We start from the raw sequence: 144,179 nt of genomic DNA on the forward strand, positions 1-144,179 counted from the left end.
GAAAAAAAAAAAAAATATATATATATATATATATATATATATATATATATATATATATATATATATATATATCGGATATACTCGCATATAAGCCGACCCGCATATAAGCCTACCCCCCCAACTTTTACCTGAAAAAAACAGGAAAAAATGATTGTCCCCCATATAAGCCGGGGGTAGGAAATGCTGGATTGGTGCAGACGGAAATTATCAGATCATTATATTTGTAATGTATTTTAATACAATGACATTTTATGCCCCAGTATAGCTAGTATAGTGCCCAGTATAGCTAGTATAGTGCCCAGTATAGCTAGTAAAGTGCCCAGTATGGGTAGGTCATGCCCCAGTATAGCTAGTAAAGTGCCCAGTATAGCTAGTATAGTGCCCAGTATGGGTAAGTAGCGCCCCAATATAGCTAGTATAGTGCCCAGTATAGTGCTCCAGTATAGCTAGTATAGTGCCCAGTATAGCTAGTAAAGTGCCCAGTATGGGTAGGTAGTGCACCAGTATAGCTAGTATAGTGCCCAGTATAGCTAGTAAAGTGCCCAGTATGGGTAGGTAGTGCCTCAGTATAGCTAGTAAAGTGCCCAGTATAGCTAGTATAGTGCCCAGTATGGGTAGGTAGTGCCCCAGTATAGCTAGTATAGTGCCCAGTATAGCTAGTATAGTGCCCAGTATAGCTAGTAAAGTGCCCAGTATGGATAGGTAGTGCCCCAGTATAGCTAGTATAGTGCCCAGTATAGGTAGTTAGTGCACAGTATAGCGCCCCAGTATGGGTAGGTAGTTCCGGCCCCCGCCCACCCGCGGCCGCCGCTGCTATTACCTTAGCCGGCGCCACTTCCTCTATTCCCCTCTCCTGCTCGTAACTAATTCACAGCAGCTCGCCCCGCGGCTGCTGTGATGATGAGGCAGGAAGCAGGAGAGAGCGCGGCTTCCTGTAGCAGCGATGTGTATCGCCGTTACTATGGGGGCGCTTTACATGACTCGCATACAAGCCGACCCCCCAACTTTTGGCCCACTTTTTGGGGATCAAAAATTCGGCTTGTATGCGAGTATATAAAACACTACAGACTGATCCAATTTTGATGTAATGTCCTTAAAAACAAGACAAAATCAGGCTCAGTGGTGTGTGTGTGGTCTCTACATGCCTGTATGACCTCCCTACAATGCCTGGGCATGCTCCTGATGAGGTGGCAGATGGTCTCCTGAGGGATCTCCTCCCACACCTGGACTAAAGCATCTCCACCAACTCCTGGACAGTCTGAGATGCAATGTGGTGTTGGTGGAAGGAGCGAGACATGATGTCCTAGATGTGCTCAATTGGATTCAGGTCTGGAAATGGGCGAGCCAGTCCATAGCATCAATGCTTTCGTATTGCAGGAACTGCTGACACACTCCATCCACCTGAGGTCTAGCATTGTCTTGCATTAGGAGGAACCTAGTGCCAACCTCACCAGCATATGGTCTCACAACGGGTCTGGGGATCTCATCTCGGCACCATACAATTTAATGCGATTTTATGCAAGGTATGCACTCAGCCATGGAGTTCCCACTTCTACACAGAAAATATATATACAAGGAGCAGCAGCTTACAAAAAAGAAAAAAATGACTGGAGCTCTTGGTCCCCCAATTTAAATGCGCTCAAGCTAACCAACTGCGCCAAAGTGCCCCCCATTTGGTGAGTCCTATTCTAACCATGCAAAAAATTGCTACTCTCTTCACATTCTTTTCTCCAAAGCCCAAGAGTCAAATAAATGGGAATAAAAATGAAATTAAAAGCACCCCACTTGTCAATCAGCTACCAACTGAACTCTCTGAAAAGATGCAATCTGCTTGAGTATATGCCATGACTGTGCTGGAAGAGGGTGGTTATATGCCATGACTGTGTTGGAAGGGGGTGGGGTTATGCAAGCTCACAGGGAATAATAATTATAACATCAAGGGGTGAACAGGAAAAAAAACATAAAAATGAATGCAATTTTATGCACACACCCATGAAGTTCCCACCTCCACATAGAAAATATATAATTACAAAGCTTTGCAGCATACAAAAAAAAAAGAAAAAAATAACAAGGGCTTCATTTTTATTCCCATTTATTCCACTCTTGGACAGGAGATATTATCACCACAGAAAAGACTCCGCTAATGAGGGACACTTTGGTGCAGTCGGTGAGCTTGAGTGCATGTAAATTGCAGGTCCAAGAGCCCCTGTCATTTCTTTCCTTTTTTTCTTTTTTGTATGCTGCAGCTCTATATACAGTATATATATATATATATAGCTTGGAAGCTTTTTGTTAAAGTTCTGTTTGCTCCCCCAGGAAGATCTGACCATTTCTGGAAAGCTGGAAGCTTCGGCTTTCTGTTGCACCGGGTCCTGAGTCAGTATGATGCTCAGTTCCCAAGTTATGGGGTTTTGAAGAAGGGGTGTCCCCTGAACTTGGCTGCAGAAAGTGCAATTACAGAAGTATGGGACGAACCTGACATGATGATAAGTAGTGTTGGGCGAACATCTAGATGTTCGGGTTCGGGCCGAACAGGCCGAACATGGCCGCGATGTTCGGGTGTTCGACCCGAACTCCGAACATAATGGAAGTCAATGGGGACCCGAACTTTTGTGGTTTGTAAAGCCTCCTTACATGCTACATACCCCAAATTTACAGGGTATGTGTAGTGTTGGGCGAACAGTGTTCGCCACTGTTCGGGTTCTGCAGAACATCACCCTGTTCGGGTGATGTTCGAGTTCGGCCGAACACCTGACGGTGCTCGGCCAAACCGTTCGGCCATATGGCCGAACTAAGAGCGCATGGCCGAACGTTCCCCGAACGTTCGGCTAGCGCTGTGATTGGCCGAACGGGTCACGTGGTTCGGACCCGAACGCGCTCTGATTGGCCGAACTGTCACGTGGTTCGGGTAAATAAATACCCGAACCACGTCATATCTCCGCCATTTGTCTGTGGGTTTAGCTTTGGGTAGGCAGGCAGGGTAGTTCGCGCTCCAGCCACGCTAGCCAGGGTCCCCCCCAGTCATTGTGTGTCGCTGCTGGGAACAGTAGTACACCGCTCGTTCAGCCACACTATATAGCATTCTGTGTACTGTTCTGTGTCTGCTGGGAACAGTAGTACACCGCTCGTTCAGCCACACTATATAGCATTCTGTGTACTGTTCTGTGTCTGCTGGGAACAGTAGTACACCGCTCGTTCAGCCACACTATATAGCATTCTGTGTACTGTTCTGTGTCTGCTGGGAACAGTGGTACACCGCTCGTTCAGCCACACTATATAGCATTCTGTGTACTGTTCTGTGTCTGCTGGGAACAGTAGTACACCGCTCGTTCAGCCACACTATATAGCATTCTGTGTACTGTTCTGTGTCTGCTGGGAACAGTGGTACACCGCTCGTTCAGCCACACTATATAGCATTCTGTGTACTGTTCTGTGTCTGCTGGGAACAGTGGTACACCGCTCGTTCAGCCACACTATATAGCATTCTGTGTACTGTTCTGTGTCTGCTGGGAACAGTAGTACACCGCTCGTTCAGCCACACTATATAGCATTCTGTGTACTGTTCTGTGTCTGCTGGGAACAGTGGTACACCGCTCGTTCAGCCACACTATATAGCATTCTGTGTACTGTTCTGTGTCTGCTGGGAACAGTGGTACACCGCTCGTTCAGCCACACTATATAGCATTCTGTGTACTGTTCTGTGTCTGCTGGGAACAGTAGTACACCGCTCGTTCAGCCAGACTATATACCATTGTTTACTGACACTATATAGCAGACTATATAGCATTGTGTGTACACCGCTCAGCCAGACTATATACCATTGTTTACTGACACTCTGTGTACACCGCTCAGCCAGACTATATACCATTGTTTACTGCCACTCTGATTCTGCTGGGAACAGTAGTACACCGCTCGCTCAGCCAGACTATATACCATTGTTTACTGACACTATATAGCAGACTATATAGCATTGTGTGTACACCGCTCAGCCAGACTATATACCATTGTTTACTGACACTCTGTGTACACCGCTCAGCCAGACTATATACCATTGTTTACTGCCACTCTGATTCTGCTGGGAACAGTAGTACACCGCTCACCCGCCACTGTATAGCATTGTGCTCTGTGTCACTGCTGACAATAGTGGTACACCGCTCACCCACCACTGTATAGCATTTCTGTACTGCCACTGTACTGCTGCCAGTCAGCGTGTACTTTAAGTGAAATGAGGAAGAAATCCGGTGAAAGAGGGAGGGGCAAGGGAAGAGGTGTTTCCCCTGACGGTTCACGTACAGGCCACAGGGGAGCACCCAAGAAAACCCACTCAATACTGCCCATGTTGTCCAGGACAACAACCCTCACAGATCCAAAAGAACAGGACCAGATAATTACTTGGATGACCTCTCAAGCGTCCAGCAGTGGGTTAAGCAGCACCAGCACATCACGCACGAGGTCCGAGTCCTCAGCCAGTTAAAGTCTGGGCTTTCTTTGAAGACTGCACTGAGGATGTTACCATGGCGATTTGCAAGGTGTGCAAGACCCGCCTGAGCAGGGGGAAAAGTATTAACAACCTCTCCACCACCAGCATGAGCCGCCACATTCTATCCAAACATCCCACTCTGTGGGCAAACGCGGCAGGACAGGGTACCACCGTACCACCAGCAACACTGCCTCCCTTGGGTTCACCAGACTCACCACCAGACCCGCCTCAGCAGCAGCAGTAGCCCAGCCATTGCGTGGTTCACAACATTCACAAACATCAGACGATGCTGACACTGTCACTTTCCGGACTAGTGCTCTTGAGGTCTCCCAGTGTTCATCAAACACAACAACCAACAGCCCTTCGGTGTGCAGTGCTACGGTTGAGTTGTCTGTCTCTGAGATGTTTGAGCACAAGAGGAAATTGCCAGCAAATGACCCGCGGGCCGTGGCAGTAACAGCCAGCCAGCATAGCCAAGCTTCTGGCCTGCGAAATGCTGCCATATCGAGTGGTGGAGACAAACAGCTTCAAGGGCATGATGTCAGTGGCCATCCCACGTTACGTGGTTCCCAGCCGCTACCACTTTGCGCGCTCTGCAGTGCCTGAGTTGCATGAGCACGTGGTCAGCTAAATAACCCGAAGCTTGAAGAATGCCGTTGCCTGCAAGGTTCACCTCACCACTGACACCTGGACAAGTGCGTTCGGCCAGGGTCGATACATCTCCCTTACCGCGCACTGGGTGAACCTTGTGGAGCCTGGCAGTGATTCCTCACCTGCTACGGCGCGGGTGTTGCCCACGCCGCAAACAGCTGCACCGCCGTCCCTCCCACTGGATAACAACAGCAGCACCTACCTCTCTGACTCCTTCTCCTCCAACGCATCTCAAAGCTGTACCTCATCCGGAAACGCTAACCCAGCACCAGCAGCAGTAGGATCGTGGAAGCAGTGCAGCACAGCTGTTGGCATGCGTCAGCAAGCGTTGCTGAAGCTGATCTGCCTTGGGGATAAGCAGCACACAGGGGAGGAAATTTGGAGGGGAATAAAGGAACAGACGGATTTGTGGCTGGCACCGCTGGACCTGAAACCGGGCATGAAGCTAGACACCTGGCACGAACTGGCAATGTACGCAATAGAGGTGCTGGCTTGCCCGGCAGCCAGCGTTATGTCGGAACGCTGTTTCAGTGCTGCCGGAGGCATCATCACAGATCGGCGTATCCGCCTCTCCACAGAAAATGCAGACCGTCTGACTCAAATTAAAATGAATCAATCCTGGATTGGAAACGACTACGCAACACTCCTGGACCCCAACCAAGTAACATGACCGATGAACATCTGGGATGGTTTAGCGTTTCCGGTCCCTGTTTATTGAACCTCTCATCTGTATTACATTTATGACTGCATGGCGGCAAAAAGCATTGCTGCTATATCCGCACGCTTTTTGTCCTCATGCAAGGCCTGGGTTGTTGTGTCTCACAAAGCGTGGCCTTCTCCTCCTGCGCCTCCTCCTGTTCCATCACGTGTGCTGCTGCTGCTGCTGCTGCTGCTGGGTTACCGTTGCCGGTCCCTGTTTATGGAACCTCTTATCTTTATTACATTTATGACTACATGGCGGTACAAAGCATGCTATCCGCACGCTTTTTGTCCTCATGCAAGGCCTGGGTTGTTGTGTCTCACAAAGCGTGGCCTTCTCCTCCTGCGCCTCCTCCTGTTCCATCACGTGTGCTGCTGCTGCTGCTGCTGCTGGGTTAGCGTTGCCGCGTGGTCCCTGTTTATTGAACCTCTTATCTTTATTACATTTATGACTACATGGCGGTACAAAGCATGCTCTCCGCACGCTTTTTGTCCTCATGCAAGGCCTGGGTTGTTGTGTCTCACAAAGCGTGGCCTTCTCCTCCTGCGCCTCCTCCTGTTCCATCACGTGTGCTGCTGCTGGGTTAGCGTTGCCGCGTGGTCCCTGTTTATTGAACCACTTATCTTTATTACATTTATGACTGCATGGTGGTACAAAGCATGCTATCCGCACGCTTCTTGTCCTCATGCAAGGCCTGGGTTGTTGTGTCTCAAAGCGTGGCCTTCTCCTCCTGCGCCACCCTCCTCCTGTTCCATCACGTGTGCTGCTGCTGGGTTAGCATTACCGGTCCCTTTTCCTGGAACCTCTTATATGTATTACATTTATGACTGCATGCCGACAAAAAGCATGTTACCTGTGCAAAGAAAACAGACATTTCCCGCATTTAAAAGACAGTTTTCCCTTTGAAACTTTAAAATCGATTTTCTCAAAAACTATAAGCTCTTTTTGCTAAATTTTTTTTTCCTCTTGTACCCACTCCCAAGGTGCACATACCCTGTAAATTTGGGGTATGTAGCATGTAAGGAGGCTTTACAAACCACAAAAGTTCGGGTCCCCATTGACTTCCATTATGTTCGGAGTTCGGGTCGAACACCCGAACATCGCGGACATGTTCGGCCTGTTCGGCCCGAACCCGAACATCTAGATGTTCGCCCAACACTAGGTATGTGCACCTTGGGAGTGGGTACAAGAGGAAAAAAAATTTAGCAAAAAGAGCTTATAGTTTTTGAGAAAATCGATTTTAAAGTTTCAAAGGGAAAACTGTCTTTTAAATGCGGGAAATGTCTGTTTTCTTTGCACAGGTAACATGCTTTTTGTCGGCATGCAGTCATAAATGTAATACATATAAGAGGTTCCAGGAAAAGGGACCGGTAATGCTAACCCAGCAGCAGCACACGTGATGGAACAGGAGGAGGGTGGCGCAGGAGGAGAAGGCCACGCTTTGTGAGACACAACAACCCAGGCCTTGCATGAGGACAAAAAGCGTGCGGATAGCATGCTTTGTACCGCCATGTAGTCATAAATGTAATAAAGATAAGAGGTTCCATAAACAGGGACCGGCAACGGTAACCCAGCAGCAGCAGCAGCAGCAGCAGCACACGTGATGGAACAGGAGGAGGCGCAGGAGGAGAAGGCCACGCTTTGTGAGACACAACAACCCAGGCCTTGCATGAGGACAAAAAGCGTGCGGATAGCATGCTTTGTACCGCCATGTAGTCATAAATGTAATAAAGATAAGAGGTTCCATAAACAGGGACCGGCAACGGTAACCCAGCAGCAGCAGCAGCAGCAGCAGCACACGTGATGGAACAGGAGGAGGCGCAGGAGGAGAAGGCCACGCTTTGTGAGACACAACAACCCAGGCCTTGCATGAGGACAAAAAGCGTGCGGATATAGCAGCAATGCTTTTTGCCGCCATGCAGTCATAAATGTAATACAGATGAGAGGTTCAATAAACAGGGACCGGAAACGCTAAACCATCCCAGATGTTCATCGGTCATGTTACTTGGTTGGGGTCCAGGAGTGTTGCGTAGTCGTTTCCAATCCAGGATTGATTCATTTTAATTTGAGTCAGACGGTCTGCATTTTCTGTGGAGAGGCGGATACGCCGATCTGTGATGATGCCTCCGGCAGCACTGAAACAGCGTTCCGACATAACGCTGGCTGCCGGGCAAGCCAGCACCTCTATTGCGTACATTGCCAGTTCGTGCCAGGTGTCTAGCTTCATGCCCGGTTTCAGGTCCAGCGGTGCCAGCCACAAATCCGTCTGTTCCTTTATTCCCCTCCAAATTTCCTCCCCTGTGTGCTGCTTATCCCCAAGGCAGATCAGCTTCAGCAACGCTTGCTGACGCATGCCAACAGCTGTGCTGCACTGCTTCCACGATCCTACTGCTGCTGGTGCTGGGTTAGCATTTCCGGATGAGGTACAGCTTTGAGATGCGTTGGAGGAGAAGGAGTCAGAGAGGTAGGTGCTGCTGTTGTTATCCAGCTGTTTGCGGCGTGGGCAACACCCGCGCCGTAGCAGGTGAGGAATCGCTGCCAGGCTCCACAAGGTTCACCCAGTGCGCGGTAAGGGAGATGTATCGACCCTGGCCGAACGCACTCGTCCAGGTGTCAGTGGTGAGGTGAACCTTGCAGGCAACGGCATTCTTCAAGCTTCGGGTTATTTAGCTGACCACGTGCTCATGCAACTCAGGCACTGCAGAGCGCGCAAAGTGGTAGCGGCTGGGAACCACGTAACGTGGGATGGCCACTGACATCATGCCCTTGAAGCTGTTTGTCTCCACCACTCGATATGGCAGCATTTCGCAGGCCAGAAGCTTGGCTATGCTGGCTGGCTGTTACTGCCACGGCCCGGGGGTCATTTGCTGGCAATTTCCTCTTGTGCTCAAACATCTCAGAGACAGACAACTCAACCGTAGCGCTGCACACCGAAGGGCTGTTGGTTGTTGTGTTTGATGAACACTGGGAGACCTCAAGAGCACTAGTCCGGAAAGTGACAGTGTCAGCATCGTCTGATGTTTGTGAATGTTGTGAACCACGCAATGGCTGGGCTACTGCTGCTGCTGAGGCGGGTCTGGTGGTGAGTCTGGTGAACCCAAGGGAGGCAGTGTTGCTGGTGGTACCCTGTCCTGCCGCGTTTGCCCACAGAGTGGGATGTTTGGATAGAATGTGGCGGCTCATGCTGGTGGTGGAGAGGTTGTTAATACTTTTCCCCCTGCTCAGGCGGGTCTTGCACACCTTGCAAATCGCCATGGTAACATCCTCAGTGCAGTCTTCAAAGAAAGCCCAGACTTTAACTGGCTGAGGACTCGGACCTCGTGCGTGATGTGCTGGTGCTGCTTAACCCACTGCTGGACGCTTGAGAGGTCATCCAAGTAATTATCTGGTCCTGTTCTTTTGGATCTGTGAGGGTTGTTGTCCTGGACAACATGGGCAGTATTGAGTGGGTTTTCTTGGGTGCTCCCCTGTGGCCTGTACGTGAACCGTCAGGGGAAACACCTCTTCCCTTGCCCCTCCCTCTTTCACCGGATTTCTTCCTCATTTCACTTATCCTTAAAGTACACGCTGACTGGCAGCAGTACAGTGGCAGTACAGAAATGCTATACAGTGGTGGGTGAGCGGTGTACCACTATTGTCAGCAGTGACACAGAGCACAATGCTATACAGTGGCGGGTGAGCGGTGTACTACTGTTCCCAGCAGACACAGAGTGGAAGTAAACACAATGCTATATAGTGTGGCTGAGCCGTGTACACAGAGTGGCATTAAACACAATGCTATATAGTCTGCTATATAGTCACCCCGAACAGGGTGATGTTCTGCAGAACCCAAACAGTGGCAAACACTGTTCGCCCAACACTACTGGGAGGGAACGCAGATTTTAGTACCTAAACACACGATACAACATGTTTTCCGGGGTCGGACTCTGAGGCACATACAGATGGTCCCGATCATCATCCTCATCATACAACTCTTCTCCTGAGTCTGACCCACCCACCACCTCTGCCACCCCAACATCCCCAGACACAGACCCCTCATCGTCCTCAACATTAACTTGGGATGCTGGCCTGAGCCAGACCTCCTCCTCCACATCAGGCCCCATCATCTCCTCAATGGCAGCCCTCATTAATCGCTCTGGCGACGGACTGATGGACACAACGTTCTCCTCCGGGGAGGGCTGCTGCTGACCACTGGCTGCTGGGGTGGATGTTATAGCTTGCGTGGGGCGTTGGCTGTTGCTGTTGTTGGGAGTGCTGCTCACAGCGGAGGTCTCTGGGGAACTCATGTTGAGCTCATATAGTGGTTGACGGTGAGTGGAGTATTACTGATCCCAGCAATATACACACTGACTGGCAGAGTACGCAATGCTATATAGTGTGGCTGAGCGGTGTACACAGAGTGGCAGTAAACACAATGCTATATAGTCTGGCTGAGCGAGCGGTGTACTACTGTTCCCAGCAGAATCAGAGTGGCAGTAAACAATGGTATATAGTCTGGCTGAGCGGTGTACACAGAGTGTCAGTAAACAATGGTATATAGTCTGGCTGAGCGAGCGGTGTACTACTGTTCCCAGCAGAATCAGAGTGGCAGTAAACAATGGTATATAGTCTGGCTGAGCGAGCGGTGTACTACTGTTCCCAGCAGAATCAGAGTGGCAGTAAACAATGGTATATAGTCTGGCTGAGCGGTGTACACAGAGTGTCAGTAAACAATGGTATATAGTCTGGCTGAGCGAGCGGTGTACTACTGTTCCCAGCAGAATCAGAGTGGCAGTAAACAATGGTATATAGTCTGGCTGAGCGGTGTACACAGAGTGTCAGTAAACAATGGTATATAGTCTGGCTGAGCGGTGTACACACAATGCTATATAGTCTGCTATATAGTGTCAGTAAACAATGGTATATAGTCTGGCTGAGCGAGCGGTGTACTACTGTTCCCAGCAGAATCAGAGTGGCAGTAAACAATGGTATATAGTCTGGCTGAGCGGTGTACACAGAGTGTCAGTAAACAATGGTATATAGTCTGGCTGAGCGGTGTACACAGAGTGTCAGTAAACAATGGTATATAGTCTGGCTGAGCGGTGTACACAGAGTGGCAGTAAACACAATGCTATATACTCTGGCTGAGCGAGCGGTGTACTACTGTTCCCAGCAGACACAGAACAGTAAACAGAATGCTATATAGTGTGGCTGAGCGAGCGGTGTACCACTATTCCCAGCAGACACAGAACAGTAAACAGAATGCTATATAGTGTGGCTGAGCGAGCGGTGTACCACTATTCCCAGCAGACACAGAACAGTAAACAGAATGCTATATAGTGTGGCTGAGCGAGCGGTGTACCACTATTCCAAACAGACACAGAACAGTGAACAGAATGCTATATAGTGTGGCTGAGCGAGCGGTGTACCACTATTCCCAGCAGACACAGAGTGGCAGTAAACAGAATGCTATATAGTGTGGCTGAGCGAGGTACACAGAGTGGCAGTAAACAGAATGCTATATAGTGTGGCTGAGCAAGCGGTGTACTACTATTCCCAGCAGACACAGAGTGGCAGTAAACAGAATGCTATATAGTGTGGCTGAGCGAGGTACACAGAGTGGCAGTAAACAGAATGCTATATAGTGTGGCTGAGCAAGCGGTGTACTACTGTTCCCAGCAGTGACACAATGACAGGGGGGACCCTGGCTAGCGTGGCTGGAGCGCGAACTACCCTGCCTGCCTACCCAAAGCTAAACCCACAGACAAATGGCGGAGATATGACGTGGTTCGGGTATTTATTTACCCGAACCACGTGACCGTTCGGCCAATCAGAGCGCGTTCGGGTCCGAACCACGTGACCCGTTCGGCCAATCACAGCGCTAGCCGAACGTTCGGGGAACGTTCGGTCATGCGCTCTTAGTTCGGCCATGTGGCCGAACGGTTTGGCCGAGCACCGTCAGGTGTTCGGCCGAACTCGAACATCACCCGAACAGGGTGATGTTCTGCAGAACCCGAACAGTGGCGAACACTGTTCGCCCAACACTAATGATAAGGAGCACACCCAGTAGGTCTTCTTCTTCCTTCACAGCATAAATCTGTGTCTTCAAAACTTATGTCAAGTGCCCTGGGTCTCATTACAGATGAAGGAGCAGCGCAGCTATGCACTCTTGTCTCCTCTTTGTCGTACTGGCATGGGCAGGAGACTCAATTCCACTGTGCCCTCTGCAGCAAAGTGCAGGGGACACCCATCCCCCAAACTTCCCCCTAACTTGGCAATGGGGCATCGCATTGTCTCGGGACCCAGTGAAAAGGAAAGCCGGGAATTTCAGCTTTCCAAAAATGGTTAGATCAGGCTAGGGGCTCAAACAGAACTGTAACAAAAAGCTGCCAAACTTTCCAGACAGGATAATATGTAAGTAAGTAATATATATATATATATACATATATACATATATACATATATATATATATATATATATATATATATATATATATATATATATATATATATATATTCAGAATATATGAACCAGCCTAGTTTTGAAGCCACAAACGTGAGATTCATTACATATGGCCGAGAAGCACAGAAGCACTACAAGCTGTAAATATCAATTAGCTATCTATACTTTATAAGGCATTTCAATAATTTCACCAGCTGCACTTGACAAGAATTTACATAAAATCTTTCAAATTTAAATTAATTTAAGATAACTTGGTGAAATGTAATGCTGTACAATTTGATTTTTTTTAATGTCCATATGCCCTGGAGTGTAAAAAATGCTCTCACAGTTTTGATTGATTTCTGTAATTGCTCATGCTATCGGATAAGTAGCATGAAGAGTTATTGACTTGACAATGTGTAATATTCATCAAAATAATTTTCATTTGTTTTTTTGCAAGAATGTACTGTTTTTATTATTTCTCATAAATATTTATGGCAAACCTAATTACAGATCACCAAACATCACTCTAACTATCTGTGACAATAGTACTGATTGTTATTGGATGCCGTTGGCAGTTTTGACAATTTAAATTCTCCTGAATATTTCATATATTCACAGGTTTAACTTTGATGTAGCAGAAGTGACGCTGTTAAAGGGATACTGTAGGGGGTCGGGGGAAAATGAGTTGAAGTTACCCGGGGCTTCTAATGGTCCCCCACAGACATCCTGTGCCTGCGCAGCCACTCACCGATGCTCCGGCCCTGCCTCCGGTTCACTTCTGGAATTTCAGACTTTAAAGTCTGAAAACCACTGTGCCTGCGTTGCCGTGTCCTCGCTCCCGCTGATGTCACCAGGAGCATACTGCGCAGGCCCAGTATGGTCTGTCCCTGCACCATACGCTCCTGGTGACATCAGCAGGAGTGAGGACACGGCAACGCAGGTGCAGTGGTTTTCAGATTTTAAAGTCTGAAATTCCAGAAGTGAACCGGAGGCGGGGCCGGAGCATCGGTGAGTGGCTGCGCAGGCACAGGATGTCTGCAAGGGACCATTAGAAGCCCCGGGTAAGTTCAACTCATTTTCCCTCGACCCCCCTACAGTATCCCTTTAAGTTAAAGGACACCTGAAGGGAGGCTGCCATATTTATTTCCTTTTAAAGGACAACTGTAGTGAGAGGGATATGGAGGCTGACATATTTATTTCCTTTTAAACAATACCAGTTGCCTGGCAGCCCTGCTGATATATTTGGCTGCAGTAGTATTTGAATAAAACCAGAAACAAACATGTGGCTAAACTTGTCAGATTTGACATTGTCAGAAACACCTGATCTGCTGCATGCTTGTTCAGGGTTTATGGCTAAAAGTATTAGAGGCAGAGGATCAGCAGGACAGCCAGGTAACTGGTATTGCTTAAAAGGAAATAAATATGGCAGCCTTCATATCCCTCTCGCTTCCTTTAAGTAATACCAGTTGCTAGGCTACCCTGCTGATTCTCTGCCCCTAATACTTTTAGCCATAGACCCTAAACAAACATGTTGCAAATTAGGTGTTTCTGACATTGTTGTCAAATCTGTCAAGATTAGATAATTTTTCATCTTATGTAAAATAGCTTTTCAGCAATTAGCTAATGAAAAAGTCTCAAAAATGAAAAAACAAATTATTTTAAACCTATTTTGAGTATTTTCTTGCTATAATTATTATTATTATTATTATTATCATTTATTGTATATATATATATATATATAAAGCACCAACATAATACGTAGCGCTGGACAATAAATACATACAATGGTACAAAGGATGAAAGATGTCACAAGGTTGTACAACATAGAACAAAGTTATTCAAGGCAAACAGTACAAGATACATGCTCATGCGATTATGGGCTGGTTAGGTAGGCCCAGTAATACAAGTACAGGCTGTCATAGGAAAGGAGCACACGGTCATATAGATTACACTAGGGAAGGGAGGACCCTGCCAGAGGCTTACAATCTAAGGTGGGAAGGGCTATGTTATTGATAAGGTTTGAAAACATCTATTTGGAGAAAAGCTAATATGATATGGGCCATAATGAGTTCACTTCAGTAAAAACTGCATGTGAAAATAACCAGAGGTTTCTGCCATGCAGGTAAAAATGGAAGTGAAAGTATTGGAGTGGAGGCTCTGATCTTCCCTTTTAGTTGGTAAAACCACCCATTGTATTAAAAAGACGAGTTACGGCTTTCCTTCCGCACAAAATGGGAAATAGATATGGGGATCACGTTTGACAGTGAGAACTGACAAAACTCCCTTGAAACACTGTCCAAAGGTAGCATGCAATCTACAACCATGGAGCTTTCAATAAGGTTACTTCACAGAACATATTTAGTCCCCATGAAACTCGCTTAGATTTATCCCACTCATCCCCCTAAGTGTTTTAGAGGTTGTCCTCTACCAGGTTCTATGTACCATATTTGGTGGGAATGTCCTAAGGTCTCCTGGGTCTGGACTAGAGTAGTAATACTGATAACCAATGTACCAATGCATAGTCCATTTACTAAAGATACTAAGATGCTCAAATATTCCTCTTAGGCCATAAACCTGACTTGAAGCATGCTACTCATAAATTAATTCAACACATAGTATTGTCTTCTAAGTTACATATCGCTTCACAATGGAAACAACCAGATTTACACTTTATGCTTTACTCGTATCAACAATAAAAAAATGGTCTTTGAACGTATCAATGCCAAAGTTCAGGATACTATGCACCACTTTCAAAACGTCTGGTCTGGAGGCCATGGACAGACTACAGAGGAGATACTCCAATGTGTGACATACTAAATGGCGCCCCTTACCTTTTGTCAAATACCCACCTATAAAATTGTGTCACATACTTTGTCTGCCTATCCATGCTTATCTCGTATTACCAGCAGCTATGTTACCTACACTGCCAAATTATCATATTGCACTGTATTCCTCTGTACCTGATACTGAAGTTTGTCATGATTTACTTTGATTTTTGCACTGCCTCAGTTTTGAGATGTATATCTATACTTTGCTTATACTGTTTACTGTTTTGATTACTTTTTGTGCATCTATTGAACAGTAAAAAGACAAGTTATGAATCTTGGGAGCTGTAAAGAGCATAACTTAGATCAACCTTGCAGGAAAAGTTAACAACAGATCATGTCCTCTTTGGAGTTTTGGAAGTACTGATTATTTTTGCCCAATGTTTGCAGTGAAAATAACCTTTGATAATTTTTTTCATCATATGTTCAGCTTCTATGACAAAAATTTGTGACGGGTTTTATATACATTTATTTCCAGTTGTTACTCCCGTAATACAAAAAAAGTCAATAGTTTATTCATCATTTAAGGACATTTTATTGAACCATGCAGATGTTTTCTGTTAGGCCTGGTGCACACCAGAGGAGTTTTTCTGAGCGTTTTGAGTTTTTAAATGTGCTGCTAATGTTATCCTATGTGTCTGTGCACACTGGAGCAATGAGGTTTTGTAAAAAACGTCATAGCATTACATTGGGAAGAGCTTTTGAAACCTCTAAAAGCTCTTCCCAATGTAATGCTATGGGGTTTTTTGGGGGGGTTAGCAGCAGATTCAAAAACTCAAAACGCTCAGAAAAACTTCTCTGGTGTGCACCAGGCCTTAGAGCCCACTGTGGATCCAGAGAAACCGGTATTTAAGCTGAGCTTTAACCAGCTCCCGACCGCCGCTGGGAGCGTGGCTCTCTGGGGACCGCCTAACGCCGATTGACGTCAAAGTGCGGTGGGCGGGATTAGCAGGCGCGGGCGTTCCCTGTAGATAAACACAGCGGGGATCCGTCATCAGCCTTCTAGCCTGCCAGAGAAGTCAAAAGCAATTAAAATTTGTACAGTACTGCGATATAGCGCAGTGCTGTACAGGGGACAGCTTAGTCACTTAATTGTCCCTCCCAATGGCTCCCAATCTAATCCCATACATAGGCTTATGCCTATGTAGGTGTAGTGTAGTGTATGGATCGCAGTCTAGAGCCAATTTAGAGGGAGAGGGTTAATTAAAAGAAATAGGGATTTTTACTGCAAAAAATAATCAATTTTAATTAATAAAAAAAAATCGCAGCAGCACTCAGAGACCACAAAAAGAAAGCTCTATTAGTGGCAAAAAAAGGAGGTAAAAATTATTTAATTATATATACTTACACAAACTACGTAATGTGCTTTGTGTTAGCCCAAAGAGTCTGAAAAATGGGACACAGTAGAAAAAGTTTTGTTCTTATTTCTCATTAAAAACAAATAGCGTAGGATCCCTATTCCCAGGCCTTATTAACTTCTTCATCAATCACGGAGGTTGGGTTGCCAGGAAAACAAAGCCAGTCAGCCCTGGTCTCTCCCCTCTTGGAAATACCATCCCACGTGGGGTTTAACAAAGGAGGATACCAAGCAAGGGGATGCAGCAAAACATCCCTCCCTTTGCACACCACTTCTGTCTAAATGTTATGGCCATGAGGTTTCACACCACCTATGTTCATAGAAGGGTAATACAATGAATGGTCCTCATGATACTTAAAAATGGGACAACCAAAAAGCCGCCCCTGTGCAGAATATCCATAATCATCATCATCTTGGCACCTGATCCGTGCTGCGCTGCACCTGACTTGAGCTCCGCCATAGACTGTAATGTTAAACTGTCTATAGCGGCACAGGGGGATTTCGCAAGAAATCCTTGTAATTGGGGTACTGTCAATAGCTGGACCCTAAATTACATTTCCCCCGAGTTGCTACAACTCGGAGGGGGAATAATATTTAATGTATCCCTGAAGTTTCAGTGGGAGCAGGGGGAGTCATCCCCACGTGGGGATTGAAATGTCCTGCCATGGCCAGTTTTATTTAGTAAATCTGCAGTCATCATATTTTCCTGATTAATGTTAAACGCTACATACCCTGGTCTTAATAAATCAGGCCATTTGTGTTTATTCATTGCCATACTAATTATAAACCTTATTTCATTTGGTGATAACTGTATATTTGAGATCTAGTTCCCTGCATTCCCCCACATATACAGTAGCAGTAAAAAGTATGTGAACCTTTCGAAATTACTCCTAACCATTGTGCACATCTGATCTGCAACTACAGGAAATGTTTGGTTGAAGTTATTGCTGCCAAAGGAGGTCCAACCAGTTATTAAATACAAGGATTCACATACCTTTTTCACCTGCACTGCGAACATTTACATGGTGTGTTCAATAAAAACATGGACATATTTAGTTATTTGTGTGGTATTAGTTTAACCTCTTAAATGGACACAGTAGGAGGTCAGGGGAAAATGAGTTGAAGTTACCCGGGGCTTCGAATGGTCCCCCACAGACATCCTGTGCCCGTGCAGCCACTCACTGATGCTCCGGCCCCGCCTCCGGTTCCCTTCTGGAATTTCAGACTTTAAAGTCTGAAAACCACTGCGCCTGCGTTGCCGTGTCCTTGCTTCCCCTAAATGTCACCAGGAGCACACGGTGCAGGCACAGACCATACTGGGCATGCGCAGTATGCTCCTGGTGACATCAGCGGGAGCAAGGACACAGCAACGCAGGCACAGTGGTTTTCAGACTTTAAAGTCTGAAATTCCAGAAGTGAACCAGAGGCGGGTCCGGAGCATCAGTGAGTGGCTGCGCGGGGACAGGATGTCTGTGGGGGACCATTAGAAGCCCCGGGTAACTTCAACTTATTTTCCCCTGACCCCCCCTACAGTGTCCCTTTACGGACCATGGGCTTAAACCCCCCTAAAGACGAGGCCATTTTTTATACATTAGGCCACTGCAGCTTTAAGAGCTCTCTGTTGGTGGGCTATGATCGCTAGGATGTTTTTTTTCTTTTAATAAATATTTATTTATTTTTCTAATAAATGTTACCATTTTCTGTTTGTTTATTTTTTCAGCACCGCCCTCCCTCCCAACTCCAATTACTGTGATCAGCTGTCATAGGCATCAGCTGATCACTCTTATGTCTCCCGTCTAACAGTCTCCTAGCGGCGATCGCTAGTGGAGCTCCGTCATCCAAGCAGAGATGCGTGTGCGATCTCCTGCAAAACACGCCCCCAGGACTTTACTCCGATCGGTGTTAGGCAGTCCTGGGGCTGGCGCTGTGATCACGCCCATCGGCGTGACGCGGTCCTGTATAGGTTAAGCACACTATGATTGTCTATTGTTGTGACTTAGATGAAGATCAGATCACATTTTATGACCAATCTGTGCAGAAATCCATATAATTCCAAAGGGTTCACATACTTTTTACTGCTACTGTATATTTCTCAGTTATTTCTCTTCTTCAGGCAGCCAAAAAAAATAAAATAAATAAATCCGCAGGTGCATTTGTCTGTATTTTCACATACCAGTACTTTTATTAAAGTATTGTACTTCTGCTTCAAAAACCATGAAACATTTAACTCAATAATATCGAGTAACTTCACACCTGCTCCCAGTGGTATCATAGAAGCAGTGGCTGATAATATAGATGAAATTGCCTGGGGGTCTTAGTTGAGTTTCAAAGGCACATTTCTCCATGTGACAAACCGGTAGTTTTTGTAAATAATATGAAAGAAATTGGCTCCAGTCCCATGTCAAATATCTTTTATTTATGGCCGTTCTCCGCTATTTCCTCTGTAAAATTAATTCATGGAAATATGCAAAAATTGCTTTTATATCTTTCCTGCCATCATGTTGATGAGAGTTTTAGCATAATAACTGTAAATAAAAGAGGAAAAAATCTGATCCAATATTCAGGTAATAATCTTCAATTTTCTTTTTATGTCTGTACTCAGGAGGTAATAAAAAGAAGAGCTATTTTATTTGTTTATTTTTTTCCCTGCCAGGAATTCCTCCAAGACTTTTTCACATTATATCCTGACCTGCTACAGTAATATCTTTGCTGCAAAATTGTAAACTGACAACGCAAATAAAATATGACAGTAAAGTAGATTATTAAAGTTGTAGAAATTGTTGTTTATAAATATAATAAAGACATTTATCTGGTATGTCAGATTTGTAATAATGCTGCAAACCTTTGCTTCTTCAAGCACAAGATCAGTTTAAGGGGAAAAATTAGATTTTTTACTATTACCACAAATCATGTTCTCATTTTTGAAATTCACTATTACCTACATATATTGGTTTTTTTTTTAAGTATATAAAAAAGGGTGTTATACAATACCTCTCCTGGCCTCCCTCCAGCACTATGCAGTGCCAGATCTAGGCCCCACACATCTCATAGCCATACATGCATAGATCCGGCGTTAGAGGTTATGGTGCAGTGAAATCATGGCTGTACTTGCATCGCTAAAGGACTTGGACGTAACATTGGTAGAATTTGGTGCCACTAGGGATGATCGGAAATACCTATTTCCGATTCTGTGGAATTTCTGATTTTCTGTTTTTCCGATTTTTCATTTTTCTGATTTCCAAGGAGTATTTTATTAGTCATTTTTACATCAGAGCAGGCAAAAAAAAAAAGTGAAAAATGGAAAACTAGTTGTGTGATTGGTCGAAAATTAAAATTTTGCTGAAAAATTCTTCATTCGCTGATCGGTCCATTGCTTCTGAGTTCTGCAATTGGGCTAAAATCACCCAGTTGCAGTTAGTCGGATTGTTGTGGAATACCGATTGCCAAATTCCAGTTGGAGAATAATATGGATTTCCAATCGGAAATGTGGAAATTTCAATTCTGCAAAATCTGAATAAGCATCCCTAGGCGCCACTGTACAGCAGCATGGCGGGTGCAGCAAGTGGAAATGTTTCCTTTTGGGGGGGGGGGGCAGCTGGTGTATATACTTTTTCTAATCAAAGGGAGCAAGGTCACTTTTAAAAGAAATGGCCAGAGGGTGGGAAAATGAAAGGAAGGGCAGAGCAGTGGGAATTGAGAGATAGGTAGGTAGGCAAAGTAGGTTGGTGATGGTTGGAGAGAGTGGTGTAGGGTTTCTGGGACATGCTAAGAGGCATCAAATGTGGGTTGGTAAAACTGACCATACTTTATGGGGTTTTTTTGCGTACATTTCCTATTGGAATGTCATAACATTTATTGGTGCAAAGTGTAAATACAAATATGTTTTCAAACGTTTGCTTCAAAGCTCAGTGAAAAGGATTTTTAGTCATGGTATAGCTTAGAGGTAAGGGTTAGACATAGGGAAGGAAGTGGTGGAGTTGCAAATCAGTCATCATTTAAGGTCCTGCTGGTCCCATAAAAGCATTTGTTTAAAAAAGTTGTAATTTATTGATTTTTTCAAAGTAACATAAACAGTACAACATAGAAAAAGAAAAACATCCGGCCGAGGAACTGTCCAGGATGTTGTTTATGCCCACATATTCGCTCCACCACTGCCAGATCTTAACAAATTTAGCAGGACATTTACGATTAAGGTAGGTAAACTTATTCCACGGCATTGCTCCATTTAGTCTCTTTGACCCCGAAGAAGCAGAGGGAGGGGTATCAATGCCCCACTTGTGAAATATCTCTCGCCTCCCAAAGAGACACATGATTTGAACCAGAATGATTCGGTTGGAGGAGAGGGTAGAGTCCGTATAGAGGCCAAGTAGGGGTGCTCTTGGGTTCACCACTATTCTCTCACCCATCACACCCGTCATATTATGGCCAATTTAGTCCAATAGTCAACAAGAACCGGGCAGATCCACAGCATGTAAAAAAAGTTACCGGTGGCCACCTTATATTTAGGGCAAGTACTCGGTTTATCAGGGAAATATGCATGTAGCTGTTGGGACATAAAAGCATTTTGAAACAATTTTTGGATAGCTTACAATAACAAAACTCACGAGGAAAATCCATATGTTTGTATTGGTACATTAATGCTTGTGTAAATTACATGATCCATATGTTTGTATTGTTACATTAATGCTTGTGTGAATTACATGAGTTTATGCTTTGATATGGAACTCTTTGATCTCTCTTCTACCCTTTGCATGGACTGTGTTTTCTCTATCACCTCCATCTGGCATCTTCTTTGTCCAAGTGAGAAAAATCTATTTTTTAATTTTGACTTTGCTCATTTAAAAAATGGTGTTGCATTCCCCTTCAACTTCAACCTAGATCTTTAGCCAGATATGCAGCATGGGTGGCCAGGAAAGGGACGGGAGCTAGTATGCAGCCTTCACTTCCTGTACCATACAAGGTTGTATGCTTTTTAGTATTAGGCTGAGCACCTTGCCAGAGAAGGAAATGGGGTGGCAGCAAAGCTTTCAATTTGTCCCTCAATGCTGAATATAAGCATCTTTTTTACCTCTGTCAGCCCCTGGATCCTGATAACAGGATAATTTGGCCTGGGACCCACTTGCAGCGCCACATGACGGATTTAGCTCTGCAGCCATTGATGCAATTGCCCTCAACATGCTTTGCAATTGCAACGCTGAGAGTGGAACCATCCTTATAGGGTTCCACTTGTGCAATGCTTTGCTGTTCACTGACGATTGGCAAGCACTGCACAATCACTCCCTGTGGGTCCACGGCCTAAAGGTAAAAATGGGTATCCTAAATAATTTTTTTATGTTCCACCAGAGCAGAATCATCCACCAGGCAACCTAGGCAGGTGCTTGGGGCCTAGTGGGTGTCAAGGGGGCCACCTGCCATCTTCTTTGACCTCTCTCCACTTCAGCTTACCAAAAGGAGCGCAAGGGTGTCCAAAATCTACTAACTTGCCTAGAGCCCCATTACATCTTAACCCATCCATGTGTTCCACTACAGTTCTACGTTTCCTCTTTAAGCGGCACCAACAGTTCTCTTTTGAAAATGGGTATATTATTTTATTTTATTTTTAGACTGTAAGGCTAAATGTCATCAGACAAGGAATTTCCATTGCATTGATTATTACTCTAAAAAGAAATGTCTGGACTGCAAAGTCACTGGACTACAAAGTCATTGAGATGGAGTATCTGCTGTTAGCAGATATGATTGTTTTCTGGGGAATGGCAGAGATCTGTAATAGCGGACGGTATAGCAGAGAAAGTCACAAAGCTCAGAAATAGCTGGGCTGTTTCTATCTGTTTCTAGCCTGTAACCAGATCACTGTATAAAAAAAAACATGTAATTAAAGGACACAAAGACCTGCAATCAATTGCTCATAGGTTATCTTTGATTGTTGTAGCATGGGACAAATTACACACAAGTCTTTCAGAGTCACAATGACAAAGAAGGTCCATTATCTCTTTTTCTGAAATCGCATCTCAGTGAAAACAAGCTTGTCCCTTTTCTTCTCCCCTCACATTAATTAAACGGATGCAAACACAGGAGAATGGGCCGCGGTATCGAATGTTATTTTAGTAAAGGTGGCGGAGGGAGAGAGGACATTAACAAAATCAAAGAACCATTTTCCACCCAACTTTGTTATTAGAGCACGAAAAAAAGAAAATCTGCTACAGGATTATAAGCACTGCTTTGGGTATCTCTTTTCTTAAGTAACATTCAGTTATTCATCTGATACATGTTGCCCTATGACACTTCCTAACAAATGCATCTTTGTTTGGGCTAGGAGGCTTCTAGACAGAAACCTTAAACCTGGACCTTAATATCCTGTAGAAACAAGTCGTGTATGGGGTAAGACAGGAAGCCCTACAATGTGTAATGAAGCGGAAGGAGAGCACAAGCTGTTGTCTAAATTCCTGACTTCTGCACAAAAGTTACAAGAACAGGTGTGTAAAAGTCAAACAAAGAAATAAGGTCCTCTGTATGGAATCATGTGCAGAACAAGCCTTTAGAAAAACATATAGGGAATAGTAGGTTTGGGGAGCAGCTGAACAGCATGTAGGTGAAGATTCATTACAATGCGTTTAGCTGTGCCCTTGTGCAGTCACATGTGGGTGGGGGCAGGACATTCTGACCTGTTAAAGAGGTGAGGTCATCAAGAAAGAAAAAAAAACAAACACACAGACAATAAAAGACCAAAACAGTGCATGTCATGTATCACATTTATTTTTTACAATGTTAGGGCTTGTTCACTCTACAAATAGCAAGAGCATTCGCAAGTGCTAAGTGCTTTTGTAAGCAATTTTGTCAGGCGATTGCCGGTTTTTTTCATGCATTTGCATTTTTGATTTTTATGAAGTGATTTTTATGTGTTTTTGTCTTGAGATTTTTCTGTGTGCAAACAGGTAGTGCACTCTTTGACCCAGAACTGAATGGCCTTGATTCACTAAAGGGTGCTAAGTGTTAGCACGCCAATGAAAAGGCACTTAGGACGTGAAAACGGCCGCTTCATGCGCTAATATGCGTGCAAGCGTTTGCGCGCACAAAGGTTAGCGCTGTGCGGTGCGTGCGAAACGTCGAACTGTTCACGCTCAAAATAGCCTGAAAAGCTATTTTACTTGCGAATGGTGCGACGTTACGCGCGCACCAGTGCAACGTTTCGTGCGCACCAACTTAATGCGCGATCAGTAACAGCTTTGGACGTGCAAACTACTTAGCACCCTAGTTTGCACGTCCAAAGCTTTTAGGTTTGCTAACTGTGTTAGCACCCTTTTGGGAATCAGGCCCAAAGTCTTTTCAAGACTGAAACATATTTGCCTGAAAAATGCTCACAAAATCACTGTTCAAAGCACTTTTAAAGCGATTTGTGATTTTTTCCTATACCTTGCACTGAAGCGCAATCTCCCAGAAAATGGTGCAGGACCCAAGTTTGTGATTGGAAAAAAGCTCCTTGCTCATGTGAGAACACTCACATACGATTTCATTAACAAGTGATTTTGCAGCGCTTTTAAAAACGCTACCAATTAAAAAAATGCTCATAGGGCTTGATTCACAAAGCCGTGCTAACCTACTTAGCTCCTTTGGGCGTGATAAGCAGGGTGCTAAGTAGGTTAGCACCATTTTGTCAATCACATCTATGTGACGTTAAAGTCACTCCCCATGTGACCTTATAGACGCATCAGGTGCACTGTTTTAGTCGCACCGTGATGCGACGTTTCGCGCACACCGCAATGTGCGTGGAAAAAGTTTTGTGCGTGGGACTTTGTGCACGATGTTAATTTTTACACGCCTAAACTCAGTTTAGGCGTGAAGAGGGGCTTTTCACAAGCAAGCTAACAGTTAGCACGGCTTTGTGAATCAAGCCCATAGTGTGAACCAGCCCTTACATGCTTGCTGTGAAATATTTTATTGATCATTTTTTGTATACAGATGTTTCCACTTGTGGACTTGCACATTTGGTGTGCACATGTCCAAACTGTTCCCGATCGATAATGGGAACAATTTTCTGATGATGACTGGGGGATCGGTTTGTCCTGCCGCAGGGGGCGGGTAGAAGCCCCAGGCAAGTTAAACTTTTTTGTCAATTAAGGTTCCCTTTAAAAAGAAAAATAATGAAGGAGCAATCAGCTTAAAGAGAACGTGTGACCAAGGATTGCACTTCATCCCAATCAGTAGCTGATATCCCCTTTTACATGAGAAATCTTTTCCTTCTCTCAAACAGATCATCAGGGGGCTCTGTATGGCTGATATTGTGTTGAAACCCCTCCCACAGTGTGATGTCAGGACCATGGTCCTGACATCACACTGTGGGAGCCTTGTTGCAGCAGTTTCCAGCTGCCAAAAAAGCAAGCAGCAGCTACGTCTACTGACATCACCTGCCAGCAGTAAAAATGATGTGGTAAATGTCAGAATGTAAATCAGGGAGAGGAAACATTTTACAATAGGCAAACACTGAATAAATCATTTATACATAATTATTGTAAAAATTAAACACTTTTGTTCATTATGTTATTTTCACTGGAGTTCCTCTTTAACTTCCAAAATACATTTTTTTCCCGTTTACAATTAGAACTTTAAAGCAAACCTGAGCTGAATCTTATGGGAATATGTTTGAATTAAAGGAATCGTCAGGCAAAAAATAAAAAAAATCAGTGTTACTCACCTGGGGCTTTGTCCAGCCCCTTGCAGCCGACTTTCCCACGCTGACCACTCCGCTCTCCGCCGTCCTCCTGGGCTCCCTGCACGGTACAGAGGACAACGTGGCCATGATTGACAGCAGAGCAAAACGCTAGCGCAACCGTGATATCAGTTATCACGGTTTAGTGAATCAAGCCCCAAGGGTGTTTTTGCCCTTTTTTCAAGCGCAGGCGATTTTCTAAATCATCTTAAAAATGTTTGTGCAATGATTCTCTACAAGAGAGTTCACACCTGAGCGGTTCATTTGAGATCCGCTTAGCAAAGCGGTGCCTGAACCCTTTTTGAGGCGATTTTGCCTCAATGGAAGGTATAGGAAAAGCGCAAAACGCTCACAAAATCGCTTTGTGCAGCGATTGTGTGAGCGTTGTTAAGAATAAATACATTGTATTTATTATTTTCCGGGTCAAAGAGTTCACTTCCTGACTTGTCAGAGAGTGAATTACAAAAACCGCTCTGGAAAAGCGATTAGAAAAGCGCTTTTACCAGAAACACAGTGTGCAGTGGAGCGCTGGTAGGGGAAAAAAGCGCACAAAAACACAAAATACTTGCGTTTGCCTTTTCATTTTTTGGTGTGAAGGAGGCCTAATTGTTGCCTGTTTTCCACACCAGTGCAAACTGAGTGACTTACAGGAAACTTTGTCATTCCTAACCTTGCCAGAGTCTGTTCTGATTAGTGTTGGGCGAACAGTGTTCGCCACTGTTCGGGTTCTGCAGAACATCACCCTGTTCGGGTGATGTTCGAGTTCGGCCGAACACCTGACGGTGCTCGGCCAAACCGTTCGGCCATATGGCCGAACTAAGAGCGCATGGCCGAACGTTCCCCGAACGTTCGGCTAGCGCTGTGATTGGCCGAACGGGTCACGTGGTTCGGACCCGAACGCGCTCTGATTGGCCGAACTGTCACGTGGTTCGGGTAAATAAATACCCGAACCACGTCATATCTCTGCCATTTGTCTGTGGGTTTAGCTTTGGGTAGGCAGGCAGGGTAGTTCGCGCTCCAGCCACGCTAGCCAGGGTCCCCCCCAGTCATTGTGTGTCGCTGCTGGGAATAGTAGTACACCGCTCGCTCAGCATTCTGTTTACTGCCACTCTGTGTACCTCGCTCAGCCACACTATATAGCATTCTGTTTACTGCCACTCTGTGTCTGCTGGGAATAGTAGTACACCGCTTGCACAGCCACACTATATAGCATTCTGTTTACTGCCACTCTGTGTACCTCGCTCAGCCACACTATATAGCATTCTGTTTACTGCCACTCTGTGTCTGCTGGGAATAGTGGTACACCGCTCGCTCAGCCACACTATATAGCATTCTGTTCACTGTTCTGTGTCTGCTTGGAATAGTGGTACACCGCTCGTTCAGCCACACTATATAGCATTCTGTGTACTGTTCTGTGTCTGCTGGGAACAGTAGTACACCGCTCGTTCAGCCACACTATATAGCATTCTGTGTACTGTTCTGTGTCTGCTGGGAACAGTAGTACACCGCTCGCTCAGCCACACTATATAGCATTCTGTTCACTGTTCTGTGTCTGCTGGGAATAGTGGTACACCGCTCGCTCAGCCACACTATATAGCATTCTGTTCACTGTTCTGTGTCTGCTGGGAATAGTGGTACACCGCTCGCTCAGCCACACTATATAGCATTCTGTTTACTGTTCTGTGTCTGCTGGGAATAGTGGTACACCGCTCGCTCATCCACACTATATAGCATTCTGTTCACTGTTCTGTGTCTGCTGGGAATAGTGGTACACCGCTCGCTCAGCCACACTATATAGCATTCTGTTCACTGTTCTGTGTCTGCTGGGAATAGTGGTACACCGCTCGCTCAGCCACACTATATAGCATTCTGTTTACTGCCACTCTGTGTACCTCGCTCAGCCACACTATATAGCATTCTGTTTACTGCCACTCTGTGTCTGCTGGGAATAGTGGTACACCGCTCGCTCAGCCACACTATATAGCATTCTGTTCACTGTTCTGTGTCTGCTTGGAATAGTGGTACACCGCTCGCTCAGCCACACTATATAGCATTCTGTTTACTGTTCTGTGTCTGCTGGGAATAGTGGTACACCGCTCGCTCAGCCACACTATATAGCATTCTGTTCACTGTTCTGTGTCTGCTGGGAATAGTGGTACACCGCTCGCTCAGCCACACTATATAGCATTCTGTTTACTGTTCTGTGTCTGCTGGGAACAGTAGTACACCGCTCGCTCAGCCAGAGTATATAGCATTGTGTTTACTGCCACTCTGTGTACACCGCTCAGCCAGACTATATACCATTGTTTACTGACACTCTGTGTACACCACTCAGCCACACTATATACCATTGTTTACTGACACTCTGTGTACACCGCTCAGCCAGACTATATACCATTGTTTACTGCCACTCTGATTCTGCTGGGAACAGTAGTACACCGCTCGCTCAGCCAGACTATATACCATTGTTTACTGACACTCTGTGTACACCGCTCAGCCAGACTATATACCATTGTTTACTGACACTCTGTGTACACCACTCAGCCACACTATATACCATTGTTTACTGACACTCTGTGTACACCGCTCAGCCAGACTATATACCATTGTTTACTGCCACTCTGATTCTGCTGGGAACAGTAGTACACCGCTCGCTCAGCCAGACTATATACCATTGTTTACTGACACTATATAGCAGACTATATAGCATTGTGTGTACACCGCTCAGCCAGACTATATACCATTGTTTACTGACACTCTGTGTACACCGCTCAGCCAGACTATATACCATTGTTTACTGCCACTCTGATTCTGCTGGGAACAGTAGTACACCGCTCGCTCAGCCAGACTATATACCATTGTTTACTGACACTCTGTGTACACCGCTCAGCCAGACTATATACCATTGTTTACTGACACTATATAGCAGACTATATAGCATTGTGTGTACACCGCTCAGCCAGACTATATACCATTGTTTACTGACACTCTGTGTACACCGCTCAGCCAGACTATATACCATTGTTTACTGCCACTCTGATTCTGCTGGGAACAGTAGTACACCGCTCGCTCAGCCAGACTATATACCATTGTTTACTGACACTCTATGTACACCGCTCAGCCAGACTATATACCATTGTTTACTGCCACTCTGATTCTGCTGGGAACAGTAGTACACCGCTCGCTCAGCCAGACTATATACCATTGTTTACTGACACTCTATGTACACCGCTCAGCCAGACTATATACCATTGTTTACTGCCACTCTGATTCTGCTGGGAACAGTAGTACACCGCTCGCTCAGCCAGACTATATAGCATTGTGTTTACTGCCACTCTGTGTACACCGCTCAGCCACACTATATAGCATTGCGTACTCTGCCAGTCAGTGTGTATATTGCTGGGATCAGTAATACTCCACTCACCGTCAACCACTATATGAGCTCAACATGAGTTCCCCAGAGACCTCCGCTGTGAGCAGCACTCCCAACAACAGCAACAGCCAACGCCCCACGCAAGCTATAACATCCACCCCAGCAGCCAGTGGTCAGCAGCAGCCCTCCCCGGAGGAGAACGTTGTGTCCATCAGTCCGTCGCCAGAGCGATTAATGAGGGCTGCCATTGAGGAGATGATGGGGCCTGATGTGGAGGAGGAGGTCTGGCTCAGGCCAGCATCCCAAGTTAATGTTGAGGACGATGAGGGGTCTGTGTCTGGGGATGTTGGGGTGGCAGAGGTGGTGGGTGGGTCAGACTCAGGAGAAGAGTTGTATGATGAGGATGATGATCGGGACCATCTGTATGTGCCTCAGAGTCCGACCCCGGAAAACATGTTGTATCGTGTGTTTAGGTACTAAAATCTGCGTTCCCTCCCAGTAGTGTTGGGCGAACAGTGTTTGCCACTGTTCGGGTTCTGCAGAACATCACCCTGTTCGGGGTGACTATATAGCAGACTATATAGCATTGTGTTTAATGCCACTCTGTGTACACGGCTCAGCCACACTATATAGCATTGTGTTTACTTCCACTCTGTGTCTGCTGGGAACAGTAGTACACCGCTCACCCGCCACTGTATAGCATTGTGCTCTGTGTCACTGCTGACAATAGTGGTACACCGCTCACCCACCACTGTATAGCATTTCTGTACTGCCACTGTACTGCTGCCAGTCAGCGTGTACTTTAAGGATAAGTGAAATGAGGAAGAAATCCGGTGAAAGAGGGAGGGGCAAGGGAAGAGGTGTTTCCCCTGACGGTTCACGTACAGGCCACAGGGGAGCACCCAAGAAAACCCACTCAATACTGCCCATGTTGTCCAGGACAACAACCCTCACAGATCCAAAAGAACAGGACCAGATAATTACTTGGATGACCTCTCAAGCGTCCAGCAGTGGGTTAAGCAGCACCAGCACATCACGCACGAGGTCCGAGTCCTCAGCCAGTTAAAGTCTGGGCTTTCTTTGAAGACTGCACTGAGGATGTTACCATGGCGATTTGCAAGGTGTGCAAGACCCGCCTGAGCAGGGGGAAAAGTATTAACAACCTCTCCACCACCAGCATGAGCCGCCACATTCTATCCAAACATCCCACTCTGTGGGCAAACGCGGCAGGACAGGGTACCACCAGCAACACTGCCTCCCTTGGGTTCACCAGACTCACCACCAGACCCGCCTCAGCAGCAGCAGTAGCCCAGCCATTGCGTGGTTCACAACATTCACAAACATCAGACGATGCTGACACTGTCACTTTCCGGACTAGTGCTCTTGAGGTCTCCCAGTGTTCATCAAACACAACAACCAACAGCCCTTCGGTGTGCAGCGCTACGGTTGAGTTGTCTGTTTCTGAGATGTTTGAGCACAAGAGGAAATTGCCAGCAAATGACCCCCGGGCCGTGGCAGTAACAGCCAGCCAGCATAGCCAAGCTTCTGGCCTGCGAAATGCTGCCATATCGAGTGGTGGAGACAAACAGCTTCAAGGGCATGATGTCAGTGGCCATCCCACGTTACGTGGTTCCCAGCCGCTACCACTTTGCGCGCTCTGCAGTGCCTGAGTTGCATGAGCACGTGGTCAGCTAAATAACCCGAAGCTTGAAGAATGCCGTTGCCTGCAAGGTTCACCTCACCACTGACACCTGGACGAGTGCGTTCGGCCAGGGTCGATACATCTCCCTTACCGCGCACTGGGTGAACCTTGTGGAGCCTGGCAGCGATTCCTCACCTGCTACGGCGCGGGTGTTGCCCACGCCGCAAACAGCTGGATAACAACAGCAGCACCTACCTCTCTGACTCCTTCTCCTCCAACGCATCTCAAAGCTGTACCTCATCCGGAAATGCTAACCCAGCACCAGCAGCAGTAGGATCGTGGAAGCAGTGCAGCACAGCTGTTGGCATGCGTCAGCAAGCGTTGCTGAAGCTGATCTGCCTTGGGGATAAGCAGCACACAGGGGAGGAAATTTGGAGGGGAATAAAGGAACAGACGGATTTGTGGCTGGCACCGCTGGACCTGAAACCGGGCATGAAGCTAGACACCTGGCACGAACTGGCAATGTACGCAATAGAGGTGCTGGCTTGCCCGGCAGCCAGCGTTATGTCGGAACGCTGTTTCAGTGCTGCCGGAGGCATCATCACAGATCGGCGTATCCGCCTCTCCACAGAAAATGCAGACCGTCTGACTCAAATTAAAATGAATCAATCCTGGATTGGAAACGACTACGCAACACTCCTGGACCCCAACCAAGTAACATGACCGATGAACATCTGGGATGGTTTAGCGTTTCCGGTCCCTGTTTATTGAACCTCTCATCTGTATTACATTTATGACTGCATGGCGGCAAAAAGCATTGCTGCTATATCCGCACGCTTTTTGTCCTCATGCAAGGCCTGGGTTGTTGTGTCTCACAAAGCGTGGCCTTCTCCTCCTGCGCCTCCTCCTGTTCCATCACGTGTGCTGCTGCTGCTGCTGGGTTACCGTTGCCGCGTGGTCCCTGTTTATTGAACCTCTTATCTTTATTACATTTATGACTACATGGCGGTACAAAGCATGCTATCCGCACGCTTTTTGTCCTCATGCAAGGCCTGGGTTGTTGTGTCTCACAAAGCGTGGCCTTCTCCTCCTGCGCCTCCTCCTGTTCCATCACGTGTGCTGCTGCTGCTGCTGCTGCTGGGTTAGCGTTGCCGCGTGGTCCCTGTTTATTGAACCTCTTATCTTTATTACATTTATGACTACATGGCGGTACAAAGCATGCTATCCGCACGCTTTTTGTCCTCATGCAAGGCCTGGGTTGTTGTGTCTCACAAAGCGTGGCCTTCTCCTCCTGCGCCTCCTCCTGTTCCATCACGTGTGCTGCTGCTGGGTTAGCGTTGCCGCGTGGTCCCTGTTTATTGAACCACTTATCTTTATTACATTTATGACTGCATGGTGGTACAAAGCATGCTATCCGCACGCTTCTTGTCCTCATGCAAGGCCTGGGTTGTTGTGTCTCAAAGCGTGGCCTTCTCCTCCTGCGCCACCCTCCTCCTGTTCCATCACGTGTGCTGCTGCTGGGTTAGCATTACCGGTCCCTTTTCCTGGAACCTCTTATATGTATTACATTTATGACTGCATGCCGACAAAAAGCATGTTACCTGTGCAAAGAAAACAGACATTTCCCGCATTTAAAAGACAGTTTTCCCTTTGAAACTTTAAAATCGATTTTCTCAAAAACTATAAGCTCTTTTTGCTAAATTTTTTTTTCCTCTTGTACCCACTCCCAAGGTGCACATACCCTGTAAATTTGGGGTATGTAGCATATAAGGAGGCTTTACAAAGCACAAAAGTTCGGGTCCCCATTGACTTCCATTATGTTCGGAGTTCGGGTCGAACACCCGAACATCGCGGCCATGTTCGGCCTGTTCGGCCCGAACCCGAACATCTAGATGTTCGCCCAACACTAGTTCTGATCTGTGAAACAGCTGAGTGTTTGAATTCAAATATACAGGGTAAGAAATAATGAATAATCTATCACATTAATCAACAACGTAGCAGTAATTTGTTGAGCTTAACTGAAGGGATTCGTTTTTACTCAACAAGAATGGAATTTCACTTTAAATAATCACTTCTACCTTGACAAAAAGCATCTGTAACATTTTGTTTACAAAAATTGATTGTTTCGATGCTAACAATAGATTTTCCGGTAACAGGCAAAAAGTCAAACTGACTTTTTTTTTTTTTTAAAGCTCTTTGTTTTCATCTTTTCCACTGATTCATACCAGGTCAGGTCAAAGAAAGAAATATATGAAAAGTTTATCTGCCCTTTTTATGCATTGTGATGTTTTTTTGCCTTGCAAATGCCAAAGGAATAAAGGTGTCATGCACATCAAGAACAATGTACATTCCTGTTATTAAGAAATGTTCCCTTGAGCTGTGTTTATATGGATGATGCTGTGTGTCAAGCAGCATTTTGGTACATGTGCAGTTCTTCTGGTTTTCTTTTGGCAGGTGTATGAACGCATCAGGCATCCAGGAAGTGAAATGTCATAGACAGGGATATTCTTTTGCATAGAAGATGCATAAACACAAAATACATGGCAGGTATTTCTACATACACTCAGTATTAGTTCATATTACTGTGTAATACATGTTTGCTGTGTAAACTATTTTCTGGCACACAGAAGGCTTCCTTCTCAGGTTATTTCTAGACATCAACCTCCTTGGCGTTCAATTTCCCCAGGATTTCTGTGCAAAAAGTGATCCAATTAATTTTTGTAACCATTTTTTTTCCTGTAACTTGCCAAAATGTGTCAAGCAAGGGTCTAGTATACAGTGCAGGAGAGTATTAACGTGTATGCACCTCAATACTGTTCACAGCATGTTTTGTATTGACGTGTATATACGGCAATACCGCTAGGAAGGTAAAGGACATCCCAGGTGAAAATAAACTGATGAGAAAGTATTTTATGGCTGTAATTACTTATCAGTGAGAGTTATGCTATAGTCTGATCCAGTCCGGACAGAAACTGTCGCTTGCATACCTGATGTGTAACGCTTTCAGGCAGAGAAAGAAAAAAAGGAACACAGCCTAGTGATTTGTGTGCTTTGCACTGTACATACACATGTCTAGCTCATTATGTCACATGTCACCTCGGTTGTGCTTTAAGTTGACAGTACAATTTGTGAATAGAGACAACACACATGAGCCCATATGCTATTCATTTTTTCTCCTGATTTTTTTCCTAGGAGATAATTTTTCACCTTCTATTTTCAATAACTTTTCAGCACTTTGCAATTGAAAAAGTAAAGAAAAGAGCACTTTCAATATTATTTTGAGTATTTTCTTGCTTGCTGTTGGTTTAACCACTTGAGGACCGCAGTGTTAAACCCCCCTAATGACCAGGCCAATTTTCTCTAGATTGGCCACTGCAGCTTTAAGGCCAACACAGTCAGCAACACAGCACACCAGTGATCCCCCCCCCCTTTTCCCCCCACCAACAGAGCTCTCTGTTGGTTGGGTCTGATTGCCCCTTCATTGTTTATTTTTTGTTTAATAAATATTTATGTCGTTGTTTTTTAAATAAAATGTACTATTTTTTAATCTCCCTTCCTTTCCTGAAACCCCTCCCTCCAGCCAGCCAATGACACGATTGGCTGTCAAAGGCTTCAGCCTATGAGAGCCGATCGCTCTCCTATGTGCCAGGGGGACAGCCGTGTCACATGGCTGTCCCTAGTACAGCGCTGCTGCTGATTGCAGCGCTGTACTAACTGAAAAGATGGCGATTTCGCCACCTAACAGTCTCCCGAGCGGCGATCACCGCTCGGAGACTGAAGGCGGGGCGGAGCTCCACCCCCGAGCAGGAGATGCGTGCGCAGGCTGTGCGCGATCTCCTGCATTAGCTGGCCCCAGGACTTGACACCAATTGGCGTTAACCGGTCCTGGGGCTGCCGCCGTGTTCACGCCCATTGGCTAATTAGTTAAAAGGCATTTTATTGGCAAGTTTAAAAATATCACCTAGGAGAAAACTCAGGAGAAAAAGTGAATTGCATATGGCCCATGGAGTGTAAGGCCCGTTTCCACTTGTGCTTGCGTGCACCTCAGAGAAACACTTGTTCTGATCAGACAGATCCATACCCATACAATATGAGTAAAAATGCTGCCGAGTGTTCATTTTTCCCCCAACACCTAAATTCAGAATTAGCTTATTAATTTCAGTAGGCTATGATTCCCCCTCCAAATTCGCGAGCGGGGAATTACTGAAGGCCTGAGCCAACTAATGCAATTGTGTCCGTTTCTCAGTTACACATCAATGTTACAGATGCTGAAAAGCAGACAGAAGCGGGTACATCTGCATTAGTGGGCTCAGGTCCTCAGAATCAACCCTAGTAAAAATGAGCCCTTAAAGCGGACCTGAACTCTTGCACAGGACAGAAGGAAAACAGAGAGAAAGTCACCCTGTATCTATTTAGACAGTTCAGCCTGTCTAATTTCCCCTCATCTGTGACTAATCACTAGTGTAATTTGATCTGTCAGCTGTTTCATCAGGCTGCCTTGGCAGAACAGCTAATTTGTAAACTCATGATGTTAACCCTATGTTTGCTTCCATGAAAGCAGGGAGTAGACACACTGTTTTATCTGTAAAGTATATTACGCCGTTGATTATCTTTTAGAGCAGAGAGGAAGTTCTGATTTAAACAGGTTTTAATACTACGGCTTGTTGATTCTGCTCTTGTATTAATAATTTCAGAGATATAATAGGAGTTTTAGTATTTTTGCAAATTGTTCATTTGTTAGATTTGTCTATCACAATGTATTTCATGCACTGATAAACTGAAACATGTTAGATGTGCCAGTCTGGGTGTTTACGGGCCATGCTGCTCCTTTAGCAAAAGGTAAAAAATATATAGCTGCTGCCACTGCCACCGCTGACACTTAGATATATGCAGGAGGGGAGCGCAGAGGGGAGAGCCTGAGGTGAGGGAGGGGGGGGACTGTCCCCGCTCCCCGCTGATGTGCAAAGCTCTCCCCTCATGCTGCGACCCCTCCTGCTCCCCCCACAACGGCCATGAGCGGGCCCCAGGGTGGGGGTGGGAGGGCCTGCTCAAATTCTTGCAGGGGGGCCCAGGGACTTCTAGTTATGCCCCTGCCCCCTTGCGAAACTTTGGATGCCTCCCCACTCACTTTTTGCACAGGTAAACTGAGAACCAATGTTATTTAACTGGCTAGTGCACACTTGAATGTGTTTTCCCCATGCAGATAAAAACAGACAGCAGTAAAGCACTGCAGGTATTTTCTCTATCAATTACATTAGCTTCTGTGATAAAATGTGCATGTTTTCACACATACAGACACACATGGGGCTCTATTCACAAAGCTGTGATAACTGCTATCACGGCAGTGATCACACGAGCTGCCGCTCGCCGAGGTTTTCATGCAAACAGCGTGACTTCACGTGATAAGCAGAGATTTGCACGCGATTACTCACGCTTTTCACGTGAAAAGCACGCATGATCGCACGCAAACCTCTGCTTATCACATGAAGTCACGCTGTTCGCGTGAAAACCTCTGCAAGCGTCAGTTCGCGTTTTAAATGCTGTGATAGCAGTTATCACAGTTTTGTGAATCGAGCCCATGGTGTGCAGAAAATGCATACAGAAAACCGACAGATGAGTGTGCTCTCAGCGTCAGCTTATTACATTCACTCTGTCCATCTCTGATGGAGCAGAACTGGCTCTGAAGACTTCTCCAGCATCACTACAGTACACAAAACTTGATGAGGGGGTGGAGAGGCTAGGGGAAGGGCACTGTACACAAGAACCTGCTGCACACTGAATAGGAACTGTCTACAAATCTCTGTCTACAAAACTTTGTAAGATTCGTTATCAGTGGCTGAGCAGATGCAGTCATTAGAACAATTGTGCAGAGAGCAGACATATTTTTCTCTCCGTGCCCTTAGCTGCCAATCTCTCAGGACAGGGAAAAGAAACTTCTCCCCCCAATGGGCCCCCTGCAGGCTTCTGGGCACCCCTGTGGCTGCATCCCTTGCCGGGTCTATTGTTATACAATACAATACAATACAATAACATTTCTATAGCGCTTTTCTCCCATAGGACTCAAAGCGCTTAGGCTCTCTCAGATTCAGTAATTAGTAGGATGAAGTATTCACACAACAAAAGTTATATTTCTGCAAATGCCAAACTGAACAGGTGGGTTTTCAGTCTGGATTTAAACACGTCCAGGGATGGAGCTGTCCTGATCTGTTGAGGTAAGGAGTTCCAAAACGTAGGGGCAGCATGACAGAAGGCTCTGGGACCAAAAGTTTCCAAGTGGACTCTGGGTATGACTAGATTATTAGAACCTGTTGATCTGAGAATGTGGGGATTGCTACGCAGCTGCAACATATCTTTCATGTATCCAGGGCCTAAATTATTCAGGGATTTAAATGTCAGTAGGCCGATCTTGAATAGGACCCTCCATTCTATAGGTAGCCAGTGAAGGGAGTGCAGGACTGGCATTATGTGGCAGTGACGGGGTTGGTTGGTTAGCAGTTTGGCAGCAGTATTCTGTATCAGCTGTAGTCGGTACAAGACCTTTTTTGGAAGGTCAGTGTAGAGAGCATTGCAGTAGTCCAGTCGGGATGTGATGAAGGCGTGGACTAAGGTTGGCAGATCTTCTGGGGGTATGAGGTGCTTGATTTTTGCAATGTTCTTCAGGTGAAAATAGGATGATTTCACCACAGCAGAGATTTGAGTTCTGAAGTTTAAATCCCAATCAATTAGAACTCCCAGGCTACGCACATGATCAGAGCTGCGCAGATCCGTGCCTCCTATTCCCAGTGGTGAAGACTGCAAGTTAAGTTGTTTTGTTATCATGCTCTGCCCTCCTATCAGAAGGACTTCAGTTTTGTCTGCATTTAGTTTCAGCCAGTTGTCATTCATCCATTGCTGTAGTTCACGTAAGCAGGCGTTTATAGTTAGAGTTGGGTCTGTCACACCAGGCTTGAAGGAAAGATATAGTTGAGTGTCGTCTGCATAGCAGTGGTATGTCAGGCCATGTTTTTGGATTAGTTTTCCCAGCGGTAACATGTAAATCGTGAAAAGCAGGGGAGAGAGGATTGAGCCCTGGGGCACCCCATACCTAAGTGATACAGGGGTGGACAGGAAGGGCCCCATAGACACTTTGTGGGTTCTGGGACTCAAGAAGGATTGGAACCACTGAAGAACTATGCCATCAATGCCGCAGTATTCCTGTAGCCTGTTTATCAAGATGTCATGGTCAACTGTATCAAAGGCTGCAGAAAGGTCTAGCAGTATGAGGATGGAGCACTCTCCTCTGTCTCTTGCCATGAGCAGGTGGTTGCATATTTGGATGAGGGCCGTTTCAGTGCTGTGGTGTTTCCTGAAGCCAGACTGGAATGGGTCATAACTGTTGTTTTGTAGGATTTTGGCTTCTAGCTGGAGGTAAACAGCTTTTTCAATTAGCTTGCCCAGAAAGGGAAGGTTAGAGACAGGTCTGTAGCTGGTCATTGCATCTGGGTCCAGGGAGGGTTTTTTGAGGAGAGGCCTGATGATTGCTTCCTTCAGTAAAGCAGGAAATATCCCTGATTTTAAGGAACAGTTAACAATTTTTAGGAATACCGGTACGAACAGGTCGGGGCAGTTCAACATGAACTGTGTTGGGCCAGGATCTAGGTCACAGGTAGTTAGGCGGACGTGAAGGAGGATGCTTGATGTGACTTCTTCATCAATTTCTTTGAAGTTTGACCAAGGTGTTACATTGTCTCTGCTAATGGTCTTCGGCGCTATATTAGGCTCAGATGCTGTAAGTTGGATGGCGGACCTTATAGCGGAGACTTTGTCTGTGAAGAAATGGGCAAATTGGTCACAGAGGTCCTTTGAAGACTCGATGTTAAGTTTTTGACATGCCGGGTTGCAGAGTTTTTCCACTGTGCGGAACAGTTGGGCTGGTTTGTTAACTGCATTTGCAATCTCTTGTGATAGAAAGGATGATTTTTTTCCCGTGATTACCTTTTGGTAGCTCTTCAAGTGGAGGATTAAGGCATGTTTGTCTTCTGGGGACTGAGATTTGTGCCACAGTCTCTCAAGTTTTCGGCCTTGTCTTTTCAGCTCTTTTATAGCGTTATCAAACCACTGTGCATGATGGTGTGGAGTAAGATATTTGGTGCGCAGAGGAGCAATGGTCTCAAAGGTGGAGGACACACATTTGTTGTATTTAAACACCAGAGTATCAGGGTCCAAGCTGGAGTCAGTCAATTCATCAAAGCTAAGGTTATCTCGGATATGTTGAGGTGTTAGCCCTTTTAAGCGGCGATATTTTATTTGATTCTTGACCTGGTGTTTGACAGCTGGTATTGAGAGGGAGAAGTGGATAGTGTGATGGTCTGACCAGGCAACAGGATTAATTTCCACATTGGCTATTGACAGCCCAGTATGGAATATAAGGTCCAGAGTGTGGCCTTTCCTGTGAGTAGCAGAGCTGATTGATTGGAGGAAGCCCAGTTCATGTAAGGCACGAGGTAGCTCTATTCCAAGTTTTGAAGCGGAGTCATCCACCCATGTATTGAAATCTCCAAGAACAATCCATCTGGGGTGTTCCAGTGTTAGGTTGCATAGGAGGTCTACAAGTTCCTTAAGGAAGTCTGAGTGTTTTTCTGGTGGGCGGTAGATCAGCAATATGTTAATGTTTTTCTCAGCTGAAAGTTGCACCCCCAAGCATTCAAACGAGTTGGTAGGACCTACAGTAAGTGGTCTGATTTTCAAAGCTGATCTAAAGCAAAGTGCAACCCCTCCTCCCCTGCGTTCTTTCCTGTTGCAGTATATCACGGAATAGTTTGTTGGCACGGAAGCCTCCAGGGTGGGGCCAACTGGTTCAGAAAGCCAGATTTCAGTCAGGCAGGCCAGATCAGAAGACTCTATTAGATCATGTATGATTGCTGTTTTGTTGTTTATCGATCTGACATTACAGAGGACAGCCTTGATGGGGCTACCCTGGGAGCTAGGGTCTGAGATTGATGACTCTAAGACAGAACAGTCTCCAGATGTGTGGCTGTCATCTGTGCTGGATTGTGCTGGAGCTATTAGGGTTGTTGGCTGGGTGTACTCTGCAGATTTTGTCACAGAGTTATTTTGGTTCTGCGGTGAAGAATATCTTTTCCCACGTCCTCTCGAGCCTCTCTTTGTCTTTCTGAAGATTCCAACAGACTTCAGTAGAATTATTGTGGATTTGTCAATTGGATAGATATTTCTTGGTTGGTATACAGCTAGAAGTCTCTCTGCTGAATATTGATGTTTACACATTAGGATGGACAAGAGACAGCTCAGGGCTCCTGCTGAGATAGGTCCTATTTAGAGTCAAGGTGTGAAGTTTGTCAGCTGTGGCTGGTATCCTGCAGAGATCAAAGGGCCTGTATAGACTGAATTGTCCTTACACAGAGATGTATGGATGGACAGCATGAATTTGAAAACACAGTTCTTTGTTTAGGAATTTGAAGATATAATGTATAATATATGTAGAAAAATATAGTCTATTGAGCATAGATGCTGTAAATAATCGATGAAAGTTACTCACAGGATGGGAGAGGGCAGGCACAAAGAGGCAGAAAGTCTTTAAGGTCTCAGGTCAATTCCAAGGAAGGTGTGCAGTGTTCAGCCGTGTGTGATACCAAGGAAGATCCAATCCAGCTTAAATCTTTGCCATCCCAAGTAATCCAGGTGTTCTGAAAGGTTATAGGTGTTGCTGGAGAAGTGCTACATTAGAATCCACTGAAATTTCGGTCCAGTCTTTTCATTAAGAGGTTTAAAGTAGCAGAAATGAGATGTAATGTCTGGAGCAGACTTAGAGAGCAGCAGCACCAGTCTGGGCGCGCTCAGTATTGTTACGCCCTTGGATGGATACACCATCTTACCAGTTGATTGGGGAGGTGTATGGTCTGGTTTAGTTACTCCATTACACTTAACTTCTATAAAAAGCACCCTTCTGTGTTTAGTGACTATGGATAGCTAGGCAGAAAATATCACTGATTCAACCATTTCCCTTTCTTTAGAATATTATGATTAATAAAAGAACACGGGATAAATATGTAACATTTTTGTACTGCAACTTTAAGGCTCTAAATTACATTTCCACCAACAGCACTATAGGATTTTGTATGTTACCTTTTTTTTGTATAGGATTTTGTATGTTCCCTCGTATTTTTGTTTGGTTGCCCTGGTTTCCTTTCACAATCCAAAAACCTACTGGTGATTTAATTGATTTCCTCTTTAGAACTAATTTAGGCATTACTATTTTTACATGACAATGTGGCTTAATAAAGAAACATTTGTGCCATGCAGCTATTTTGTTCTACGTTTATTCAGACAACAGAAAATGTATCTGTCATTAAATGGCAGGAATATAAAAGGGCTAAGTCCCCCCTCCCCCCACCACCATCTTCAGTAATACAAACAGGCCATAGAAAGCTCTAGAAATTAGAAAATTGCATTATATGAAGGGCAAGGATTACCTCATTATTTAACTAGGGTATTACTACTGCTAAATGTTCTTACGCCCTGTTCAGATGATAATATCCTTAGTAATCAGTAATGCTGATGCACTCAAAGCACTGGAGCTCGAGTTACAGCCACTAATGGACGGTGTGCTCAGTAGGCCATCTTGCAGTGTTAGGTAGTCTTGCCCAATGACTCTTTACTTATTACATCTCTCCACCTTTATGAGGAATATGCTAGTTTTTGAGAATTGTTTGTTTAACATTTTTAAAGTACAACCTATTCTGATCCTGTATAAATAAAGTATGATAGCAATAACAATAATAATAACAATGTAGTGTGGTATAACCATTGTTACCACAGAAAAAAATATTTTCCATATCAGAATTTGAAACCAGATCTAATTTTTTGGGCACGAATAATGCTGTCCATGTCACCCAGTCAAGTCATGCCACCCAGTCATGCCACCCAGTCATGTCACCCAGTCATGCCACCCAGTCATGTCACCCAGTCATGTCACCCAGTCATGTCACCCAGTCATGTCATACATCTTTCTGCTGAGTAAGGCCTCTTTCGCAGTAGGACGTTGCGTTTCAGTGTGAAGTTAAGGTCACACAATGTGGCCCTACCACAACACATATAGGGCCTGATTCACAAAGCGGTGCAAAGTGTTTGCACGCCTGTGAAAAGCCCTTTATCACGCCTAAACTCAGTTTAGGCGTGATAAAATGAAACTCGCGCGAAATTCCCGCGCGCAATCGCGCGGCGCACGGTGCAGTGCGTGCGATGCACCCATTAAACCCTATGGGCGCTGCGCGCGGAGTTGCGCGATTGCATGCGCAAAACTTTGCGCGCAGGACTTTGCGCGCGATAAAGAGCACAAAACGGTGCTAACTCAGCAGTGCAAAGGTTATCACGCCTAAAGTCTTTAAAGTTATCACCGCTTTGTGAATCAGGCCCATAGACTTTAACTTGGACGTTTTCTTTATGCGTCTCTTGGTGCGCCGTTTTCATCGCACAGTGATGGAACGAAAACGGTGCATGCGTTACAATTAAAAAATCAAACAAAAAACAAACATTACTGAGCATGTGCAACACAAATAACACAGCAGATTCATTGCTAAACGCACAGCATGCAGCACTTTCTAATAACACTACACGTTACACACAAACGCAACGTGTGCACTGTGAATGTCGCACAGACTTAGTATTGCTGTGCGTTAGTCTGCGTTGAAACATTTTCTAACATGCGACTTAAACGTCGCACTATGTAAGAGGCCTAAATGTTATATTCTCCCTCAGAACCTCAGGCTACCTGTCCTGTAGCGGTACCGGTGTAATGCTAATAATTACTAATGCTAGTAGTAATGTTAATCTGGTGAACCAAATTAAAACAAAGGAGAAATCCACTGAAACTGATTGTTTTCGGATAGGAAGTTGATAGGGGATATAGAGATTTCCATTAGATAATGGCAACCAATAATCAGGAATATCTGAGAGGGGTGTTAGCGGACAGGCTTTCTGAACTAGAAGCAAGGCATACATTTTATCAAATGATGTAAGTAACCTGTAAGCTAAAATCATAGTGAAATGAAACCCATTATTAAATGAAAAATACAGAGAAGACCATGGAAGAAATATGGGAAAATTTACCTTTGCAACTTTGCAGAAAGTTATTGGCAGTTCCATTGCAAAAACAGAAATAATTGAATAGAAAATGTAGGGGTGCAGACAGCCTATTGAAATGTATTGCTACATAAATGTGGGGTATTTGTGAGTCATTATAGTAAACTTTAAATGTAGAGGAATAGGAAACATCAGTAAAAAACAAAGTTAAAAGTTTCTGGAAACTTACAGAGTAACCAAGCAGCTCAGGGTGACCCAAACCACTAGGAATGTATAGAGGATAAAAGAGCCTGAAAAACCCTCCTTTTAGAAAGCAATGCTTGGTGTAATTTGCCTTCTTATCCCATACAGCCACACCAATCCCTGCCATGTACTGATGAGGACCAAAAGTCCGAAACAGGCTGTCCACATGTGGGGTTGGTGTGGCTGTGTAAAATTTAAAGCTATAGGCTTGCTATACACCAGTGGTTCTGGATGCGAGCCTGGCTTAACAAGGGCGAAAACAGATACTTTGTATATTCGGTAGTGGTGTGTTGTGGGTAACCACAAATGTTCACTTATAGCTGAATTATTGCAAGTTTCCTTCTGTTTTAAAGCGGTTTAAAACCCTGACATAATATTCAATAAAAACATGTTTGGCTATTTTTTATATGACATACGGTTATCATATTGCATTTGTGCATAAGTATTATTATTCATTTAGAAGTTATAGGTTTCCAAAAGTACAGTTTTTTGCTTTGTGAGCTGACGTTGCATTTTATTAATAACTGGTTTTATTTGTTGCTGTTTTGCAGGCAGACATGCTTTCAGTGTCTCTCTGTCTCCAGCAGCTCCTGCACAGTCAGGGAATGTGTCACATTCCTCACTTGATACATTTAAGTAAACACAAGATAACATTATCTAAAGTTCGGATGCGTCTGCAATTCACTGCACTCAACTTTCAAGCTCTGTGTGTAACCCTTCGAATGCTGGTCTAGTAAAAAAAATGCTGGTTGCATATAATATGCTGTAAATAATGTTTTAGAGCAAAGATTAAATGCAGGGTTATATTCCACTTTAAGAAGGCAAATTGCACTAAGCATTGGAATCTTACATAAATCTATGTAAAGCTTAAATACAGTAGAAGGGATGGTGGCATACCAGAAGCAGAAATTATCAGCTGTAGGTAAAATTTCAGGATGTGATGATTATGAACCTAGAGAGCTGGCTCCCCATCTTGGCAATATTGCCAGTTACATTGTTTAAACAGGTGGCATTTGTACTGAAACTAATAAAGAGTTAATAACATTGACAATGAAGGAGGATACAGACATGGATAACTGTTTAACCTCCTTGGCGGTAATCTCGAGCTGAGCTCGGGCTATGCCGCCGTGGAGGATTGCTCATGCCCTGGTGGGCCGATTTGCATAATTTTTTTTCGAACACTCAGCTAGCACTTTGCTAGCTGCGTGTTTGTTCTGATCGCCGCCGCTCGCCACTGATCCACCGCTACCCGCCGCTACAGAGAGCCCCCCCCCCCCCCACAGACCCCTTGTGCAGCCTGGCCAATCACCGCCAGGCTGCGCTATGGGGTGGATCGGGACTCCCCCGACGTCACGACATCAATGACATTGATGACGTCATGTCGCTCGTCGCCATGGCGACGGGGGAAGCCCATACAGGGAATCCCGTTCAGAATGAGATTTCCTGTTGGGATTATGCGCCGGCAGCGATCGGAGGGGCTGAGCGGACGATGCAGGGAGGGGGGAAGCATGTAGCTAGCGATAGGCTAGCTACATGTTAAAAAAAAAATTAGCCAAAAAAAAACCCTCCCGCGGCCATGTGCTGCATAAAATCATAACGTCGGGAGGTTAAACTATAAATCAATTGCAATTATTATTACAAACATTGCCATTATGGCAACAAGGCTAGAAACACATGTAGGGAAACATGGAGCAGAAATGGTAGGCAGAATCACAAGAACACCTTTCAATCATCAATATTAGACATTGACATTTTATTAAAAATAAGAGTTAAAGCAAGATGCTAAAATCTACCCAGTGGGGAGATGGTGATATACAAAACTGTATTTCTATTGTATGGGCATTACTGTTTTTAGTATGTTTTATTAACCTCCGCCGCAGGGCACCGCTGAGGCCCTGGTGGGCCGATTTTCGTAATTTATTTTTAAAACACGCAGCTAGCACTTTGCTAGCTGCGTGTTGGGGATGATCGCTGCCGCTCTCCGCCAATGCGCGTAACAGGGCCCCCCCCCCCCCGAGACCCCGTGCGCAGCCTGGCCAATCAGTGCCAGGCATCGCTGAGGGGTGGATCAGGACTCCCTGTGACATCACAACGTCGATGACGTCATTCCGTTCGCCATCATGGCGACGGGGGAAGCCCTAAAGGAAATTCCGTTCAGAACGGGATTTCCGGATGGGCTTGATTGCCGGTGGCGATCAGAGGGGTGGGAGGGATGCCGCAGGGAGGGGGGAATCATGTAGCTAGCGCTAGGCTAGCTACATGATTAAAAAAAAATTTCAAAAATACTGCTGCGCAGCCACCCTGGCGCAATCAATAGATCGCCAGGGTGGTTAAAGAGGTTTTGCACTTGTTAGTCCTCTCTGAGTTTGCCTTCAGATTCATATTTTGAGAAGTCCTGGTGGCGGACATTGATTGATCCTAAGTAATCGTTAAGGATAAACTGGAGGAGGAGTACACTCCAAAAAACACAAGTGTCTACATTGAATTATAAACATATAAATTTTATTATTAACTGCCACAATTTAAAAGGAAATAAATTCCACTAAAACGTACAATGCCTGCAATAAGGTCGGCCGACCCTCAAACCCACCACACATGCCACACATCCAAACATACACACCAGGGGTAGATGAGTTGGAGTGATCACGCAGTTGGAAAAACGGAATTCCTGTAAAAAAGCTCACTGCACCTTTAGTTCCTCCCGACAGAGACCAAAATAATGTTTCACTATAAATGAATGCAGCCCCAGCAGTGTTGTATCAACCAGTGGCAATCCAAGCAATAAGCAGCAAAGAAAGAGGAAGCAGGCTCCGCTCACAAGCAAGTTCAGAGTGTCAGCATAAGCGGTATATTGCAAGCATGGGAATTGTAAGCATACTCTACCGGCTCCACGGTGTCGGCATCATGTAAATGTTGCAACTTGACATACACGTGTGAGTTCCAGATACTCCAAATAAAGCCGCTGTAGAACCGCCAGAAAATGCCTCCTGTCTGCTGATGCAAAGTTCGGGATTCACCGTACTGAAGCTGGGAAGCTGTATAAGTCCAACAAGTACCAAGCGTGCACGGTGGGAGATCCACGCCGTGCGGACAGTAGCATGAAGACTCCGCACTGCGGGGGGCAAGAAGGTGCGGTGATGGTGTCAGGCAGCTGTGGCGGCAGAGGGTGGCTAACACACGCAGGCCGTACCAGAACGCCAAGGACCCGACATGTTTCGCCGGTAGACTTCCGGCTTTCTCAAGGGGGCGTGTCAAACATACACAACCATGGGTGCACACTTCCTATTCATGCAAGTGTTCGGCCAATCAGCATCCATCGGTCACGCCGCCCACACGCCCGCAAACAGCGAAATGCCGTGCGAGCAGAAATGGGCAGGCGGCCGACAGCGCTGAGCGGCACATCATATAAAGAAACATAGTATCAATAATGAAAAGGTGGAAATGACCTCGGAAATTGAATCATTGATCCTAGAAAGCATTAATCTTGTGAGCAGGGCAAAAGTGGGGGGTGCGCCTGAGCCTGCAGGTGGTGGACCACCCCAAAATCTCCCTGTCCCCTCACTTAGCAGTACTCTGCAATGCCAGGTCCATAAACAACAAAACAGCAGTTATTCATGATCTAATAGAGGCTTCAGATCTAGCTTTAATTACAGAGACATGGTTGGATCAGAACTCAGGACCCACTCTCGCAGCTGTGGTACCAGACAATTACTCAGTTTTACACTGTGAAAGGCAAAACCGCAAGGGCGGAGGATTAGCTCTGTGCTTCAAATCCAGTTTGAATATTAAACCCCTTGCTGTAGCCCCCACCCACTCTTTTGAATGTCTAGCAGCCCAGCTCTCAGCTGAAAAAAAAATAAACATACTGCTTGTCTACCGACCCCCTGACGCTGGCTCAGCTTTTCTCAAGGAAATAGCAGAACTTGTATCTTGCATAACACTGAAACACCCTAGGTGGATAATTCTTGGAGACTTTAACGCACGGGTCGATACACACTCTTCCCAATTTGGAACTAAGCTACTTCTCTCCATGAATGAACTGGGCTTCTCCCAAGCCGTCAACCTCCCTACCCACAAAAAAGGACACACTTTGGACCTCATTTTCCATTCAGAACTCCTAATATCCAATGTGGAAATTGATCCAGTAGTTTGGTCAGACCACCACACTGTCCACTTCTCCTTTACAGCACCGGCTACAAAACACCAAGTGAAAGAACTAATAAAATATCGTTCCTTGAAAGGTTTGACACCCCAACACCTTCAGAACAGCCTCAATCTAGGTGGACTGACAGATCACAACTTAGGCCTTGAATCCATGGTCCTTAAATATAACCACAATGTCTCAGCCGCTTTTGACGCCATAGCTCCCTTAAAGATTAAACGTTCCGCACCATTACATCACGCTCACTGGTTTGACAACTCTATAAAGGAACTAAAGAAACAGGGACGCAGACTGGAACGAAGGTGGCGCAAACATCAGTCTCCTGATGACAAACTTTCCCTAATTGCTCACCTGGAAAAATATCAAACGATGATTAACAAAAAGAAGTCCTTATTCCTGTCTCACGAAATTGCAAATGCAGCCAACAGACCTGCCCAACTCTTCCGCACGGTTGACAGTCTCTGCAATCCATCTTGCAGGAAATCCAGCATCAGACCTTCACAGGAACTGTGCGAGAAATTTGCCCACTTCTTCTCAGACAAAGTCTCCTCCATACGATCTGCCATTCGATTCACAGCCCCAGAAACCCATGCAGAGCCATATAACAGGTGCAAAAATAGCCTACCACCATGGTCTGATTTTAAGGTAATCACTGAAAAAGACATCTTGGATATCCTCTCAAACCTTCGCCAGACTACCTGCGATCTGGACCCTGGCCCCACTAAGTTCATGTTGAAATGCCCTGAACTATTTACACCGGCATTCCACAAAATAGTCAACGGCTCCTTACAAGAAGGGTGGTTTCCCTCTACTCTGAAAGAAGCAATCGTCAGGCCTCTACTCAAGAAACCATCCTTAGACCCAGATGCTCTAAACAGCTACAGACCTGTCTTAAACCTCCCCTTTCTGGGAAAAGTTATTGAAAAGGCTGTCTACCTCCAACTTGAAGCCAGGCTCTCCAGAAACAACATCCTTGACCCTCTTCAATCTGGTTTCAGGAAATATCACAGCTGTGAAACAGCCCTCACCCAGATTTGCAATGATCTGCTCATTGCAAGAGACAAGGGTCAATGTTCCATCCTGATTTTGCTCGACCTCTCAGCGGCTTTTGACACAGTCGATCATGAAATCTTACTCAACAGGCTACAAGAGTACTGTGGCATAGATGGCATTGTTCTCCGGTGGTTCAACTCCTTCCTGGCTGGCAGAACACAAAGGGTAGCCTTAGGGCCCTTCCTCTCCAACCCTGTACCACTAAAATACGGTGTACCTCAGGGCGCAATATTATCCCCTTTACTGTTCACCATATACATGCTGCCACTTGGAGAAATCATACAAAAACATGGCCTGACATATCATTGCTATGCTGATGACACCCAGCTATATTTGTCATTCAAACCTGATGTCACAGACCCTACTCCACAAATAAACGCATGCTTAGCTGAGCTTAAGGAGTGGATGAATAATAATTGGCTAAAACTTAATGCTGACAAAACTGAGGTTCTTGTTATCGAGGGCCAGGGCTCAACAGCAAAGCAGCTCCAGTCTCAACCAACACCGCTAAGGATAGGGAGCTCAGACCTGAACAACTCAGACTGTGTGCGCAGCCTGGGAGTACTGATTGATGGGAAATTAAGCTTCAGGAATCAAATCTCAGCTGTTGTGAAACATTCCTTCTTTCACCTAAGGAATATTGCAAGGATTAAACACCTAATTCCTTCAGAGGATCTTCCAACCCTAGTTCATGCCTTCGTCACATCAAGGTTAGACTACTGCAACGTCCTCTACACAGGCCTGCATAAGAAAGACTTACGCCGCCTGCAATTAGTACAGAATACCGCCGCAAGGCTGTTAACGAGCCAACCCCGCCATTGCCACATAACACCAACCCTGAGCTCACTCCACTGGCTACCGATAAAATGGAGAATTCTGTTTAAGATTGGCTTACTGACATTCAAATCCTTGCACAATCTGGGCCCTGGATACCTGAAGGACTTGTTGCAACTACATCACACCCCCCGCAATCTTAGATCAAAAGGACGTAACACCTTGGTCACCCCCAGAGTCCACCTCAAAACCTTTGGAGACAGAGCCTTTTGTCATGCTGCCCCTACACTTTGGAACTCCCTGCCACACCCAATCAGGACAGCCCCATCCCTGGAAGCATTTAAGTCTAAACTGAAAACCTACCTTTTCAGTCTGGCATTCATGAACATCTGACTATCTCCTCTGTAACACAACCCAGCCTGAAACCCTGTATTAATCTGAGACACAGCTATGCGCTTTGAGTCCTATGGGAGAAAAGCGCTTTACAAATGTTATTGTATTATTGTACTTAAACCGTGTGCCACAAAAGGGTGATATTTAGGATGATTAAAATAGGCTGCCTGGTTGTGTCTCTTTTGTGTTTACTGAAAGAGACCCTGTAACAAAAAAAGTGCCCTTGTGGGGTACATACCTCAGGAGGAGGAAGCCTCTGGATGCTATCGAGGCCTCCCCGTCCTCCGGTGGTCTCACTGGGCCCCTCTGAAACCACAGCTGACAATTTGTCAAGCTGTGGTGCAGACGCAGTAGCGCCTGCAATATTTACCTTCCCCGGCTCCAATGCAGGCGCAGTAGCAGCTCGGGATAAGGTGGAAATAGCCGATCCCGGTCGGGTCTGCTCTACTGCACAGGCGACTTGCGCCTGCACAGTAGAGCAGACCTGACTGGGATTGGCTATTTCGCCTTATCCCGAGCTTAGAGGCAATACTGGGTCTGCGCTGGAGCCGGGAAAGTAAATATTTACATGCTCACTGTTCAAAGGGGCACAGCGAGACCACCGTGGGACAGAGGAGGATGATAGGATCCAGAGGCTTCCCCCTTCCGAAGTAAGTACCCCCCCGGGACACTTTTTTTTGGTTACAAGTCTTCTTTAAAGGTGTATTAGTTAGGATCTGACTGAGAAGATCACAAGAGAGGATTGAATTGAGTGCTACTGTATTTAAAGTAACTTTTGAAGAAACAGATTTGGGCAATCTAAGGACAGTGCGCTGCACTGGTGGTAAGAAATTGCAGCAGAAGCGTGTCAATAGATCTTAGGGTGTAATCAAGTGCAGCTATTCCCTGTAAGTGTTTTGTTTGATGTGAAGTGAAAGGAAACAACACCCGGTCTCCCGGAGCGCACTTGGCTTTGTGACATCGTATCCTAAGCTAAACACCACTGGGAGGACATGGAAAGTACCATTGCAATATAATTGCATTGCATTATCAATGTGATTATCAATGTCTGACGTAACATACTGCAACATTATTGTGAACATAGCCTAGGTGATTACTAGTTTCTCCTTGCAGCACCAGTGCCTGTCTGGTCATGTATGCTCTCCCTGTGTTTCCATGAGTTTCCACTGGGCACTGTGGTTTTATACCACAACACAAAAAACAAAAATGGTGACCTTCTTTAAGAGACAGTTAATGGTATGGCTAGCATTAAAACATATTCAGATGTAAAAATTTCATATTCACTTATATATATGATATATTGATTGATATGAAGAGTTATCTTCCTGTTTTTATATTTAAAGAGTATTTATATGCTCTATACTTTTTATTTCAAATGAGAAAATATAGCTGTCAGGCTTGTCTGACTACTTGCTATAGGTCAGACTGTATGCTCATATGACTGACCTATAACCGAGCCCTAACACCTGCATACACTCCTTCCTAACAACAAACTACACAACCCTGCAGGTAGATGTAGCATACAACCTGGCATATAGCATTCACCAAACACAGCAAGGTAATGCATACACTGTATATTTGAATAGTCACCTGTGGCCTATGGGCTGAGGCAATCCAGATGAAAGTATAATCACAATACAGATGTGTGGTTAAACAGGCTGGGATCAGGGCAGGAAGCATTCATGCAAGGTCCTTTAACAATTCGAGGTTTGGCAACAGGGAATTTAGAAGATGCAAAGTCAGGTACAAGCCGGTTCGATAACAGAAGATCAGAAGAAGCATAGTCAGGTACAATCCGGGTCGGCAACAAGGTATCAGATCTGCAAGAAGTTTGGTCAAATCTGCAGCAAGACAAGGCACTTGGTGTGAGCGCAATCTCAGCTACAAGCCCAGCATAGGCTATCACGGGCGAAAACTGAGGGCTTCTTGTGAAAGGAAGGGACGGATTCTGGAAATGTTTTTGAGATGGAAGTACCAGGAGGTAGTTAAAGTGTTAATATGTGGTTTAAAGTAGAGCTTAGAGTCCAGAGTTACCCCTAGGCAACAAGCTTTGGGGGTTGATGCTATTGGGGTGTTATCTACATTGATTGTGACAATGGGAGGTGGAACAGAGAGCGAAGGTGGAAATATTACAATCTCCGTTTTGCTCATATTGAGTTTAAGGAAGCGGGATGACATAAATGTAGATACAGCGGATAGACATTCGGGGACTTTTGATAGTAGTGTGGAGAGGTCTGGGGCAGAACAATAAATTTGGGTGTCATCAGCATAGAGGTGATATTGAAACCCAAAAGAGCTTATTATCTGTCCCAGGCCAATATCAAATACAGATTCCTAGTAGGCAATCATAAATACATAAATAATGTATACAGAAAAATATACCTGCTGTAGTAGAGCTCTAAATAATTTTGTCCTTGGTTATAACTCTGTGAAATTTACATAGGCAGCAAGAATGTTTCATTGAGTTTTTTCAAGGAACCTACTCTGGGTGTGTGTCTGACTTGTCAACACCATCATTTTAGCTTGAATATTTATCATGTGGTTGAACAAATAAATGGTTCTTGAAAGTCAGTTGTCAGCACAGTGTCAAGAATATAGTTTCATGGGAACAGAGGAAACATCTTTCTAGAGGTCATTATATATGACCATTGCTAGTTGAACATCCGCATGTTTTACATTACATTACATGTTTTATTAAAATAATGAAAAGCCTCATAAAATATTGAAGTGTTTATATGAATGTTTACATTTTGTAATAAATCAAGATTTACATCTTGTGCTAAGTTCACTCTTTCTCCTTTATTTAAAGGAAAATAAATACAGATCGACTGTAACAAAAACAAAACAAAACAGATCAACAGAAAATAAATTAATTCAGAATTATTCTGTTTCTTTGGATACATAATCTAGAATCATCCACCAGGGGGTAATAAAAAAAATAGCAAAATCACCCCAAAAAATTGTCGCCAAGATATACTCATATAGAGCTACACAGTGTTTGATCTTCTCACAAATATTATTTACAGTCAACTGTACCCTTTTAAATCTTGTATCTAGCTTTCCTATATTTTATCCAGTGGTGAGATCTACCCCTTTTTCAGGCAAATTAAGTAATTCCTAAAGCCTTAGTTGACTCTATTTTTATTATTGCATTTAAATCGAATGAAATCACTGTTATAAAAATGTGCATGAAAATAGAAAAACAAAATGTTTTTGCAAATAAAATTCCAAATTACTTGCTGCATTGGATCAAAGGTGACCAACTCCTTACTACATACAGTTTGCAACCTTCTCAAACTATCCTTCCTCCCTACCCCTGCTCTCCAAGGTAGTGAGAAGCCCTCATCAGGCCTTAAATAAGCACTGTGACATATGATGAGAAAATCAAAAGTGAACTAGGGTTAATCAGGGTAAAAATATTATTTTTCCTTAGTAGGCATGCACATTTATTATACACTAGCTGATGGCCCGGTATTGCCTGAGTATGTATTTGGTTGGTGTTGGCTCCAGCCACTTTTTCTATCCCTAACATACAATTACTCAATGACCTAGTTTTTGAGCTTTGCGGTCATTGGCATCAATAATTTGCATTGAAATGAAACAATCTCATTGGCTGTGGCTCCACACCCTTTTCTGAATTTGAACCCCAGTCACCAAATGACCAATTGTACCAGGTTGTTGGGGCTTGTGCCATTAACAGTGTAAGAATGGCAGCAATTAAATATTCCCCTTGAAAATCAATATGTGAATTTTAATTGGCTTTTGTATGCTCCACCTACTTTTCTGAATATTAATCCCAGTCACCCAATGACCAACTGCAAAGTTTGAGAACCCTACCATTAACAGCGTACGAATGGCTGTAGTTTACATTTTCCCAGTGAAATTTGTATTTGTCTCCACCCACTTTTTGCCAAAAGTTTTTGGTTATAAAAAGTATCCTATATGTTATTCCAGTGAGGCTATTAAGTCAAATAATTGTGACACTTTTGATAGATATAGTTACTTTTCCTAAAATTGCAGTGTTTGGCCATTTTTAATTAATGTTGGCCTTTAGAATGTAATAAACATCAGTGTTGTCATTATTTCAAATATGTCTATGAATTAGAATTTCTTTTTACAGCAAAGAAGGATTTACTAAATAATATATATTGTATGTTCTAGTAAAACACTGCAATCCCTTTGTGGTTAGATTGTGAAAATAAAACACATATTTCAGCATGTTTGAATTATAAATATGTGAGAAAATCTCTTCTGACTTTATGCACATGTCCAAGGGTGAAAGGATTTTGTGACAAGAAACATCCCCTAAGCTTAAAAATGTTTAAATTGTTGCACAACATAGTATGAAACGTTCATATGTAAGCCTGAGAGCTTTAAGATTGATGAAATACAGTAGAGGCAAAAAAAATCATGTGACCAAACATACTATACAAACACATGCACTTTCTTTCATCAGACATCTAGACAATTATATCATAATTACTGAACATATAAAACATTTCATTAGTTATTAGTGACTGGATGTGTAATGGTTAAGGGCTCTGCCTCTGACACGGGAGACCTGGGTTTGAATCTTGGCTCTGCCTGTTCAGTAAGCCAGCACCTATTCAGTAGGAGACCTTAGGCAAATCTCCCTAACACTGCTACTGCCTATAGGGCGCGTCCTTGTTGCCTCAGCTGTGGCGCTTTGAGTCCGCCAGGAGAAAAGCGCGTTATAAATGTTATTTGTCTTGTCTATTTGTCTTATTACTTTACGTTTTTATGTTATATATAATATTTTGCTCAATCATAATTTAAAATTATATAATTTAAAAAATATGTTTAAAAGTGTACCGTATATACTCGCATATAAGCCGACCCGCATATAAGCCGACCCCCCAACTTTTCCCTGAAAAACCAGGGAAAAATGATTGACCCCCATATAAGCCGGGGGTAGGAAATGCTGGATTGGTGCAGCCCCCCAGTGTGTCCCAGTATAGCTAGTATAGTGCCCAGTATAGGTAGGTAGTGTCCAGTATAGCTAGTATAGTGCCCAGTATAGCCAGTATAGTGCCCAGTATAGCCAGTATAGTGCCCAGTATAGCCAGTATAGTGCCCAGTATAGCGCCCAGTATGGGTAGGTAGTGCCTCAGTTTAGCTAGTATAGTGCCCAGTTTAGCTAGTATAGTGCCCAGTTTAGCTAGTATAGTGCCCCAGTATGGCTAGTATAGTGCCCCAGTATGGCTAGTATAGTGCCCCAGTATGGCTAGTAAAGTGCCCAGTTTAGCCAGTATAGTGCCTAGTATAGGTAGGTAGTGCCTCAGTATAGCTAGTATAGTGCCCAGTTTAGCTAGTATAGTGCCCAGTTTAGCTAGTATAGTGCCCCAGTATGGCTAATAAAGTGCCATGTTTAGCCAGTATAGTGCCCAGTTTAGCTAGTATAGTGCCCAGTTTAGCTAGTATAGTGCCCAGTTTAGCTAGTATAGTGCCCAGTTTACCTAGTATAGTGCCCCAGTATGGCTAGTAAAGTGCCCAGTTTAGCCAGTATAGTGACCAGTTTAGCCAGTATAGTGCCCAGCATAGGTAGATAGTGCTCCCCCCTTCCCCCCGCGGCCGCCGCTGCTATTACCTGCTTAGGCAGCGGCCGCTTCCTAATCCACGTTCCCCTTCTGTTTCAGCGTGTATCACAGCAGCGCGCCCGGCGCTGCTGCTGTGACGATGCAGGGGGCAGGAATGAGTGCGGCTCCCTATAGCGGCGATCTGTATTGCCGTTACCAGGGGAACCACTCTTTCCTGCCCCCTGCTGCATCGTCACAGCAGCAGCGCCGGGCGCGCTGCTGTGATGCACGCTGAAACAGAAGGGGAACGCGGATTAGGAAGCGGCCGCTGCGTAAGCAGGTAATAGCAGCGGCGGCCGCGGGGGGAGCGGGGAGCGGAGAGGGGGGGGAGCGGGGCGCGGACCACCCACCACCCACCACTAGACCACCAGGGAAGACTCGCATACAAGCCGACCCCCCAACTTTTGACCCCCTTTTTTGGGGTCAAAAATTTGGCTTGTATGCGAGTATATAATATAATCTATGGATTCCTGAACTACTTCTTATTTGTATTCTTTTCTCCTTTTTTATGTTTTTATAATACAAAATATTTTCTTGAAAGGCACTATTTTATTATTATTACCATTGAACAATTAAGTATTCATTTGTAATACTCTATGGATTTGTTATTGTTATTATGGAGTAATATTTTACTGTGGACTAGCACAGGACTGTAAGCAAAAATCCTAGCAGGCAATATCTGCATGACCAAAATATTTGTTGCACATATCCTACTGCAAGTTAACAGGAGACTTCTTTGATTGCAATAGCCCAATGTTCTCCCAACAAGGCACTTCTATTGCTAAACACCAACTGCAACAGTGAATCTTTATTCATTAAGATAGCAGGAAAAACCTACCTTTCTCTGTCTATCCAATGAGGAAGAGGAGGGTGTTGGGGGGGGGGGGGGGGGGGCAGGCAAGAGTATTGGCAGTAGTTTATCGGGCTTGAGATATAGTTCACGTATAGGAACAACCAGGAGCTGACATCAGCCCACACATGTTTTTAGACATAAACACAATTTCTTCTGAAAATTAAAAGCTTGAAGGGAACATAAAGTGAGACGTATATGGACACTGCCATATTTATGTCCTTTTAAACAATACCAGTGCCAACGCCACTGATCTATTTGGCAGCAGTAGTGTATAAATCACACCAGAAACAAGCATGCTGCTAATCTTGTCAGATTTCACAAACATTTCAGAAACTCCTGTGTCTGCTGCATGCTTGTTCAGGGTCTATGGCTAAAAGTAATAGAGGCAGATAATCAGCAGGATAGCCAGGTAACTGGTATCAGGGATGCTCAAATTCGGCTTCGGGAGATATCCGGATTTTTGCTATCCGGATATCTCCCAGTAATGCTGTGCGGGCTGGGCGGGGGGGGGGGGGGGGGTCAAGCTTACCTCTCTGACGTCTTCTTTGCTCGTCCCTCGGCGCCTCCCACGATGCGCTCCATGCGCGTCACGTGATTACAAACACTTCCTCCTTCAACCCGGAAGGAGGAAGTGTTTGTAATCAGGTGACCGCGGCTTGCAGCGCATCGTGGGAGGCGCCAAGGGACGGACCAAAGAAGACGTCAGACAGGTAAGCTTGACCCCCCCGCCCAGCCCGCACAGCATTACTGGGAGATATCCGGATAGCAAAAATCCGGATATCTCCCGAAGCCGAATTTGAGCATCCCTGACTGGTATTGCTTAAAAGGAAATACTGTATATTCTGGCATATAAGACTACTTTTTAAACCTTGAAAATCTTCTGAAAAGACACGGGTCGTCTTATATGCTATAGGATACAAGGGTGGGCCAGACAGATGAAAGAGGCGTGTTTTATGGGCATAGAGCAATCTATTCTTCCATACCACTCTGATAAACAGGGAGACAGGGAGAGCTGACCAATCCACTTAGGGAGAGTTGACCAATCCAACCAGTCAATCGTCTATATACTGTTATATACTTGATACCACATTCAGTACAGCACCAGTATCTGTTCATACATAGCACCAGTATATGATTTTTTTTTATTCTTATTTGGTGTGCGTTGGAATAGGGGTAGTCTTATACAGCGAGTATATCCCGAACTCTATATTTTAACTGGAAAAGTTGGGGGTCGTCTTATACGCCCAGTCATCTTATACGCCGGAATATACGGTATATATGGTAGCCACCCTATACTTCTCATTTCACATTCCTTTTAAAGTCTATCAGGGTGTAAGGTCAGAATATAAAAGCTGGAAGAGCATTTAGTATATCTGGAAATTAGTACACAGCAATTTTAACGTTACTAAAGCAGGGGGAGCGCAGCCAAGAGTTTAATTTTAATTAATTGGAGATGCCCGGATCCTCTGTCGCTCTTTGATTGGGTAAAAAAGGTGCTTACAATAAAAGATGCAGAAGAACAAACTGCCCTGCAATTGGATAGGTGGGAGAGTTTTTGTACAAAATGGATGGGAGGGATTGAATTTATGAACTCAGAAGAATATAAAGAGATTAAGGCTGCTGGTGGGGGAAGTTCTCATTGAGAGTATTTGTGGTATTTTTGGTAGGTCTTTTTTTTTTTGTCTGGGTTGGTATTTGTACTTTATTTGATTGTATTGTGATATTTTTGTGTCAATACAATTAATTATATGACAAAAATAAATCAGGGGCCCAGGGAGAACCAGCTTTTAATCCTTTGCTCCGCGTACCTTAACCTTCCTGGCGGTAAGCCCGAGCTAAGCTCGGGCTATGCCGCCGGGAGGCACCGCTCAGGCCCCGCTGGGCCGATTTGCATAATTTTTTTTGCTACACGCAGCTAGCACTTTGCTAGCTGCGTGTAGAATCCGATCGCCGCCGCTACCCGCCGATACACTGCTATCCGTCGCACCGCAGCCGCCCCCCCCCCAAACCCTGTGCGCTGCCTGGCCAATCAGTGCCAGGCAGCGCCGTGGGGTGGATCGTAGTCCCCTTTGACGTCACGACGTCGATGACGTCGGTGATGTCATCCCGCCTGTCGCCATGGCGATGGGGGAAGCCCTCTAGGAGATCCCATTCTTTGAACGGGATCTCCTGATCTCCGATCGCCGGCGGCGATCGGAGGGGCTGGGGGGATGCTGCTGAGCAGCGGCTATCATGTAGCGACACTTTGTCTCGCTACATGAAAAAAAAATAAATTTAAAAAACACTACTTTGCTGCCCCCTGGCGGATTTTTTTAAACCGCCAGGAGGGTTAAGTCATATTCTCTACATTGAAAGTGTAAGACCAGACACCTACTGGCTAACCTATTCACTCTAAACTATGCAGATCCTTGTTAATAAGAAAATAACATTGGAATGTTTGAACAGTTTGCTTGTTTTTCAAGTAAATTATTGTGTCATGTTTTATATGGCACTTCATATCACACAGTATCGTACAATAAATAAAAGGATCTTGACTTGTCAACCCTGCACATTCTGGGCCCAATCCAATTCACATTTTCGTCTAAGTTTTCTCCCAGGAGATAATTTTCTTCTGTTTAAAATAACTTTTCAGCACTATGCAATTGACAAAGTAGAAGAAAAATTACTGCCAAAATACTGTGGCCCTTATTCAATTCCCTTTTCTCCTAAGTTTTCTTCTATGAGTTATTTTCACACCTTGATAAAATGCCTTTTAAACAACCAATAAGCAACAAATATATTAAAAATAATTTTAATATGCATTTTTCACCTTCTGTTTGGTAGGTTTTCAATTGCATTGTAAAATGTTACTTTAAAGAAAAATGATCTCCTAGGAGAAAATTTGGTAGAAAAAAGTAACTTAAATAAGGGCCTGTGGCTAATTTCTTACTTGTTGTGGCTTAAAATGCATTTTATTGATATGATGTGAATAGGATGTAAAAATATCACCTATGAGAAAACTTAAGAGAAAAAGTGAATTGGATTGGGCCCTCTATGTCGCTTCTTTTCACCTATACCAAATTTTTTTATTTGAACTCCAGAGGATTCAATAGAGACATGTTTACTGAAGTAGTTTATCGAAAGACTAGCCCATTTATACCAAAAAAACATATTCTAATTATCAATTTTTTTTGTATGCTTAATTAAAAGAAAGGAAAAAAACAGCAACAAAACTTTGCTAAGAATACTCAAGAAGTTATACAGAATTCATAAAAATCTAAAACTATTTATGGAAGTAAATATTACAATGTTTTTCAGTTTACTTTTAGAAATTTTAGTTTAGTTTTGTTTTTTTTGCCTTTGTTATTTTATAATGACTTTCACATTACATTACAATCTGGAGTATTACTTCACATTCTTCACCCGCAGGTATTCTTCTTTGAACAAAGAAAGTGTCAAAGGTGTAACTCTGAAACATAACTCTCTACAAAGGTAATTTATCTAAAGCTTCTGTATCAAAGCAACAATCAAATATATATGAAAAATTAAATTCATCTTCTATTGTTGTCCATGCTGTCTCTGCACAGATGTCCACTGCATGTTCCTTTATTGTAAATGTTGCTTAAAAAAGCATTCATTAAGTAAATGTTTTGGAGATAATTACGGATTTCAAAAACAATTCGAGTTCTCATATCTGCCTCTATTGTTCAGATCATAATTGACATGTCATAATAATAGATGTTAATAATGTGAAACTATATTAAAATGATTTAATAAGTCAGTTTTATTCTGAATAAAGTAATCTGAAACCAGCTTTAAAAATAGATGATTGCATCAATAAATTCCAACCTTTGGTTCATTTAAAGCCTAACTCCAGGCATAAATATTGCTTATAAAATATTTTACTAACTGGTCCTTTAGTGTTCAGCAGAACGTTCATTGGTCACCATTTGCAGCATAGACTTGTTTAAGGTTGTGGACCTCTCAGAAAGCTCAGTATGTGACCCTTATTCAATTATTCACTTTTTCTTCTAAGTTTTCTCCTTGGTGATATTTTTACATATTTTCAATAAAATGCCTTTGAAGCCACCAGCAAGCAAGAGAATACTCAAAATAATTTGGACAGTACTTTTTCACCTAAATTTTGGTACTTTTTCAATTGCAGAGTGCTGAAAAGTTATTTTAACCTGTCCCGACAAACTGGATGTATATATAAGTCCAGTTTGCGTCGTGATCCAGTCAAACAGAGCATATGTATTATTGTAACATTTCCAGTGAGCTGGGCGCATGGTGAGTTGAATAATGGCTCCCCCTGCTGCTGCTCAAATCCCCGGCAGCGTTAAATACTATTCCCTATCTAAGTTGTAGCAACTCAGAGGGAGATGTAATTCGGGGTCTGGCAATCACTCGATCCCCCAAATACTCTTTCACAGGGTGCACACTACAGCATTAGTGCTATACAGCTTTGGTGCTCACCGCTGAGCACCGAGCGACAAAATGACCTGCTTCATCAAACAGGACGTACGTGCATGTCCTATCAATAAGCAGTATGGTACTTAACCAGACTTTACTGCATCAGGTCTTAAGTGTCCCAAATGTCACTGCTATTTGATACTATTTGAGCCTGAACTTAAAAGCTGATAATCTGGATGAATTTAACTTCAAACCTTAACCACTTCAGCCTACAGGGTTGAAATTTTTTTGCATCTGAGCAACTTTCACCTCCCATTCATTTGCTAATAACTTTATCACTACTCGGCACAATGAATGGATCTATATCTTGTTTTTTCCGCCACCAATTAGGCTTTCTGTGGGTGATACATTTTGCTGAGAATTAATTTATTGTAAATCCATTTTAACAGGAATATTAAGAAAGAAATGGAAAAAAATCATTATTCCTCAGCTTTTGGCCATTATAGTTTGAAATTAATACATGCTACCATAATTAAAACCTATGTACTTTATTTACCAATTTGTTCCGCTTATTACACCATTTAAAGAGAACCCGAGGTGGGATTATATTATGCTAGTGGGGCACAGAGGCTGGTTGTGCACACTAACACCAGCCTTTGTTGCCCCATGGTGTGCCTCAAAGACCCCCCCTGCGCGCCGCTATACCCCCGCAGTGCTGGCGACAATGTTTACCTAAGTGCTGTCTGTCAGCGCTGCTCCCCCGCCTCCTCCTTATCGGCGCTACCCGCCTGTGTCCCTTCCCTCCCGCTGATTGGAGGGAAGTGACGCGGCGGGTAGTGCCGATACGGAGGAGGCGGGGGAGTGGCGCTGACAGACAGCGCTTAGATAAACATTGTGCTGGCGACACGCTGCGTGTCGCCAGCACTGCGGGGGTATAGCGGCGCGCAGGGGGGTCTTTGAGGCACACCATGGGGCAACAGAGGCTGGTGTTAGTGTGCACAACCAGCCTCTGTGCCCCACTAGCATAATATAATCCCACCTCGGGTTCTCTTTAAATTATGTCCCTATCACAATGTATGGCGCCGATATTCAATTTGGAAATAAAGGTGCATTTTTTCAATTTGCGTCCATCACTATTTAGAAGCCCATAATTTAATAAACCATATTGATATACTCCTTTGCCATGAATATTTAAAAAGTTCAGACCCTTAGGTAACTATTTATGTTTTTTTTTTTTTATTAATGTAATTTTTTTTTTTAATTAAAACTTGTATGTGGGTATTTTTTGGTGTGGGAGGTAAACAGGGGATTTTTAATGTTTAAAAATGTATTTATTTAATTCAAAGTGTGTTTTTGGTGCAGTTTGCTATTTGGCCACAAGATGGCCACAGTCAAAAAGTCCTGGGAGCGATCGATCTTGCTCCCAGGAAGAAGAAAGAAGACCAGAGCTCAGAAAAGCCACAGCGTCTGAAGAGACGCTGTCGGCTTTTCTCCGGGGGGGTCCGATCAGTGAAAGGGATTTATAATCCCTTTCATTGATCGATGGGCTAACGGCCAGCAGCGGGGGCGCGCACGGGGGGCCCGTGGGAGCGCGCGCGACCCGCAGGAGTACGCGCAGCCTAACTGGATGAAAATTTTCGTCTAGTTAGGCTGAAGTGGTTAATTTGCTTCTTCTTGAGGCACTCATTTGTTGCCTCAAGAAGAAGCACATGAATGTCTTGGAGTGGTCTTCCATGGAGACCCAGACCGAGGGAGATTGACAGCTATTATGTGTTTCTTCAAATTGCAGATCATCCCACCAACTGTTACCTTCGTCTCACCAAGCTGATTGGCGATCGTCTTGTAGTCAAGCCTAGCCTTGTGTAGGTCTATAATCTTGTTCCTGGTAACGCTGATAAAAATCTGTCACTTTGCGGCAAGAAGCTTCAATATCCCAGTTATTGTTATTGTCTGGATAATTGAAATGACCCATAACTATGACCCTATGTTTGCTTGCAGCCTGTTCAATCTACTGCAGTAATTGTATTTCCCCATGTTGTTTATATGTGGAGGTTTATAACATACACCAATAAGCAACTAATAATTCTTCCTTCCAGCATGACTACTTACCCATACAGATTCCACACCATCACAGGCCTTAACCATGTCTTCCTTCATAACCAGAGGCAAGGAAGATTTAAAGTAGACTTGAACTAATGCACAGCACACAATGAAAAGTTTTAATTCTACATATAAATACTGTAGAAATACACTGCTCTCGGCTGTGTGTGTGGTTCAGAGTGCAGTTAGCCTTATCAGTAGCTGTCGATGAGAGCCATCGCTCTGTCTTTACAGGAAAACACTGAAGTTAAACCCTTTCTTTCTGTAAATAATTATGAAGATTTTTTTTCCCCTAAAGGTTATCATGCTGTGCCAAATCTTTGACACCAGAAAGGACGTTCTGAGTTTATATCCACTTTAACAAACATACAGACCTCTCATCCTTTATTTAATATGGTTTGTCTTTTGTAAAGACACTGTAACCATCCAAATTTACCATTCAATCATGGCTAGCATCTATCTACGGTACATCTCTGTTATTCCTACAATATCATAGTCTTTATCTCTAACCAGCAACTCAAGTTCATCCATGTTTTCAAATGCTTCTGGCATTGGTTAGCATAGATGTAATATTATAATACCACCGCGCTTTACTGTTTGTAGCACTTGCTGGAGCAGTTGAAGGTTCAAACTCCTGCTTATGTTTAGTTACCTCTTTACTCTTTGAGCTCCCCATACCCCCTCTCCAGCCCCTATAATCATGGTTTTACATTGTATAAACACTTCCTCCTCCCCAAGGTCCTACTTTAAAATCTTCTCTAACATCTTCTCTCCCACTACAGCTTTTCCCTCCCCACATTTAGGTGCAGACCATCTCTACTGTACAGTCTGTAGTTGATTGATAAGTCTGCCAAGTCTCCCAAGAACCCAAACCCTTCCTTGCTGTACCAACTTCTCAGCCACTTACTTAAAGAGAAACCGTAACCAAGAATTGAACTTAACCCCAATCAGTAGCTGATACCCCCTTTCCCATGAGAAATCTATTTCTTTTCTCAAACGGCATCAGGGGGCTCTGTATGGCTGATTTTGTCTATATGACTTCTCGGCAGTCTGTATGACTTCTCGGCATCAGGGGGCTCTGTATGGCTGATTTTGTGGTGAAACCCCTCCCACAGTGTGATGTCAGTGCCTCACAGCACTGAGGTACTGACATCACTCTGTGGGAGCCTTGTTGCATTGTGGGAAAGAACAGCTGTTTCCCACTGCCAAAAAAGCAAGCAGCATCTCCTTCCAGTGACATCACCTGTCAGCAGTAAAAATGTTGCCATGTGATAAATGTCAGAATGTAAATCAGGGAGAGGAAAGATTTTATAATGAGCAAACACTGACTAAATAATTTATACATAATTATTGTAAAAATTAAGCACTTTTTTTATTCCATTGTTTTCACTGGAGTTCCTCTTTAAGTACCTGAGCTCCAGCTGCCTTTCAGTAGCACTATGTAGCACTATTTTCTTCCAACATTATTTATTTTCTTTTTATTACTGAGATTTTAGTCTGCAAACCTTTCAGAAAAAAATTATTTGCATATGAAATAAACTATAATATCAGTCTAACATTTATTAAACAATGCTGTTAGAAAAAAAGAATGCTTGATTTACAGTGAACACGTCTGAGGAGCGACCCTCAGTGGAAAGGTTGCTTTTCAGCTGGTTATGTTGTTAAGGTTTAAGTAACAGCTCATCTATCTCTATTCTTGACACTCGGCAGATGGAAAAATGCTTCTCCATTTTACACGAAATGAAATGCTTGCAGATGACTTCCATATTTTCTTGCATCTGCCATTTAGCTTATTGTGCTGTTTATAGCAAAAATATGCTTTTCTTGCGCTCGTAGTTTAGTAGAAACACCATCATGTGGTGCTTTCATAACTGATTCCACACGCATAGTAAAATATTGGGATAGCCGGGTGTAAATATTGTTCTTCTTGTTGAGCTATCCATGTATCCACTAAACAGCATAACTTTAGCACAGGGCACATTTTGTTTGGGCTTATAATATGGACACTGGTTTTGATGCTGCTATTTACCTGCCTTTGATTTGCTCCATTATGTATAAATAATCGTACATTGATCATCAGCACACCGGATAGAGGGTAAAATCCAATATTTTTATACTGGACCCCCCTGTGAAACTTTGGTTGGGGCCCCCCTCAACACCAACACCCCCCACACCCCTTCCCCTTAAAACAGAAATCAGGCAGCAGGCGGGCTGGCATAACCCCCCCTCCAAATAGAAATCAGACAGCTCTCCCTGCTCATCCCCCCAAAAAAACAAGCAGGCAGGTGCTCACTTCTACTCGCAACAACAACCGAGGCAGCCAGCAGAGTCTTCTTCTTCTTCCTGGCTGAAAGAGGTGCAGGAGGTCCTTGGCGTCCTCCGTGCTTGAGGGGGGGGAGTGGGCCAGGACTGCCGTGCTGGTCCTAGTGGTTTTGTTTTAGGTATCAGCCTGCTCGTTAATGCATACGAGCGGGCGGCGGAGGGCCCCAGAGTTGCTGGGACCGGGCCCCTCAAGGCTTTCAGGTCTCCCTGCGGCTGCTACCCCTGCAGGGGTGATTGCAACGCCCCTGTATCCAAGAAGACAAATAATAGCTGGTAGCTTAGTCATAGCTTGACGTATATACAAAAATCCCCTCATCTGCCAAAAAGGTGGCACAATGTGATGGCCATACCAAAATCTGGTTCAGAGTCAATTATAAACAGGATTTGAAATCAACTGAGCAAGTTAATGAGGCACTGTAGTGACATATAGTAAAATGCTGTAAATGATTCAGGATACCCACTTTTACAGTAATTATCCTGCTTTCAGCATCAGAAACACTTCCTATGTCCGTATATTGCTTTATATTGGTACATAACCCCGCCCTCCCAGTCATACTTAGCCTAGGCTGTTTAGCTATGTTGATATTCTATATCCCCGCCCCTTCCCCCGGGCATTCTGGGAAACTAGGTATTATCTCTTCTGGGTTTGGGTAACAGAAGAGATAATACCTGTGTAGCTGCCAGCCGTAATGTGTACCTGCCAGCCGTAAAGATGTCGCCACCTGTGATATATTTTAGAATTTACTCTGCACTTTTACTCATTACATTATTTTCAGTACAGGTTCTCTGTAAGACCACCTTGCATTTAAACCATCCATGACCCTAGTTAGCAGATGGAAGATCCATAGTTCCTTCCACACAAGCAATTTTTGATTAATCCTTACCACCCCTAACTCTTTGGATGACTCTTTCTAAGCCCTTAAACGAGAAGGTGGGCATATTACCTCTATGTACCTGCACAAAATGCTTAGCAGCAATAGACATAAGGGGCAACTGTAGTGATTAAGTATACTAAGACAAAGTGGTCTAATTGTGTTGCCCATATATTGTACCTGACATGCAGTGCAAGAAATCACATAAACCACATGTCAGGTATTACAATTAATGAATTAAAAACTAGGAATCTGGACATTGTTCTCCTCCTTACTCCTCCCACCATCATGTACCGTTCATTGTTCCCCCTTCATAGAATGGGTGTGTTGCTCTGCTATACAGTAGAAGAATGAGGCACTTGCACAGTGCTAGTCCCCGCCTCCCCAAACCTTTACCCGATGGATCTACTCCTAAGCCCTTTGAGTGACAACAATTGAGAGTGTGTGTACGCAGCCTTAGTCTGACATTTTTAGCAGATCCTCTTTATTAGTACATAAGGCTTCATATGAGTCCCTTGCTACCTCCTTTACACTACATCCACCATTGCATGAATCTATTCTTCAGTATTTTTACTTGTTTTATGAACTCCTCAATCTCTGAATAATTCTTTATCAACCTGAAAAATGTATATAAATATATATATATATATATATATATATATATATATATATATATATATATATATATATATATATATAGTATAGACTTTGACCTGAACTGCCACAGTATACCTGGAAAGAGGCTCGGTAGCAGAATGAGCATATGATGAGCATATGATCTATTTTTTGAAAAAGTATTCAAGTTGAAGGATTGAAGGACTTAGGGGACCACCATAAGATCCCAAAGAGTGGTTTGTTATTTTTATTGTTTTATTGTGATTTTCTTTTTTTTATTGTGGAGCTATCTGACTATGTAAAACAGAAAGAACAGAAATGCCAAGAGAATAAAATCACAATATTATAATGTTTAAAAAGTACTTGGGGGGCAGTGGTGGGCTCACCCCCTATAAGCAGACACTGGAAAATGTCTATTTGAAAGATAGATTTTTTTCACAGAGGTGCCAAGTGTATCCTGAACCTGATACTGTTGTGTACTCCTATTTATATTGCCTGAGGAAGTGGGTCTACGCCTGCGAAACGCGTTGCAGCCCCCTTGGAGTGTACCAATAAAAATCTATCTTTGAAATAGACATTTTCCAGTGTCTGCTTATAGGGGGTGAGCCCATCACTGCCCCCCAAGCACTTTTTAAACATTTTAATGTTGTGATTTTATTCTTTTGGCGCCCTGTTCTTTCTGTTTTGCATTATCATCCACCCTGATGGAGGGGGATTACCCCTTTTTCCTATCTACAGAGAGCGACTTTTTAATCCTGAGTAAGGACAGGAAAATCTCCTCACCTGCCTACACAGTGGTTGCCTGGCGGTAACCTTGTTTTGTGAGTATATCTATTGTACTCTTCTATTTTTACTACGATTACAACAATTACTACACTATATTGGGCTCTCGGCCTCCTTTTCTTCCATATATCTGACTATGTAGATGCCTATTTCCAATAAAAGTCCATAAGACCTTTGGATATATTTCTTAGGTTATGTATCAAATTAAAGTAAGTAGTATTTACTAATGTTCTGCGTCCTTTGAGTAAAAGTTTTGCACACTTTTACTGTTTAATTTTAGAGTGGCTGATTTATGTAGCAATGAAGACAACAGACACGCTGGTAAAGATACATTATTATGTATTTATATAGCGCCGACATCTTCCGCAGTGCTGTACAAAGCATATTGTCTTGTCACCTAACTGTCCCTCGGAGGGGTTCACAATTGGAACTGAGGATGACTATGGCTGATCTGGATGCACGAGGAATAATAAAATAAACAGAGTAGAACAGAGTGGTGAGCCAGAGGTAACAACACTAAAGGACATATTTTAGAGGTAGGGGTCATGTCATTTATCCAGCCATCTGTTCAGTTTGATTTTTGATCAGTTGTACTCTTTACTATGCACTGAACAAAAATGGATGTTTTTATAGACATCTACCTGTTCTAAAATAGGAATAGCAAGTTACCGAAGAGAACATTGGAGTTTTCAAACTAATGATTCCAATAAATAGCAAATCTGTAGAAGTGATAGCAAGTCTGCAAAATCACTGTTCTAAAGGACAATTCTCTCTTATATTGTGTTGTTCTCAAACAGTGCAGAAGTGCTTATGTTTTGTGATGTGTACCAGGTTTATGGAAGTGTATGCAGAGGGAGGCTTAGTAACACAACAATGAAGTTCAGTTTATGAAATTGATATCTACAATATTGTTTACCATGAAATCTACCTGTACTCGGCACATTACATTTCTCACTCTATTGTTCTATCATTCCTCCTCTAGTAGCCTTCTATCATCAAGGCAGTTTTTGTATTAACTCAAGCTTTCCATAAATTAGAGAGTCTCCAAGGGTTAACAGACATCTGGGTGCCTCGGTATAAAGAATTCTGTATACAGTGGAAAGGGTTTGTACATCAGACTCTATTACCTGATTCAGTCAACTGGAGCATAGGTTAATATGAGCAAAGCGACTACATTTGACCTTGCTAGCAAAGATTACAAATTGGTTTACAAAATAAACTGTCCTTTGAAAATTGCAGAAATATAGGAGCTGTAACGTCCTGTTTTCTTGAACCATTCTGAACATCTAATGAAAATGTTATGGCTGATAGACTTTTGATTTAGAACAGGCACATACGTCAGTAGTTTTATTTACAAAAGCGTAAGCTAGTTTATTTCTGTGTCTAACTCTATGGCAGCTTTTGGTAATGCTTGTGTTTCTGTTAACAGTTCTTGAAATACTTGAAGACTATTGCTTAGCTGGCCAGTTTGTTTATTATACAAACACTTGAACATTGTTATGATAGCAGTCTGCTATACTGTACAGAGGAGCAGAGATGGTCCAGTTCACTTCATTCTTTTCTGTTTTTCTGAGAATACACTTTCATTTTCAACTGAAAACAAAATGCATTTAACTCAGACGGTGGCATTGGCAGAAGTAAAATCAGCTTCTACCCAAGAAGTGGTGGTAAGGAAAGAGTGGTGGTCTCTCTTCTTGCTCTTCATCAGCTGCTTCTCTCTGCTAAGCTCTTCCATGACTGCCAATTAACTAGAGGATTCACTTTAAACTATCAACGCTAAAGTTCACCACAGTCCTTCCCATATAATTACTCAGTAGTCAAAACACCATCCCAACCTCAACCTTCTGCTTTCCTCTCCAAGAATCACCTTCTCACACTCACATATACAGGACTTTTCATGTGCCTCTTCTCTCCTCTGGAATTCCTTTTTGCAACAACCAGCTATGCATCAGACTTCAGGAAACACTCAATCCTGTTCAGGAGAGTGGGTGGCGGTGCTCCCCGACAGACAGTACACCACTCCTGTCACCACATGGGGATCACTTCAAGATAGAAAGAGGCACTCTATAGGCGTTTAACTACTGTTCAATATTTATTCATGCTTAGCACACTACATGTTACGGGCAGAGCCTTTTATCAGGTGACTTTTTACACCACCACCGGCTTTTTATCTACTCCTCAATAGGCAGTCCAGATCCAGACTTCCCTGAGCATCTTTGGATCTGGACTGCCTACTGAGGAGTAGATAAAAAGCTGGTGGTGGTGTAGGAAGTCACACCCGATGAAGGGCTCTGCCTGTATAACATGTATTGTGCTAGAGATGGATAACATTGGACAGGTTCAACACCTATAGAGTGCCTCCTTATCTTGAAGTGAATTCCTTTTTGCCCCTGTTCTGTTTAAAATAACTTTTGCATTCTGCAATTGAAAAAGTGCCAAAAAGTAGGATAAAATGTACTGCCAAAATTATTCTGAGCCTTTTCCTACTTGTTGTGGCTTAAAAAAAATTATTTATGATGTAAAAATATTAACTAGGAGAAAACTTAGGAGAAAAAATGAATTAGATCAGACCCAGTGACTCTTACATGTATATTGATCCCCTGCCTTGTAATATGTGACCTGACGTTTGCTTACAGCAGGCCTGAACTCAGAACTTCCTCTTTGCGCTAAAAGATAAGCAACAGCATAATAACCTTTAAAGAAAAAAACATTTCTTTGTTATAGCTGATACAAATCCTGCAATAATTCTGCACTGTTTCTACTTCCTGCTTTCATGGAAGCAGACATAGTGTTAACATCCTGTGTCACATGAGCTTATCTGCTGTGGAGGTCAGCTGACACAGGGGAGAGATCAAATCACAACTTGTGATTAGACACAAATGAGGGGGAATTTGACAGGCTAAACTCTCTAAGTACATACAGGGTGCATTTCTCTATGTTTTCCTTCTGTCCTGTGCAAGAGTTCAGGTCCACTTTATGTTATCGCTTTATAAATAAAGATGATAATATTGAACCATTACTATGATGAATCTGCACTCTTTCCATTGTTTTTCTCGAAGTACTACAGCCAGGAATATGCAAAGTTCCGTCACCTGTCTGTTTGAAGTCTTCAAGTGCTCTGGTAAGTTTATTGTTTATTTGCCCTTGATCCTTCCTCTCCATTGGCCAGACAACCTATCACACAAATCCGTTAGCATTTCCTGAGGGCGTGTGAAGGGTTTATGACTGCATAACATCACTGTAATACTGAATCTAATACTTTAAAGAAACTGTCCCAGTTTTCCCTCAGCTCTAACCAGTCCTTGTCTCGCTATTCGCTTCCAAGTTTCAGTTAAAACCTGTTTCCACTGAAGCATAGCTGACATATCCTTGGCATCCGAGAAGCCTCTGGGAGCAGCTGTGCATTTGAACTGCTAGTAAGCATCTTCCCAATTACTTTTCTGTCCACCTGTACATGCGATCCCTGAAGACTGCAAGTGTTCACAAACAAGAAGCTGAGCCCTATACCTTCTGATTTCTTAGCTGTCATCTGATATGCATGTAATCCCTCAGTACCAACCTAATGAATAAACCAGTGTTGTATAATTATGAGTTCTTAAGAATAAATGTATTATGTTGGCTAGTATACACTGACAAATATCAGTATATGATGTTCTCTCTAGCTACTACAGCAATACTATGTGTCAGTAATTCTTGCAGTAGTAGTCTACTCGGGGAATAACGGGTTAAAAAAGTTTTATTTAATTTTTTTTTTGGGGGGGGGGGAGGGGTGGCATTGATTTTTTTTTTTATAATATAATATAAAGATATAGTTTCTTGGAAAAAATAACAAAGTTTAAAAAAAGATAATAAACAAATATAAGAGTTACTGAAGTGGTAAGCAGGGAGTGATGCATGACAATGAGGAAAGAACAGCAAAAACAATCTAAATCACCCATCAAGGAGCTTAAAACCAGCATACTCAAACTGATATGTATAATGCACACGGTAAATAAGAATTTGCATTGGGTATTGCTAGTGTTAAAGTGAATGGGAACCCATATTTAGAAAAAAAAAAAGTCAGATACTCACCTAAGGAGAGGGAGGCTCTGGGTCCCATAGAGCATTCCCTCTCCTCTCCCACTCCCTGTTGTTGCACTGGCTCTCCGTATCGGTATTCGACCGTTTTGGTCAAATACCACTGTTCAAGCGGTTAACTGTGCAAGCGCGAGCGCCCACTATGACGCACTTGCGCGTGCGCAGTATGGAGCCGCCTGTCTTCGGGAGGACTCGGCTCCCGAAGACTTCCGAAGTCCCCTCGGCAGGGGAAGTGAACGGGGGAGCCAGCGCAGCACCGGGGGCACCGGTAGAGGAGAGGGATGTCTCATTAGGACCCAAGCCTTCCCTCTCCTTAGGTGAGTATCTGACTTTTTTTAATCTAAATATCGATTCCCATTAGCTTTAAATTGGTTACTGGCTTGGTTCGTAAAATGTTTGTGATTTAAGATCATAGTGTACTTGCATTGGGCAGGTTCTATAGAATCAGAGTGAGGGCTGGAACCCACTATGCGCCCTTTGGCAGTGCTTAGTAGCTATCCCGCAGCTATGGCATCATTGGCTACAGTAGCCAAACCGCGATCGCTCTGGAAAATAGTGTCACTTCTGAAATTATGTCAAGCACATGGGCTTTGCACTTTTTCAAAGTGCCCATAGTGGATCCCAGCCCTTAGATTTTATTTGGCTAAGTAAACATAGAATTGTGAGGAATTTGACAGTTATTTAATGGATAACTAAAGTGAGATGGATATGGAGGCTGCCATTTTTAAGTTGCCTTATGCCCTGCTGCTATTGTGGCTTGTTTAGTTTCTCGTTCCTCATTAGGATACAATTTAAATTTCTTACTCTCGCCTACAAAACTCTCCACAACATAGCTCCTTCCTATCTTAATCAACTTATTTCCAGACACCATCCAACAGGCAATCTCTGCTCTGCTAATGATATCCTTCTATCTTCTTCCCTGATCACCTCTTCCCACTCCTGCTTACAAGACTTCTCTCGATCCTCTCCCCTCCTCTGGAACACTCTCCCTCAAAACATCTGCCACTCACTCACACTTACTTTTTTTAGGCACTATCCTACCTAGGACACTGCCCACTAAGCACCAATTATACCACTCCACACACAGCTTCCCTTTACCTACTGTCCTATACCTTCAACATTTAGACTGTAAGGCCTTTGGCCAGGGCTCGCTCCCCCTTTTGTCTCACAATGCTGTGTAATGGGTGTACATACCCCCCACCTTTTGTAAATACATGTAGTTAGTTTGTTCACTGTATTAGCTGTTATACCCTCTTGTCTTGTATCAAGTGTTGCATTGTATACTCTGTATTGTTATACCTTGTATGCTATTGTACAGCGCCACAGAAGATGCTGGCGCTATATAAATCAACAATAACAATAATAATTCCTGTGTCAGCAGAAACTAAATCACCAGTGAAGCCAAAGTGAAGTCAGAAAACCTAATATGAGTATTATATTCAGTCTAACACGCGCTAAAAAGTATAAACAGTTTTTATTCAATATTGATTCATTCAATAAAACTCAACTCACACCTCATCCTATTCATTCCATACCATGCAACCTAATAGAAGGGCCCTTCTATATATACTTCTCTCTAAATGTGCACATAAAAATTAAAAAGGTAAAAAGGTCAAAATCGAAATAATATTGTTATATATAAGGTTCACAGATGGGTGAAGATGCTATTGATTAAACTTATATTGTGCAGGAAAAATATAGCGTCTGTAAATGTCCATAGGGTACAATCCTTACACATTCAAAGTTCCAACTTACGGTACCGCAGAGCCTCTGTTTTCAGTGTGATCTCTCATTAAACACTGTTGTTAGTCTCCCCAGAGCTTCTTGGCAGTCTGATTTATTGCCCCAAGATCCGGCGTGTTTCCACGATAATGGCAGCCCTCAGTTGTTGCGTCCTGCCAGGCGGGATCACCGCCAAAGAGTCCGGCCTCCTTGTAACAATTACTCCGTGCGTTGCTAGCATCCGGGTGCGGCCTGCGTCACTTCCCGTTGTTAAACACCGAGGTCCGCTCGCCACATTTCCGCTTAGTCAGCTGTAGTCCATGCAGTTCTTATGGGTGACGTCACCACTCAGGTCTCGTGGATCTCTGTGTACAGACGGCCGTTGCGCGCTCCACGGCTCGTCTTTTGTCCAAGGCCAGTAAACTTGTTACAAATCTAATAAATAGATCAAAACCTCTACGCGTTTCTGCCAATCAGCGTTGGCCTTCTTCAGGAGGGTTTTCTTGACAATCTGAGGCTGCCATCTCTCACATCGCTTTTATATATCCAACATGGTTGCCACCTCTCAAATTAATGGGGTCAGAGGTCAAAGTTTTAATAGCATTATTATACTAAACAGCAGGTGTTTATCCATGTGTTCATATTTATTCCATATTCCACTATATGAACATTACTCTCTTAGATCCTCCTTACCTAGTACCTAAATAGATTACTAAAATCTCAATCTCCACCCACACGTGTACAATCAAACCTCTATTCCTCCACTTATCCTGTTATGGCAGACACCTCGTACATTCCCAAGATCTAATTTATCCTGCATTACCTTTTAAACATATAGTCACACTTCATACACATTACTTAAAAAATGCAAATAGTTCCATTTCACTATTGAGTCCCTTAGGGATCAGTGTGTCCAACTGGAAGATCCATTTTGATTCGTGTCTTGACATTTTATCTATATAATTCCCTCCCCTCTCACTGCGTTCCACTACTTCGAGACCAAAGAAGATAGTCCCCCCTACACAGCCCCCATGTTGTTCTTTATAGTGCTTGGACAACGGATGTCCTTCATATTTGTTCTTAATATTGTTGAAATGTTCTCCCACCCTCCTCTGAAGGGACCTCTTGGTTCTCCCAACATATCTTTTCTGACAGGGACATTATACACAATAAATGACACCACATGAGGTGCATGTCTTGAATCCCTAATACTATATTTTACAGAGTCCAGTGCCTCAATCTCTACTATCCTGCCTGGATTTCTAGTCCTCTTACAATTAAGACATATCCCACATCTGGTAAAACCCCCTTTACCTCTCCTAGCACCATCCCTCCCCACCTCTTTCCTTTTATTAGCTGCTGTAGCTATAGAGAGTCCCAAGTTGGGTGCCCTCCTAAATACCATCTTTGGAATATCAGGCAGTTTTTCACCTAAAAACTTGTCTTCCTTTAACACATCCCAATGTTTACGGATAATATTCGATATTTTATTTGATTGGGATGTGTGTTGTAAGACAATACTAAAATCATTATCTTCCCAGCTTGGTTCTCGCTTGGGGCCTAATAGGCTGTCTCGGTCTCTCTGTCGAACAGCAACCTTGGATTCCACCACATGTTGTTCCGGGTAACCCTTCTCCAAGAGGCAGGTCACAAGTTGCTCCGCCTCCCGATCATATTCCTCAACTTTTGTACAGTTGCGGCGGAGTCTCGTGAACTGCCCCTTGGGAATATTGTTTAGCCAACGTGGCAGGTGACAGCTAGTATATAAAATATAGCTGTTCACTGCCACTGGCTTATGAAACGTCCTCGTGTTTAAGCAGTTGTTCTCCACATATAATTCCAAATCTAAAAAGTTCACAGTATCCTTACTAGTATCAGCTGTGAATTTGATGTTCCAATCATTTATATTGATTTCTTCAATGAACTTGTGCAATAGTGGGATGTCACCCTTCCATATCAACAATATGTCATCAATGAAGCGGCGCCAGAGGACCAGGCTCGCACCCGGGCCGCTATCCCCATAAATTTGGCTCTCTTCCCAATAGGACATTATTAAATTTGCATAAGCAGGTGCGAACCTAGTCCCCATCGCCGTCCCACTCACCTGTAGATACCAGATGTTATCATACTGGAAATAATTGTGCTCCAGGACGAATTGTATCGATCTTAATATAAAATCCCTCTGTATTGGGTTAATGGTATCATCCCCATCCAAATAAAATTTTACAGCTTCCAAACCTCTTTTATGGTCTATTATGGTATACAGCGAGGTTAAATCTAGGGTGCACAATACCCAGTTCTTTTCCCACCGCAAACCTCCCAATGCCCCCAGTATATGCTTAATATCCTCAATATATGCCTGGGTACCTTTCACATATTTTTGTAGGAAGGAATCTACATATCTTGATAAATTTGCGGTAAGGGAGTCTACCCCGGACACAATGGGTCTACCCGGCGGGTTATCCAAGTCCTTATGCACCTTTGGCAGATGGTAAAACAACGGTCTACGTGGGAATCCTACATTCAAAAAATCATACTACACCTCGGTGTTTAACAACGGGAAGTGACGCAGGCCGCACCCGGATGCCAGCAACGCACGGAGTAATTGTTACAAGGAGGCCGGACTCTTTGGCGGTAATCCCACCTGGCAGGACGCAACAACTGAGGGCTGCCATTATCGTGGAAACACGCCGGATCTTGGGGCAATAAATCAGACTGCCAAGAAGCTCTGGGGAGACTAACAACAGTGTTTAATGAGAGATCACACTGAGAACAGAGGCTCTGCGGTAACGTAAGTTGGAACTTTGAATGTGTAAGGATTGTACCCTATGGACATTTACAGACGCTATATTTTTCCTGCACAATATAAGTTTAATCAATAGCATCTTCACCCATCTGTGAACCTTATATATAACAATATTATTTCGATTTTGACCTTTTTACCTTTTTAATTTTTATGTGCACATTTAGAGAGAAGTATATATAGAAGGGCCCTTCTATTAGGTTGCATGGTATGGAATGAATAGGATGAGGTGTGAGTTGAGTTTTATTGAATGAATCAATATTGAATAAAAACTGTTTATACTTTTTAGCGCGTGTTAGACTGAATATAATACTGCAATACACTTTTGGGTTTTAAGGGATCCCTTGTCTTACAACGCTGCTTATCTAGATAGGAGCCCATCAGCGCCTGGTGATATAAGAAAACCTAATATGCACACTTGTAATGGATCAGTGATCAGAACAGCAGTATCATTAAAAGGGTTGGTCAATGAGATGCAAATAATTCCAAGTTGATATAGGACTATGCAAATATATGCAGCTTGAAAATGGACCAGTCGAATCCTGGATTTGGGATTATTTTTATCTCATTGACCATCTCTTATCATTTATTAAAAGACAATCAATAATGGTATGCACTGTATTCCTTTCATTACATATCATTACTAAAGCAAGACTTGTGAAAGGTGAAGACTTGAGAGGAAGCAATGTTAGTCAGGTGGGTTATTAAAAAGGGTGTCTGGACATTGCTTTAAAGGGATACTGTAGGGGGGTCGGGGGAAAATGAGCTGAACTTACCCGGGGCTTCTTGCAAAGAGATAAAAACAGGGAACACCAAGAGCCCCAATAGTGTAATTCGTACTGGACAAGGTGGCAATAAGTTTGTATTGCTAAATACTCACAAGTCAGGGTCACCAGCAGGCAACCACTGTAAAGGCAGGTGGGGAGATTGTCCTGACCCCACTCAGGATTAAGAAGTCGCTCTCTGTAGACCGGAAGAAAGGGTAGCAACCCTCCACCAAGGGTGGACTCAAAATTGTATACAATGAACAGAGGCGCCAAAAGTATAAGATTAGATTAAATGAGCTTAAAAACCAACTTAAATGGCAAAATTGAAGGAGGAAGTGGTGGTCTCACCTCCCTCAAGCAGACACGACAACGACTGCGATTCAGACAGTCAAACACATTTATTAGGAACTCCAAAAAGAAATGCAACGCGTTTCGCAGGTTCAACCCCGCTTCATCAGGCAATATAGGGAGGAGTATCAAACTGAAAATGCCAGAGACCAAAGTATGAATACACTCGTACAATCACAAATGTGTTATTATATAATATTCAAAAATAGTGATTTCAATATAATAAACTGAGTTCAAATGCAAAACTATGGATTAAATATATAAGGTAAGCCCATGATTTAATTAATTTCAGAATAAATGTATCTTGGAAAAACACATATACATAGCCCAACATGGTAATGCATATGGTTCCCTCAATTAACTCAATAAATTGAGTTCAAATGCAAAACTATGGATTTTGTATATTCAGTATGTCACTAATAACACAATTCTCAGAATAAATGTATCTCGGAACAACCCATAGCCAAACATGGCAATGCAGAGAAATTGCAGCAAATGAGTGATTGCTTTAACTGACCTAATACAACATCCATGTGCTGCATATGGATTGAAGTAGTGGGTGTTTAATAGTAAATAATAGTGTATTCAGTATCAGGTATTTGTCCTGGATAAGGAGTGACTAAACTAAAGGTAATAAAGGCTTTGCTGGTATCACTCTAAGGATGTGTAAAGCATAATTATACAAACTAGGAGTCAAGATTCCAAAAGATGTAGCAAAGTGACTTACCAATCTGCACAAGGATTCAAATTAAGCGCCTCTGTAATGAAAGAGCAAGCCATAGCAGCTTAAATAGGTGTTGGGTGAGTATGGGCCAATCAGGGACTGCCATGTGGACAGTGTGGACAGGCCAGTGATGTAACTAGTGATGTAATGCTGGGCGGGGAAGGGGAAGGGAGAGAAAAAAAAAAAAAAAAAAAAAAAAAAAAAAAAAAAAAGGGAATTGTGTTTGAAAAATTCTTAACTGAGGAATGGTAACCTCAGTGGTAAGCATGACTAGATCTGGTAATATAATACTAAGGTCGGGGCTTCATTGCCTAATGTAGAAATGGACACAACAACAACAACATTTGCATAGATCATCCAATAAATATCCAATAAAAATTATATATAAGATAAAAAATATAAAAAGATATAAAATTAATTGATACATATATAAAAATGAATAGTTACTTAAATTAGGAAAGAATACCTAAAAAGAAGATAAAAATGGGAGGGGGGTGGGAAAAAGGAAGGGGATATTAGGGGGGAAGGGGGGGGAACAAGAAGGGGGAGGAGAGGGGGGGTTTGGGAAATAAGGGAGTTGTTGACTGTCAACAGCTGTTTGGACTGACGATTTAGTATAAAGCCAATTATATGAACAAATTATATACAGTGCATATCATAAAACATATAAAAATTATAAAAATGTAATATAAAATATAGAAAGAATTAAGAGAGAGGACTAGTTAAAAAGTCTTAACGGAATGTGGATAGTAATAATTAATAGATTTTTTCTAAAACTTCGTTGAGACCCTCAGGAACTAGCGTCCTGAGGGTTTGGATCCAGTACATCTCCAATTTTTTCAGTTTGTCATAGGCCGCTGGTTCTGTTGCATTAATTTCATCTATTAGGGTGATGGTGAAGGTGCTGGGGTCCCCGTGGTGAATCTGGTGGAAGTGACGTGAAACACTGTGCAGGGGGAATTTGTTAAGAATATTTCTTTTGTGTTGGCCTATTCTGCTACGTGCCTCCTGTGTGGTTCTGCCTACGTACTGGAGACGGCAGGCACAAGAGATCAGATAAATGATGAATTTGGATTGGCAAGATATGCGTCTTTTTATACTATATTGGATACCAGTGGTGTTGGACATGAAAGTGGAGGTGTTCAGTACAAATGTACATGCTGCGCAACGGGTTTGGCTGCAGGACCATGATCCTGGCATCGGTGGATTGGAAACAGGTGTATGGTTAGTTTTATTGCAACGTAGTTTGCTGGGAGCTAAAAGGTTACGAAGGTTTGGGGCTCGTCTATATGTGATGAGGGGACGTGTGGGTAATATTGGTTTAAGGTATGGATCCTGGAGGAGAATTTCCCAGCGTTTTTGTAATATAGATTTTATGCCTTGATGTTCTTTGCAATATCTGGTTATAAATCTAGGTGGGGGGTTATTGGGGACATCGGTGCTGGGTATGTTCTGGGTGGTGGGGGGCGGTATTTTGGCTTTGTGTCTGGCATCGCGAATAAGTTTTTTAGGATATTTTCTATCTGAAAATTTCTTAGTTAGGATGTCGGATTGTATATTGTAATCGTGTGGGTCGGTGCAATTCCTGAAGATACGTTGAAACTGATTGTAGGGAGTATTCTGGGTCCAGGGGCGATGGTGAAAGCTGTTAAAATGTATGAAATTATTGGCATCTACGGTTTTAAAAAAGGTTTTTGTTTTGATTTTGTCATGTTCTATAAAGATGGTTAAGTCAAGAAAATCGATGGAGGTGGGGTGATGTTGGGAAGTGAAATGGAGGCCGGCTTTATTGCTGTTGAGGAATGTGATGAAGGAGGGGATAAGTGTGGTGTCGCCCTTCCAAATGAAAAACAGGTCATCAATATATCGTTTATAGAGTATAATGTTATCTTTAAACGGATGGTCATTCTGGAATAGTTGTAATTCTATGTAACCCATTGTAAGATTTGCATACGAGGGGGCAAATGAACTGCCCATTGCCGTGCCGCTGATCTGGTGGTAATATTTATCATTAAATGAGAAAATATTATTGTTCAAGATAAATTCTGTACATTGTAAGAGGAACTGTTGTTGGTCGTATGGCATAGAGGGAACTGTAGAAAGGTAGAATTGTATGGCTGTTAGGCCAAACTGGTGGGGAATGTTAGTATATAGTGATGTAATATCGCAGGTGAGCCAGTGATAATCCAGGGACCAAGAGGTGTGGGTTAGCAGCTGTATGAGGTGATATGAATCTTTGAGATATGAGGGTAGATTGGTGACTATAGGCTGTAGGTGTCGGTCAATGAAGCGGGAAAGGTTGCTGGTCATGGAGTCGATGCCGGAGATAATGGGTCTACCGGGTGGTTTCTGGAGATTTTTATGAATCTTGGGGAGATAATAGAAGAACGGGGTTTTGGGGTGGTGATTAAGAATAAAATTGCGTTCATTTTTTGTAATGATGTCTTGTAGTAAGGCCTGGTTGATGAAATCTTTCAAAACTTTGTTTATTGTCTCGGTGGGGTCAGAAGAAAGGGAATTATAGTGTTTAGGATCATTAAGAAGTCTATCTGATTCTTCCAAGTAATCTGAACGGTTGAGGAGGACAATGCCTCCCCCTTTGTCTGCTGGTTTGATAACCAATTGACGGTCTTTGAGGAGTGATTTGAGGGCGGAGTTCTCTTTGGGAGTAAGGTTGGGTTTAATGGTGGGGGGGTATTGTTGTAGGGATTGCAGATCATCTAGGACTAGGGAATAGAAAGTGGAAATAAAGTTGCCCTTGGAAGCTGTGGGGTAAAACCGGGATTTACCCCTCAACTGAGTGTTGATGTATTTCTCTACTTGGATTTCGTTCTCATCTGTTGTGATGATGGGTAAAAGGTCATTGTTGGTGATAATCATGGAGGCGGATGGAGGGAGGGTGGAATTCTTTTTGATGGCGAAATGCCTTTTCAGGGTCAACTTTCTAATGTATGTATTAAGGTCTGTAAATAGTTCAAACATATTTGTAGAGTTCAGGGGGCAAAACGAAAGGCCTTTATTTAGTAGGGTTATTTCATGTTGAGTTAGTGTATGATCCGACAGATTAAAGATGCATTTGGTGGGTTGATCAGGAGGTATTAGTGGTGGGTTCTTATTCTTTTTGTTTGTTCCTCTCCCCCTGGTGCCCCTCTTTCTATGACCAGGACGAGTGGAGCTGGTTGGGTTTAACCGGGGTGGTGGGTCCTGTTTTGGGAGATGTCTGTATGGGGTTGGTTGGGGTTGTAATTGGTATCCTGGAGGTTTGTTAGATGAGTGGGTGAGGTGATGGTCCCCTTCTGGGAAAGGGATGTGGGAAGGTCTAAAAAAGAAGAATTATTAGAAAGGCTGGGTTCTTGCTGTAGGGATGGGGCTTGGTGTGAGTGAATTTGGATGGGTTTGAGAAATGATCTCATAGAAGTTTGAATGGTTTTGGAAGTAAGAGGAGGGTATCGCTGTGTGGGGAGGGCTTTACGGGGTCTCTGAGGGAGTGAACTGGGGGAGGGTGGGGATTTTGGCGGTGGGGATACACTGTCATATAGACTAATTTGGGAGATTCTGAAATCTGCTGGGGATGTGAGTTCAGGTGCTGTACTGATGGTGTGTTGGTGTATGATATTGTGGGCAAGAGCTGTGGGATTGGTGATGGACGGGTCCATGTGTGGTAATTTGGCTGCTTTAGTGTTGTGGGTGGGTGAGGTATTGTTAGGAGCCTGGCCTGTCGTCTCCAGTAGATCGGCAGATTTGTCGGGGCTACTGATTTCAATGAAAGGTCTCTTCTTGGGATTGGGCTGATTGGAGTTGAGTGCTGAGAGTGGCCTGGGAGTGGAGTGGGTGATGTTGGGTGGTGCTGTGGGTTGTATACCGTTGGGGGTAGGGGTGATGTTGGTGTTAGGTGCATTTGGTAGTGCAGGTAGTGTGGAAGGTGTGAGAGTGGTGGGTACTAAATTGATGGGAGGTGGGTGGAATAAGGGGGGTGGAGGGAAAGGTGGATATTTGAAATTGTGTGGTGGAGGGATGGATAAACTCATGAGTGGGCGTGGTGTGGATGTCGGGAGTGATTTAGGTGGTTGGTGGTGAGGGGGGTGCGGAGGACCATTTGGGGGTGGGCGTGGTTTGCGTTCCCTTTCACGGTGCTCAGCGTATGCTAGGCGATCTCTATTAAGTTTTTTTATCTTGTTATCTATAGTGTCGCGTTCAAACTTTTTAACTTTCATAGTAAGATTGGACATGAGGGGTAAATATTGGGGGTTGTCAGTATGGAGGGACAGAAAGTCTTTGCAATTGTTAATCACAGGCTGTAGATCATTGACCAGGGAGGTACGTTTTTTGATGATCCTGGTCATCATGCCTTCTCCGCAACTTTCTAGATACTCGTACCAATCTGTACAGTATATGGGATCATTAGGAAAGGCTGAGAGAGTTTTCACTCTAATACCATCCGGGGAGATTTTCTCATTAATATAAGTTTGCTGCATCGCAATGTCAGCTAAATGAAAAAACTCATCTTTGAGGGCATTTTCCAGTTGTATGAATGTTGGTTTGAGGTCGACGGGGGCAGATGTTGTCTTATCGTCACTGACGTGATTGGTAGGGACAGCCGGGGCCTCCGGGTCACGCTTGAACTCTGCGAACAGGTCGATCCTGTGTGTGGAGCGGTCTGTGATGAACTCCATATTGAGGGTCTACGATTGGTGTTGATGCCCGGATCCGTAGATGGGCCAAGTAAACTTGCAAAGAGATAAAAACAGGGAACACCAAGAGCCCCAATAGTGTAATTCGTACTGGACAAGGTGGCAATAAGTTTGTATTGCTAAATACTCACAAGTCAGGGTCACCAGCAGGCAACCACTGTAAAGGCAGGTGGGGAGATTGTCCTGACCCCACTCAGGATTAAGAAGTCGCTCTCTGTAGACCGGAAGAAAGGGTAGCAACCCTCCACCAAGGGTGGACTCAAAATTGTATACAATGAACAGAGGCGCCAAAAGTATAAGATTAGATTAAATGAGCTTAAAAACCAACTTAAATGGCAAAATTGAAGGAGGAAGTGGTGGTCTTACCTCCCTCAAGCAGACACGACAACGACTGCGATTCAGACAGTCAAACACATTTATTAGGAACTCCAAAAAGAAATGCAACGCGTTTCGCAGGTTCAACCCCGCTTCATCAGGCAATATAGGGAGGAGTATCAAACAATCTGCACAAGGATTCAAATTAAGCGCCTCTGACATTTACAGACGCTATATTTTTCCTGCACAATATAAGTTTAATCAATAGCATCTTCACCCATCTGTGAACCTTATATATAACAATATTATTTCGATTTTGACCTTTTTACCTTTTTAATTTTTATGTGCACATTTAGAGAGAAGTATATATAGAAGGGCCCTTCTATTAGGTTGCATGGTATGGAATGAATAGGATGAGGTGTGAGTTGAGTTTTATTGAATGAATCAATATTGAATAAAAACTGTTTATACTTTTTAGCGCGTGTTAGACTGAATATAATACTGCAATACACTTTTGGGTTTTAAGGGATCCCTTGTCTTACAACGCTGCTTATCTAGATAGGAGCCCATCAGCGCCTGGTGATATAAGAAAACCTAATATGCACACTTGTAATGGATCAGTGATCAGAACAGCAGTATCATTAAAAGGGTTGGTCAATGAGATGCAAATAATTCCAAGTTGATATAGGACTATGCAAATATATGCAGCTTGAAAATGGACCAGTCGAATCCTGGATTTGGGATTATTTTTATCTCATTGACCATCTCTTATCATTTATTAAAAGACAATCAATAATGGTATGCACTGTATTCCTTTCATTACATATCATTACTAAAGCAAGACTTGTGAAAGGTGAAGACTTGAGAGGAAGCAATGTTAGTCAGGTGGGTTATTAAAAAGGGTGTCTGGACATTGCTTTAAAGGGATACTGTAGGGGGGTCGGGGGAAAATGAGCTGAACTTACCCGGGGCTTCTAATGGTCCCCCGCAGACATCCTGTGTTGGCGCAGCCACTCACCGATGCTCCGGCCCCGCCTCCAGTTCACTTCTGGAATTTCTGACTTTAAAGTCAGAAAATCACTGCGCCTGCACGCCCGTGTCCTCTCTCCCACTGATGTCACCAGGAGTGTACTGCGCAGACACAGACCATACTGGGCCTGCACTGTGCGCTCTTGATGACATCAGCGGGATCGAGGACACGGCAACGCAGGCGCAGTGGTTTTCAGACTTTAAAGTCTGAAATTCCAGAAGTGAACCGGAGGCGGGGCCGGAGCATCGGTGAGTGGCTGCGCCAACACAGGATGTCTGCGGGGGACCGTTAGAAGCCCCGGGTAAGTTCAACTCATTTTCCCCTGACCCCCCTACAGTATCCCTTTAAATGTACCTGAAATAACCATAGCCCTCTAATAAGTACAAATGAAGATTTACTACAAAACATTATAACTTAAAATGTGCAAAGAAAGATCGTTAATACCAACATAGTGGCTCAGTAGATAGCGCTTTGCTTTACAGGCCTTTGCTTTACAGTACAAATCTTAGCCAAGACACTGTCTGCATGGAGGTTGTATGTTCTCCTTGTGTTTGGGTGGGATTTTCAAAATAGGGACATTAGATTATTTATGACAGCGTTGCACTGTTCCATGCAGTAAAAAACTACAGGCCATCGATCTACCGCTTCTGCCCCGTCCTCGATTAACAAAGATTTTCTGACTGGGCCAGTTGATAATTTCAATAAATTTTCAGTAAACATGTTAGGGCATAGATTTCTGGCAGATTTTATTAGAGTGATCGAATCTGCCAGGAATGCAAATGAAAAACCTATAAATATGTGGCTATCACACTTGGTACAGGCGTATAATATGAGGATCAGATAATCGTAGTCAAAAACGTAAATAAGGTCATACACGTGTGGTCGAATAGCTGCGGTACAAAAGGCTGAGACAAAGTCGTGGTTGTTTAACAGGCTAGGGTCATACATGGGTGGACAGATGGCTGAGGTACAATAGGCTGAGACAAAGTCGTGGTCGTTTAACAGGCTAGGGTCATACACAGTATATCATAAAAATAACAAAGCTAGTCTAAAGGATAGATATATATTGCAAACACTGCATATATATCTATCAGAGCAACTAGGCTAAACACATACAAATACAATGCTATCACAGAAAGACAGAGTGCCCAGCACCAGCATACTGAATGCTATCACGGGCAGTGAGCAACTGAATGAAGAGAGCTTATATACAGGTGGAAAAGATCACAAACCAGCCCAGAAAAGGAACTGGCCAATCAGCAAAGGTTCCAGCAGAAAAGTGTCAGCTGACCAGTGTGTCAGCTGACACCCACTAGACCTGCCTCCTCGACCTATAAGAACTGCTCTGGGACGGGCGCGTCCCCCTGGGGAGGCTGGAGGAACGTACATGCTGAATCACATCCGCAGGGGTGCTGGGGATGCTGCTGCTGAAATAGGAAGAGGGAGCTTCCTGCAGCAGCCCAGTGCTGCCTGAGCCCTTGCTGAAACCGCTGACAGGTAAGATCTTCACATTACCCCCCCCCCCCTCTTTCCCCGAAGAATGGCCTTCGGACACCCCTCCTAGGTTTATCAGGATAGTTATCATGAAATTCCTTTATCAATTCATCAGCATGCACCTGTCGTGGCGGAACCCAACATCTTTCCTCGGGACCAGACCCCTTCCAAGCAATCAAGTACTGTAAAGAGTTCCAAACTTTCCGGGAATCTAGAATTCTTTCCACCTCAAACTCAGGTTCTCCATTAACTTCCATAGGAGCGTTCCTCTGGGTGGCAATCTAGAGACTTTACTCCTGGCACAGACCGAACATTCCCTAACATATGCTGTAACATCTTTTCTCAGTGATGGCCACCAAACGTAGCGAGACAATAGTTCCTGGGTTTTCCACTGACCAGGATGACCGGCCACTTTGGAGTTATGAAATTGTTCTAAAACTTGGAGACGCAAGTTTATTGGTACAAATAACCAATCATCTGGTTTTCTTGGAGGTGCCTGACCTTGTGCTGACTCTAGTGAAGAAACCAAATCATGGGACAGAGTAGCAACAAGAACACAGTGTCTGGTAACTAGTGTTGGGCGAACAGTGTTCGCCACTGTTCGGGTTCTGCAGAACATCACCCTGTTCGGGTGATGTTCGAGTTCGACCGAACACCTGACGGTGTTCGGCCAAACCGTTCGGCCATATGGCCGAACTAAGAGCGCATGGCCGAACGTTCCCCGAACGTTCGGCTAGCGCTGTGATTGGCCGAACGGGTCACGTGTTTCGGAACCGAACACGCTCTGATTGGCCGAACGGGTCACGTGGTTCGGGTAAATAAATACCCGATCCACGTCATTTCTCCGCCATTTGTCTGTGGGTTTAGCTGTGGGTAGGCAGGCCGGGTAGTTCTCTCTCCAGCCAGGCTAGCCAGGGTCCCCCCAGTCATTGTGTCGCTGCTGGGAACAGTAGTACATCGCTCACCCACACTATATAGCATTGTGTTTACTGCCACTCTGTGTACACCGCTCAACCACCACTGTATAGCATTGTGTTTACTGCCACTCTGTGTCTCTGCTGGGAACAGTAGTACACCGCTCACCCGCCACTGTATAGCATTGTGCTCTGTGTCGCTGCTGGGAACAGTAGTACACCGCTCACCCACCACTGTATAGCATTGTGCTCTGTGTCGCTGCTGGGAATAGTAGTACACCGCTCACCCACCACTGTATAGCATTGTGCTCTGTGTCGCTGCTAGGAATAGTAGTACACCGCTCACCCACCACTGTATAGCATTGTGCTCTGTGTCGCTGCTGGGAATAGTAGTACACCGCTCACCCACCACTGTATAGCATTGTGCTCTGTGTCGCTGCTGGGAATAGTAGTACACCGCTCACCCACCACTGTATAGCATTGTGCTCTGTGTCGCTGCTGGGAATAGTAGTACACCGCTCACCCACCACTTTATAGCATTGTGCTCTGTGTCGCTGCTGGGAATAGTAGTACACCGCTCACCCACCACTGTATAGCATTGTGCTCTGTGTCGCTGCTGGGAATAGTAGCACACCGCTCACCCACCACTGTATAGCATTGTGCTCTGTGTCGCTGCTGGGAACAGTAGTACACCGCTCACCCTCCACTGTATAGCAGTGTGCTCTGTGTCGCTGCTGGGAATAGTAGTACACCGCTCACCCACCACTGTATAGCATTGTGCTCTGTGTCGCTGCTGGGAACAGTAGTACACCGCTCACCCACAACTGTATAGCATTGTGCTCTGTGTCGCTGCTGGGAATAGTAGTACACCGCTCACCCACCACTGTATAGCATTGTGCTCTGTGTCGCTGCTGGGAATAGTAGTACACCGCTCACCCACCACTGTATAGCATTGTGCTCTGTGTCGCTGCTGGGAACAGTAGTACACCGCTCACCCACCACTGTATAGCATTGTGCTCTGTGTCGCTGCTGGGAATAGTAGTACACCGCTCACCCACCACTGTATAGCATTGTGCTCTGTGTCGCTGCTGGGAACAGTAGTACACCGCTCACCCACCACTGTATAGCATTGTGCTCTGTGTCGCTGCTGGGAATAGTAGTACACCGCTCACCCACCACTGTATAGCATTGTGCTCTGTGTCGCTGCTGGGAATAGTAGTACACCGCTCACCCACCACTGTATAGCATTGTGCTCTGTGTCGCTGCTGGGAATAGTAGTACACCGCTCACCCACCACTGTATAGCATTGTGCTCTGTGTCGCTGCTGGGAATAGTAGTACACCGCTCACCCACCACTGTATAGCATTGTGCTCTGTGTCGCTGCTGGGAATAGTAGTACACCGCTCACCCACCACTGTATAGCATTGTGCTCTGTGTCGCTGCTGGGAATAGTAGTACACCGCTCACCCACCACTGTATAGCATTGTGCTCTGTGTCGCTGCTGGGAATAGTAGTACACCGCTCACCCACCACTATATAGCATTTCTGTACTGCCACTGTACTGCTGCCAGTCAGCGTGTACTTTAAGGATAAGTGAAATGAAGAAGAAATCCTGTGAAAGAGGGAGGGGCAAAGGAAGAGGTGTTTCCCCTGACGGTTCACGTACAGGCCACAGTGGAGCACCGAAGAAAACCCACTCAATACCGCCCATGTTGTCCAGGAAATCAACCCTCACAAATCCAAAAGAACAGGACCAGATAATTAATTGGATGACCTCTCAAGCGTCCACCACATGGGCGTCCGCACATATGGCAAAACCGGGCATCTGCCCGAGCCTGGCCGCCCGCTGCCCCCCCCTGGCCGCGTGCCCGTGCAGCCAGCAGGAGGGGAACACGCAGAGAAGAGAGAGAGCGCTATGGGCACAGTGGGGAAGGGCGGACGTCTCCCCCCCCTTCCCTCACCTTAGGGGTCTCTCTCTCCCTCGCTGTCCCCTCCGGAATGAAGTGTGCAGCGGCTGGCAGCGGTGGGCGGAACTTACCTCCTCTCGCTCCTGCGCCGGAAGTTCTGGTGCCGCACTCTGGTCTGGATCAGGCCAGAGTAGCGGCTAATCCATCCGGCGCGTGCGACGAGAGGAGGTAAGTTCCGCCCACCGCTGCCAGCCGCTGCACACTTCATTCCGGACTCCGGAGGGGAGAGCGAGAGAGGGAGGGAGAGCCCCCTAAGGTGAGTGCCCATAGCTCTCCCTCTTCTCTCCGCTGCTCCCCTCCTCCTGCACACATGGCCACTTTTTCTGGGGACATATCCCCCTGGCTACATATACCGGGACATATACCCCTGCCTACATATACTGGGACATATACCCCTGCCTACATATACTGGGACATATACCCCTGCCTACATATACTGTCTGGGACATATACCCCTGCCTACATATACTGTCTGGGACATATACCCCTGCCTACATATACTGTCTGGGACATATACCCCTGCCTACATATACTGGGACATATACCCCTGCCTACATATACCCCTGCCTACATATACTGTCTGGGACATATACCCCTGCCTACATATACTGTCTGGGACATATACCCCTGCCTACATATACTGGGACATATACCCCTGCCTACATATACTGGGACATATACCCCTGCCTACATATACTGTCTGGGACATATACCCCTGCCTACATATACTGTCTGGGACATATACCCCTGCCTACATATACTGTCTGGGACATATACCCCTGCCTACATATACTGTCTGGGACATATACCCCTGCCTACATATACCCCTGCCTACATATACTGTCTGGGACATATACCCCTGCCTACATATACTGGGACATATACCCCTGCCTACATATACTGGGACATATACCCCTTGCCTACATATACTGGGACATATACCCCTGCCTACATATACTGGGACATATACCCCCGCCTACATATACTGGGACATATACCCCTGGCTACATATACTGGGACATATACCCCTGCCTACATATACTGGGACATATCCCCCTGGCTACATATACTGGGACATATACCCCCTGCCTACATATACTGGGACATATACCCTTGCCTACATATACTGGGCACATATACCCCTGGCTACCTGTTCTGGGGACATCTCTACCCCTGGCTACCAGTTCTGGGGACATCTATACCGCTGGCCACCTATTCTGGGGACACCTATAGACCTGGGGCTACCTATTTTTGGGGAACCACTGCTGTCAGATTGAGTGTATTTTGGGGAACTGCTGCCAGGTGAGAGGTGTCTACATATTAAGGGGGCATTCTGCCTATTTATGTGAAAAGCTGTCTATTTATGTGCCTCATGACTGCTGAATTTGTCTTGTTGCGGGCCTCATGGTTACTGACTTTGTCTTGTTGGGGGCCTCATGATTTGTTGGGGGCCTCAAGATTGCTGAATTTGTCTTGTTGGGGGCCTCATGATTGCTGAATTTGTCTTGTTGGGGGCCTCATGATTGCTGAATTTGTCTTGTTGGGGGCCTCATGATTGCTGAGTTGGTCATGTTGGGGGCCTCATGATTGCTGAATTTGTCTTGATGGGGGGGGCCTCATGATTGCTGAATTTGTCTTGTTGGGGGTCACATGATTGCTAACTGCGAGACTATGGAAAAAGCTGAATCATCATCATATGAGACAATAGCATTAAACCTACTTTTTCTGCTTTTTAAAACAGAAAATGAAACTGGGAGGTTCTAAAAAAAATGAATAATTTTTTTCAGGAGTACGATGGATGAAATTGTTTATCTTCACAGTTTATTTTCAACTTAATTTTCCATAATGTTCATGTATGAGTTAAAACGTTTGTATTTAGTTTAAATTGCTGTTGGCACTTTGTGATAGTAAAGTGACTTTGCAGTTTGGACACTCGACCTCCAAAAGGTTCGCCACCACTGTCCTAATCTAATGTCCCACCATTGCTTAGTTCATGTAAACTTGTCTCCACCCACGACCACACCCACATTCTGGTTCATGACCACACCCATTTTTCGGCGCGGCCGCATGACGTAGCTCCATAACACCAGCCCAAATTTTTAACTCCCCACTTTTTGCCCCCCCCTGGAAAATTTTCTGCGGACGCCCATGGTCCACCAGTGGGTTAAGCAGCACCAGCACATCACGCACGAGGTCCGATTCCTCAGCCAGTTACAAGGAGCCAGTGGGCACAAAGCTGACACAACCGGCAGCGACACCACGCACACAACTGCCAAATAACCAGTCCGAAGAATTCCCTCAGGACACAATGGGGTATTCGCAGGAGCTATTCCCAGCCCAACAAACTTCCACCTTTCAAAGGTCAATGGAACAGCCAGAAATGTTGTGCCCAGATTCACAACCATTTACTGTGGGAAATGCACCGCGCACTGAAATGCAAGGCGAGTCCGAGGACTTTGAAACCCAAATCCCAGAGCAAGTTGGGCAGGAGGAGTTTCAATTGCAGGAGGTCGGCCGAGAAGATCTGGAAGACGACGTTGGAGTGAGCTGCGCAGAGGTTGCTCTGGGGAGCTCTACTCCACGGCGGCGGCCCACAATCACATATGACGAGTTTGAGGAGATGGAAGAGGAGGGTTTGGACAATGTGGACACAGACCCAGATTTTTATATGTGAAGGAGAACATCGCCGTCGTAGCAGCACAGATGAGTCTGTTGAAGAACCCACTGCTGCACGAGTTCGCCTTGTGCCACAAGGTAGGCGGCGCGAAATTTCAGGCACCACAAGCGTGGAAGTTCAAGTGAGACGCAAAAGAGGCGCAAACAGAAATCGCCAGCAAGGCAGGTGCTCCAAAGTCTGGCCTTTCTTTGAAGACTGCAGTGAGGATGGTACCATGGTGATTTGCAAGGTGTGCAAGACCCGCCTGAGCAGGGGGAAAAATATTAACAACCTCTCCACCACCAGCATGACCCGCCACATGGTATCCAAACATCCCACTCTGTGGGCAAACGCGGCAGGACAGGGTACCAGCAACACTGCCTCCCTTGTGGTTACCAGACTCACCACCAGACCCTCCTCAGCAGCAGCAGTAGCCCAGCCATTGCGTGGTTCACAACAACAATCACAAACATCAGACGACGCTGACACTGTCACTTTCCGGAATAGTGCTCTTGAGGTCTCCCAGTCTTCATCAAACACAACAACCAACAGCCCTTCAGTGTGCAGCCCTACGGTTCAGTTGTCTGTCTCGGAGATGTTTGAGCGCAAGAGGAAATTGCCAGCAAATGACCCCCGGGCCGTGGCACTAACAGCCAGCATAGCCAAGCTTCTGGCCTGCGAAATGCTGCCATATCGAGTGGTGGAGACAAACAGCTTGAAGGGCATGATGTCAGTGGCCATCCCACGTTACGTGGTTCCCAGCCGCTACCACTTTGCACGCTCTGCAGTGCCTGAGTTGCATGAGCACGTGGTCAGCAAAATAACCCGAAGCTTGAAGAATGCCGTTGCCTGCAAGGTTCCCCTCACCACTGACACCTGGACGAGTGCGTTCGGCCAGGGTCGATACATCTCCCTTACCACGCACTGGGTGAACCTTGTGGAGCCTGGCAGCGATTCCTCACCTGCTACGGCGCGGGTGTTGCCCACGCCGCAAACAGCTGCACCGCCGTCCCTCCCACTGGATAACAACAGCAGCACCTACCTCTCTGACTCCTTCTCCTACAACGCATCTCGAAGCTGTACCTCATCCGGAAACGCTAACCCAGCAGCAGTAGGATCGTGGAAGCAGTGCAGCACAGCTGTTGGCATGCATCAGCAAGCGTTGCTGGAGCTGATCTGCCTTGGGGATAAGCAGCACACAGGGGAGGAAATTTGGAGGGGAATAAAGGAACAGACGGAATAGTGGCTGGCACCGCTGGACCTGAAACCGGGCATGGTTGTGTGTGATAATGGGAGTAATCTCATTTGCGCTTTAAGGTTGGCTAAGCTGACACACATCCCTTGCCTGGCGCACGTGATGAACCTAGTAGTTCAGCGGTTCCTGAGGACATACCCAGGCGTGGCCGATCTTCTGTTGAAGGTGCGACGAGTGGCCAAACATTGTAGAAATTCCAGTACTGCTTCGGGGGCACTCGCCAAGATGCAGGAGCGCTTCAATCTCCCCCACCATCGCTTGCTGTGTGATGTCCCTACGCGCTGGAATTCTACGCTGCACATGCTAGCCCGCTTTTGCGAGCAGAAGAGTGCAGTGGTCCAGTACATGACGGCGCAGTACCGAGGCGCATCCGGACAGCTGCCAAGCTTCTGTGGATCCGATTGGGCCAACATGTTGGACCTCTGTCAAGTCCTCCAAAATTTTGAGCAATCCACGTTGCTTGTGAGCAGTGACAACTCTTCAGTCAGCATTACCATACCACTGCTGTGTTTACTGAAGAAGTCAATGTTGAAAATCAAGGAAACAGCTGTCATGATGCAACTGGGGGAATCTGAAGGAGAAAACGATCAGCGTGATGATACCAACATCAGGCCATCTGCCTCAGGAAACGCTGGCCCCAGCAGCTATGACGAAGAAGAGGAGGAGGAACAGCTGGAGTTGGAGCAGGAATTTCATGCCACCACTGACGAGGGCCAGAGCGGTGCACGTTGGACTTCCACAATTCAGCGCGAATGGTCAGCAGAAGCAGACCAGGAAGAAGGTGACGACTATGATGCATCATAACTATCACAACGCTCACAAGAGGATGATGAGGATTCTGGCAGGACTCTGGCACACATGGCTCAATTCATGCTAGACTGCATTGAACGCGACCCACGCATTGTGCGCATTCTGGACAACACCAACTACTGGGTTTATACCCTTCTGGATCTATGGTACAAACACAATGTTCCAAAACTGCTTGAAGAAAGAGTCAGACAGGTCAAAATGGAAGAATATCAGCAGGCCCTTGTGGAGACTTTAGAGAGGAGATTGACATCCTCCCCCTCCTCTAGCCAGTTGTACGCCGACAGACTGACTTCCGCAAACCCAGGACGACCAGGAGGGCAGCAAACAACACAAGCCGCAGCTAGTGCCCAAAAGGGAATGGTATCGGCAGTGTCCTTGGAGTGGGAAAATTTTCTGACACCCATGCAGCAGCAACCCACAGAACAGCAAGCGTGCAGATCCACCTCCAACACCGATCGCCTGGAGAAGATGGTCAAGGACTACATGTCAGATGGCGTAGCTGTGTTGAACAATCCATCTGCACCCTTCAACTATTGGGTATCGAAGCTAGACACCTGGTACGAACTGGCAATGTACGCAATAGAGGTGCTGGCTTGCCCGGCAGCCAGCGTTATGTCGGAACGTTGTTTCAGTGCTGCCGGAGGCATCGTCACAGATCGGCGTATCCGCCTCTCCACAGAAAATGCAGACCGTCTGACTCAAATTAAAACGAATCAATCCTGGATTGGAAACGACTACGCAACACTCCCGGACCCCAACCAAGTAACATGAACAATGAACATCTGTGATGGGTTAGCATATCCGGTCCCTGTTTATTGAACCTCTCATCTGTATTACATTTATGACTGCATGGCGACAAAATGCATTGCTATCCGCACGCTTCTTGTCCTCATGCAAGGCCTGGGTTGTTGTGTTTTAAAGCGTGGCCTTCTCCTCCTGTGCCGCCCTCCTCCTGTTCCATCACGTGTGCTGCTGCTGGGTTAGCGTTACCGGTCCCTTTTCCTGGAACCTCTTATCTGTATTACATTTATGACTGCATGGCGACAAAAAGCATGTTACCTGTGCAAAGAAAAATGACATTTTCCGCATTTAAAAGACATTTTTTCCTTTGAAACTTTACAATCAATTTTCTCAAAAAATATAAGCTCTTTTTCAAATATTTTTTTTCCTCTTGTACCCACTCCCAAGGTGCACATACCCTGCAAATTTGGGGTATGTAGCATGTAAGGAAGCTTTACAAAGCACGAAAGTTCGTGTCCCCATTGACTTCCATTATGTTCGGAGTTCGGCGCGAACACCCGAACATCGCGGCCATGTTCGGCGAACGTTCGCGAACCCGAACATCCAGGTGTTCGCCCAACACTACTGGGAACAATGGATTCTGGAGAAACTGGTTTGGAAAACACTGGTTCAAAAGACCGAGAAAGGGCACCCGCCTTCAAATTCTTGGACCCTGGTTTATAGGTGATTATAAAAATAAAACGGGAAAAGAACAATGCCCAGCGGGCTTGTCTAGGATTTAATCTCTTGGCCTTTTCAATGTTCTCTAAATGTTTATGATCAGTGAAAACAGTGATAGGATGGAAGGCCCCCTCCAGCCAATGTCTCCACTCCTCAAAAGCCATTTTAACCCTGAGAAGTTCTCTTTTGCCGATGTCATAATTGCGTTCGGCGGGGAAAATTTCTTGGAGAAGAAGGCACATGGGTGGAGACGTTCTGGGTTACCAGAATACTGTGAAAGAACTGCTTCCACGCCCAGCTCTGAGGCATCCACTTCAACGATAAAAGGAAGCTGAATGTCAGGATGCACAAGTACTGGGGCTGAACAAAAAGCCTCTTTCAACTCTTTAAAGGCTGTGCAAGCCTGCTGTGATCAAACTGAAGGGTCTGCTCCCTTTCGAGTCATATCAGTAAGGGGTGCCACTTTGGTGCAGAAATTTTTAATGAATTTGCAATAAAAATTTGCAAAACCCAAAAATCGCTGCAATGACTTAAGGTCATGAGGTTGAGGCCATTCCAGTACCGCAGAGAGTTTGGCTGGATCCATGGCCAACCCCGTATCACATAGAACGTAACCTAGAAAAGAAATCTGTCTGGTTTCAAATGCGCATTTTTCCAGCTTGGCAAATAAGCAGTTCTCTCTTAGTTTCTGTAAAACTGCTCTAACATGACTACGGTGTTCAAATAAAGGCTAGGAAAAAATCAATATATCATCTAGATAGACGACCACAAAGCGTCCTAGTTAACCCCTAAATGACAAAGTCCTAGAAGACCGCAGAGGCATTACACAGACCGAAGGGCATGACCAGGTACTCATAGTGCCCATCCTTGGTATTGAATGCGGTCTTCCACTCGTCACCCTGTCGTATTCTGATCAGATAATATGCCCCTCTGAGATCTAATTTGGAAAATATTCGAGCACCAACCACTTGAGTAAACAGATCATCGATAAGAGGCAGGGATACCGGTTCTTAACCGTGATCTTGTTTAACCCTCTATAATCAATACAGGGGCGGAGACCACCATCCTTCTTTTCAACAAAGAAGAATCCAGCCCCAGCAGGTGAAGTGGAAGAATGAATAAAACACTTGGCCAGGTTTTCCTGAATATAATCCTTCATGGCACGATCTTCCAAATGATTATATAGTCTACCCCGGGGGGCATGGAATCTGGAAGCAGATCAATGGGGCAGTCATATGACCTATGAGGAGGAAGTTTGTCTGCAGCCTGTGGAGAGAATACATCTTCAAAATCCCTGTAGCAAAATGGAAACTTTTCCCCCGCAAAGGCAGCATATTAATACAATTGTACATAGCAAGGAAATGAGCAGTGCTACTTAAAAACAGACTAGTGCTTACCTGCAAAAGAGTGCAAGCCCCACTTGTGGGGTCGAATACACACCGAGCATACACATGACCTGTCTACCACTGGAGGAGGATGTTGGTTTCCTGTAACAGCTTGCATGCAACCTATCAAGTACTCGTCCCTCTCACTGCGAAGAAGTCAATCCTCCATGGGAGGGGCCTAACACTAACTAAATCCTAACCTATGTACATGCATAGCCTGGGTGCGCTACCAAATAAAATTGAAAAATCGAAAATTGCGCAAAAGGTGGATCAGCGCAACACCAGGCCGCCTCCGAATGGCCTCCAATCAGAGATGCGCTGAGCCCCCCCAGGAACTACAAACGCACCTTGAACCCAAACAGAAGCTCTGCATATACACCAAAAGCATGGCTGTTAAGTGGGGGCAGCTGAGCAAAAACGAATTAAAATAGTACATAGCAAGGAAATGAGCAGCGCTACTTAAAAACAGACTAGTGTCTACCTGCAAAAGAGTGCAAGCCCCACTTGTGGGGTCGAATACACACCGAGCATACACATGACCTGTCTACCACTGGAGGAGGATGTTGGTTTTCTGTAACAGCTTGCATGCAACCTATCAAGTACTCGTCCCTCCCACTGCGAAGAAGTCAATCCTCCATGGGAGGGGCCTAACACTAACTAAATCCTAACCTATGTATATGCATAGCCTGGGTGCACTACCAAATAAAATTGAAAAATCGAAAATTGCGCAAAAGGTGGATCAGCGCAACACCAGGCCTTTGTGCAATTTTCGATTTTTCAATTTTATTTGGTAGTGCACCCAGGCTATGCATATACATAGGTTAGGATTTAGTTAGTGTTAGGCCCCTCCCATGGAGGATTGACTTCTTCGCAGTGGGAGGGACGAGTACTTGATAGGTTGCATGCAAGCTGTTACAGGAAACCAACATCCTCCTCCAGTGGTAGACAGGTCATGTGTATGCTCGGTGTGTATTCGACCCCACAAGTGGGGCTTGCACTCTTTTGCAGGTAGGCACTAGTCTGTTTTTAAGTAGCGCTGCTCATTTCCTTGCTATGTACTATTTTAATTTGTTTTTGCTCAGCTGCTCCCACTTAACAGCCATGCTTTTGGAGTATATGCAGAGCTTCTGTTTGGGTTCAAGGTGCGTTTGTAGTTCCTGGGGGGGCTCAGCGCATCTCTGATTGGAGGCCATTCGGAGGCAGCCTGGTGTTGCGCTGATCCACCTTTTGCGCAATATTAATACAATTCCCCTGACAAAAGGAAGACCAGTGGGTAAGCTGACCCGTACTCCAGTCAATGTGCGGATTGTGCAACTGCAACCAAGAAAGACCCAGAACCAGAGGACTAGAAGGCATTCTAAGCAGGTAGAGCTGCAGTTTCTCAAAATGCAGTGCTCCTACCTTCAGAAAAACTTCAGGAGTGATAGAAACAGGTTGACTCGCTTAAAGGGGGGAAGTCATCGATTGCGGTAACAAATATCTTGTCCTGCATAGATAAAGCGGGAATACCGAGCTCCGAAGCAAAGGAGGAGTCAAGGAAATTACCCGCAGCTCAAGAATCAATAAACGCCTGACAATGATATATTTTGCCATTGTAATGGATAGTTACCAGTAACAATATTTTTTTAATGTTCAGGGGAAGGATCAGATCGCCCAAGTGAGGTTCACAATGGGTACTTTTAGTAACATGCCTACAGCCTGTATAACATGCTGTGGTCTGTGGAGGATGTCAGTGCTATAAAAATACACAATAATAATAAAAAAAAACATCATACCACATAACAGATCAGTCGAACAGACCTTTAACGGGTTTTTCAACAGATTACTCAATGAGTTTTCGAGAAAAGTTTGCTGGCATAGAGGAGTGAACAGGATGTGATCCAACCATGTCGTAGACGTTCAGGGGTCATATTACCTCAGTCTTATTTCACATGTTGGATCATGGTTAGTAAATTAACACACAATATAAATACCAAATGGTCTACATCATGCTTTGTATTGTGGAAGCTGTCCAAGAATTAGATCATTAGAAAAAAAAAGAAAGGATGACATCAGGGCTGTGTTTATTTTCAATCTCTTATGTCTAAATAACCAAGAAAGGGAATTGTTCCGAAGGAGCAGGTGATGTTTGTACAGTATAAACTTTCTGGAAGTTGCATTAATCTGACAAAGTGTCTTTAATAAATGCTACTAATAAGGACTACATGTATTTCCAGCACTCCAGCCAAGCAGACAGCAATTCATTATTTACTTTTTAGAAGCCGTGTTTATCACATTTCGCTCCTGATGTTAGATTCTGTGCGAATAAATAGAAGCATTAAAGCGAACCCGAGGTGGGGTTCTGACAATGCAATCCACATACAGAGGCTGGGTCTGCCTGTACTGCCCAGCCTCTGTTGCTATTTCAATCCCCCCTAAGCCCCCCCTGCACTCTGCTATCCCCCATGAATCACAGCCGCGCTGCCAACACGCAGTGTGTCACAGCGGGCTGTATTTATCTCTGTACTGTCAGTCTGCCACTCCCCCTGCCTCCTGCATAGCTCCGGTCCCCGGCCACGTCCCTTCCCTCCCCGCTGATTGGAGGGAAGGGATGTGGGTGGGACCGGAGCTATGCAGGAGGTGGGAGGAAGACCCAGAGTGACAGTACAGATGTAAACACAGCCCGCACAGCACGGCTGTGATTTATTGGGGACTGCAGAGCACAGGGGGAACTTAGGGGGGATTGAAACAGTTACAGAGGCTGGGCAGTATAGTCATACCCAGCCTCTGTACGTGGATTGCATTGTCAGAACCCCGCCTCGGGTTCTCTTTAAGATTTGTAAGTAGATTTTTCTCTAGCTGAAAAGTGCTAGATCAATGCACAGTAATATTCAAGGTTACTAATAATATTATGTTCTTTAGACGATGGCATTATATACCTGGGAAGCAAAGTTAAAATCTAAAAAAGGTACCGTGGAAAGAATACATACATGTAAAAAGGGTGCTGCAGTAATTTGGGCACAGGGAATAGCCAATAGTGAAATATCAGTAATTTTTACCAATATTTGACTATCACCTAACCTGACCCCATTCTCTCTTGATCTCTCGATGCCTAGCCCTAACCCACCCTCCAACTGATGCCTAACCCTAACAAACCCCTGCCCCAGCCAATGCCTAATCTTACTGAATCCCTGAAACTAATGGCCAACCCTAACAACCCCAACTTATGTCTAACAATACGACCACCCCAACCTATGCTTAACCTTAAGAGACCCACCCCAACCTATGCCTAACCCTAACTTACCTCTCCAACCTATGCCTAACCCTAATTGTCCGGTGCCATCATAGGCTCCTATGTTAATAGCCTCGATCAGCGGGTATAAGTGGTAATTTGGTGTGCCCAGTATATGCTGTCAAATTCATATAGTGGGTGGCGCTTGTGCTTGCTATTTTATCGGACTTTTATCGGACACCTCCAGTGACCAAATTTCAACTTATAGACAATAATTGCAGCTGCTGACAGAGGAGCCTATGGCACAGCCCAAAGTACCGTGGCACCTCTGGCACCCAAATAACCTGCTTTGGTTAGAACCTCTTTTTGAGTTGTTACTTCTGTCTTTGTTTCCTGGGATCTCTATGGACCAGCATGGCTTTCATATGAACTCAGGTTAGCACAGATCTCACTAATGGGGTATGATGATTACAGACAGTGAAACTTTTGCAGTCATTTGTTGCTATTAACATAAGCACTTGCAATGCTTTTAAACCTATTTAGTAGTGATACTAAAGCTTATGTCAGTAGTAATGACTGACCAGCCTTGCTCTCTGCTCCAATGTCCATCGTCATTGTGCTGATTCAGGTTTGGCACAATTGCAAAGTATTATGATAAAACTGAAACACGGTTGGAAAGGACAGTGTGACGATAAGTGACAGCAGAGCAGAGAGCATCACAAAGCCTTTCATCATTGTCACAGATGATGAGTGGCGTAGCTATGGAGCTCGGGGCCCCGGTGCGAGTTTTACATTGGGCCCCCCTAGCACTCTATACGTAACAATTAATACGGCGCAACAAAACCTGCTAAGGTCATGTACGGTGTCAGAAGGGGATGGGGAACAGCTTGTTAATGATTACTACCATTCAAAGCATCTATAGAAGTTATTATTACCACCACAGGACCAATAAATAGCTAATACTTTGGTTTAGGAAGGGCCCCATGGGGCCCCTCTGGCCCAAGGGCCCCGATGCGGTCGCTACCACTGCAACCCCTATTGCTACGCCCCTGCACAGATCTCAGATATTTGTAGAATGAATTTGACGAACAGAAATTTCAAAAGAATGAGTTCTATATATTATAAACTCTTTGCGGCAACATTGTTCTGTGAACACCCGACATCAGAAGAAATTAACATTCCTATTGAAAGCAGACTTCACTCTTATCCCTGCGATTCCCAGCTGCATTTTTCCACTTTTTTGTATTTGCGATTCTGTGTTTTGCTTTTTTTGGTTCCAAATCTAATTTCGTGTGTTTTGTATGCGATTTTTCATAAAGCGGTTTTCTGTGCACACCATTGAAGTTTGTTTACTGTACACGAAAACACACGCTCTTAACTTCAAAAAAGAAGACAAAGAGGCAGAAAAAGCGCAAAACAAACAGAAAATAAGAAAAACTCAGGTCAAATATGATGCCATTGAAATACATGAAATGTGCAACAAATGTGAAATGCACACGTGAAAGAGGCCTTACACTAATTAATAAACACTTGAAGTCAGCTGATGTCACCAATGAAGTACACTTTGTCTGCGGACATTGAAGACAACTTGCACTTTCTGCTATTTTTGCTCCTGCCAGCCTGCCAACTAACTCTATTGGCGCCCTCTCCCCAGAACTCCTGTTGTAATCACACCTAACCACAAAGGTGATGACATCATATATCTGGCTTGGTCTCTGTCACCACAGGAACCCCACCTCCATCTCTGTGTTTCCATTTTAGTGCATACTGCCAAATGCGATAATTGTTTGCCCTAAATTGCCAGCATTGACTTATTATTTGTGATCCTGAATTTCATATTTTGCTATCATTATTTTGCTGTTTTCTGCAGTGTAGAAATGGTATAATGATCACTTGCAATGCCCTTGTTATGCTATATGCTATATATCATGTGTGTACTTCACACCTACCATTGTACTGTTAATTAATTGTTTGACTAATTACTATATAAAGCAATTCAGTTTCTTTAAATTGGAATGTTGCTCATTAAATATTTATATGCAAGATGCAGATAATCTGTCATTATCTTGCACTCCACATCTAGTTGACAAAAAGTAAAATTAAAATACATAACATAATACATCCTCTATAGTTATTAACTCCCCCCATAATTACCAAAATAAAACACTTATTAAAAAAGAAAAGCCATTGGGACAGCATTTTAAAAAATTACAAAAATAGTTACCTTAGGGACTGAGCTTTTTAATATGTATGTTATGAGGGTATATTACTGGTATTTTTTGCAAATAAGGACTTGTAATTATTGATAGGATACAGTGAAAAAAATACACCTTTATTTCCAAATAATATATTGTCACCATACTTTGTACTAGGGACATAATGTAAATGTTGTAATAGGTGGGTTTTATCTACAGTAGCATTGTTTTTTTTAAACTACGGGGGATGTAAATGGAGAAATAGCGTAATTTTTAATTTTTTCCTTATTTTTAATTGCACAATGCATAGAAAATAAAGTAATTACTGAAAACAAGCAGTGGTGCTCACCGCCAGGTCGTGATCACGCTTACGCGTGGATTCACGACCATTTTGGCGCATTCCGCCTCGGACACGCTAAGCCGTGAATAGATTTTCAACCACGAAAATCTGCTTCGGCTTCGCGTGAATGCGGACAGAAATCCGCATTCACGCTCGTGAAACCCGGCGCTGAAGTCGTGGTTAGCGGAAATGCGTCAAACTATGCGGAAGTGACACATTGCAGGCCAATCAGAGGGCCCCAGCCAGGCCTTAGCAACCAATCACAGGAGGGGAGCTATGCCCTCCCCTCCTGAATATAAAGCGGCGGCCATGATGGAAAAGCTCCGTCCTTGCTAGACTGTGGTGCTGAGAGGATTATCTCCAGGCCATTGTTGTTTGAGCAAGTGCATTTATTGTGTTAAAAACAAAGCATTTTTTTTGCTAACACTGCTCTTATACTGTACACAGTTAGCTAGTCAGTGAGTGATTGCTGTAGTTAGTTGTAGTCAGTGTAGTGTAGTGGGAGTGTGGGAGTTTAGTGATTATTTAACTGTTTGTAGTGCAGGCAGGTTCAGTGCTGCAGTGTAGTCAGTGTAGTGGGAGTGGGGATTATCTGTGTGTAGTGCAGGCAGGCAGGTTAGTGCAGCTGCAGTGTTCACTTGTATATTCCAGTGACAGTTATACACTTGTACTATTTGCAGGCAGCCAGTCACACCGCCGGCGCCGCCACTCTCTGCCAGCGCTTTTCATTCATTCTGTCAGTGACCTTGTGCCGTGCCCAGTGCCCACTGCTCGCTCGCTGGCATATCAGCATCTCATTACACACTTGTATAGTATTTCAGTGACAGTTATACACTTCACTTGTACTATTTGCAGGCAGCCAGTCACACCGCCGGCACCGCCACTCTCTGCCAGCGCTGTTCATTCATTCTGTCAGTGACCTTGTGCCGTGCTCAGTGCCCACTGCTCGCTCGCTGGCATATAAGCATCTTATTACACAGTGTGACATCCTTGTGTGCCCACTGCATCCTTCAGTGACCTAGTTGTATATCCAGTGCCCACTGCACCCTTCAGTGACCTTGTACTCTGCCCACTGCATCCTTCAGTGACCTAGTTGTATATCCAGTGCTCACTGCTGTGCCCACTGCATCCTTCAGTGACCTTGTACTGTGCCCACTGCATCCTTCAGTGACCTAGTTGTATATCCAGTGCCCACTGCTGTGCCCACTGCATCCTTCAGTGACCTTGTACTGTGCCCACTGCATCCTTCAGTGACCTAGTTGTATATCCAGTGCCCACTGCTGTGCCCACTGCATCCTTCAGTGACCTTGTACTGTGCCCACTGCATCCTACAGTGACCTAGTTGTATATCCAGTGCCCACTGCTGTGCCCACTGCATCCTTCAGTGACCTTGTACTGTGCCCACTGCATCCTTCAGTGACCTAGTTGTATATCCAGTGCCCACTGCTGTGCCCACTGCATCCTTCAGTGACCTTGTACTGTGCCCACTGCATCCTTCAGTGACCTAGTTGTATATCCAGTGCCCACTGCTGTGCCCACTGCATCCTTCAGTGACCTTGTACTGTGCCCACTGCATCCTTCAGTGACCTAGTTGTATATCCAGTGCCCACTGCTGTGCCCACTGCATCCTTCAGTGACCTTGTACTGTGCCCACTGCATCCTTCAGTGACCTTGTACTGTGCCTGGTGCATCCTTCAGTGACCTTGTACTGTTCCCACTGCATCCAGTGATTCATTACTAGCAACATGTCTGGCAGGGTTTCGCGGGGTGAGAGGAAAGGGAGTTCAATTGCCTCAGCCACTTCTGGGACTGCTCCACGTCCAGGGAGAGGACGCCCAGCTGTACGTGGTCGTGATGCAGCAGAAAGGGGGGCAGCAAAGCCTGGGCCGAGTCAGCGGACGCCATTGTCCAAATATTTTAAAGTTTCTGGTCCCCGTGTGGTGGTTGAGCAAATGGAACCTGACGTACTCATGGACATCATGACTTCCTCCCAGACCTCTACTGTGAGCACCACTCCAAGCAGCAGCAGCAGCAGCCAACATCCCACGCTTGTTGTGACATCCACCCCAGCACCCACTGGTCAGCAGCCCTCCCAGGATGACAGCGTTCTGTCCCTCAGTCCGGCATCTGGGAACCTGCTGATGCAAGAAGCTCAGGACTTACTGGGGACTGATGTGGCAGAGATTGAGATCGGGCCACAATCACAAGCGTTGTTGAGTTCTGGTGATGAAGAAGAGGGGTCTGTGTCTGGGGATGTAGGGACAGAAGAGGAGGTGGGGGAGTCAGAGGAAGAGCTGGATTATGATGATGCTGCTGATGATGACGACGTTGTGGACCCTAACTATGCGCAGCCTGCTGAGTCCGGGGAAGAATGGTCAGAGCAGGATGACGAGTCACCTCGGCCTAGGCAAGGATATCGCCATATGTCAGGCAGGGGCAGGGGCATCGGCAGCAGTGGGTGTGGAGGAAGTAAACAGGACACTGCTTCAGCCGGCACCACCACCATGCAACCCCCGGCAACTACTACCACACATTGTTCCGCTGCAACCTCTGCTAGTGGGGGCCGCAGTAAATTAAAGTCACCAGTGTGGGATTGCTTTGACGAATGTACTGATGACAAAAGGTATGCGGTGTGCAGGTTTTGCAGCAAAAGATTGAGCCGTGGGAAAAGTCTGAGCAAGATGGGAGCCTCATCCCTCCAGGGCCACCTGAGAAGCCGCCACTGCCACGAGTATGCGGAGTTTAAGAGGAAGCAGGCACTGCTGGCAGGGGTTCCTGAGAGCAGAAGGCCCACCAGCGCAGCAGCATCATCCCTCCCTCAGGGTTGTGAATCCCCCACAGCAGCAGCAGTAGTAGCACGCAAGCGCTCTTCCACCTCAGCTACTCAGGACACAGACATTGAGGCTGGCAGCCAGTGGTCGTCTCTCTCCTCTGTCTCCCCTGCATCCCAGTGTCGTCAGACCCTGCTGAGCGACACCTTTCAGGGTCTGACCAAGTCCTTGCTAGACTGTGGTGCTGAGAGGATTATCTCCAGGCCATTGTTGTTTGAGCAAGTGCATTTATTGTGTTAAAAACAAAGCATTTTTTTTGCTAACACTGCTCTTATACTGTACACAGTTAGCTAGTCAGTGAGTGATTGCTGTAGTTAGTTGTAGTCAGTGTAGTGTAGTGGGAGTGTGGGAGTTTAGTGATTATTTAACTGTTTGTAGTGCAGGCAGGTTCAGTGCTGCAGTGTAGTCAGTGTAGTGGGAGTGGGGATTATCTGTGTGTAGTGCAGGCAGGCAGGTTAGTGCAGCTGCAGTGTTCACTTGTATATTCCAGTGACAGTTATACACTTGTACTATTTGCAGGCAGCCAGTCACACCGCCGGCGCCGCCACTCTCTGCCAGCGCTTTTCATTCATTCTGTCAGTGACCTTGTGCCGTGCCCAGTGCCCACTGCTCGCTCGCTGGCATATCAGCATCTCATTACACACTTGTATAGTATTTCAGTGACAGTTATACACTTCACTTGTACTATTTGCAGGCAGCCAGTCACACCGCCGGCACCGCCACTCTCTGCCAGCGCTGTTCATTCATTCTGTCAGTGACTTTGTGCCGTGCTCAGTGCCCACTGCTCGCTCGCTGGCATATAAGCATCTTATTACACAGTGTGACATCCTTGTGTGCCCACTGCATCCTTCAGTGACCTAGTTGTATATCCAGTGCCCACTGCACCCTTCAGTGACCTTGTACTCTGCCCACTGCATCCTTCAGTGACCTAGTTGTATATCCAGTGCTCACTGCTGTGCCCACTGCATCCTTCAGTGACCTTGTACTGTGCCCACTGCATCCTTCAGTGACCTAGTTGTATATCCAGTGCCCACTGCTGTGCCCACTGCATCCTTCAGTGACCTTGTACTGTGCCCACTGCATCCTTCAGTGACCTAGTTGTATATCCAGTGCCCACTGCTGTGCCCACTGCATCCTTCAGTGACCTTGTACTGTGCCCACTGCATCCTACAGTGACCTAGTTGTATATCCAGTGCCCACTGCTGTGCCCACTGCATCCTTCAGTGACCTTGTACTGTGCCCACTGCATCCTTCAGTGACCTAGTTGTATATCCAGTGCCCACTGCTGTGCCCACTGCATCCTTCAGTGACCTTGTACTGTGCCCACTGCATCCTTCAGTGACCTAGTTGTATATCCAGTGCCCACTGCTGTGCCCACTGCATCCTTCAGTGACCTTGTACTGTGCCCACTGCATCCTTCAGTGACCTAGTTGTATATCCAGTGCCCACTGCTGTGCCCACTGCATCCTTCAGTGACCTTGTACTGTGCCCACTGCATCCTTCAGTGACCTTGTACTGTGCCTGGTGCATCCTTCAGTGACCTTGTACTGTTCCCACTGCATCCAGTGATTCATTACTAGCAACATGTCTGGCAGGGTTTCGCGGGGTGAGAGGAAAGGGAGTTCAATTGCCTCAGCCACTTCTGGGACTGCTCCACGTCCAGGGAGAGGACGCCCAGCTGTACGTGGTCGTGATGCAGCAGAAAGGGGGGCAGCAAAGCCTGGGCCGAGTCAGCGGACGCCATTGTCCAAATATTTTAAAGTTTCTGGTCCCCGTGTGGTGGTTGAGCAAATGGAACCTGACGTACTCATGGACATCATGACTTCCTCCCAGACCTCTACTGTGAGCACCACTCCAAGCAGCAGCAGCAGCAGCCAACGTCCCACGCTTGTTGTGACATCCACCCCAGCACCCACTGGTCAGCAGCCCTCCCAGGATGACAGCGTTCTGTCCCTCAGTCCGGCATCTGGGAACCTGCTGATGCAAGAAGCTCAGGACTTACTGGGGACTGATGTGGCAGAGATTGAGATCGGGCCACAATCACAAGCGTTGTTGAGTTCTGGTGATGAAGAAGAGGGGTCTGTGTCTGGGGATGTAGGGACAGAAGAGGAGGTGGGGGAGTCAGAGGAAGAGCTGGATTATGATGATGCTGCTGATGATGACGACGTTGTGGACCCTAACTATGCGCAGCCTGCTGAGTCCGGGGAAGAATGGTCAGAGCAGGATGACGAGTCACCTCGGCCTAGGCAAGGATATCGCCATATGTCAGGCAGGGGCAGGGGCATCGGCAGCAGTGGGTGTGGAGGAAGTAAACAGGACACTGCTTCAGCCGGCACCACCACCATGCAACCCCCGGCAACTACTACCACACATTGTTCCGCTGCAACCTCTGCTAGTGGGGGCCGCAGTAAATTAAAGTCACCAGTGTGGGATTGCTTTGACGAATGTACTGATGACAAAAGGTATGCGGTGTGCAGGTTTTGCAGCAAAAGATTGAGCCGTGGGAAAAGTCTGAGCAAGATGGGAGCCTCATCCCTCCAGGGCCACCTGAGAAGCCGCCACTGCCACGAGTATGCGGAGTTTAAGAGGAAGCAGGCACTGCTGGCAGGGGTTCCTGAGAGCAGAAGGCCCACCAGCGCAGCAGCATCATCCCTCCCTCAGGGTTGTGAATCCCCCACAGCAGCAGCAGTAGTAGCACGCAAGCGCTCTTCCACCTCAGCTACTCAGGACACAGACATTGAGGCTGGCAGCCAGTGGTCGTCTCTCTCCTCTGTCTCCCCTGCATCCCACTGTCGTCAGACCCTGCTGAGCGACACCTTTCAGGGTCTGACCAAGCCTCTGCCTCCAAGCCACAGGCGGATCCGCAAACTAAATGGCTTGCTGGCCCGGGCCATGGCATCACAGCTGCTTCCCTACTCCCTGGTGCAGGAGGGGAGCGCCATGCGGACGCTGCTCCAATTTGGCATCCCCGAGTGGCAAGTCCCCAGTCGCCACTATTTCAGCAGGAGCGCGATCCCAGCACTCCACAAGTTGCCATGGTCCTCCTGAGCTGCTGAACTGACCGCCCGCTTTGTCCTCCTGACTCAGTCGCTACTACACTCTGCGTTCACACTGCCCGGGTCACTGGGTGCATTTAATTTTTTGGCCAGCACTATGACGCTGTGCTACTACTACTACCACCAGTATGTTGCCATGGTCCTTCTGTGCTGCTGAACTGACCGCCCGCATTGTCCTCCTCCTCCTGACTCAGTCGTTTCCACCAATGTACTCTGTCTGTGTTCACACTGCCCGGGTCACCGGGCGCATTTAATTTTTTGGCCAGCACTATGACGCTGTGCTGCTACTACTACTACCAGTATGTTGCCGTGGTCCTTCTGTGCTGCTGAACTGACCGCCCGCATAGTCCTTCCCCTGACTCAGTCGCTACCACCACTGCACTCTGCATTCACACTGCCCGTGTCCACTGACAACTCTGCTGCGATGTCATTGCTAATTGCTACAAAAAAAAAAATTACAAAAACCTCTCTGGGGCCTTTTTGGCGTCAGCCACTCATCCTCCTCCAGCGGTACCTTCGCCGCCAAGTGACATTGGAACTCGCCTTCACCTCTTTGATTGCTTAACGCGTATATCCCTTTTTAAAACCACGTATTACCAATTAATAGCCCCATTTACAGTGGTGATTTGTCTTTAAAAGCCATTAGATTGTAGCATGTATGGGGGCTTTGTTATTAACGTTAAAAGAAATTCCGCCTCCGGGCGGGAATCCACGCGTGATTACGCCATTCACGGCAGAAAATCCGCGTGGTTGCGTGGACGCGGACGAAAATCCGCATGCGACGGGGCCGAATGCGGATTTTTTTTTGCAACCACGCGGATTGCCGAATTCGTGGATGAGGCACTTCCGAGCACCCCTGAAAACAAGTATCACCCACAAAAAACTTAATTTATGGGAAAAAAAACAAGATATAGATCATTTAGGTGTGATAAGCTGTGATAAAGTTATGGCCAAATGAATAGGAGGCACACTGAAATGTAAAACTAGCTCTTGGCAGGAAGGGTAAAATAGCCTGTGGCATGAAGTGGTTGAACAGAAGATAGAAACGATCTCCTAGGAGAAAACTTAGGTGAAAAAGGGAATTGAATAATGGCCCTGGTCTCGATAGTACTGTGTGAAGCTTACCATGCAACTTGCATGATCTAATCATGTTTGCATAAGCTTTATTTCAAATCCAAATTAAAAAAGCTTTATTGCTAGGTCCAAATGCATTTAAAATTGTCAAAGCAAAACATTAGTTAGCATTAGCTTGGGAGGGGGTGGTTGTTGTGGGATTATAGGCATGGGAAGGGTATAGGTGACAGTATAAGGGATATGTAGCCCATAGAGGTGGGGACGGTATATGGGGCAATATAAGGGGTATACAGTTGATGGGGTATGATCTTCCTGTCAGTTGGAGGCAGGCAGTGACATATTGAACCACTATTTGCCCCATTGTTTCCTCTTCCCCAAGTAGGGTGTAAAGTTTCCTCTTATCATCTGTAGAGGAGAAATCCGGGATGTTGGTGGAAACTAGAGTCTCTGGAAATGGGCTGTCCTCACAGGTGCATATTTGCTGCAGTGTAGCAGGAAGTGGATCTCATCTTCCAGGCCCCCCTGGTCACACTGCCTGCACAGTCTCTTTTCCCGGGGCTTCCATGTCTGTCTGTGCCATTCTGTCTCTATCTCCAGGTTGTGAGCACTCAGATGGTACAGGCTCAAGGTCTGTCTGTCTTTGGGGTGGTTTAGCCTGTCCAGATACGAGCCCTTGTGTACTCCCTCTGCAGTGATTGTAGGACAGTGAGTTTCTGGGAGTTCTCTATGTCTCTCCTCCAGTTATATAATAATCCGACATATAATCCGGACATTTGTATAGCGCTTTTCTCCTGTTGGACTCAAAACGCTCAACAGCTGCAACTACTAACGGTGCACTCAAGGGACCCCCCTGCAGTGTTAAGAAATCTTGCATTGGTCTCCCATGTCGAAGGCAAAGCCCTTAACCTTACTAACCTAACACTATGCAGCCACTATTCCTCTAGGTATTGCGCCTTGCAACTTTCTATAGTCCATTTTATTTGGGCTTTTGCCAGGCTGTTGGGGATCCCGGCTGGATGCATTACTGAAGCTTTGCTTTAGGGCACATGGTGTGGCCTGGCCTCATGGTTCAGTGAGGCTTTATGGTAGTAGGTGCTGGGGCTGTTGTTCTCTGTATGTGTGCTCAGTATGAGATCACCCTCTGCTGGAAATTGCCACAGTGAAAATCTGTCTAGCTCTGCCTGTCAAGCCAAGTTTGAAGTGCTGTGGTGGACTTGGAGAAGATACTTGCAGAAACCTAGATGGAAAAATTTTGTTGGACTGGAGACCCATTTTGATTAGTTTGGGTAGGTGAACGGGCCCCATACTTCACTGCCATAAAGCAGGATTGGGGTTTTGTCTCTACCTTATGACAAATTGCCCCACTTTCTCCTATAATGGGCTCTATTCACAAAACTTCTCATACATTACTTATCGCCCTTATTGATAAAAATAAACTTTCAGCACATTTACAAGCAAAATAATCACTCAAATTAAGTTGTTCCTGATTAACTTAATTTTAATATTACTTTTCTTACCTTAATTATATTAAATTTTTGCTCTTTGGGAGCTTAAAAAGGTGAAAACAGAGGAAAACAGGAGGTGAAAGAGCTTTGTAAATTATGCCCCTTGTGCATGTCTGTTGTAATGGCAGATTATAGGCTCCATAGAGCTAGCTGATGTGAGTATCTGATATGATCTATCATCTAAAATATTTAAATAATTATGCTAAAAACATTTTTTTGAAGAAGAACATTACATTATCTGTCTTTCCAGCATTGATATGGTAGGCAGTAGGCATAATCATATTCTTTAAAGTATTTTTCACAGATTTGGGAAAATGTATGTACAATACCCTCATATTTTGTTAATGGAATATACTGATTACCATATTGCCAAGCTATATCCCACTTCATCAAGTCTTCTGTGGCAGCTCATGCTGTGCAATGCAGTCAATACATTAACAACATCTAAAAATACACAAAAGTAATGTGGATACAAAAGGCTGTCAGAATACAGTAAATTCTGCATCAATAATTTTTTATTGCACTTATAGAAACGGAGACATGGGGCCTGATGCAATTCTAGCAAATACCAGCCGTTAAGGGATGGCAATTTTTTAACTCATGTGATCTACAAGTCACCTAGTACAATTAACTCTGCACTGCCTGGAGAATGTAAACTGTTCCAGGGTAAAAAAGAACTCAGTTTGGATTTTATCTGCAGGCTAGTGGCGCATCTGTACAGCTTGCACCCAGAATGGAAGGTGGTGTGTGCTGTGCAATTAGCGTGGAAATGCAGAAATTATTTACTGAAGCGTAAATATACCTGTGGCTAGCTGCATTCATTGCTTCAATCTGTAACGAGGTGCTGAAACGAGGGGACTGTGAGAAGAACGGAAAGGCTCTATAGGACCCAAAGCCTTCCCTCTCCATAGGTAAGTATCTTTTCTTTCACTTCAGACTTTAAGCTTTGGTAAAATTGCCATGTGCTACCTGCACATAGCAACTTTACCAAACTTTAGTGAATCAACCCCCATGCTTCATCTGTGACCGTAATAACACACGAGACACTTGCTTATCATCACACAGTCACTAAAGATAAACACTGAAGTAAAACAAAGGAATCATACCTGCAAAACATACTGAAGCACACAGACAGCTACTGAACATCTAAGCCAGATGTGTTCTACCTTTCTTACTTTATTATTCCAAGTCATTATTTTCCTTCTCTCTCCCACATTTCTGTTGAGTGAAAAGAGCAGCATGGCCATTTCCTCCCGAGACCCTCCAACCACGAGCTGCCATATGGGTTTAATGTTTTATGTATGAAACAGCATGAAGCACAGCTGACTCAAAGACAGAAGCTGCAGACTTTAGACAGAGGCAGTATTCTTCAACAATAATTAGACAATCAGACTGCACTTTGCGGCTACTCCAGTTATCTTATTCTCTTTAATAACCAAACCTATCTGCGCTTCCCTTTTGAGAAATGGTTCCTTTCAAGTTTAACCTTATCATCCAAATGATTTGACAGATTTATTTAGTCAACATCTGTAGGGGAAAAAAAAATACTTCTAAAACTCTCGCAGAAAATAACTGCTGTGTTTTTGCAGAGCTGGGAGATCTGTGGAAAAAGCAGACTTTGGAATGCGCTGTGTTGCTATTCTGCTGTTATTGATTGTAGAAACCTTTACATTGTCTAGTCTCAGAGTAACCTAGACGGCTGTACATGATACATTCTCACTTGCTACAAGTGAGTCATCCACTAATCATCAACGTTTCATTTATTTATTCCACGTTTTCATTTAGCGCTAACACTTTGTCCACGGGGTATTGCGGAGAACAGTTCACATTACTATGGGCCTGATTCACTAATCATTACCGCATACGGGAATGCAGAAAACAGAGGAATACAGCTGATTTTACTAAATATTTAAACAAAAGTGAATTCACTAAGGCTGTTACCGCATGACAAGCTGAAATTACCGACCAGTAAGGTAAAGTACCAACTTGTGTGGAAATACCTCAATAAATGTCAAGAAATATCAATTCACAAAGATTAGAGCACTCTGTAAAACAAAGCGAGAAGTGAGATATTTATCTTCAGGTTACAGCTGTCATTGTCCAACACTCAGCCTTCGATAAAATGTTATATACAAAGGAGATAGCCAGTAGGAGGAGACACCCCATCCTGCTACTCCCTCCATTGGAGCCGATATACTGTCGGGAGGGACAAGTTTCTCTCGCTCAGCCAGCAGAGAAGACAATGGGTGGAGGAAGAGGTTTCCCCTTCAGCCCTGTACATAGTAACCCTTTAGACTGAGAAAGCCATACAGACTTTAATGGTCTATTCTAGAAAAGGTAAAGATTTCTCGTGGGAAAGGGGTATCGGCTATTGACTGGAATGAAGTTCAACCTTAGGTTAAAGTTCCTTTTTAAGTACTATAATACATTTTGTGATATTTAGCACAATACAGAGCACAGAGTCATATACTGTTATACACATCAGATTTCCATAATGGAGAAATACATTCTTTTTCTACACATTTAATACTCACAGTGAGATCCTCAGTGAAATTGTTGTGTGTCAGTCAGAATATTGATGAGTGCAGCTTGAACACTGCAGAGTTAGCAGCAACACTAGCTAGAAGGAGCTGCATTAGCATAAAAGAAGATGAATGTTTGTCTTGTGAATGCAGAAGTTCTAAAGCTATACAAAAATGGAAGTATACATTCATATTCAAGAGAGGGAGAGAGCAGCACAGCTGTATCCACCACCATCACGGGAAGATAATTTCCAAAGCGTGCCAGGGAACACACTAACAATGAAAAGGTGACATATTTACAATATGAAATGATGTGCTGCATTTGAATTCATCTAGCTGAGTATATCGGCTAAAAAAAAGTCAAAGCAATTTGAAGAAATTGTAAATGCTCAATATCATATTCTAAAATATGAGGAGGAAACTTTTAACTATTAAATTATCCGGTCTCAGAATCAGAAATGTTTGATCAGTCTCATAAAGCAAAATCTGTATGCAAATGTATCAATGGAAGGTATAATCCAAGGTATAATGCAATTGGTCCAGTTTCAAGCTGCATAAATTTGCATTGAAAATTTACAAAAGTCTTGGAGGGTCTCAAACTGACACAAAGGTAGACATAATTAGGCTGCCAGTATGTATATTGTGGAGGCAGGCTTTGACTTTACCTCACCATAGTGTTTGAATGTGTATCTCCTTGTCTGAAGGATGAAGAGCTGAGCAGGTCAGAATCCAGCAGGAACCCAGTATATGAACAACTTTGAAATCAATGGAATATAATACTGGTATCCTGTTTTGGACTGTGGAGTGCAACTACTGGAGCCATATACACCAAAATAGCACGAGAAGCCTACTGAATGTCTAAGGAGCGCTGTCAGGGCAGCCATCAGGGGTGGGACAACTGACACTGCAGTGAGGGGCCCAGGGCTTCTGGGGGCCCTGCCCCCCCAAAGCGCCGGAAGGGCCGCATGTGCTGGCTGCAGACCTGTGGCTCACTAATCAGCACACGGCATTCCAGCACTGAGAGAAGAGTGACATCAGCACTTGAACATGGGGAGCAGAGTGAGCCCGCTACAGTGTACTTTCTATACTGGGGCACCACCTATGTCTGGCTACAGGCTACCTATACTGGGCCACCACCTATAACTGGCTACCTATACTGGGGCTGGAACCACCTATACCTAGCTACCTATACTGGGGCACCACCTGTAACTGGCTACCTATACTGGGGAACCACCTATACTTGGCTACCTTTACTGATGGCAACACCTGTACCTGGCTATCTATACTGGGGCTGGAACCACCTATACCTAGCTAACTATACTGGGGCACCACCTATACCTGGCTACCTATACTGGGCCAACACCTATACCTGGCTACCTATACTGGGGCTAAAACAACCTATACATAGCTACCTATACTGGGGCACCACTTATACCTGGCTACCTTTACTGAGGGCACCACCTGTACCTGGCTACCTATAGTGGGGCACAACCTATACTTGGCTACTTATGCATGGACGACTATAGCTTGCTACCTATACTGGGGGCACCTGTACCTGGCTAACCTATACTGGTGCACCACCCATGCCAGGCTACCTGTACTGGAGGCAACTATAGCAGGTTACCTATACCAGGGCACCACCTATAGCTGGCTACTTATACTGGGGGAACCTATATCTGGCTACCTATACTGGGGGCACCTATGCCTGGATACCTATACTGGGTGCACCTATATCTGGCTAGGGCAGGGGGATGAGCTGAGACAGAAGCGGACAACAGGTAACACAGGCGATAAAGGATAAATACGGGGATAAGAGAGGCACAGGGGGAGCAGAGGTGGACAAAAGAGGCACAACGAGAAAAGAGATGAGACGGGAACATGAGGTCACACAGAGGGACACAAAAGAGGCACAAACTGAGGTGAGACAGAGGGGGGCAAAAGAGGCACAGGAAGAAAAGAGGGGGACAAAAGAGGACGGATAAAGGATAAGAACGGACCTACAAGTCCCTATTTCATTTGTTAACCGAGGACTACCTGTATTTTGCTAGTATTTGGCTCCACCCACAACCTGCCATGACCACGCCCACTTTTTGCCGCTTCACGCTGTGCGTGCCGCTTTCTTCAGCGTTGGGGCCATGCACATTTTTCGCGCAGCGCACTTTGTGCACGGACATGGGTTTGATGTGGCTAGTGGGTGGGCACAGCAAGCAGTGGGTGGGCTCGGGGGGCAGGCCTGATAATGTGTGAGGGGCCCCAAAATTTCTGATGGTGGCCCTGAGCACTGTGCTATTTAAAAAAAAAGGGGGGGGGGTAGAATGTGTACAGGTTCTATTTTATATGGCTTAGCCTTAGAAGGTCCCCAGGGTAAATGGACAAATCCTGGAATTTACAGCTTTCTCGGGTCTCTTGTTAGATGCACTACTAAGGAATCAATGCTCACTTCTGGGACCCCTAGCAACAACACTAATGACAGAACATAGTTCTATTTATGCATTTGCGTTTATGCAAACGTTTATGCATATAGCAAGTATGCATAAACTTAAAAAAATATATATCTTTCTACACATCAACACTTCACCAAAAAACTAAAATAAAAAATAAATGACAAATCAGTCAAATGTGATGGCTTTTCTTTGGTTATATGAGCTTCAAGCAGTCTGCTTTTGGCAAATGAGTCACCCTTACTTTAGTCCACTCCCCAAAACACCCTTATTTCGACATTGGAAATGGACAGAAAAGCTGTTTCATTAGTTTTGGTGGTTACCTTTGAAAGCCAAGTCAATGTTATTTTCCGCTCGATCAATAGAACTGAATGGAAAACAGTCGCAAACAGATCGAATATGTTCGAAATAATTGATCTGACAGTAAATCTGCCAGAAAATCTCATTGTGTGTACCTAGTATTAGATCACTCAGCAATAATTATCTCCTGAATCTAAATTCTTAGCTTCTCAGTTTAAGCCTTGAGCTTTCTTAAAAATGAATAAAGAGCTTACCATTAAACCCTCAGATTAACTGGGAAATAATAGGATTGTGTCTGATTTTTAATGCTAGATACAATATATTGTTCAATAAGACATTGTGGCCCTCATTCAATTACCTTTTTAAAATAATTGTTCAGCAATTTTCAATTGAAAAGGTACCAATAAGTAGGTGAACATGTACCGTACTATCAAAAATTCTCATTTTATTTTCGTGCTTGTTGGTGTTATAGAAGGCATTTTATGGACGAGGTGGGAAAAGATCACCTAGGAGAAACCTCTGAAGAAAAAAATTAATTGTATATGGGCCAGTATGTGCACATTTTGTAAATGTCCATGTCTATTACCACCTGAGTGGTTCATCAGAATGAATTGTTTAGAATAATTGATTTTGCATTCAACAAAGTCCTTATTTCTAAACTGACTAAACTGCCTGTCTCATTCATGAAAGGCAATCAGCTGACAGTATCTACTTTTTTGCACTTACAGAATAGCAATAACAACATAGCCCATAGTAGTACTTCAAAACTTATTACCTTCTATATTTCCTTCTTTGAACCTGCAGCTTGTTTTACACTGAACAAAAAAAAACAAGCTTAAGGGACCACTATTGCAAATATCATAACATTTTAACTACACATAACCACATACAATTAAGAAGCATTTATTCCAGAGTAAAATGAGCCATAAATTACTTTTCTCCGATGTTGCTGTCACTTACAGTAGGTAGCAGAAATCTGACAAAACTGACAGGTTTTGGACTAGCCCATCTCCACGAGGGGGATTCTCATGGTTTTATTTATTTTCAAAACCACTTAGTGATTGGCATTTGTTTTTTTTCAACTGCCAAAGAAGTGTTCAACAAGCAGGAAAGCTGGTTAGCATCACTGCATAAATAATTTTCAGGGGATGCCTTTATACAGAATTAAAGCCTTGCTGAGGACCCCCCATGAAGAGATGGACTAGTCCAAAACAGTTTTGTCAGATTTCTACTACCTACAGTAAGTGACAGCAACATAGGAGCAAAGTAATGTATGCATGTATAAAGTAATTTACACATCTTAGTTGTATATGTTTACACTTTTTTTAAATGTAACATTTTTTGCAATAGTGGTCCTTTAAAGCACATTACAAGATGGAGTTATGAATATACAAATCATGAAGTTTTTAGGTAACACACAATAAACAGTGGCAAGACATTTTACAGGATGCTAAAATTAGTCCATTCATTCGCAACATTTGTTTGGACTTGATCAGATACACTCGGATTTATGAGGTTAATGAGTCATTAGCACATTTTGCAATGTAATGTTGCAGGTGTCAGGATGTTTCTGTCACATCTGTGATCTGTAATCTATCCTTTCCTTTCCCCTGTCACCTGTCTCATATTGCTTTTGTGTTTCTTCTTTTGAAGGACCTCCTCCAGTTCATGGGTCTTTTTACCTTGTACCATGCCACACCTACAGTTGTTTGTCCAATTACCTCATCTCTACATGACATTTTCCTTTTCTTTTCTTTTTTTCTTTGCTTTTGTTGCCTGTATACGGCAATCTACTCATATTCTCACTGTACTCCCTTCCTCATTCAGCACTCTTTACCTCTGCTCACTTACACCCCCTCTTCTCCATCCCCCTTTTCTCTTCCCTAATTTTTCTCTTCTAGTTTGCCTGGCCCCTCTACCCTAGCTCTTTATCTTAACCTTTCCCCACCCTATTATCTCACCAAACAACCCCTTCCCGCTCCACATATCTGCACTAAAGATACCTCTTCCCCACTTCCACAACAACCTCTAAATTCCCCATTCTACTACCTGTACACCCTTTACCTTCAAAAACCCACACCTCCCCAATACCACCACACATTTCTATAATTTGTATAATGTCTGCCTACTTGAATACCACTCATTTCTACCTCACAATTTGGCCTCTTTTCTTGTTTTTATTTTATTATTAACAGACCTTTGGAGGGGCCCTTCTTAAAAATTAGATAAGTATTTTTCTTGAGAGATTAGACTTAAAGTGAAATATAACCCAGTATTTCTTCTTTGCTCTAAAAGATTATTTACAGCATATAATATACTATCACAATGTTTTTTTAAAGTAAAACAGCATTTAAAGGGTTACATCACAGGACTGACTTTTTCTCCTGCAGGGGCTGCCTCATCCGAACTGGTGATAGCTTATCTTCTGTATACATTCTTTACTGGATACAATTAAGAAAACATTCTCCTGTGTCCCTGTGCAGAAACTTATTGTAACGATTGGTGTAACAGAGAGGATCTGATTACCGGCGATCTGCAGTATCACCGAGAATGCAAATATATACCCGATTATAGATGATCTGCAGTATCACCGATAATCAGATATATCTCTAACCTCTGGACACCTGAGTAAAATATGAGTGTTTGGTGCAACAGTAATACTTTGAGGAGAGCACCCTTACAGTGGGTGCGAGGCAGTAGGAGGTACTGCCTAGAGAACAGATTCCTTCCAAAGGCCTGAGGCTCCCCAAGGTGTGGAGCCAGGCTGAGAGTAGGAAGGATCAGAGAGTGAGTGACACCAAAGGAGAAGTGTCACTGACAGGTCTGTGAACTATTTCCCAACAGGAGAAATAGTTCTCGAGGTCGGACAGGCCAGTTCAGCAACAGACTGACAGATCAGGTACAGAGACAGGAGACAGAAGCGGAATCCTTAGACTAGCCGAGTTTGGCAACAGAGTATCAGAATGACAAGGTACAAAATCAGAGATCAGAAGAATGGTTAGGAAAGCAGAAGGTCATAACAAATAATCAACAATTCCTAGACTAAGGTGTGAGTTCCTTGGTCATCAACACCTTGGAAACTGGTCTAGATAATAACACAGATAATAGCAGAATTCCTAGACTAAGGTGTGAGGTCCTTGATCATCAACACCTAGCAAACTGGTCTAATGTAACACAGATACTGACAAGGTCTGAGTGCTACCACGTAGTGATCGCAACGCCAGACACCAGAGGAATGACCAGCACCCAGTATATATACACCAGCGCTCTCCTGCGCCTCCCCTAAGTGCTGGACCAATGAAAACTGAAAGAATTGTCAGCTGACCGGCCTGGTCAGCTGACACCCTTCTGGCTGTCATAAATGCTCTGCCTCTCCGCGCGCGCACGCGTCCTTCTGAACCTGTGTGGACTATCAGTCCCAGCCACACCAGACATGTGTTGTAATGCCTCTGCTGTTTTGGATGCAGAATCCGCCGCACTGGTGTACGAGCGTGCAGCATTTTCTCCGCGTTCAGCAGTACTGACAGAAGTAGGCTTATGCGTGCAAACCGCCGCGTCGGACGCGGAATCCGCCGCCCTGTTCTCTGGGCATGCGGCAGTTTCTCCGCGCTCCGTCAAGCCAGTAAATGCAGGTCTCTGCGTGCAAGCTGCCATGTTGAACGCGGAATCAGCCGCCTTACTCTGAGTACTTGTGGCGGCTTCTCCGCGTTTTCTCACACTTATGCTAATGAGTCCTGTAGTGAAACACAGGTCAGAAATCACTGATGGCTGCATTTAAAACAGAATTACAACAGTTATGAATAAAATGCACCAGCAGCTTTCAAAGTAAATAAACTGAACTTTGAAAGTTATAACTTATAAACGAATTATAATACTTGTGCACAATATGATAATTGTATGGGTTATAAAAAGTAGGAAAACACATTTTTGATAAATATTTTGTCAGAGTTTTAAACCTCTTTAACATTCTGCAGAAGTATACAGTATCAATCTTCCCAATACTCTGCATGAAAATTGTTTTGAGGTAAAATAGTAGCTTTGACATTTGTAAATTTGGCATGGGTAAACTATTTATATGGTACAGACTGTTCATCAAAACCGATGATACTTTTTAGCTATAAGATTTTACGTGTATATTAACTTTATTTGAATATGTACGGTTGCCTAATACCTGTGTTGGTAAGCTTAAATGTTCTTTGTATTAGTTTTTTTGTTCATTTTTAACATGTCCAATTCTACCCAATGTGGCTCAGTGAGTTCCCTATGAAAAGTGATCTACTTGTTAGTAACCATGACTTTATTGTGAAGTCTAGATTAAGATGTGCCTCAATAACTTTTAAACTGTGCCAGTGCAATGACTGCTTTGTCCCATGGCAGAAGACTTAATTCCTTAATTAAAAATAGAGTGTACTTTAATGAAGTTCCTATTATAAAATTGCTGAGCTTCATTAAAAAGTAATTATAGTTAAACACACCAAAGCAACAAGTTGTTTTAAATCAAAGTCTTTCTTCATTATTGCAGCGTATTACTACATTAGAACACATAAGAATGCATCATGCATTTGATATATATATATTTCTTACACAAACACATAGTATTTCCTCTAAAATTAGATATTCATATCTTCATAAAAAAAATGCTTGATAATACAATGCCAATTTACTTTATAGTAACAGTGCAGGAACTGACATTATGCTCCGTAGTTGAGGAAAGAAGCATTACCATGGAGTATGGTGACGTGGAGTGTAGAGTTGCACTGCAAAGCATAGTGTATGGGTTCACAAAATGTGATAGCATTGAGGTGGACCTGTCACTCAACCTTCCTTCTAGTCCTCCCTTTAGAAGAAAGTTATAGCACAGGGATGGTGTCTATTTCAGGACAACCTGATCAAAAGTTGGAGCGAGGAAGAGCCACGCGGCCCACTCCAGGGTGTGGCCTCTCACTGGATGAAGTTGAGATCACTCATAGGTGAGTATCAGAGGAATTTAGCGATGTGGCAGTACCTGATTGTGTTCGGTAGGAGGTAAAAATAATAATAATTTATGGAACTGGTCTTCAAAATAAACCAGCAGTATCATTTGTTTCTAATAATGTACCTTACTTTTGTGGTTCCCTTCCCCAACATTGCATTCCCTGGAAAAACATCTGCCGATGATCCTAGCCACTGTGTATAGTGGGAACATGAGCTGTCTTTGTCTTTAATGTACAAACTATAGAGGATCTTTGAATCATTTCCAGCATATCCTCAAAACCACCTTGCTCAAATTATAAAAAAATGTAAAAACACAAATATCAGTCACAGATATTACCAAACCTTTGGTGTAGCAGATGGTACCTACTATAGAGTCTACAGTAAGGTGGGTAAACATAACAGTAAAACTAGTTGTTGCCTCACACCTCCATCTGGTGAAGTGAATAGATGGACACCAGGCCTGCTATAGATCACACAGCTACCACTGCCCCCGTAGTAAGGCAAAAAAAAAAAAAAAAGAGATCACTTGAAGTCTACCAAGGATGCGTAGCTGGCAGAGATGCATGGGGATAAGCAATGAGGATCATTATCGAGTGCAGGACCTCTCTGTCATTCTGCCAGTTTTATCTTTGTATTGACTGTAAAATTTACAGCATACACAGCAGTAGGCAGTATCTATAAGAAGAAAATTTGAATTATTCAGATAAAATTAAACTAGGTTGCAGGATCACCTTTAAAATATATTTATATATTTTGATGCACAAAAGGTCAGTAACATTTGCAAAGTACCAGTACTGCAATTACCAGTACCAGGGGAGGACCACCCCAAACCCTATTAGTGCCGTGCATGTTTTCCTATCATAACTTTATGTGTTAAGTGTGTTTCTGAAAAAATAAAAGGTATTTTTGATTTTTTTTTACTCAAACCCACTATTCTTCATACCATTCTAGCAAATTTGGTGATAAAGTTCCCTACTGCAATTGTACTGGTACTAATGCAAGGGTCTGTGATACTTACACTATTAGCACTATGCACATTAGCAGGGTAATATGCATGTTGCTATGGTAATGTAAATACAACAAAGCACCCCGACACTGCGCTCACACACGTTTAAACAAGTCCAATATAGGCAGGCAAGCGACCACTGGTCAGTCTAATATAGACAAAATGTTGTAATAGTGGAAGCGCTCTTCCCAGATGCGTGCACCATCAGTCAAAAAGTCTCTCATGTATATGGATAAGCGCTCAATGCTTGCTTGCAACTCAAGATATAGAGGCAGATAAAATAAGCCCCCCCTTCGGGGAAAGACTCACCAGAGGATGCGGCCTTCAGGGCCCGTTATCGCTTTCGGGGTATTGGCCACCCCGCGGCCTCTCTGGCAATCCACAGGTTACTGCTCCAGGTCTCGGGAGTATTGCTGGCAGGAGCCTTCTGCAGTTTATGAAGTTAGTGGGGCAGCTGAAGACCTGGAGCAGTAACCTGTGGATTGCCAGAGAGGCCTCGGGGTGGCCAATACCCCGAAAGCGATAACGGGCCCTGAAGGCCGCATCCTCTGGTGAGTCTTTCCCCGAAGGGGGGGCTTATTTTATCTGCCTCTATATCTTGAGTTGCAAGCAAGCATTGAGCGCTTATCCATATACATGAGAGACTGCTATGGTAATGTGCATTATACCAATTGTTACCATAACAATGCGCAGGTAATTAACCCACCATCACTAGTACAACTAGCTTTGTACTAATTTATGCAGTAAATATCTATGCAGCCATCAGTTCTCTGCCGCACTTACCCATACCCCATTAATAAGAACAGTAGCCATACCCAATTAAGCTTTGATCAGTATTTTAATCTAAAATCAATTGAATGGGCCCATGTTTTTAGTGTACAGTTTTTAGAATGGTTAGTACCTATGTCAGATTTGTGTTGTTTGTTTGTTTTGCTGTGTAATAATGAGTAAGAGTTTATCTTACTTTCTACCCTTGTAATGGGTGTCACTTGAAGTTTAAACATCGGTAAAAACATGGAAAACACTTTATTGATGTCCTGCTGGATTTTGCTACTATCTGAGCTTATTTTCCTGATGCCTATGATTTTCTCTAAAAGACTGTGAAAATTGTGTGCGCATACAATGAACGTCAGTTTTACCAATATTTACAGCACTGGTGTAGTGTTGGGCGAACAGTGTTCGCCACTGTTCGGGTTCTGCAGAACAGTTCGCCCCGAACTACTGAATGGCCGCCGAACAGGGCCGAACAGGGCCCCTGTTCGGCCGAACAGGGCCCTGTTCGCCCGAACATGCCGCAATACGGCCCCCCTATGGGGTCGCAGGCATATGGGGGGAGCATGCCCCGATCGCGGGGGGGGGGGGGGCGGAAATTCCCCCCACCCCCTCCGCTAGCGCTCCCCCCTCTGCCTGCTTCCCCATAAAAAAAGTTTAAGGCAAGTTAAATAGTACTTGGTGGCTGGCCTGGCACTGGCAGTGGAGTGAGGAGGAGGAGGAGTCCGAGTAGCAGAGTGACGCGTTGAGGCCGGGCAGCGGGCGGTTCAGCGGTAGTACCCTTGTGGTACTTCCGCCCTTTCTCTGACCTCACGTCCTCTACGTGATGACGCATACGAGGGTACGCGTGACGCGTACCCTCGTATGCAGAGGACGTGAGGTCAGAGAAAGGGCGGAAGTACCACAAGGGTACTACCGCTGAACCGCCCGCTGCCCGGCCTCAACGCGTCACTCTGCTACTCGGACTCCTCCTCCTCCTCACTCCACTGCCAGTGCCAGGCCAGCCACCAAGTACTATTTAACTTGCCTTAAACTTTTTTTATGGGGAAGCGGGCAGAGGGGGGAGCGCTAGCGGAGGGGGTGGGGGGAATTTCCGACCCCCCCAGCGATCGGGGCATGCTCCCCCCTTATGCCTGCGACCCCATAGGGCCCCCAAAATGGGCATGTTCGGGGGTCCCATTGACTTCCATTGAGTTCGGCGTTCGGGCCGAACATGCCGAACATCTGGCCCATGTTCGGCCTGTTCGGCCCGAACCCGAACATCCAGGTGTTCGCCCAACACTAGACTGGTGTAGTGCAGGTTCCACAAGTAGTGTAACCCATGTTACTTAGGTAATGCATACATTATTAAAAAGGGACTCTGTAACAAAATGTTCAGCCTTATTTCTTCTATCCTATAAGTTCCCATACCTGTTCTAATGTGGTCTGTCTTAATGCAGCCTTTCCTAGTTGCACAGTAGCTCTATTATGTTATATAATCTAATCTTCTTTCATTTGTCAGCTTTGTCAGCTCAGGCAGGAATGTGCTGCTCTGCTGTGATAGGTAGAAGTTATACACACCCTCTCCACACCCCCTTCAGGCTCTGTATGAGTCACAGACTGAGCTTCTCTCAACCTATCACATGCTGGTTAGCAGCCATGTTTTTTGTTTGTAAATACTACCTAAAACTGGCAATTACAAGCCAGGATTGCAGCAGGGAGTGGCAGAAACAGCAAACAGAGGCCCAGGAGAACATAATGAATAGAATGGTATGCTTTTTATTGTAAGGATTTTAGAGTACAGCTTTTCTTTACGGTAACATGTATTATACTAGGTTAACTAGCTCTTTACCTTGCTAATGCAAGTTGCATTAATTTCATAAAGCATGACACATTAGTGGCATGAGTATCGGTAATATTGCTGTGTGCTACCTGGCATCAACAAATTATTTTTATTAATATGCCCCATAATCAAACTGGGATGCAGATGAGGGCATGGGGAGGGGGTTTCAACCCCCTTTTTAAAGAAAGCTTACATACTACATTAGAGTCCCAGTTATCTGGAACTCAACTAACCAGCAGTCTTAACCAACCAGCACAGATCACCGGCAGTATCAACAGTGGTGAGGGCCAATTTCTTAGGCTCTTTGGGGGCTCTCCTGTATTTAACCTCTTGAGGACCATGGGCTTAAACCCCCATAAAGACCAGGCCATTTTTTACAAATTGGGCCACTGCAGCTTTAAGACCTTGCTGCAGGGCCGCACAACTCAGCACACAAGTGATTCCCCCCCCCCTTTTCTCCCCACCAACATAGCTCTCTGTTGGTGGGGTCTGATCGCTCCCCTAGTGTTTATTTTGTTTTTTTGTAAATATTTTTGTTATTTATTTTTAAATAAAAATGCCTATTTTTTCCTTATATTTACTACCCTCCCTCCCTCCATCAGCCAATTATAGCGATCTGCTGTGATAGGCTCCAGCCTATCACAGCGGATCGCTCCTGTGTCCCCCAGGGGAACAGTCGTGTCACACGGCTGTCCCCAGTACAGCGCTGCCTCAGTTCGCAGCACTGTACTGAACAAACAGCGGTTTCGCTGTCTAACAGCCTCTGAGCGGGGATCGCCGCTGGGAGACTAAAGGTGGAGCGGAGCTCCACCATCCTAGCAGGGATGAACGTGCATCGGCGTGCGCGATCTCCTGCAAACCACGCCCCAAGGACATTACGCCGAATGGCGTTAGGTGGTCCTGGGGCTGGCGCCGCATCCACGTCCATTGGCATGACGTGGTCGCTTAGTGGTTAAAGACTGGGTTCCACGGCTCCTCTGAGGTTAATATAATTTCAATTACTGAATTTTAACATTTAAAACAGACTTCATGGTATGCATATAGAGTGGGGTATAGTACTGTATTTGCTGGGACTTTTTTTAATGTTGAGTCTCAAGCAACCAGGAAGCACACTTACCTGGCATCAGCTGATCCCTTTTGGTGCCGGATAACCGACACTGTAATGACATACCAGTAAAAAAAGTTATCTCTTGATAATAGTTTGTACAGTGGTCCCCTACATTTCTGGTTTAGCAAAACAAAAAATGTGCACCAATAAAAATAATTTTTTTGGTCTGTGGAAGACCTTTATAGCTAGCACTGGAATACTTAAGGGTATTTATTTATTTTAAGTATTTATATAACATCAACATATTATGCAGCGCTGTACAGAGTATATTGTCTTGTCACTAACTGTCCCTCAGAGGGATTTACAATCTAATCCCTACCATAGCCCTATGTCTATGCATGTATCATGTGGTGCATGTATCATAGTCTAGGACCAATTTTCAGGGGGGAGCCAGATAACTTATCTGTATTTTTTGGGAATGTGGGAGGAAACCTGAGTGCTTAGAGGAAACCCACACAGACACGGGGAGAACATACAAATTCCTCGCAGATGTTTACCTGACTGGGATTCTAACCGAGGACCCAGCACTGCAAGGCAAGAGCGCTAAACACTACGTCACCGTGCTGCCCATGTACAGGGTGCCCAGGGTACAGAGAAGAGTGAAAAATGCCCCATCGTGCAATTTATTTCCAAACCAGTTAGCTGCCACCTGTGTTAATCAGCTGCTAGCCAGTTGGTTGGCAGCTAGTGGTTTTCATTAACTAGTACAACTTTCATTCCCTGATCAGATTCGCATTTTGGGAGAATTTGTAGCTCACCCATACCAACTAATGATTGAAATACAGGTGAAACTCCAAAAATTAGAATATTGTGCAAAAGTTCATTTATTTCAGTAATTCAACTTAAAAGGTGAAAGTAATATATGAAATAGGAACCTTTTGCAGGTGATTTGGATTAATTAGCTGATCAGAGTCTGACACTTTGCGCCGAGAGTATTAAACATTTTCACAATATTCTAACGGTCTGAGATATAGATTTTAGGGTTTTTATAAGCTGTAAGCTACAATCATCAACATTATAACAAATAAAGGCTTACAATATCTACTTTTTCATGTAATGAAACTATTTTATTTCTCACCTTTTAAGTTGAATTAGGGAAATAAATGATTTTTTGCATGGTTTTCAAATTATTCAAACTTCACCTGTAGAAAGGAGAGTATTTCACATGTCTGTATTAAGTGATTATTATTATTTGAGAGGGGGACATGGGCATTAATAATGAAGTTACTATGTGGATCTGTATAGCTTTATATTTTGAAATGCTTTTGAGTTTTTTTCAGATGTAGGAAATACATGGAACATTCATGCCCTGCAGCTTAACTGTAACCAGACATTAGCTAGACAAATAGGGCTTCATAAATAATACTGGAAAAGTCATTTTAAAACTCTCTTCGGCACAACAAAACTGTCCCAGCTATGACTGAGCTGAGAATACACACTGTAATCTTTTTCAGTTAAGATGGAGAATGAATTTCTATAAGAACAGTAGCAATCTGCTCACCCAACCATATCATGAAGGGCAAGGCAAGAGCAACAAGAGGGATTGGCATGCAGTTTGGGCTCTCCAGGCTCACCTTCTCTGAATGTACAAAGAACTGTATTGAGCTTGTGATCAGCTCCAGAGCAGATGTTTTTACTATTTATATACAAGGGCACCTCATTCTTAAGGATTACAAAAAGGAAATTCACTGCACTGAATTTTGATCTCTAATTCCAAATGATGAATTGTTGATAATAAATAAAGCTGAATATATATGCAGCAAAAAATGGTGTTGTAACAATCTTACCTTCCAGCAGCAGCTCCCTTCGGCGTCTCCGGCGGTAGTCGTACGTGTGGTGGGACTTCCGCTCTTCCGTCTTCTGATGGCGTCCCCGGCATCCCTGCGGCAGTGGATCAGCAGGCACGCATGTGCAGTCCTTCCAGTCGTTCGCGCGCAGGGCAGAGCAGCCTTTATAGGCTGAGGAGGCATGTCTGACATGAGGTGCTGTCATCCTGGGGGCGGGCTTTTTCTCTGCCTCTTGGGTATTTTAGGCCAAGTGAGTCATTTGCTCACTGGACTTGATACTAATCAGTTTGCTGGTTCTTGGCCCTTATCTAGTGAGAGATTTGAGAGCTACATTTCATATATTGCGCATCTGCACGATATATATGTACTCTAGTCAGTCAGTAATTGTATTATTGTAATATTGTATATTGTTTTGTGTTCCGACCTTTGCCTGCCTCTTGACTACAAATTTGCCTAGCACATCTGTACTACTGCCATCTGATCTCTGTATATGACTCGGCCTGTCCCTGACTTTGCTTCTGGTTGCTCCTTCCAAAAGGATTGACATCTGACTTATGTGTCTGACTCTGCCTGTAATTTGACTACTATTTTGCCTGACCCTTCTGTACTACAGCCATCTGCTCACGTGTATGACCTTGGCTTGTCTCTGACTACGCTTTTTTTACCAGTCCTCTGACTTGCACTTGTTACGCTAACCCTCTTCACATATCAGCATGATAGGTGTGAGGGGAGAATATTGGGTTGTATGTAGAGATGAGCGTAATGACGTAATTACGATTTCGTGAAATTTTGCGTAATTAGTGTAATTACGATTATGGCCGTAAGTACATAATCGTAATGAAGAAGGATTTCGCGAAATTTCGCGTAAGCGTAATTTTCGCGTAATTTTCGCATTACAATGGGTATTTGTTCATGCCGTAATTTTGCATTAAACGCTACCGTAATTTCGTAACGCTCCGTATAATATAAAAAAGCCGCCGACTTTAAGGGTTAATAGCAAAGCCCCCTTAAAGGGATACTGTAGGGGGGTCGGGGGAAAATGAGCTGAACTTACCCGGGGCTTCTAATGGTCCCCCGCAGACATCCTGTGTCCATGCAGCCAGTCACCGATGCTCCGGCCCCGCCTCCAGTTCACTTCTGGAATTTCTGACTTTAAAGTCAGAAAACCACTGCGCCTGCGTTGCCGTGTCCTCGCTCCCGCTGATGTCACCAGGAGTGTACTGCGCAGACACAGACCATACTGGGCCTGCGCTGTGCGCTCTTGATGACATCAGCGGGATCGAGGACACGGCAACGCAGGCGCAGTGGTTTTCTGACTTTAAAGTCAGAAATTCCAGAAGTGAACTGGAGGCGGGGCCAGAGCATCGGTGAGTGGCTGCGCGGGCACAGGATGTCTGCGGGGGACCATTAGAAGCCCCGGGTAAGTTCAGCTCATTTTCCCCCGACCCCCCTACAGTATCCCTTTAAATGCCAAGAGCCTCAAATTTGGAGAATATATTAAGGAGATCAGAAGGAATAAGAGGAAATTTTTTTTTTCAAAAAGACCTTATAGTTTTTGAGAAAATCGATTTTAAAGTTTCAAAGTAAAAATGTATACATTTAAAAACCCGCCGACTTTAACGGTTAATAGCAAAGCCTGCTTAAAGTTTAGGAACACCAAATTCCTAGGGTATATTAAGGGGATCAGTGGGAATAAGAGGAAAACATTTTTTTTTCAAAAAGACCTTATAGTTTTTGAGAAAATCGATTTTTAAGTTTCAAGGGCAAAAATGTCTTTTAAATGCGGAAAATGTCAGTTTTTTTTGCACAGGTAACAATAGTGTATTATTTTCATAGATTCCCCCAAGTGGGAAGAGTTTTACTTACTTCGTTCTGAGTGTGGGAAATATAAAAAAAAAACGACGTGGGGTCCCCCCTCCCAGACCTCTTTAACCCCTTGTCCCCCATGCAGGCTGGGATAGCCAGAATGCGGAGCACCGGCCGCGTGGGGCACCGCACCCTGACTATACCAGCCCGCATGGTCCATGGATTAGGGGGTCTCAGAAGGGGAGGGGCAGCCAAGCTTTCCCCTCCCCCTCCGAGCCCTTGTCCAATCCAAGGACAAGGGGCTCTTCTCCACCTCCGATGGGCGGTGGAGGTGGAGGCCGCGATTTCCTGGGGGGGGGGGGGGTTCATGGTGGAATCTGGGAGTCCCCTTTAAAAAGGGGTCCCCCAGATGCCCACCCCCCCTCCCAGGAGAAATGAGTATAGAGGTACTTGTACCCCTTACCAATTTCCTTTAAGAGTTAAAAGTAAATAAACACACAAACACTTAGAAAAAGTATTTTAATTGAACTCAGAAGGAACCCCATTGGTCTGCTAAGGACCAATGGGGCTCCTTGGAGCCCAAATTCAAAGATGCTTAGAGAGCTCTGAGCTATATAGCTCAGAGTTCTGTCGGGTCTGTGCAGCGCAGACGCGTATGCGGCGGCTGAGCGGCGAGTGACGTCGGGTGCGGCGTAGTTACAATGTAACAAAGTTGTTACATTGTAATAACTTTGTTACATTGTAACTGATAGAACATTTCCGAGGCTATTTCGAGGGATCATTTATTTAAAGGGACAGGTAAGTATTAATGGTTAATTAAGAATATTGAAGGACTTTTTTCGTGGTTATGTTTTTTGTTCAATTAAAATACTTTTTCTAAGTGTTTGTGTGTTTATTTACTTTTAACTCTTAAAGGAAATGGGTAAGGGGTACAAGTACCTCTATACTCATTTCTCCTGGGAGGGGGGTGGGCATCTGGGGGACCCCTTTTTAAAGGGGACTCCCAGATTCCACCAAGAACCCCCCCCCCCCCCCAGGAAATTGCGGCCTCCACCTCCACCGCCCATCGGAGGTGGAGAAGAGCCCCTTGTCCTTGGATTGGACAAGGGCTCGGAGGGGGAGGGGAAAGCTTGGCTGCCCCTCCCCTTCCGAGACCCCCCAATCCATGGACCATGCGGGCTGGTATAGTCAGGGTGCGGAGCCCCACGCGGCCGGTGCTCCGCATTCTGGCTATCCCAGCCTGCATGGGGGACAAGGGGTTAAAGAGGTCTGGGAGGGGGGACCTCACGTCGTTTTTTTTTTTATATTTCCCACACTCACAACGAAGTAAGTAAAACTCTTCCCACTTGGGGGAATCTATGAAAATAATACACTATTGTTACCTGTGCAAAAAAACCTGACATTTTCCGCATTTAAAAGACATTTTCGCCCTTGAAACTTAAAAATCGATTTTCTCAAAAACTATAAGGTCTTTTTGAAAAAATATTTTTTCCTCTTATTCCCACTGATCCCCTTAATATACCCTGGGAATTTGGTGTTCCTAAACTTTAAGCAGGCTTTGCTATTAACCGTTAAAGTCGGCGGGTTTTTAAATGTTTACATTTTTCCTTTGAAACTTTAACATCGATTTTCTCAAAAACTATAAGGTCTTTTTGAAAAAATTTTTTTTCCTCTTATTCCTTTTGATCTCCTTAATATATTCTCCAAATTTGAGGCTCTTGGCATTTAAGGGAGCTTTGCTATTAACCCTTAAAGTCGGCGGCTTTTTTACATTATACGGAGCGTTACGGTTTAACGCGAAATTACGGTAGCGTTTAATGCGAAATTACGGCATGAACGAAACGCGAAATTACGCGTTGAAAATTACGCTTACGGTATTTTCAATTACGATTTTAATGGCAATTACGCTACCGTAATTTCGCATCGTAATTGCAAATTTCGCATGCGTAATTATAGTAATGCGAAATTACGAAAATTTCGGCTCAACTCTAGTTGTATGCAATAAACTGCGTTAAGCAGAATTACGTGCGTAAAGTTTAACAACGCGATGAGTAGAGCGTAATGCTTTGTACTGTATTGCATTCTGCTGTACGCATTGTGCTGTAAAACTTTACGCACGTAATTCAGTATAACGCAGTTTATTGCATACACCCCAATATTTGTAACAATTACATGGAATATTGTTTGTAAAGTCATGCATTGCGCCTGCTGATCCTAACAATATTCCTCCTAGTGCCTAAAACTATCCCCTCTCCTCCCAAAACTACCATAACTCCCCTAGGTTCAAACTACTAAAGTAGCACAACTTTCCTGGTGCTACCTACTTTTCCCTCAACCCAGTACATGTATCACAGAGGGCCCTTTTATACTTGCAGATTAAACCTTTACCGCGAGGGGCTGCAAAAGCAATGAAAGTGCGGTCTGTTGCGGAAGTATCCAAGCCAATGCAAGGTCAGCAGCGCATTACCACGAACACCGCACCTAAGGCACGGTGCTTGGGGTAGTGGAAGGCTAAGGGTGATGCACATAGTGTAAATGATGGAACATGGTGCATCGCACCTCGCATGCAGGGAAAGATGGGAATACCAAGGAATCCCAGTGGCGTACTTACTGTCCCCCAGGTAGTACATCACTGGGTGGAGGGCGGTGCTATGCATATGACGGTGCTGCAGGGTCATGTGCATGAGCTTTTGTGCTGTGGTGTGATGCGGCAGGAGTATTACATCGCACTGCAACGCAAAAACAAGTGTAAAAGCTGCCTCAATGTAACTCATCCATTCTATCTAATGATGTACTAGTGTGAAGTACATTTCTTATCAAAAAAGAAGAAAAATTCCTTTGTATTACTAGCAACAAAAAGGAGTGAAACATAATTGTACCAGATAATTGTACTCAATTCACAATATTCTAAAACTGGACCAATGCGCATGACTTTTTATAATTTCTGCAGACATCCAACTGTTCCCTCTATTGGAAGCAGCAAACTATATAGAGAAAGAAGCTAACTACACAAGGAACAGAGGATCCTGAGAAACAAATAAGGTGTTGCATGGACGGGTAACTGATGCATCGTGAACATGAATACTGTACTGTCCACTGTATAAGATGCTACGGAATGCCAGGTGCACCTAGGTTTAGAGGGCAAAAACCAGGGGGAAAAAACTAAATATATATATATATAGGCTGCATTCATCATGGGACATGATAAGTGTCTTATAATGTTCTCCCCCCATTGCTGTCCTCCTGTGTCCTCTTCTGTCCCCAGGTGTCCCCTTCAGTCCCCAGGTGTTCTCTCCTGTCCCCAGGTGTCCCCCCTTCTGTCCTCAGGTATCTTCTTCTATCACAAGGTGTCCCCTTCTGTCCTCCCGTCTGTCCCCTGTGTATTCCCAGGTGTCCCCTTCTGTCCCCAGGTGTCCCCTTCTGTCCTCCCTTCTGTCCCCAGGTGTCCCCTTCTGTCCTCCCTTTTGTCCACAGGTGTCCCCTCCTCTCCTCAGGTATCCTCTTCTGTCCCTGTGTATTCCCAAGTGTCCCCTTCTGTCCCCAGGTGTCCCCTCCTGTCCTCTCTTTTGTCCCCAGGTGTCCCCCTTCTGGCCTCAGGTATCCTCTTATGTCCCCTGTGTGTCCCAGGGGTCCCCTTCTGTCCCCTGTATTTCCGCTCTGCCCCCACTCCCCCCCCCCCTCGCTCCTTCCCCTGTGTCTAAGCTCCCCCACTCCCTCCTCTGTGTCTCCGCTCCCCCCGTGTACATGTAGTGCAGTGTAGTGGCAAGTCTTACCTAATCCGCCATGCCCGCAGGGATCGCCGACTTCTTCACTTCCGCTATAGCACACTTGCTAGCTGTGAGTTTGTGACAAACGGCTCACCCTCAGCCGCTCTATTCCTCCTCAGTTAGGACAACAGTGCCACCTCCTCTCTTCTGCTGTGCATGTCAAATGAAACACTGCTGCACTCCTGCCTCCCCCCTCCTCACTCACTGTCAGACTCCTCACACAGCACAACAAGCTGCTTTTCCTCAATGATTACCTCTTCACTTTGCTCTCCTCTCCCTTCTCCGCCTACTCTGAATGAATGCTGTTAGTGTAAACACAAGGTATAAACATGCTGCCCCTGTAATCTCTGCAGCCTGATGCAAATGTTTCACCTTGCCTCATGAGAGAACCGGCCCTTGGGAGCGGAGACACAGAGGAGGGAGTGGGGGGGGGGAGACACAGAGTAAGGAGCGGGGGGAGGAGTGGACACACAGGGGACAAAAGGCAGACTATTGAGGATTCCCTGCATTTATCATATAAGATGCAGAGACTTTTTCTCCCCATTTTTTGGGCGAAAACGTGCGTTTTTTACGCCGGCAATTACGGTACATCAAATACACTGACTTCAGTATACTGTATATAAAACCAACTAATAAATTATACTTATATGATAGGTTGGGTTAAATCTGAGTTCTTCCACCAAATATATAAAAAAAGAGGGTACATTAACCTTTTTTTCTACGTGTAAAACTGTAACATTTCATTTGATCATAATGGCAGCTTACTGCAATTAAGTGAATTTGAGGCATGCAAATGTAAAAGATGATTCCCCAGAAGCGTTTTGCCGAACGTTGAGTGTTTTGTTTGCATTCTAAAGCATTTTTTCAATGAGGAATCACATGCGTTGTGCAAAAAAAGTAGTGCAGGCTGTATCTTTTTTTCAGTGCTATGTAAAATGGCAGATGCCTCCTGAAAACACAGCAGCACCATAGAAATCACTACATGCGTTTTCGCATGCGATTTCACATTGTGGCAAAATGCTGCCAAACTGCACGAGTGTGATCCCTGTCTAACAGGTAATAAACTATGGCTCCCACCAGTATAACAGAGTACAGGTATGTTCAATTTTACATTCAAAATAATTTTAATATCTGCAACAACACAAACAAGGAAAATAAAAATCATTGCTAGAAACATGTTTGTACACACAGGAAACTGCTGTCAAAAGGTAAATTATCCCTACAAGGAAAAATGACATTTCCATGTATGCAAGGTCAATAATAATCATGTGGGGGAGGGAGTGCAGTGCACAGAACATCTACAGCTATACCTTGCGGTAATCATCTAATTTGAAAATGTTTAATTTATAACAATCTGCTGCACCTTTCAGCATCCTGTCTGCTCAAGTACAAATGATTACCTTAAGGCTATTTGAATTAATTTGTTTACTAACCTCCTATTTGCTGGTGTATGCAATAGTTGTGAAAACAAAATACATGTCACCTGGACAGAGACAAAGCAGTGACAAGGCAGGACTGCTGCTGAAATCCCATTTAGGGGGCACAAAATAAATCACAGAGGGGTCACCAGTCACTCAAGGGATATATATTCAAATAATTTACTTTTTTCAATTACACCTGCCATCTGCACTTAATGGGATTCAGAAATGTCACAGGGGGTCTACTTTTGGGTTGCAAGTAGATTATTATTATATAGTATTTATATAGTGCCAACATCTTCTGCAGCACTGAACAGAGTATATTGTCTTGTCTCACAATCTAATCCCTACCATAGTCATATGTCGATGTATGTGTAGCGTATATATCATAGGCCAATTTAGGGGGAAGCCAATTCAAATATCTGTATGTTTTTGGGATGTAGGGGAAACCAGACTGCTGCGGGAAACCCACACAGACACAGGGAGAAAATACAAACTCCATGCAGATAGTGCCCTGGCTGGGATTCAAATCGGGGACCCAATGCTGCAAGGTGAGAGACCTAACCACTATGCCACCGTGCTGTAGATGATTGCTTTAGGGCACTAGGACTAATATACTTTTACACAATTCTAATGAATATTATTATTGTATGTATTTGGTGTGGCATTTGCTGGTGGCACATCACTTGTAAACAAAAGTTCTTCTTGGTTAAGTCATATGCTAAACACTTCCTCTGACATTATAGTAACTAAGTCCGCCAAGTGTGACCAGTCTTATTAACTAAGGAGGGAGGATAATGGCAAAAGTTGAATGTGACTTTTGTGGACAAAGAAAAAATCAATCGCCATGGTTCACCTCTGCAAATGACGAGAATGGTAAACAACTGTCTTAGCATGATTTCCTTAGTTTCCTCAATCTGCCTAAAAATGGTCACAGTGTGTCACCATTCGCCTGATTACTGATCACCATTCACCACTCGCCTGATTACTGCAGGTGGCTAGGGATCCTGGCCTAAACAATGCACTCTGAGCTTATAATCAGTTCGGGAGACTCAACCCAAATGGAACCATAATTTTAATATTATTAAACAGAAATATTTATGTAGCATAAATATATGTGTAAAGCAATTGTTTAACAAAGTTGAAAGTTTACTTCAAGGGACCCTGAGCAGTGGCTAAAAAAAATAATTCTGGACTTTCCTGGGGCTTCCTCCAGTTACAGTAGCCTGCGAGGTCCTCTGGCATCCTCCTGGTCCCTTCCCTCCTCACGGGCTATGGGGAGCTGGAGGAAGCCCCAGGTAAGTCCAGGGTCTCTTTCAAGCATAGATGTCTGACATTAGTCAAGGGTGGGCTGACCCACATTTCCCTTAAGATTCCACACCATTCTCCAAAGCAGAGGGTGAGACAAAAGCTCTACAACAGCCAAGCAATCCTGCCCTTCCCTCCTTCACACTTGACAGAATTTGTGTAAATTGCAGTTTTCCAAAGTCTTGTTCGCTACACATCTAATGCAAGTCAATGGCATGTTTTCCACAAAACATGCACTGTTAGTGGTACCTGAGGACAGGGTTGGAAAGCCCTGACCTAGGTAACAAATGCTTTTCTACTACAGTTGGCACTTCACAAATAACGTAATGTGTGTTACCCTAGCAACACACATGCTGCCTGCTGTGCAAGTTGTACTAATTGTGTAAATACCTAATTTGTACTTTCTACAAAAAAAAAATGTTTACATTGTATGTTGGACAATATGCTTACTACACCTGCATCAATAGTTTTGTGGCACTATGGGTTTACTTTGGAATATGGTCAATGGGTAGAGAGACCACTTTCCTGCACTTTATGTTTCCTGGAATAAAGTGACTAAAATATATCCTATAGGCTGCTCACTTGACTTACTTTGAAAAAGCCATTTTGATAATTAGTGAAACTTCTTGTCAGATTACTCAGCAAGTCAAATCAAATTTTACTTACTTCCACTAGAAATTCCCTAATTAAAAATATTTAGTTTTAAAACATTCTATTTTTCATGTTGAAACCTGATAAACAATAAAAGCAAAAACAGGGACATGCTCCAAATACTTGATTCATTTTATTACTATTAGTGTCCCTAATTAATATGCTAAGTCAGTGGTTTCAGGCACACGGCATGAAATGCTCCATTACTTTCAATGATTTATTAATAGATACCTTTTCTGATTTACAACATTAGACAACCGTATCTCTGCTTATAGATGTTAGTGTGAAAAGATTCACAGCCAAATGAAAACAGCCAAACAAATGGTCGTGCTGATGATTAATGGTTTATTCCACCAGCAGCCAATATCTACATTTTTTCCGATATATTAGTAAGCCTCTTTGAGGCAGGGAACACACTTGCCTGTTTTCGTGCACGTTTTCTGCACAGAAAAACTGAGAACTGATGTTAATCAATGAGCTAGTTCACACTTAATGCTTTTTTCGCACGCAGAAAAAAAAACTGGCATTCTGCATAATGACTCTGCAAATGTTGGCAGTTATCTCTATCTATTACATTAGCTGCTGTGAAAAACACGTGCATTTTTCTGCATAAAAACACCCAAGGGCCCATATGCAATTCACTTTTTCTCCATAGTTTTCTCCAAGTTGTTATTTTTAAACTTGTCATTAAAATGTCTTTTAAGCCTTTTAAGCAAGAAAAAACTCAAAATAATTTTGATAGTGCTTTTTCCCTTACTTTTTGGTACTTTTTTTGTTGAAAGGTGCTGGAAAATTATTTTAAATTGGACATGAAAAATGATCTCCTAGAAGAAAACTCAGGTGAAAAAGTTAATTGCATATGGCAGAAAAAGCATGCAGAAAAACGCGCACGGAAAACTGAAAGACAAGTGTGTCCCCTGCCTGAGGCTTCTTACATTTCTCAGAATAATTGTTGGTGACATTCCTGCCCCACACACTAGCTACAGCTATTCAATAGAACCGTTCAATTCAACATAGCATTTTAAAGGGAAATTCCAGTTTTGCTGGGAAAAACACAGTCCATTCTATTTAGCTTTGTATATTGCAAGAGTTAAAAGACAACTATTGTAAAAAATTGTAAACTTTAAAATGAATGCATATAAAAAATGTACAAATCTCCCAGAGTAAAATGAACTGTAAATTACATTTTTGTGGTCATTTCATTTACAGTTGATAGTAAAAAGTTCACAGATCTGACTAGTTCAACTAGGACTAGTCCATCTCCTCATGGGAGATTCTCAATATTACATGTATTCTTTACAAAAGCACTCCCTGGAAAGGATCTATTCGAATACAAAAATTTCAGCCAGCTTTCCTACTTGTTTACACACTATTTTGGCAGTTGGACCAAACTGCAGTTCAGTAAGTGCTTTTGAAAATAAAGAAATCACTGAGAATTCCCCTTGCAGAAATGGACTAGTCCAAAACCTGACAGATTTGTCAAATATTCCTTGCATACTGTAAGTGACAGTGGCATAGGAAAAAAATAATTTATAGAATATTTCACTATGGGGCAAATATATATCCATTTTATATGGACATAATTTAAATTTTACAATTTTCTACAATTGTTGTCAAACATTATTTTATCTTGTTAACGTTGTTTTTATGTGCAATACCACAACACTGTGTTTCTAACAGAAACGGACTCATAAGACTGCCGGAGTTTGCTCATTTTGTCCATATTTACCACTCACTTTTTGATGTAATAATTAATGTACTCAATGGTACTGAAGAGTCAATCAGCTACTAAGCACAGGTGTCCTCTGACTGGGAAGTAAAAACTCAGTGTAGAAACATTTTTAACAGTATAGATATTTACTTGGAAAAATGTAAAGTGTAGCATTACTGTATACTAGCTTCTGGAAGTTATCTACTTATCTTTGCTAAAAATATAAACTCTTCTCCCATCCGAAACAGCCAAAACTGCGCAGGAAAATGTGGACCACCATCGGCCGTAATGTGAATTCCGGTTAAATCGGCGCTCAGACAGTAATTTTGGCACAGTCAAGATGGTGCCCAAGTTACTTTGAAAACAGCTATAGCTGGCATCTGAATTACGCCTTTCCCCTGAGTCCATGACAGCTTGGAGTGGGAATAGTAATTAATGCCACCGGGACTCTTGCAGGAACAGGGGAAGCCGTGTGCCCAAATTTCCCAGAGCCATTTTTACATGTATACTCTTCCATATCATGGAACGGGCTTCTATTTCTATCTCAAGGACACTAAAATGGGCATTCTACAACCACCACCAGCTTATTAAAATAACACAGTCAGGAATCTACAGGGACTGACACATATCTATGTGGGGACCTGGATCAAGGTTTGAACGTCTGAGGAAGGGTCTCTCTGGTACTTGATAATTATAATGAAAAATAGGCTTTTTTTCTCATTATAAGGGATCAATATGCCCCTACTATTTCTCCCTTTCTCCCTATATACCCCTCCTTCTCCCTATGTACAAACAAACAAACACAGAACATTTATATCGCGCTTTTCTCCGGGCGGACTCAAAGCGCCAGTGCTGCAGCCACTAGGACGCGCTCTATATGCAGCAGCAGTGTTAGGGAGACTTGCCCAGGGTCTCCTACTGAATAGGTGCTGGCTTACTGAACAGGCAGAGCCGAGAATCGAACCCAGGTCTCCTGTATCAGAGGCAGAGCCCTCCTTCTGCTTCCCTTCCCTCCTCCTTGTACAACTCTCTTGCAGTAACGCTTAGGCTTTGTTCACATTGGCAAACGCGGACGGCCATGCATTCGGAACACAACGCGTATGAACGCACGCCATCTGCGTTTGTATGCGTTGCATGGCTGGTCCCATTCACTGAAAGTGAATGGGATAGCCGCGCGTTTTGGGAAAAAATGCGTGCACAATGCGTTCCCGGACTGCACAGGTCTGGAACGCATGCAGTGTGAACATCAGACAGTGCAGTCTATGTACTGTCTGAAGCTGTGCATGTCGGTCTCCTGCACGCGTTCCCAAAACACGTATGGGAACACATGCAATGTGAACGAGCCTTAGAGTGATTCGTCTCCCCACCTTTTCTTTCCATCTCCCTCTTTTTCCCTTTTCTCCCCTTTTGGGGGTGTTGTAATAATGATAATGTTAGTTAGTTGGGAAATTATAACGGCTGGTCTCATCAGTGTGTTATTGTTGTTGTTTTTTAATGCAATCTATATGTTTTAAGATATGTTTGTATGCAAACTATTGTGCAATATGCTGGAGTCCACTCTCCCTCCACCAGGGGTATTCCCCTTTAAGATTATTAGTCACCTGTGTAGGTGTGTCGGTGGAGGTGGGTGTGGTCTCTGGGTATTAAAGACTGCTGGAATCATGTCATATTAGCTATGACTAAGGACCTGGCAGGGTCAAAAACGCGTCAGCTTGTATGCTGCTCTATTTTTGCAATTTTTCTACGATGACTTAATAAAGGAATGGTTTTAATCTATGGAAGGTGTGCAGAGGAATTTTTGAACACATATCTAAGTGAATCAGTTCACAAGGCAGTGAATGGAAAATCCCACTCTGACTGAACCAATCCACTCATTACTAGAGCTATTTAAAAAGAAAAAAAATCACAAATAAAAATAATTTATACATAAGGTTTTTCTATAATAAGAAATATAAATCTCTTTATCATTTGCTGACTAGTGAGGAGTAGACCTACAGAACATAAGATCAATGAAGTCTTCTACAAAAGATGTTTTAATTTGTGATTCCGGGTTGAAATTAGACAGGTAAGACACCCTTCACACCGTTTCGTTAAAATCACGTTCACCGCACATACAGTATAATGCAAGTCAATGGCATCACATTTGACATATTTTGTGTCAAATTTTGCACCATAATTTTGTGCAGTAAAAATGATCTACAGTACATTTTTTTCCAGAACGGACATGTGAATCCTATATGAGGCAAGTCAATGGAAAAGTGAATTTTTGGTATTCCAAATGTAAAAATGTGTATGTGAATGTGAAGTTAAGTACATACAATCTCAATTAACTTTGTTGGTATTCATGAAAAAATTGGAATGTAGAAATGTTAATAAAAATGCAAACAAAAAAAATAAAAATAAAATAAAATTGGAAGTGAAAAATTGTAAAATGCAGAATTGTAAATATGGAAAACTATGTGAAAAAGTGGCCAGAAACTAAAGGTATAAGTGTGAAGCACCCTTAAGGTAACCTGCCAATCATTGCATATTATGTCTTCAACTAACTAACCACACATCATTTTTTATGACATCTATCATGTCTTATCTCATGCCTACTGTGATTATGACAAACATTGACAATGGCATTGCAAAATGACCACTGGTGAGTGTTGGAGAGTTAGCATTAAATGGGCAGGAGTAAAAAAAAACGCAATAGGGGATGCATATGATGTGCAAGAGAGTTGCATTTCATTTCATTATTATCTGTAAAATACCTGTACATATAAACTAAATTGGAATAGAAGAGATATGTAATTTAATTTAACAAAAACTTGCTCTATAGTTATAGAGCTTGCCTACCATTTTATGTAGCATGATTATACTGTTGTTTTTCTGTTAAAAACCAACACTTATAATACTTGGATCTGTTTAACCACAGTAGACGGTTTATAACTCAAATTGCAAATTTGCCAAGTGTTATTTATAAGGAATATTTCGTTTTCTCGTGTCTGGACCTAATTATGACTTTTATATCTGCACAATTGTATGAATAAGGAGTTAAATATTGTGCTTTTATTATGTTTTATTCGTTTAAAAAGCCTTTCATTTCATACATGGTATATAAAATTGATTCTGTTTCTAAGTGTAAACGTTATATTTGCTTTTAATAAAATAAAAATCTTATAAAAGAAAACTATATTTTAAATGCTATTAAATGAAATCTGTTGTGTACAGCATTTTGTAAATTAGGTCAAATTAGAGCGTGAAAAGTTATGGATTGGACTAACAAATATGAAGATGAATCAAGGAAGAAAAATGTCAAATGTTGTAATTGTTAAATAAGTAAATTATTTACAATGCATTACTAACACAGTAAAGGGGATGTGATTAGCAATACCATGTTATCAGACCTACAGCTATAAATAATGCTTTACAATGCACACTACTTTGGTTTCCTACATGTTGAAGGGAAATGCCACACAACTTACCAAATAGACAAAAAAAATTTGAGTGTCAGTTGCAGAGGACAGTTCTCAGTGACCCTGCCCTCTGGCAAAATTGCATGGAAATATCAACAAAGGCACAGACAACATTGCAAAAGTTTTTTTTTTTTTTTTTAACCCTTGACCATTATATTACTATAACAGTTTTAGTGTTTAAAGTTGAGAAAACGTCTTTGTGGTTTCCCAGCTGAGTGACAAACACCAATGGGCCTATTTTAGAATGTGAGAATGGGCAAGTCTTGGCATGAATGTGCAGCTCATTTCTGATTGGCCAATGTAGCCCAGCTGAACTTTGCTCAAAGTTCATGCTAGACATTATGGGCCACCAATAATCTGCATTAGCCAGTGGATGGGAACGTGTGTTCATGAACATATTTTTCATGCATGAACCACCAAAACTAATAGTGTCCACAGGCCTGATGCAGTAAAGTACAGTTGCTGTGCATAGGCTACTACTAGTACTTCCGAGGAAGCACCATTCCTTAACCTCCTGAGCGGTATGGACGAGCTCAGCTCGTCCATCACCGCCGGAGGCTGCCGCTCAGGCCCTGCTGGGCCGATTTGCTTCAAATAAAAAGCAGCACACGCAGCCGGCACTTTGCCAGCCGCGTGTGCTGCCTGATCGCCGCCGCTCTGCGGCGATCCGCCGCGAGCAGCGCGAAAGAGGGTCCCCCCAGCCACCCAAGCCCTGCGCAGCCGGACCAATTAGTTCCGGCCAGCGCTAAGGGCTGGATCGGAGGCGGCTGACGTCAGGACGTCGGCTGACGTCCATGACGTCACTCTGCTCGTCGCCATGGCGACGAGGAAAGCCAAACAAGGAAGGCTGCTCATTGCGGCCTTCCTTGTTTGTTCTGGGTGGCTGCATAAAATAGTTTTTTTTTAATTGAAAAAAAAACCCTCCCTCAGTTGGCTGCATAAAATAGTTTTTTTTTAATTGAAAAAAAAACCCTCCCGCAGCCTCCCTGGCGATCTCAATAGAACGCCGGGGAGGTTAATCCTTAACCCAAGGCACATTACCGGGTAGATGTGTGTGTTGCTATTGTAATGCATGGTGCATTACCATAGCAATCCATGCATTAGTCCGATGACGTGCGTGTCGCTAATAACGGAAAATTGCTGTGTGTTGCCTATGCAAGGCAACTTTACCGTACTGCACCAGCCTCTGTATCACTACTTAACACATTTTATGGCACCATTTGCTACTCTTGGTGAGCCTATCACTGCACAAAAATAAATAGAGCTCAGAGAGCAATAAAAATCTGTCGGATAATCAAACAATCTACTCTATTCTATCTCATACTAAAATAAACATTTGGCTATCTAAACTACAACATCAGAGGCATTATAAGTAGAATTTAACTGAAGGAGAAATTGTTCTGCAGTTGTAGAGTCTACCCACTTTATAATTTGGTTTAGCCTTTCACAGACAAGGTTAACATGTTGATGTTCAGCATAATTACACTAATAAACTGCACACTCTTCTGTCAAAAACCTACAATTCAGTAATTATAACAAGTCAGTTTAACCACATTAGAAATGCCATAATTCAGAAGACAAATGTGCCAAGTGAGCTGAGGTTAAATTTACCTCAGAGATATTATTCACATATACAGACTTAATAATGACATCTATTTCTTCGAAGCAATGTGGAAATAGTGAGTATAATATTACATTTTAGGAAGCTCTATCTGGAGGGTTTGCCAATCAGACTTAAATAAACCTCTAACTGTCAACTAAGATGACAAAAAATGCACTGATTGGACAGAAGTTTTTTGTCCAATCACTGCTTCTATTAATTTTGTGGTGGCTGTTAAGAGATTTTTTTGTCGGATGACCCAAATCTTTGCAGATGTAAAGATGCTGATTAGAGCATGTGGTGGAATATTGCATGGTACCACAAACATGTAAAAAGGGCCTACCGATAAAAAAGGTGCTGGAGAGATCCGCTAGTAGAATATTGTTACATTTTAATAGAAAAATATTGTTTTCCTTCTCAGACAGCACACCTGTCTTGCCTTGTTAGCCGTGCCCGGTCTAGTCTGTGTGGCTAGCACCGACTTGGTAAAATCCAGCAAAAAAGTGATAACCAGCACCACAATATATCTTAAAATGCAGGATTTTATTCACTTGGACATCTGTGAATAAACAAAGCTCTGAACATCCAACAGCTTCAAGGATGTAATTATAGCTCCAGGTATTATAAGCTCTTAGATGCATGCAAGCAATCGAGGGCCTCATACAGAAATAGGTTAAGTCCCCATTGCAGCCAGGGTACACCGTTCTTTGTCAAGTGAATAGCAAGTGAATAGAAAAATATTGGCAATTTTTTTTAGATATTTTACTATAACCTTACCTTATCCTTCCACTATCCACCCCCCCCCCCCCCCTCAATTCCCAACCCTAAGTGAACACTAAGGACCCCCTTGGCACTGCCTAACCCTAAAACTCCCCTTAACCTTAACCCATCCCACTCCTAACTCTAAGGACCCCATCAGCCGCTATCCCTAAAGACACACCAGTCCCCTCGGCCGCCTAACTCTATCTGCCGATTATTTTGCCGCCATTGGCTAAAATGTTATTAGCCGTGAATATTAGCGGTAATTTGGGAAGAGATGCCCAATAAAATAGTGGGTGATCCCAGTGCCCGCTATTTTATTCGGCACCGAGGCATCTAGATTTCCATTAGTAACCAGTAATCTCAGCTATTAACATTGCCACCTATGGCAGCGCTGTTTTCAACAGGGTGCTTCTGGCACCCCTTTTACCTGCTTCACATTGTGCCTCTGAAATACCATGGGAAGAAAAAACTCAAAAAACATTTGTACATTCTAACAAAATAAATGTTTCTATGAATACGAAGAACATGCCACTCTTCAATTGGATTCTCATGAAAATCATTACTCATCCCTGATATTTCCTCTCCACCCTCTGAGTCTTACTGTGAAATTTAAGACTCAAGAAAATTAAAGAAACACAAAAGTAAAATGGTTTTTGTGTTCTGAAAACTGGTATGCATGTTGCAAAAAAAAAAAAAAAAAAATAGACCACATCTGCGTGTCATAGTAATTTGGTGTCACATGGTTTATGCTTTGCTTGGTTGCCATCAAACCCCTCAAAGCATCCAGGCTTCCGATAGTTACTCTCAGAGAACAACCCTCAGGGAGTACAATCCTTAATTTTCATGACTTGTTCTGCAGGTGTTGGTGTGAGTTCTAATCTCGAAACTATTAGTTGAGCATTTGGGCACAGATGCCACATGCTATTAAAAAATGCTAAATTAACTAGCCTTGTTAATAATTAGCTATTGTTCACATCAAAGCAGATGGCCTTTTTCCTGGACTGATTTCAAACATCATTTATTCCCATGTTTTCTTCCTGCAAAACCTCTTTTTATTTAATCTTTGTTCGTTTCTCAATTATTACCTCTTGTGTGACCTTCACTGTTTCAAGATGAGATTTTACATCATTTACAATCATTGTATTTTAATTGTTTTTATGAATACTAGGAATACAGTTTGTTTGCATTTTAAGCACCTAAAGCTGAATGTGAGACACATTTAAAAGCACTTTAAATCATTTATGTATTTGTCAACAATGATTCATTTTGTTTGAATTTCTGTCAGTAAAATAGCCCAGGATCTTTATATTAATTGCCCAAAATTTTCTACAAACTAGAAGGGTGATTTGCTGAATCAAGGTAAGGCCATGTTCACAGTGGGACAATGTGTTGTGTTCCCTGTATAACAGGAACGCAATGTAATGGAATTCGTACCGCCCATTATGGATGTGTTGCGTTGTATACAGTGAAGCATACACTCAATGAAAAGTTTGCTTTACTGTACCTGTTACCATAAGCCTTTTGCGGTAATGCACTGCATGTTCTTGTACCGCAATGCACCCGCCGCAATGTGAACGTCACTAGGTGGTGCATTGCCATGTGGCAAGCTGTGTTACAAAGCGTTTGTTTTGCCGCACCAAAAAGCACCTCTGTGCCTTAAAGTGGCTCAATGGGACTTTTTGTCTAGACTAAATAATTGTTAAATATGATTGATTTTGGAGCTAAATACAGGCTAGAGAACAGGAATACCAGGCAAGGTCTGACTACTACAGTGTGGGCATAACTTTCCCTGAATGGCTCTCTGCTTCTGAGGAACCTAAATAAGCAGAACTGAAATGAATTAGAGTTAGGGCTCGTGTATGTATGTTTGTCCCTGGGCTTTGCAGTACATCATCAGAAGAGTACTTGTAAAGCTTATTAGAAAATGTACTGCAACCATA

The sequence above is a fragment of the Hyperolius riggenbachi genome, chromosome 1, assembly GCF_040937935.1.
Source record: "Hyperolius riggenbachi isolate aHypRig1 chromosome 1, aHypRig1.pri, whole genome shotgun sequence".
In the NCBI taxonomy this organism is placed as follows: domain Eukaryota; kingdom Metazoa; phylum Chordata; class Amphibia; order Anura; family Hyperoliidae; genus Hyperolius; species Hyperolius riggenbachi.